This window comes from Podarcis pityusensis, assembly GCF_964106645.2.
Source record: "Podarcis pityusensis genome assembly, chromosome: 11".
NCBI lineage: Eukaryota > Metazoa > Chordata > Lepidosauria > Squamata > Lacertidae > Podarcis > Podarcis pityusensis.
Genome location: NC_138036.1, coordinates 62,672,346 through 62,794,749, shown reverse-complemented (window position 1 = coordinate 62,794,749; position 122,404 = coordinate 62,672,346). Strand labels below are relative to the sequence as shown.

Here is a 122,404-nt window from a genome sequence, read left to right as displayed (position 1 = left end):
CATATCCTTGCCTTCTGACCTTCCCGAGGATGGACTGTGGGAACACCAACCTCAGGAAACCCATCAGTGGATGTTCATTGTTCCCCTCAAGGGAGGGGTGCTGTGTACTTGACTGTATATCCCAAGGATCATGGGGGAGGGTGGTATCCAAGTTGAGTACGTGACCTCTCCCTTAGAGGATTATGGAGGAAGATGATGTCCAAGTCCGCCTTTCCCTTTGAAGCAAAATGTCATTGAAATGGGGGAGAAATGCCCTCGCATGAAGTCTTGGGTTTGCAATTTTGGGAGAGGGGAGACTGCAGTGCTGGGGAGAGGGCAGGCTGGCGAGGCCCCCTAGAGCTAGAGGCCCTAGGCTTCAGCCTACTTAGCCAATACATAAATCCGGCCCTGCCTGGAGGAGACCCCTCTCTGGAGCCCCGAGAAAAGCGGCCGGTGCCGAGGGAGAGCGGCTGCCCGTGGTCTGAGCTGGCGCAAGGCCAGCAATCCCTCAGGCTGCCTGCTCTTTGCCATGGACGCCCGCCGGCCGGGCGCCTGGCCAGCTGCTGCGTGCCAGTGTGGCCTTTGCGAGGGCCTGGCCAGCCCAGGGCAGCCCTGCTCCGCGTGTGCCGGGGGCAGGACACCGGAGGCCGCTTGAAGCACAGCTGCTCCTGTGTTCCCTGCCTAAGCTCCAAAGCTCACGGGAAAGCAGCTGGACAAGGAAGTGCTGGAAAGCCAGACCTGTTGAATTGCCACCCACGTCCTCAAGCAAAGTTTACACTTGAGGCATAAAACTGCTTTCTCACTCTCAGGCATAAGTTTACACTTGAGGCATAAAACTGCTTTCTCACTCTCAAAGGGACTTACTTCTGAGTAAACTTATATAAAATTCACTGATCGTTGTTTCTGAACACTTTTGTCAATAACAAAACTGAAATCATCCAGTGATTGATGTTGGAAACTATGGCTGCTATAGCATTGTGTAGTTTATTCAGGAAGATGTGTCTTCTGTGTTGTTTAGTCACACACTATATATAGGAAAACATTTCTGACTTCTGAAGAAGATTGTATTCAGTTAAATAAACCTATCACACACTTACTCTGTTTCTAAATAAATGTAGTCCTTTAAAGGGGACCATATACTCTTGGTTCTTCCTCACTTTAAGCTCTTCTCTGTGAGAAAGTGTGATAAACGCTTGTTAAACTGAAAAAATGATGTGGTCACTCCTACAACTGATTACCAACAACAGGCACTGTATTACTAATGTTGTGGTCATAATGACCACATTGGGATGAAAATAGCATGACTGAAAAAAAGTACCATCTGTTTTTTTAAGTTACAATAACACTCAGGCTACATTCAAAAGCTTCTAGGGCATTTAGCTGACCAGTTAAACCATTATGCTTCCACAGGAAGCAACAGTGGCAAATATGTTTGTGTGTCTACAAATAATTTTTAATTTATTTAAAGAGGGGTAGCCAACATGGTGCCCTTCAAATGTTTTGGACTACAACTCCCATCATCCCTGACTATTGGCCAGGGCTGCCTGGAAATTATAGCTGACAAAACCTGCAGGGCACCACAATAGTTATCCTGGAGTTAAAGCATTTCTACCCCTCTTGACCCAAAAGGCTCTCAGAATAACTTACAAAATATCAAAGCCCTTGAAATATAGGAAAGGGACCCAAAATATATTATTTCCATAATTTAAAAAAACAAACAATGGGCATAACACATATAAGCATAAGCACTTCAGATAGTAATCCATTAACCAATTATGCTGTAGTAAGACCTGTTGAACTCTGCAGAACTCATTGAATAGTAAATATATATATGTTTGTTCTGACAAAAGCTCAAATCTTCCCCAGATTACTGAAAAACTGCTTAAATCTAATTGTAGCAATGTTTCTGAGCTAAACAGATATGGAGCTGATTAGGACCTAGACTGGAAATCTCCTAGGAAACCCATTGTATGACATCTCAGACTTCATTCAGCATATAAGCATCTAAAATAAATCACATTGGCAGAAACATGCCTCATGAACCTTAAGATAGAATAATTGTGACTCACAGTTTTTTTAAAAAAACACAAAACTTTTGTCAAAGTCACAGCTCTTCATATTCCTTAGCCATGCCAATAATTCATATTGTGTTCAGATATTTTCCCGCTTGTACTGTTGAATCACAGAACTGCAGAGTTGGAAGGGACCCCTGAGGGTCTTCTAGTCCAGCCCCCACCAATGCAGGCATCTCAGCTCAAGCATCCAGGACAGATGGCCATTTAGCCTCTGCTTAAAAGCCTCCTGTGAAAGAGAGAATCCATCACCTTCTGCTCTCAAACAGCTTACTGCCAGAAAGTTCTTCCTAATATTTAGCATATTGCAAAAAGTTTGCATAAAAAAGTTTTATTTGTTAACCATTCTTGGAGAACCTGTGGTCCTTGATCTTTTTGGAAACCACCAGCCTCAGTCAGCAATGAAGTAGAGTCCAACAATATTTGGAGGGGTACAGGTTCCCATGCTCGCTTCTGCCATGTCCAACACATGTATTGCAGTACTTCATAGGAATGGTGCTCTGTACAGAACAATATCCATCTATTTGTTTCTGTTATTGTCGATTTTGAAAATCCATTGGCAGTTTTCAAGGTCTCCCTCTAATCACAGGGCTTGGACTTTTTAATTTTTTATTTTTAAAAAAGGATCAGCATGGTTTGCTTTAATATTATACCATATTACCTGTATGGACCAGCTGCATATTCCTGCATTGCAGGGGTTGGACTAGATGATCCTCAGGGTCCCTTCCAACTCTACAGTGCTATGATTCTACCTTCCAGTCACTAGGAAATGCTCTTACCTCAGCTTCCATCAGACTGATCAACTAGAATTACAATATAACCCCCGCTATAGGTCAGGGGCACTACAGATGAATGAGTTTGGCCAGCATGTTTTAATTTTTGCATTCATTCAAGTAATTGAGAAGGCTGCATGAACAGGAAGTAACAGGGATTGAGATGGAACCAATAAATCTGTTCTTATTGAGACCCTTCAGGGTTTCCAGTCATTTCAAAGAAAATGGAAGAATAAGGAGTCAGAAATTTTGTAAATGTTTAGGCAGAGTTAATGGCCAGACAGGGTTTTTGTTTTTGTTTTTTTAAAGTAGTAGCTTTTAAAATTGTATCAATTTAAAGTGCATAAAAATTGGGCACGTCAGAAGTCTAATTAAAATAATAAATAAGATAGCTTATTTGGGCTCACCGCAACCTAGAGGCCACAGTGTGCCAAACTACAATGATGGGTAGGATCTGTGCCTGTTAGTTGACTTGATCTATCGACTATTATGTCTTATGGTTCATCATGTAGACTTTAATATAGTTTATTTTTAATGCTAAGTTTAGAGCATCAGGAAATGTGTTTTAGGAACCTATATTAATGTGTGTTTAAGACTGCATTCATATGAGCCATAGAAGCACACCATGTACTAAGGTTATGTTTGCTGTTTTATATTTGAAGTGTACATTAATAAAAATTTGAGAAAATATTTTCAGTCTGTTTCTTGGGTCTGTTAGCAAATCTGCATGGTCCCTTGGGTTGTTTTTAAAAAAAACCAAAACAGAGCACACCTGTCCAGGTAAGATCCTGACACATCGAGGGTGAACCTTACATCTTTGGAACTCTTTGCCATGGTCAGATCCTGCAATGCTGGCAGGTGAGGAGGGGGAGATGCAATGTATGTGCAGCCCAGGAGTCGTGTATGGCTTGTGGATTCATTCTCATTCTCTCTGCTCTAGATGTTGTTGGGACTACAGCCTCCCTCAGCCCTGGCCAAAGGCCACCATGCTGACTGGGGCTGGGGGTGATCAAACAGCATCTGGGGACCCAAGGCTGGGAAGTGGGGAGAGAGCTAAATGGGTCTGTGTATCAAAAGCCTTTGGCTCCAGGGGAGGAAAGGGCGTCTGTCGGCCTCAGTGGGCCTTGCTGCACTCTGCTTGGGCCAAAGACCTCCATATTGTTAGAGCAGCACCAATCTACCGGTGAGGCAAGCGCCTCAGGCAGCAGGATCCACAAGGGGGACAGATCCGGCCTCCAGGAAATGCAGTGCTGCTGTGGCTGCTGCGACACATTCCCTGGAGGCTGGATCTGCCACCTCCTTGGCAGCCTGCCGGCCCAATCCTGCCTCTGCAGCATCCTCTGGGGAAATAGGAGGCTCCTGCCCTTGTTCCCTAGGAAGATGTTTATTGCCCCCTTGTTCTAGAGGAAGAGCGACACTCACCCCTTCTTCCACAGTGGTTGATGGGACCATTTTGTGGTTTGCCTCAGGTGCCAAATTGTCTTGGGCCAGTCCTGTGTTAGAGACTAAGAAGATAAGTAATGAAAAGCCTAATCAGAACTGATCACCTTAGCTCTGCTACAGCAGCATATGGCAGATTTCTGACAGCTGAGGGGCATATGAAACGGACTTGACCCAACACTAATAATTATTTCCAGTCGAACCCATAAGCCCCAGTCCCATGTGACAGCTGTCAGTCAGAAGCATATGGAGCCTTCAACACTTAGCCTCCTGGCATTACAGTGTCACCTCTCTCTTAAGCGGCAGCCATCCTTCAGGGGACTGAAATGAGGCATTCAGTGCAAGTCCTGCACACTTTGCAATCTATGCCAAGAGATATATTCACACCCAATGCTGCTTGTTTCTGAGGGACTAATGCAAACTGATTCCCACTGCACTGAAAACGGTTCAGACCCATGGAAATGACTATGATTCCATTATGAATATGCAGGCTATAAATTAATTGCTCTGAGAGGCTGATCTTCACTGCTGGCACTTATTTTAATTCTGAGGAGGACTGTAGCTCCCTGGTAGAGCAGACAGCCAGGCGCAATCCCTGGCATGTCCCAGTAGGGTTGGGGACGCTTCCTTGAGAGTTGCTGCCTGTCAGAGGAGACTATGCCAAGCCAGATGGGCCAATGGTCTGATTCCAGTATTCCAAGGCAGCTTCCAGTATTCCTACAGATTTAAGAAGTTAGGCACTTCAGAGATTAGTAGACTTGAACAATTTTACAAATAAGAAACTAAACTGAACTTCAAGATATGGTCAGACAGAAGACTGGGAAGATATTTTTATTTAAAAACTGCCAACATTTAGCAAAAAAAGTACACTATTTTCCATTTTATACAGAAATACAATAACTTATAACTGTGCTTAGTATAGCCTGTCACTAGAACCATCATATATGAACACAAAAGAGAACCACATAAACATCCAGATGGATGTTGGAAGTGGAAAAATAATTTTGCTGACACAATTTTGCCACCACAATTTTTTTCTGTTAGATTTGGAAGACATTGCATAGGGATGGCTAGAGCTTCAGAATCAGTCTGTAATATAGTTTTGTATTACTAGGATACAAAACATTTGCGGGGGTGGGGAGAAATCAAGGTATCATTTTGTGATCAGATCTCAGAAACTGTTTGGTAGCTGTTGCCCACTGTTGCTAACACCACAACCAGTTATGTCAATATTTTAAGCAGGATGAAGTTTCTACTACTCTCCAGACCAAATGAGAATTTCATGAAATCACAACTCAGCAGCAATTTGAAATGCAAAACGTATTGAGAAGCAGGTTTAAGTGGGAATGAGTGGAAGAGGATACACACCCCTAGGTAGTTACAGTACTATTTCATAAGAACTTATGAGCCTACACTAAACCTAAAAACATAGCCACCGTGTAAACCAGTGGAAGAACTGACACTGGTTTATGGTGTTTAAAATATTGCACCAAAATGTGTACCTTGGATTTTGAGAATGTGAAAATATCTAGGCAATTCAACACATGTGAAAAAATATCACTACAATGGCATTTTGTCCATGTAGTTATGCCCACATGAAGTGTGTGCTAAGCAACACTATAGCATAACAAACATTTCACCCTTGAATTGGATCAGTGCGGCCAATTCTTTCCATTGCATTTGATGTAATACAGGCTGTATTTGAGGCACCAGAAACAGATTCTTCTGTGAAGCAGCTTCCCCTACCCAGTAAACCAGGAGCAAAGCTCCCAGGAATAGGGCAGGATGAAGGAACTGGATACACACAGCTTTTATATTTGAACATAACTTGTAACTTTTCCCAATTTTAACTGCCCATCCTCAAGGAAACAGCTCAATTTTCAAAGAGAAAGTTCATGTAAACCTCTCTCTATCTTCTAAAAGGCTTTTCAATATATCTGAAAGCCAATAAACATCCAAAACCCCACATTAATTTGGAAAAATAGAGGGTAGTGTGATTTTTAAAAATGGAAGAGTGATGGATAGACAGAAATAAAGTGTCATTGAATACTGTACAACCAAGTAATTTCTTCGTTGCCTTGAATGCACAATGCACATCAAAATCTGTTTGTGATTGTATATCCTGCTACAAGTTGTCTAATATGACTTGCCTGTGAAAATTGCCAGTTCTACTCTTGGCCAACTATTCCAGTTGTCCAAACATCTTAAGTCTACTGCAATTCCAGGCAGAAAAAAAGTGGACAAGCAGACACAGAACAGTCATGTTAACTAGTTACCCATAGCATTTCATCACAAGCTCATGGATACAAGGTCACCCTCATGCTGGAATATTTTATTTTTAAGAATAATGGTTTGCCTCCCGACCACAACCACTCAACGTGATACGTAAGGCATCCAGAGAACCTCTTGACTGCTATTTGATTTTGGACTTTGGGTATCGGAAACCCAAGCCACATCACATTTCACCTTTGCCTTTTCCCCTTGATGGCAGTCTTTGCTGGAGAGTTCAGTAGACAAAGTGTACAACAAAGAAAGGGCAAATTGTATTCACTTCATTTGTTCTTAATGAATAGGATAAATCATATATTTTTGTTCACTGTTTTACAGTACATCGAATCTCGTTTAAACCAAGAGCAAAGGTGACAAAGGCCTGATTCAGAAGTAACTAAAAGCTCCTGTTTCCTACTACATAAATTTGTCATAGTAAGCCTCACCCTCAAAAACTCCATCTCTCCTTTCACCATCAAAGATCAGAGGACATGAAATGTGTTTAAACTATGTTTTGATAACAAGTAAGCATCTGAAATCACTAACCATGGTTTCAAAACAAACCACCATTCCCTGAGCTTTGCCATGATGGGCGACAGTGGCTTGTTTAAAATTGCAAGGGAAAGGAAAGCTGAAACTACTCAAACCAGAGGGGTCACTATGGCTCATTTACATAACCATGGTTTCCTCTTACATCTGAAATGAGCCGAAGGCTTGTTTCATTCTAACTTCCAGTACATACAACAAATAAAGAAACCCCACACTGAAATTAATAGAGATTGTGCAGCAACAATGAACTTGTGGATTGCATTCATTAGATTGTTTTCTAAAAGCTAGCATATGTAAACAAACACTAAAGAATTTACCAGAAGTCATGCTGTAATGACACTACAACAGGAAATGCCTCTTTCACAAAGAAAACGCAGGTGGGACATCAGGAATATCAGGTATATAAGGCAAGAAAATGCTTTTGAGCCTTGAAGAGATGAGTGCAAAACACTTATTCCTCAGGTGCTTCATGCTACTTACGTATTCCGTTTACAGTTACACACAATGGAATATCCATGCTTTTTCCATCCCAATATTTACCGAGTCTATATAGGGCAGTTGACCAGGGTTACATGTGTCTGTATAATTCCCCAGGTGTTGCTATTGTGCATCCTTTGCTTATTTCAAAATTTAAATCTAACCAATTTTAACTCCCTTGTATCTCTACAACAGTATTCCATCATTATATCTCTTGGCTTCAGGCATTATTTAGTCAACCTTAAACACTGTTAGACTTTGATCCTAAGCACACTCACTTGGAAGTAAGCCCACTGAAGTTATGGGACTTATTTCTGAGTAAGCATGCCTAGGACTGTCATGCAGACTCATTAATTTTGGTTGAGTCATGCCAATAGGTAACAAGCCTGCTCCAGAAATCAGTGGGTATTATAGTGATTTAACTAGAGCAGCAGAAGAAATTAATCTGTGCTGTTAAATAGGATATTGTCACAAGTCCCCCTCTCAAGAACTCTTAGTTGCAAAGAGATATTTGGCAACCTATAAGGACAGGCCCACAGTTTACTAACAGCTATTTTCATTTCAAAAACAAAATAAACCATATGTTTGCAGAACAAGAGCAAAAGGTGGATTTTTAAAAGCTGTTAACCAGTTACAGCATTAGTTAGATGGCTAGATTTTAAGAGACTATTATTATGCATTTAGCATTTAAGTATTTACACATCATAGGTTATATAGTGGTAAAAAAGGAATCTAATGCACTTGATATTCTATACCCTGAGTAAAGGAGCATTACAAACTAGAAGTCACAAGAAGAAGTCTGTTCCCGCTTTGATATATACTGAAAGCATCAATGACCACAAGCCCATTTCCATTGTTTGATCATTATACAGCACTTGCATTGTGGAAATGGCAGAAAGAAGTTCTGGCACTGGAGAGCTTTCCAACTTCACAAACCACTGGAAGCATTTGTTAGTTAACGCTCCTCATGAAAAGGAATCACATTGGCTTAATTGATACAGTTCTTGCTTTTCAAAACTCGAGCTTTGAGGTTCAAGGTAAAAAGCAGGTGCATCTGAAGACATGGCCTCATCTCAACTCTTGGGAAGGCGTCCGTGATATCTGAAAAAGACCCCCCTGCCTGTTACACTTCACTCTTCAGAGAGAAAACTAATTTGGACACCACACATTAAACAGAGTAAGAGAGAAAAAATGCCCATCAACACTCAAAAGCCATCTTGAAAAAACATGTTTGAAAGTAGTGGAGTCCCCCCTCCTTGTCTTTAATATCAAAATGTCCACAGACAGAAGAGGAGACTGTGTCTCAGGTGCTCTTCAAAGTCACCTCCATCTTTCACTTAGCTGATCTTGAGATGTCTAGAGCGAATCTAAACTGACAGTCTAATTTTCGGCAATGTAGAACAATATACTAAAAACTCAGATTCAACTTGTGTATTCTGCACACAAAAAAAGCATTACAATTTGGAATGAGTACAGTGGTACCTCTGGATGCGAACGGGATCCGTTCTGGAGCCCCATTCGCATCCTGGGTAGAGCATAACCTGCAACTGCACGTCTGCGGGTCGCGATTTGCCACTTCTGCACATATGCGTGACATCATTCTGAGCGTCTGCGCATGCGCGAGTGGTGAAACCTGGAAGTAACGCGCTCCGTTATTTCCGGGTCACCGCGGAGCGCAACCCGAAAATACTTAACCTGAAGCTACTTCAACCCGAGGTATGACTGTATATCCAAAAACACAACCACTCTCAATGGAAACTGCAGAGCACCATCAAAAACTGCTTGCTGGATTTGGCTGTACACATAACAGCCAGCCATTCCTCGACAATAACATTATTTACTCAGAATGGTTACAAATTGCATTATTTCAGGCAGGGCAGACCAAGGAAAGTGAAGCATATTATGCAGTTCAGATTCTACTTATGCTTATGCCTTTACTGAGACAGAAAGAGAATAAAGTTTGTAACAGATTTAAGGTATAAACATTAATCTAACAGCATAACAATATCACTGTTTTCTCCTTAAACACAAGTCTGCTGCGTAATGGTAACAATACAACTAATTATAAATTATGTGTGGATTATTCAAATATCAATTATTTAACTCCTGCATAATAAAAGAAAACTGCAATAAAAAAATAAAGTATAAAAACACTCTGCCAATTGTTGTTAACAAGCAGGGGAAGACTGCTGAAGCGTTACAAACCTACAATACAAGAAAATGGCTTTTGCTGGTGTTGGTTGCATTTATTCTCTCCATAGTAAGTCTACATAACCACAGCTCAACCTATTCCCGTGTTGAATTTTAATGTCCATTATTTCACAACTGTATCACTCACAATATCAAAACTGCCCTGGTTCTTTTGCCTCCCAAAGCTTATTTAAAGCGAGGGGGGGGGGACCAAAACCCAATCCTATAGCTGCTATCTAGAAAACTCATCAGAGTGGCGACTAAACTACCAGACCCATGTTTCTCTCCATGATAACAAGTAACTATCAAGAAGCACAAACACAGGTGTTTCCTGCTGATTCAAAAATATAGAATTAAAAGCAAAACCTCTGTTCAACGTGGTATTTACAATAGCTTAAATGGGATGGCTTAATATTGCATTAAAATTGATATCAAATTGATATAAAATGGCTGAATCTGTACTAGCCTTTTCCAAGTAACTGTCAAAAAAGTCATCATGTACATAGTGCTTTTTTTATCCCACAAACTACGTGAAATCTAGTCAATTGCTTCTTCAACCCTGACCTTGAGTGCAATCGCTGCAGATGACACAATGCAGTATTCAATGCTTGTTTGCTTATACTGACCTCACTGTGTAATACTCTTAAATGGGATTCTCACTTCTGAAGTGATTATCAGAGATATCGGCAATTAACTTTCACCAAAAAGCTGCCATGACGAGATCTGGCAAGCATACAAGGGCAAAACAAGAAGAATGGATTTGTTCATATGTGATACAGTGCAAGGAGACCTAACACTCTCTGAATCCTTAAAAAATACACAGGCAGTTTAGTTCTCAATTATTTTGGACATTGTATCGCTATTAACTCAAAGAACTGTAAGAATGAACAACAGTTTGGTGCTAAATTGATGTTCAGGTGTTTTTCCAGCAAAGCCATGGTTTAATTATTAAGTTTGAATATCCTGACCTCCGACATACTAAAAACTCAATCTAGTGTTACTTAGTGCTTGAAGTGTTGTGCAGGGGACTTTTAATGTGTGGTAATCACCAGTTCCTCGAGGCACAGCTAAATCAATGGGATTGCACAGCCTTTTTCCAGTCTGGGACTTCAAAGAATGCAGTCAAATTGAATGTTGAGTGTTCATATTTGTGAGCTCTCATTTACATACTACACAGGTTCCCACAAGGAAATATATTACTAAGGAAATATCTTTTACACATGCCAAAATCTGCCAACCAAATGAATTATTATTACTTTTTAATATTCTGTTGGGAGCCGCCCAGAGTGGCTGCGGAGGCCCAGCCAGATGGGTGTGGTATTAGTAATTTATTATTATTATTATTATTATTATTATTATTATTATCATCATCATCATCATCCTTCATGGATCACTGCCTTGTTGTGGCAAAGGGGCCTGAATAACTCAGAGAAGCTATGACCTATGCCGGGCAGGGCCACCTAAGATGGACAGGTCATAGTGGAGAGTTTTGACTAAACGTGATCCACCGGGAGCGGGAACGAGCAAGCCACTCCAGTATCCCTGCCAAGAAAACTCCATGGACAAAAAGAACAGGCATATAAAAGTTATGACGCTGGAAGAGGAGCCCCTCAGGTCAGAAGGCGTCCAACATGCTACTGAGGAAGAGCGGAGGACAAGTACAAATAGATTCAGAGCTGATGAAGACGCTGGGCCAAAGCCGAAAGGTCGCTCAGTTGCGGATGTGCCTGGAAGTGAAAGGAAAGTCCAATGCTGTAAAGAAAAATATTGCATAGGAACATGGAATGTAAGATCCATGAACCTGGGTAAGTTGGATGTGGTCAAAAATGAGATGGCAAGGATAAATATTGACATCCTGGGCATCAGTGAACTAATATGGACGGGAATGGGCGAATTCAGTTCGGATGACCATCATATCTACTACTGTGGGCAAGAATCCCATAGAAGAAATGGAGTGGCCCTCATAGTCAACAAAGGAGTGGCAAAAGCTGTACTGGGATGCAATCTCAAAAATGTTAGAATGATCTCAATACGAATCCAAGGCAGACCTTTTAACATCACAGTAATCCAAGTTTATGCACCAACTACTGGTGCTGAAGAAACTGAAATTGACCAATTCTATGAAGACTTACAACACCTTTTAGAAATGACTCCAAAGAAGGATGTTCTTCTCATTATAGGGGATTGGAATGCTAAAGTAGGGAATCAAGAGATAAAAGGAACAACTGGCAAGTTTGGCCTTGGAGTTCAAAATGAAGCAGGGCAAAGGTTAATAGAGTTCTTCTGTCAAGAGAACAAGCTGGTCACCACAAACACTCTTTTCCAACAACACAACTCTACACATGGACATCACCAGATGGGCAGCATTGAAATCAGATTGATTATATTCTCTGCAGCCAAAGTTGGAGAAACTCTATACAGTCAGCAAAAACAAGACCTGGAGCTGACTGTGGCTCAGATCATCAGCTTCTTATAGCAAAATTAAAGCTTAAACTGAAGAAACTAGTGAAAACCACTGGGCCAGTAAGATACAATCTAAATCATATCCCTTATGGAAGTAGAAGTGAGGAACAGTTTTAAGGATTTAGATTTGGTGGACAGAGTGCCTGAAGAACTATGGATGGAGGCTCGTAACATTATATAGGAGGCAGCAACGAAAACCATCCCAATGAAAAGGAAATGCAAGAAAGCAAAGTGGCTGTCCAACGAGGCCTTACAAATAGCAGAGGAGAGAAGGCAAGCAAAATGCGAGGGAGATAGTGAAAGATACAGGAAATTGAATGCAGATTTCCAAAGAATAGCAAGGAGAGACAAGAAGGCCTCCTTAAGCAAGCAATGCAAAGAAATAGAGGAAAACAACAGAATGGGAAGAACCAGAGATCTGTTCAAGAAAATTGGAGATATGAAAGGAACACTTCGTGCAAAGATTACCATAATAAAGGACAAAAGTGGTAAGGGCCTAACATAAGCAGAAGACATCAAGAAGAGGTGGCAAGAATACACAGAGGAATTATACCAGAAAGATATGGATTTCTTGTACATCCCAGGTAGTGTGGTTGCTGACCTTGAGAGCCAGTGTGGTGCAGTGGTTAGGAGCATAATCTGGGGAACCGGGTTCGCTTCCCCGCTCCTCCACATGCAGCTGCTCGGTGACCTTGGGCCAGTCACACTTCTTTGAAGTCTTTCAGCCCCACTCACCTCACAGAGTGTTTGTGGTGGGGGAGGAAGGGAGAGGAGAATGTTAGCCGCTTTGAGACTCCTTAAAGGGAGTGAAAGGCGGGATATCAAATCCAAACTCTTCTTCTTCTTCTTCTTCTTCTTCTTTCATCTTGAGCCAGACATGCTGGAGAGTGAAGTCAAATGGGCCTTAGAAAGCACTGCTAATAACAAGGCCAGTGGAAGTGATGGTATTCCAGCTGAACTATTTAAAATTTTAAAAGATGATGCTGTTAAGGTGCTACACTCAATATGCTAGCAAATTTGGAAAACTCAGCAGTGGCCAGAGGATTGGAGAAGATCAGTATATATCCCAATTCCAAAGAAGGGCAGTGCCAAAGAATGCTCCAACTACCGCACAATTGCACTCATTTCACACGCTAGCAAGGTTATGCTTAAAATTCTACAAGGCAGGCTTAAGCAGTATGTGGAACAAGAACTAACAGAAGTACAAGCTGGATTTCGAAGGGGCAGAGGAACCAGAGACCAAATTGCAAACATGCGCTGGATTATGGAGAAAGCTAGAGAGTTCCAGAAAGACATCTACTTCTGCTTCATTGACTATGCAAAAGCCTTTGACTGTGTCGACCACAGCAAACTATGGCAAGTTCTTAAAGAAATGGGAGTGCCTGATCACCTCACCTGTCTCCTGAGAAATCTCTATGTGGGACAAGAAGCTACAGTTAGAACTGGATATGGAACAACTGATTGGTTCAAAATTGGGAAAGGAGTACGACAAGGCTGTATATTGTCTCCCTGCTTACTTAACTTATATGCAGAATTCATCATGCGAAAGGCTGGTCTGGATGAATCCCAAGCCGGAATTAAGATCGCCGGAAGAAATATCAACAACCTCAGATATGCAGATGACACAACCTTGATGGCAGAAAGTGAGGAGGCATTAAAGAACCTTTTAATGAGGGTGAAAGAGGAGAGCGCAAAATATGGTCTGAAGCTCAACATCAAAAAAACGAAGATCATGGGCACTGGTCCCATCACCTCCTGGCAAATAGAAGGGGAAGAAATGGAGGCAGTGAGAGATTTTACTTTCTTGGGCTCCATGATCACTGCAGATGGTGACAGCAGTCACGAAATTAAAAGACGCCTGCTTCTTGGGAGAAAAGCGATGACAAACCTAGACAGCATCTTAAAAAGCAGAGACATCACCTTGCCAACAAAGGTCCATATAGTTAAAGTCATGGTTTTCCCAGTAGTGATGTATGGAAGTGAGGACCATAAAGAAGGCTGATCGCCGAAGAATTGATGCTTTTGAATTCTGGTGCTGGAGGAGACTCTTGAGAGTCCCATGGACTGCAAGAAGATCAAACCTCTCCATTCTGAAGAAAATCAGCCCTGAGTGCTCACTGGAAGGACAGATCCTGAAGCTGAGGCTCCAATACTTTGGCAGCCTCATGAGAAGAGAAGACTCCCTGGAAAAGGCCCTGATGCTGGGAAAGATGGAGGGCACAAGGAGAAGGGGACGACAGAGGACGAGATGGTGGGACAGTGTTCTCGAAGCTGCTAACATGAGTTTGACCAAACTGTGGAAGGCGGTGGAGGACAGGGGTGCCTGGGATGCTCTGGTCCATGGGGTCACGAAGAGTCAGACACGGCTAAATGAAAACATTGTTGTTGTTACAGTGGTATCTCCAGTTGCACACAAGATCCGTTCCGGAGCTCCGATCAGATCCCCGAGGAATTTGAAATCAGAGGTGCTGCTTCTGCACACATGCGCAGTGCGTTTCTGCACATGCGGCGAACCCCGGAAAAATACTTCCAGGTTTGCCGCGTGTGTAACCCGAAGGATACGCAACCAGAGGTGTGCGTATCCAAAGGTACCACTGTATTATGATTATTATGATGATTGCTGTGATTTGCTTGTGTTTCCGAACAACTCTTTTTATTTTAAAGGATAAATTACTCCTTTTTGTTGTTGCTGCTATGAACCATACTTACTTATCTAAATTGTTACAGTGGTGCCTCGCAAGACGAAATTAATTCGTTCCGCGAGTTTTGTCGTCTTGCGATTTTTTTCGTCTTGCGAAGCATGGTGTCGGGAAAGTTTTGGAAAAGCTTCAAAAATCACCAAAGTCTTTAAAAACCTCAAAAAAGGCTACCACACCGCGTTCTATGAGTTGCTCCTCGAAGTCAAGTCGCAACTGTATTAACGGTGTTAAGAAAAGGGAAACAAACTTGCAAGACGTTTCCGTCTTGCGAAGCAAGCCCATAGCGAAAATCGTCTTGCGAAGCAGCTCAAAAAACAAAAAACCCTTTCGTCTAGCGAGTTTTTTGTCTTGCGAGGCATTCGTCTTGCGAGGTACCACTGTACTTCTCTTTCCTTGAGGTCCCCAAACACTGCCAGAGCTCAGCTATAAAAAAGGTAGGTTTAATTTTTCTTTTAGTTTCCACTGGAATTGTTAAACAGACATTAGAATATTTCAATGAATCTTTTTTTAAAAATACTGTTCCCCAACCATTCTGAAACAATTTATATCCTTTAAAAACTCTTAAGAACCTCCCTTTTATTTTGCAAGCTTAAAACCCAAAGATACTTCACTGTTTCATTGCAGGCATGCAGGTTTCTGCACATACAATTCCTACTACCATCACTGGGAGGGACAAATGCATATTTGAGGGCAGAGTTTGACCTTATGTCTAAGACAATGGAAGGGCTGCCAAATTTAATAGAGTTATCATTATACATAGCTTCAGGGTATCTAGTTGGGACTTCAGTTTAGAAATCCAACAGAAAGCAAAAATGGATTTCAAGTCACGTCTCACTATTACCTTTCAAAGCTTTCATACAATCAATGCAGCTCAAGCAAAGAGGGAATTATCTGTCCATCACGAACCTTTTAATATTGCACCCCCATTTGAGAAATCCACTTTTCTCCCTTGTACATTTATATGATACACCTAAGCAATGTCAAAACCAAGAGGGAATTGGAGTAAATCCATTATGTGATGCTGTTGCACAGCCTTGATTTACTGTACTTTTCTGTCTATAAGACGCCCCCACGTATTTTGGGGGGCTCAAATTTAAGAAAATGAACTATTTGTGTGGGAGGGAGGATGCCGAACCAAATATCACTCACCCAACTGGCAAACGCTAACAATCGCAAGCAACGCAAGCCAAATTGACAAAGCAGCAGCCAGTCCAAAGCAGCCCTTGCAGCAGACACCATTCACCCCCCCCCCAATCACTAGATCCTGCTCGCGGATGCAACCAATTGCCTGTCCCCCCTCTGCACTACCCATGTATAAGACGCTCCCCCCATTTTTTACTTTATTTTGGAGTAAAAAACCCTCATCTAATACATGGTAAAGTACGGTATTTCAATGAGGCATGCATGATCCCATTGTAATGAATGGAAAGTGCATGTTCCCAGAGCTTAGTGGATTTCATTTTAAATGATGAAGTATTCATGAAAATAAAACTGAATTACATAAGGGATCAGCACTGTCAATATAGTTCCTACAGGTGGTCTCCAACTGGCTGCAGACTCCCCAAACAAGCTGCAGATAGTAAACCAAGAACAAGCCTTCATTGCATTTCATGGCTTTTTTGAATGCCCCCCCCCCCCGTAATACAGACCAACAGCATCGTTCTGCTGAGCCAAACTATGTCTTAGTTCCAAGTAGTGTGACAGAAGCAGGGGAGGAGCAAAGCAGCCTCCATTTTCTCACTGTGTACGTGTTCATGGCAAGTCCTAGATTGGCTGAGTACATGCAAATCATGCCTCTGCTGAGAAAAGACTAGATGGGGGCAGATCTAAATGAAGATGGACCTATTCCCTGGGTGGCCTTTTTGCATTTCCTTATCTTCCTTATCAATCAACCTCAGACTTTACGAGAGGCAGAAACCTCTTCGCATTACTGCTTTTCCTTTGGCAATACTTGCACGGGATATAAACTAACCATTGCGCTACACCACTTAAGACAATGTAATCAGTCTCAGAATGCTGTCCCGGTTTCTCAGGGCATAGTACTTTCTGACTTAGATAAACTGCAAGCACACTTATCTTTGTGCAAAGAAAACAGGCAGAATGACTATGAATGGAAATGCTTCACCGCTATCTGGGTCGAGAAATCTGAGCGAACTATTATTTCCAGACAAGCAGCATTTGCTTGGTGGCCTTAAGAGAGGGAGAGCTGACAGACTCACAGACTCCAGAGCGCTGCCCAGAGTGCTCAGTCCAGGGCTCCTTCCGTGCAGGGAACTTCAAGCAAAGCATCCGTTTCCCTACTGACCAGCGTGTCCCAATTCTCATTCAGTGCCTGAAGCTGCCCCTGTGACTGAGGTCATGGGCAAGACTTTACGTTTGTTTTGGGGTACCGAAGGAGCTTCCTATTGGAGCCTGCGTGCTAAGTGGGCTGCATTTAGTAGGGTATTGCCATAATGGCTGAGGAATCTCAAATGTAGGCCAGCACTAAATAAATACCGGAACAAATCAATCATACTTCACTCTACTGTTAGCAAAGCAATAAGGAATAAAAGCTTGATTGCAAGGAAATTAATTGCTTCTTTACATAAAGATGGATTTATAAATAACAAAAAGACATGAGGAGGAGGCTGAAGACAACAAACTGTCTTTCTCACTGAGAAGAATCAGCAACATCAATAGGAAAAGTCTTGTTTCCCCCCTTGTTCTTCAAACACAAATGCAAAAAGGCCAGCAGCCACCTTATACTAAGATAATTTCAGGTTAAGAATCTGTACTGAGTTACCCATGGCATGTGTTTTGACGCTTTGCAGAATTCTGTAGTGTTCATAATACATTCATAAATATACATAATTAACACTGGCTTGAGTCAAATGAAAAATAAATAAAAATATAACATACAATGAAGGACTTTAATAACCACACAGCTAGTGTGTGTAAGACTGAAACAATTTTCTCTCACTGATTTTCACAACTTTCCTGCAACATATTAACCATATTCCTCTAGAACTGGCACTGCAATGAATATGTAAGTAATGTCAGAGTAATTCAGAAAGAAACCAACTGCGTCTGGAACATTTACAGAAGCACAGCAGAGCACTGAAAGCAATGCAAGGATTCCATGGCCAGTTCACACATGAAACTAATGATGGTTTAATGAGAAGTATCAGGTGCCGGTGCATCTGCTAGGAAGGCCCAGCTTTGTTCACTCCCTGAAACAAACCACAAGCAGTAAGCTGGTTGCTTTGGAGAGAAACAAACCGCAAGCCTTGGTGTGCAGGAACCATGAAGCTGGTCTCTGGTCTGTTTCTCCATCACAGTAAAGTCAGGAGTGGGAGACAAATGAAGCAGACCAATACATTGCTCATTTGCAATAAACCATAATTAATTTTTAACTATGGTTTACACACAAACCACTTAAAACATCTGTACTTAAAACAAACAGGCCCAAACACTGTCTGCGCTGATATTGTGGATTATTTTCCATTGTAGGTAATGTTTTTGATCAGGTGCATTTGTTATGCAAGAGAGATTGAAAAGTGAATAAATTTTCCAGTGGTATTGGCTACCTAACTTATATTCATCTTAATTAAAGCTGATTTTTAAAATACTATAATTAATGAGTTTGTGATATGGAGTCACCCTACATGTAACATAAACTCAGAAAAAAACTTTTATTGACCAACACAAGGGTGTTTTAAAATATATATAAGTAAAAGCCATCATCTGGAAAGGATGTTTAGCACAGACAACAAAAACAACGGATGAAAAGTTCCAGGCGCCACTACAAGCACCAATGTTTGAAAAGAGAATATTGCACTAAACAAAGGACCCTGCATATTTATTATTATTATTATTATTTTAAAATCTCCTTCTTCACTGACCTAGAAAGGAAACCAGCCATTTTCTGTATGCCCCAGCAAACCTTGCCTGCTCTACATCCCTACATGTTGATAAAACTTGATCGATGAACCTGTATTCTGCTTCGAGACTGATAGAGTCCTGCACAGGAGCACGTTTCAGGCGTTTGGTTTCTTGAGTGTAGCCTTGTCTGCTGGATTCCAGCAGGCCGTCCACATCCATGGCTTGGCTCACATGACCAAATGCAGCACCGGGGTGTGAGTTGTTCAGCAGGCCATCACTCTTGTCTGCAGCTGCTGACCACACACTTGGAAGTGGAAGTTTGTTTTTTAAGTGGTGCTGAAGATAGAACACACGCCGTCTTCAAAGAGAAGAAATAAGAGTAAATCAAATGTCTAGCACTTCTGTTGATTGAAAGTAACATTTCTGCCCTCTTCCCCATAAACTTCTTCACAACTTGTTAAGCATTTTTTTTTATAAAAAAGGTTGACTTATAAATTTGAAATTCCTCGTTCTCTGTATCTGATGTCTTGTTGGCAATGTGCGGAGTCTGTGATACTTTGCAAGGAGACAGATTCACACCAGATCTCCATCTTGCTAAATGGACAAGAGAATTCTAATTAATATCATTGATGTAACGGACATCAAAACTCAAGTCCTACTTTGCTGCCGGATAACAACCTTTTATTAGTGGGGGTTGGGGGGGTTGGTGCTAACACCAGAATGCAAGAACTCAAAAAGGTACGTCTGGAGTATGGTAAAGGAAAGGTAAAGGACCCCTGGATGGTTAAGTCCAGTCAAAGGTGACTATGGGGTGCGGCGCTCATCTCGCTTCAGGCCAAGGGAGACAGCTTTCCGCGTCATGTAGCCAGCAGGACTAAACTGGCGCAACGGGACACCGTGATGGAAGTCAGAGAGCACGGAAACGCTAAAGTATGGGGGTGATAACGTGAACCAGTGTCGTTTCTTCAGGAGCATGAAAGCTGTGGAATTTCCTCCCTAGTCCTTCCTTCCTCCTTCCCTTTTTTCTTAAAAAAAATTAACTTCTTATTAATTTTATGAGAAAAACAATAACCATAAACAGTATGGGTCTCAAATGAAGATATCAGCAAAATGATTTTTTTTAAAGGGTACATATAACAGGACAGTGCTCTTTAGAGATATGGAAGGTTCCGTAGAAGCTTTTGTGAGTCTCTGGGGATTTCTTATTGTCCATTGACTCAGTAATAAATGTGCTGTCAAAACTTCTGAGTCTTTCTTGGAACATTTCCTGGCCTTATGAACCAACTGAATCAAATATTTGAGCCTTCCTCCTTCCTTAATAGCTTTTAGATCAGAGCTTTCCAAACTTTTCATGTGGGTGACACACTTTTTAGACATTGCATCATTCAGTTTTACTTGCAAACCAAAGGTTAAACTAACTCTTTTCCAGCTGCGGGAGGAACATGGGGAGCATTCGCATGACACACCTACACTCTGCAGCCGACACACCAACATGTCCCGACACACACTTTGCACCAGGTCAAGGTGGGCTTCTTCTTTTGGATTGCCCTGATGCATTCCTGCTCCTGTTGTTCTGATTTACTTTCTTTTGCTCTGCTCTGCAAGATGCTTTTGTTGTACCCTGCTGGCTACCTTCGAGATGGTTAGCTAGTCTTTTTGGTGAAAAATGGGGTACTGTACTTATATATTGATAAATTGACACAGGTGCTATAAAAAAATGGCTGACATGAAGGAATAAAAGAGCTGTTGGTACTTGTAGAAGTGAACACTGTCAGAAGAAAGGCCGTACATTTAAGCAATATTTTACTAAACAAATATAATAATAAATAGAAAATGCTGATTTATTGCAAAACAACCAATGTTCAATGGCAGCTCTGTGAGGCAACTTTTAAAGGTAGCTTTAATGACACACAAACCACCAGCACCACAGTGTGGAATGGCTGGAATAAATGAATCCTATCAGAGTGGTAACTATTCTCTTCAAGCCAGATCCTTGTATACATTTCCTTACCTGTGACACCACAGGGTTTCATGCCCTGGGTAAGTGTTAATTAAATCAGTGCAGAGCTCTACTTCTTCATTTAGAAGAAGTGGGAAATCTGGTTGTTCTTCCACACAGGTAGCTTCTGCTTCATCATTTTCTTCATCTTTTAGAAGCCTGGGTGCTTGCTGATTGGCTGGTGAATTGTGCATTTCTACAGTACACTCAGTCTCAGTTCCATCAATCAAAGATTTCAATAAAAACTGGCGGTAGTGGAATCCACTATGGTCTGAAACATGCATGGAGACCCAGTGCTTAGTGGAAGAAAGTTCATCTAGAAGAATCTGAAAGTCAAAAGCGGATAGTAAATTAATCCATCCATAAAGATAAGACACCACCCCAAAAAAATCAATTTTCATTTACAGCAACTGCCTGAGGTCTTCTGCTGTTGAGCCAAAATAATCATAGCTCCTCCATATAGCTAAACAAAAAGTGCCAAAATAACAGAGAAAATGGGCTTCAGTCCCCACTATAAATTTAGGAATATAAGCGGTCTTGAAATGGACAAAACTACAGAGATCTGATATCTACTGTGGCAAATCAAGTCTGCCCATTGCTTCCCCTGCCAATCTTCAAATCAAGAATTTTACCTCCAAATTTTAAAATGTATACTTTTTGTTTGGTTTAGCTTTTCATTTCTATGCTTCGGGAGCTCTGTGGACGCCAAGGGCCTTTTGGTGGTTCCTTCACTGTAAGAAGTGAGGTTACAGGGAACCAGGCAGAGGGCCTTCTGGGTAGTGGCGCCCTCCCTGTGGAACGCCCTCCCACCAGATGTCAAAGAAATAAACAACTATATGACATTTAGAAGTCATCTGAAGGCAGCCCTGTTTAGGGATGTTTTTAATGTTTGAAGTTTTATTCTGCTTTTAATGTTCTGTTGAAAGACACCCAGAGTGGCTAGGGAAACCCAGCCAGATGGGTGGGATATAAATAATAATAATAATAATAATAATAATAATAATAATAATATATTATATTATATTATATTATATTATATTATATTATATTATATTATATAAATAATAATAATAATTATAAAAGTTGAATTTGACATTCATTTGCTGCTTAAGTTTTTAAATGGCAAAATTTTGTATCTTCACAAACTGATTTTCTGGAAGCAAATAACATGCCAATGAGTCATAACTTTGTGTTATATTCTGCTATATTCCTGAAAGTGCCTTTTATGACACATGAAAACTCAAATATAATACCAAAATTAACAGTTAGGAAAATGTTGGGAACACAGAAGAAACTGTTGCTGGTTGCAGCCTGTATGTGGTTTAAATGCTATATATTGAGTGAAAATTGTTACTGGAACAGCATATAGTTCCCTCGTATAAGAAGAAACAAGCACAAAAGGTACTAAAAACTGCTGACACACTAATAAATTTTAGCAACCTAAAGAACTGTGCATAATTTGCTGACTTAGACTTGCTAGAGATAATCACCTGAAAAACATTAACTACAGCTTTGAAACTGCCCAACTTGCCTGTTGTATTTGCAATTGTTACTAATGAACTTATGAAACAAAAAATTTTCTGCAGAAAAATTAAGCGCTGTAAATGTTTCCTCCCCACATTACTAGTTAGGTCAGGAAGGGATAATAGCTCCATCAGTCATCGGAGAGGGTAGCAAGGTAAAATCAACCCTTGTGGATACCTGGGAAAGGGTTTCTTCTTTCTTGTAGGACACAAGGGCTTATGCACACCTGGTACAACTGCGCAGAAGAGCCAGCAGTCATTTTCAGCGCATGTGAAGTTGGATACAGCAGCTGCCAATCACTCTGACTATTTTTATAATCTGGATTTTTATAACTGTGCATAGTGTAAGTCTTCTGAAGTCAGAACCCTACATATGCACCTCTTTAAGCATAGCAAAGGGAACAGATTTTTAAACTGCTGTATTCAGTGATGCCCTGTATTACACCACAGAATGGCTGCCTTAACTTTTCTCCTTAGAAGCAAACTGAAGCAGCCCTTGCTAAATGATGGGAAAAAAATTATTTGCTTCTTTCCCCATCTACCTTCTTCAAACTCTTGCTGCCCTAAATTCTTTTTCATTTGGAAATTAAGTAGTAGAGGCTGCCAGACTTTCTCTTGGGGCCTGTGGCATAGTTTTCAGGTTATTATTAAATGCCCTTATCATTTCTGGAAGGTTCTCAGGTAACAAGGCAGAGAGTGGGGGATGGGGTGCTGCAAAATGATTTTCTTGCAAGGAGCTGAGCTCAGCACTCTTCCCTTGAAAATGCTCAGGCAGAGAAGCAGATGATGTTGGAGATGAAAAGAGTGCAGACTCAAGCCTGGCTTTGTGGAAGGTCGATGGGCGGCATAATGAAAAGGCACCAAGCCTGCATTGCAAATGAGAAATGGCAATGTGAAAGTCATAAGAATATTGCACGTTGCATTTTAAAAGGGGCAGATATCAACTGCTTCCAACCCGCTGGTGCAGCCCGTTTTAGAGACCCCCAACTCCAAGAACCTCCCTGAAGGGGTGGAAACAGCTGCTTTTCAAACAGGCATTTCTGTTCCAGTTGATAAGGCATTTTTAAAGCCAGTTAGTAACGTTCCAGTTGTTTGATGTTGTGCTAATTCATTAAACCAGCATAATCTGAGCTGAAGGATATCCTTAGATATGTGAAAGGCACTTATAAATACCACTATGGGGCTTCTAAATTGTTTGAGCTCTTTGAACCTATGCCAATACCCAATCTGCATTTTAACAATGCATACTGTCTTTAGAGAATATAGGCATCAAAAAAGAAAAAGAAAAATCATAGTATTCCAATATTGTTGTACAATATTTCTTCTTTTATTCTGACAGGAGCCTTTACAGTTTGTCACAACTTCATCATGAGCTCCATCTCCCTCCTGCATCACCCGCTCTCCTGTCTCCCCTTTCGGAGGGACAGGCTCCATACCGTAGCTGCTAGCTGGATGGTCTGAATCAGCCTAATGCAGTTTTTATCCCTTCTTCTCTTCCCCAAAATTTCATAGGCCATTCATGATGAAATTTCATTCCAAATATTTCAAAGTATTTATAAGAAAGTCATTCCAATTCTTACCAATAGCTCTTACAAGGCACTTCTCCCTGCTGTGACATACCTTTCCACTGAGCTTGGCCATGTGCTGCAAGACCCAGGCGCGATGGGACCAGGCGTTATAATTACTTGGATATCTCCCAGCAGCTTCACAGCAAACATCCATTTCTTCTTTCACTAGCCGCTGAATCCTTTCCGTGGGAGCTGTTTCCAAATTCCCTTTATTCACGAGAGTGGGCAAGGAGTTTTCCTGAATTAGTTGTTGCAGCACCCAGCGTCTGGTCAAGTGGCATAGAGAGTTAAGAGGGCAAAAGCCAATTTAAGTGAGTGAAAACATTTTATTTTGTTCCGTTTGTTACTAGGTCTTAAGGCAGGAATAATGAAAGTTGGAGAAAAGAAATACATCAACCTCTGCACTAATAATCAAGTAATACTGGGAAATACATTTTATGGTCCTGAAATGCTTTTATCAGCTACTTCAGCCTGTAGCTCCTGCTGTTTGACATTTGGCATGGTAAACCAGGAGTGGGGAACCTCAGGCCTGGGAGCGAAATGCAGCCCTCCAAGCCAATATATCTGGTCCTCAGGGCTCTCCTCAAGCCCTCGCCTCCTCTAGGCCACAGCCTGTTTCTTCTGGGTGGTTTTGCTGGGATGGAAATTGTTGCTGAGCTGGGATGACATCCGCCGTTTGCATGGATGGAGGATGGGGAGTTGTGCATGCAAGTCTAAAAACCTCTGACTTTGGTGTGCAAGCCTACAGCTCTGCCCACATACAGCTGTGTCCCTACCACTGGTCATTGGGATGTGGCCCTTGGCCTGAAAAACATTCTCCACCTTTGTAAGCCACAGTTAATAGTTCACCACTTTGCTCCTTCCTTCTTGTGTTGGGAGAAAGCACAAATCAAGGATTGCTCCCAACACACCACAATGTGCAGCCAAGGTCTGTCCTTAGCTTACTGATTATGGTTTGTTGGGAGCAAAACAGACAAACTGTTATGCCAGGGATCATGAATTGCTTCCTTCCAGCCATGGCAGCAGTCATGATAAACCATTCATTAACTTTGGTTTACCATCACCTGCAAACCAGGTCAGTAAATCCTTTTAAAAAGTCATTTGATTTATTACTTCCTTTTGTCTGTTGTGATGGGGTGATTCTCATTCTATAAATATCAGATACTCTCTCCATATGGCTAATTATTATATGAACTCTTCTTGCCCTTCTTAGTCACTGTATTTCTAAACCAAAAAGTATCACTCTCCTTAGTCTGTCCTTCATAGATGCCCTTTTCTGTACCCTTTCGATTTCTAGGAGTTCCTGTTTTGAGATGGGGAAAGTGACCAGCGTAATCAAAGACTCATAAAATAGCATTCTGAAGCTTTCTGTCCTGGTTCCAACTACTTTTCTAATAACTGTAAATAACTCATTTGCCCTTTTCATTTCTTCAGCACCCACAGCTTGTGTTTTCAGTGAGATCTCCATTATGGCCTCAAGATTTCGTTTCTGGGTAGTTGTGGCCACTTTAGAGAAACAGGCAGCACACATTTTCAACAGAAAAACCTTATATAAAAATGGACAGTATTTTCTACATCAAACATAGGAACTTTAAAATAGACTGACTAGTAGTTTCCTCTCACTGAAACGTCATGGAGGAACCACTGCTATACGTTTCCATATTCTTTTCAGGTGGGGGTAGGGAAAGAGAAATAACCACAGAAAGAGACAAACCTGTGAATCCACGTTTCTGGACTCTTTGGAAACTTAGTTAGTGCCAGTTTCCCAAGATGTAAATCTTTAACTGGATTTAAAGTGCCAGATACTATTAATTCTTTCCTGCAATTTTTTCCAAAAAATGAATTAATTAGTACAGACACATTTACTGAAAGTAGCCAGTAATAAATTGCACAAAAGGCTGGATCCAGAGTTTGCTGTTGCCAACAGTAGTGTCCCCTGAACAGCCTTCTGTTCTGGATGCCACTACTATGGAAGTGAGGTCAGGGAGGGCAGGTTACCATTTCCTCCTCCCAGAACCTCAGAAACACCTCTCTCTCTCTCTCTCTCTCTCTCTCTCCCTCCCCCCCGCCCCCGGTTCTGGACCAAATTGTCCATCAACCTCCAGAGCAGATTTTCGAGGGCAGGGGATGGGATCACTGGGAGCGAGGCAGGAAATGGACAAAAACAACTTCTTCTCCAGTTCTGCACAGGATCAGTAACTGAATGTGTACAAAGGGAGCCCTTGCATTTGCAGGATGCCAACTCTGGATCCAACCCATCAATAAAAACTGATAAAAGCATTAAAACTTATTAATCTATACATATACCTATATAATATATATACCGTATTTTTCGCTCCATAGGAGGGGGAGAACAGGGAGGGGGGAATTCTCCCCCTTTCTGCTCAGCGCCCCTTCAGCGAAGCAGCAGGAGAAGCGGAGCCCCTTCCATTTCTCCTCCCGCTTCGCTGAAGGGGCGCTGAGCAGAGAGGGAAAACTGTGCAGCGCCTCTCCAGCAAAGCGAAGCCTGGAGAGCAAGAGGGATCGGTGTGCACCGACCCCTCTCGCTCTCCAGGCTTCAGGCGGCTATCCTTCAGGCGGGAACTCCTGCTGCACTCCGAAGGCTTGCGGATAGCTGCCTGAAGCCCCCAGAGCACAGCGGGAGTTCCCTGCGCTCTGGGGGCTTCAGGCGGCTTCAGCGAAAGCAACACGAAGCCTCCGGAGCGCGGGGGGAGCTCTCCCTCTGCGCTTCGGAGGCTTCACGTCGCTATCGCTGAAGCCAAGGAGCCTGCATTCGCTCCATAGGACACACACACATTTCCCCTTCATTTTTGGAGGGGAAAAAGTGTGTCCTATAGAGCGAAAAATACGGTATATATATATATGTATATATTAAAACTGATCATGATAGTGGAGGCACAGGATCAGTCGCTCTGAATAGAACCAGAGGAAAGTAAAAGCCCTGAACTCTGTGAAGTAGTAACTAGCAAGTCAATTCCTTCTTTATCCCACTTGAGCCTCTCTCCCCACACAACCAGATCATCACTTCATCTGCCTGGTTAAATGCTTTCTACATTCCAATAAACATTCTGGATCAGATTCCAGTCTCATGCATATCACACATACATAGAACCCTGGCAGATTCCAAATGAAAGTTGCACAGATGTAAAATGGGTGCTTCCAGATGGTGCTGGGAGGTTCAGCAATGTCAAGAATTAAAAGGAGTTTTATATGGGTCTGCCATTGTACAAAATAATATGCTGCTTCTGCTTAGGCCAAATAGGGAGGAGTTAACCAAATTTATTTTAGTTCAAGAAAAACAAATAATAAGTTGATTTGTTTTTCCACTGGGCATGGCCCTTGTATATGCCAGTAGTCTTATGTACTTCCTTTGGGAATTGGAAGTTTTTACTTTCTCAAAAACAAACAAACAGAAAAATAAACTCTTTTTGGTTATAACTAATGCAAATCTACTCACTACAAAGAAAAACAAAGAGCAGAAAGTAATGGTGCAAGTCAACGCATGCAAGATATTTGAAAGCTAATTATTTTTTCATTAAATTCCCAACAGACCAATCCTATAGTCCATCCTATTTAGAGCTGCTTCAGAAGGTACAACTTTCCATGTACAAAAAGGAGCGAAAGAAGTATGCAGATATGTGTAACAATATCACAAATGCCCTTTGTGAAGCGTGTGCGCACAGAAATAAACATACTAAGCTGCAGCCACTCAGTCTGCGCATTCTACGTGCATGCATCTAAATGGAGCAACAACTTGCATGCCCCACTGTCAGAGCTCCACAGAGAACTGATTTTGGGTGAGAGAATTGTAATGAATGACATGTCTCTTTAAAAACATCTCCTGCTACCTCAAGTCTGCTTCTGACATATTTTGTTCTTAATACACATCTCTGTTTATAAAATACTTTAAAATAGGGTCAGATTTTAAAACAGAGTTAAAATTAAGCAGCTAAATAATAATGGAACATTCATTTCTGCCTATGCCATTCAGAAATAAGATTTAATAAAAAGGAAAAGACTTTTACCAACCTGTGCTAAATTGGAATCTATGGCCTTTTAAATGTCTTTGTGGGAGAGGAGTCATTAGTGGGGGGGTTCTGTTATTATGTTATGTATTTTGTGTTTTCATTTTGTATTTTTATGCTGTAAACCACTCTGTGATCTTCGGGTGAAGCGCAACATATAAATTTATAACAACAACAAGGGGAAATGATAAAAATAGTTTTGGTTTTCTACTACAGGCTGTTAATGCACTTATCCTACCCAACAAGCTGCAGATTATTTTGCTCTCTATTTCAGCTTTCATTTTTATGTGAAGAATGAAGTGCAGCAAGGCAATCAAATCTATCCTGACCTTGAACTTCAAAGATGGAAAACTAATTAGGATTATTAGGGGCATTTGTTCCTTGACTTCATATATTTGTATACAGTTTGGCTTCCTGCTAGCCAGGACCAAGCCAGATCATCCGCTGAGAAGCTGATGCATCTAACAGCTGGAAGTTACCTTTGGGAAGATGAAAGAAAGACAGAGCAGCCCTGGTGGAGAATCTGAAATGCCAAACTCTACCTGCAAGCACTTATGCTTATTATGCTTATTACTGAAGAACACTTGATTGCCAGCCTCTTAGCAAAACCCAGCAAGATTATCAAGACTCAAATTTAACCTATTCATGGCCTGCATTGCTGTTTGTATAAATCCTTCCTAGGACCAATCTCCACTGAAGAATCCTTTCACAGAATGCCTTTCATGCAAATGTTATTCCACAGAAGAAACTCAGTTCATTACTCCTGTTGCAGCATCCAGTGATACTGAGCTATGAAACTGCAACGCTTGTACAAAGAAATCATATCAGTTCAACTCTAAGGCACTTTATTAACATGACAAGGGCTGCAGATGACTACACTAGGTAAAGACACCTTTTGGTTCCACTGCATAAACTATGGGTGCAGAATGACAGGTTAGGAGAATCATGGTTTATAGAACTGGAGGGGGCACGGAAGGAGGATAGGATAATAGATACTCCCCAAAGCCATTGATTGAGGCACAGTCCTACACACAGAATAAGAACAGATCTAGGGTTGTTTCCAATGGGGCTTCCATTTCCTCTCCTCCCCATGTGTGCTCCCAAAATTTGCTCCAGAGGGAACCCCAACCTCCTGGTGCTGATTTTGGAAGCATGTGTGGGGCTGGAGAGAAAAGGAGAGCAACAGGAAGCTCTCTTGTGCAAGCTGAGCTGCAGCATGGGATGCAGCCCATAATATCCCATCTGGCAAAGCATACAACCAAAAGTACTAAAATCAATTATAAAGCTTTAGGATGTGTTAATGGTCTCCAAGGTGGTCATGGGTTCCATTAGGGGTCTCAATGACTGATGGAGAGCATTGGCCTGCAACTGGTGGGTCAGGGCCCATGACCAGGTCCAAAGTGAGACACAACAGCAGCACGGTCTCTATGTAAATGTTTGGCAAAAAGTTAAGAAATGGGGCCTCAAATGCATGTTAGGGTTAAAAGGTGGATCTTAGGTCTGAGGAAGTTTGAAGTCTAGAGTAGCCAAACAAAAATCCAGGTGAGAGGAATTGCAGGACCAAGCTATTTTTGTATGCCTCATGTGAAAAATAATTGTATGCCTCATGTGAAAAAGTCAGATTGGGTCTCATCCACTCTCTCCTGCTTCAACTAAGCAGAGAAGCAACGTCACTGATATTACTTCTTCAAGTACACTTCTTATGAATCTGGTTTTTACAGGCATAACAAAATACCTTGCCTTACTCATGTTCACTGTTCAAAGTTCTTCACACACATGATCAAGTAAACCTTACAAGAGCATTGTACAGTGAGGTACTATTACAATCCTTGTATTGCAGATTGAGGGGTGGTGAGAGGTTTAGGGCTATTGCTTTGTCCAAGGACATTTAGCAAGATTTGTGATTGAGATGATATATGAATTGAATCAATCACAGCTCATTCGCTTCTCCACCACTCCAGTGGCCCCACAAGGAGAAAGGTTATAACTCTTTCTCCTTGCACAGCTTTACCTGTTAAAATGGCTGTGCAATAGGAGCTGGACAAAAATGGCATTAAAAAAAATAAGGTGAGGAACTAAAACACTAGTTTTAATGTAACTAAGTTTAGATTAAATAAATTACACTACATTCTGCTGTTCATGATATTTTAGAAAGACAGTAAAGATTTTTCACAAGACTTCATAGCTAAGGGGGAAATACTTTGGACTAAGAAGCTCTTCTGGGGTCCCACCCCCCTGCTTCCACAGAGATGTTATGATTTGTCTTCCTAGCTTTATCTCTAGCAACTACAAATCTTTTTAAGAAACAGAAACCTACATGCTTTGGATAAAACATAGCAACCACCTTGGAATCTTTCCCCTGTATTTCTGTTTTATTTTGCTTTTGAAAATGTTTTTGTGGGTCTTTGGGCTGAAATAAAGAATGTAATTACCAACAAATCTTTTTAATAATAATAATACCTGCTTGAGAGCTTTGGATTAAGGGTCTAATGAATTCCAAAGATTGATGACTCCCCGCCCCCAAAGTTGCTGGTCTTTCAATGGAGCTGATTGAGAGGTCCTGTACTCCCTCTCCTATACACCCCTGTAATGGCTGCCTCTAGGAACTACGTAGCCTTCATCTTGGTTGAACTTGAAATATATTATTTGCTTCATTGTGTTAGAAGTCAAGGGCTTGGTTGGCAGAGGATGAGTTGAGGCTGATGTAAATTAGGCAAATCTGTTTAAGGAAGAACAAGTGAATGACCTTCATTGAATGAAGAAAAGAATATTGGAATTGATCTATACAAGACCATACTCACATCCCTGCACATGGTCCTTCTCAGATTTCAAGCTGGAAGGCAAGGTACGTTCTGCACTCTCCAGGGATTGGTCAGAGCCAGAACAAAGAATTTTGGTAAGGAATGCAAATATTCATACTTGACTTTGTCTGTGTGTTCATCTATTGATGAATTAAACTGGGTTGAACAAAACAAATAACCTGTGTGCTTAGTGTTTTGGGACCGTATATAGTTCCACTGCTCACCAAAAAGTAAGGTTCAAATTTACCCACCAACAGTGCTCCCTGGAAGTCTTGCTCAAGGTGCTCTATCTCAGTTTTAAACAATGCAAAATGCTGTTGCAAGAATAATAATGCTGCATTCAGAAAAGTACTACAGAAACTATCATCCTGAGGGAAAACCTAGGATAGTTCAGTCAGTCGAGAATGAGCCAATCTCAGGGTTTGAGCCCCACACTGGGCAAATGATCCCTGCATTGCAGGGGGGTGGCACCCTCGGGGCCCCTTCCAACTCTACAATTCTACGATTCCATGATTCTCATTTGGGAGAATTTATAATACTACTGCTTTAAATTTATAGTCTAGGTAAGTGAAGTTCAACCTGGTATGGAAGAGGCCATGCTGCCTCTAAAGTTGCAGTTTGGATGCTCACTGGTCACAAATAGCTGCTGAGGATGGGAGTACCTTTTTGAAGCTGAGGCTGGAGCACCAACTAAAATGCTACCTGGACAGGAATAGCCTTGTCCCATGCCCTGGCAAGCTCCCATGTGAATTACTGTAATGCACCATATGTTGAGCTGCCTTTGAAAATGATCCGGAAACTTCAGCTGATACAGAATATGGCTGCAAGGCTGCTAACTAGGACTGGGTGTTACAAACATATTACACTAGTACAGGGGTTGCCTTCAGGAGCCCCAGGTTCTTCAGCTTTTGGTTTTTACAAATATTAATATTATATTATAATATATTATAATATTAATAACAATTAATAATATATTAATATTAATAATATATTAAAATAATAATAATAATAATAATTTATTTGTACCCCAGCCACTCTGGGCTCCTTCCAACAAAGATTAAAAATACATTAAAATGTCACACATTAAAAACTTCCCTAAATAATAATGGCAGGATTCAACTAATCCACAGATGTCCTGAAATTGGCTCACAGGGGTCATGAGAACACCCAGACCAGCATGTATGGGGAGGAGAGTGGGGATCATTCTGCCTGGCAAGCAGAATGCTTGCCCTGATGGAACGACTGCTTTAGCTCAATGCTGAATATCTCTCGTGCTCCTAAGAAAACAGTCATGGAGCCAAATGTACTGGTACCCTCTAGGGAGCGTCATATTGCCCAGCACCGAAGAGCAGTTCCTAGAGTTGGAAGGACTCATCCTTCCCTTCCACTCCAGTTGGTTAAGCAGTCAACTTCTGCCCTACTCTGGGAGACAGGTAAGCAGCAAGGGTGGTTTGCCTATATCCTCGTGGTTTGCCTTCCTGCTTTTTCTATCACTGAAAGGCATTTTTATTTGGGAAGGGGGAGAGGTGTTGCAGGGGCTATGTTCCACCTTTTATTGACTTAGAATGGGGGGCAGCATAGACAAGCAGTGGGGCACCCACCTCCCCATTTTTCTAGCTTTGCAGGGCATTTTGAGAGAAGGAGAGAACAGGAAACTGGAAGGCCTTCCCCACTTGCTTCATGAGCTGTTTTACACAGGCTTCATGCATTTTTATTTAGAGTGGGAGAGGAAGCAGTAAAAGGGAAGTCTTCCCCACTTGCCTTGAGGTATTTCTTGTGGCTTTCTCTTGTCTCAAAAGGTGAATGTATTTCTGTTTTATTTATAATAATAATATCCTCCAGGCAGCTCACGGTGGAATACATGGCCCTCCCCCTTCCAATGAGTTGTGCACTTCTCAACTGAATAAGCCACAATGTGATTGTCTGAACCTGCACTTCATTATCAAAAAGCAAGTGCAACTAAGGATACATTAAAACGAAGCCTGCAGCGTGGACTAAAGTGGAACAAACAACTGGTCCTGTGCTTTTCGCATTCATTTGCTGTGTAGCTGGGAATTGTTTAAAAATCCCCAACATTTCCAAAATGAGTCAGAAACCAAGAGATGAATGCAACCAACAGCCATAGCTCATTGTTCAAAATACAAGCTCTTCCTTGGGTGTCAGGAAAGAAAAGAAAAAGGAGAAGCAGGATTAAAAGCTTTCTTGAAGCACACGAGCTGGTATGCTTAAAACCATGCGTATGCCTCACACAGACTTGGCAGCTACCAGAAATATTTCCACCCTCAGCTGCTTAACCTACCTGACATTCCATGCAGTAGTGAAATCTGGGTTCAATAGCAGCAACGTACAGGTGATATCTATCAGCTCTAGAAAGGAAAGAAGAAACCCATCAAAACCTGCATAAGTTAGTATTAATTATGTCTTCATGCCCACTTCAGTTCCTCATGTGACATTTATTTATTTATTATTACTACAACAACCACTATTACGGTGCTGGAAGAGACTCTTGAGAGTCCCATGGACTGCAAGAAGATCAAACCTCTTCATTCTGAAGGAAATCAGCCCTGAGTGCTCACTGGAAGGATAGATCCTGAAGCTGAGGCTCCAATACTTTGGCCACCTCATGAGAAGAGAAAACTCCCTGGAGAAGACCCTGATGTGGGGAAACATGGAGGGCACAAGGAGAAGGGGACAACAGAGGACGAGATGGTGGGACAGTGTTCTTGAAGCCACAAACATGAGTTTGACCAAACTGCGGGAGGCAGTGGAAGACAGGAGTGCCTGGCGTGCTCTGGTCCATGGGGTCACGAAGAGGCGGACACAACTAAACGACTAAACAACAACATTACTACAACTACTATTTTAAACAATGTACATACCACTTAACTACTATCGTCTCTAAGCAGTGCTGCTATCATGTTTTTCTAAATCAGCCTTCCCCAACCTAAGCGCCCTCCAGACATTTTGGGCTAGAACTCCCATAATCTCTGACCATTAACCAGACTGATTTGGGCTGGTGGAAGTTGCAGCCCCAAACAACTGGAGGGCACCAGGGTGATCAAGACTGTCCTGATTTAACATGCTAGCAATATAACACACAACACACGCAGACCTCATCCCCTCATCCAAACCCAGAGACTATCTCTGCAACAAAGAAAAAGGGGATTGGATAAATAACTGGGGCACTTTAATTCTGAATTAAGCCTGGTGAGAAGTCCATGTGGACACCATGCACCTTGGCATCCTTCTCTCCATTTCAGCGCCGAAATTTTGCAGCTTCAGAACACACGCTACAGCTAGCAAACAAGATGTCATACTCCCTACTTCTTTCCAAAATAACTTTTGATACCTGACTTTGCTATGAAACTACAAAGCTTCTGTGCTAAATTGTTCAGTTTACCCTAATCTTAAAACAGTATTCTGAGCTCCTGAGCAAAGGGAAGACAGGATACAAACATAACACATAGATAAAACTACCATATTTTTCGCTCTATAGGACACACTTTTTCCCCTCCAAAAATTAAGGGGATGGAACACGATAGTTGGATTAAGCTCTGGAATAAAGATATGAAGTTCACTGCTTGTGTTGCCTTAAGAGAAAACATGGAAAAAATGATGTACAGATGGTACATCACCCCTGTAAAATTAGGAAAAATCTATAAGAATGGAGATAAAATGTGCTGGAGGTGTAAAAACAAGGAAGGTAGTTTCTACCACATGTGGTGGACTTGTGAAAAAAATCAAGAACTTCTGGGAGCTCATTTATAATGAACTAAAAAAAATGTTTAAATATACTTTTGTTAAAAAACCTGAAAATTTTCTTCTGGGAATGATTGGCAATGAAATTAAGAAAGAGGACCAGACCTTATTCCAGTACGCAACAACAGCTGCTAGAATTTTAATCGCCCAAAATTGGAAATCAATCAATATCCCAACAGTAAGAGATTGGCAAAGTAAATTATTTGAATATTCAGAATTGGCAAAATTAACACAAAAAATTAGAGACCAGAAAGAAACAAAGTTTATTAAAGAATGGAATAAATTCATAACCTATATTGAAGTAGATTTTAAAAATCCAAAGATCACAGTAGGCTTAATATAACCCTTCGACATACAAAAGTTTTAAAGAAAAACTGCGGGGGAAAATGTATTACATAACCCAAAACTGAGGTGGAGGGAAGTCAATAATTTACATGTTTGTCTTTGTTTTGTTTTGGTTTTTTTCTTATAATTAAGTTATGTTGTTCTTATTATTGTTGTTTTTTTCCGTGAAGAATTTATTTTCTGTACATATGTGTGTATATGTGTGTATGAAAAGTAATAAAGAGAAATTAAAAAAAAACAAAAAACAAAAATTAAGGGGAAATGTTTGTGCGTCCTATGGAGCGAATGCAGGCTCCTTGGCTTCAGCGAAAGCAACACGAAGCCTCCAAAGGGCAAAGGGAGCGCTCCCTCCACGTTCCGGAGGCTACGCGTTGCTTTCGCTGTAGCCTGGAAAGCAAGAGGGGTCGGTGTGCATCAACCCCTCTCGCTCTCCAGGCTTCAGGGATAGCTGCCTGAAGCCTTTGGAGCGCAGCGGGACCTCGCGCTGCACTCCAAAGGCTTCGGGGTTAGCTGCGCAAAGCCTCCGCAGGGCAGCGGGGTGCCTTCATCCCGCTGCCCTCCGGAGGCTTCACGGGCTGTCCCAGAAGCCAGAACAGCGAGACGGAGCGCTGTTCTAGCTTCGGGGTTAGCGGCGCAAAGCCTCCGCAGGGCAGCGGGGTGCCTTCATTCCGCTGCCCTCCAGAGGCTTCGTGGGCTGTCCCAGAAGCCAGAACAGCAAGAGACTATCCCAGAAGCCAGATCCCTCTTGCTGTTCTGGCTTCTGGGATTCAGAATCCCCCCCTTGTTTCCTCCCCCCCCCAACTAGATGCGTCCTATCGTCTGGTGCGTCCTATAGAGCGAAAAATACGGTACTCCCTGTTTAGCTTCGCTAGCTACATATGAGCCCACCAACACTCTCACATCTTCCCCAATGCCTCAACTGCAAATTCTCAATTTTTGGGGGGAGGGGGCATGTGCTTATTTAGAAAATTCAAGCAAACTGATTCATTTAAGCAATTGCACTGAAAAACAAATAGCATTCCCAGACTGAACAATTTTGGTTTGAGGGCTAGTTGATTGCTAAAAATGTGCCAGCAGATGGTAGCAATTACAGAAGAGTGAACTGCAGTTGACAATTACTATTTTTTGTTACTCTACTGCACAACACAAAACCTGCGGGCTGATTCTGGCCTCCATCGTGACTGTTTGTTGTCCCCATGGAAATTTCAAACACTCCTTGTTTGGCAATCTTTTCCACCTGTTTGTAGGAACACCTAAAGTCCTCATCTAACATTATGCTGGCACAACTTTTTCCTGCACTCTTATTCCTAACACTCGGAAGGGTGATACTGGCATGTTTCTTCCTTCCTAACTTGGTACTTTCCAGGTGTTTTGAACTACAACTCCAATCAGTCCAGGTCAATTTGACCAATGGTCAGAGCTTACAGAAGTTGTAGTCCAAGCAGCATCTAAGCACCAGCATGGGGATGGCAGCACTTTCCCCACAAAGCCTGGAGCTTCCCACATTACCAAAGGGATGTCACGAAAAGCAATACTGCAGTTTTCCCCATGATGTTGATTTAAAATGAAAAGAGAGCCTATAGCCTCTCAAAAGCCAATCCCAAACGCAAGTGGGAAAATGCCCACACAGCACTGTCCTTGGAAGTGGAGGTGCCTGGGGAGATTGGGTGCTAGTTTCCCAGTTCAGGGCAACCAGCTCTGCTGCAAGTCCAACCCTCCCACATTGTATGAATCCTGAAAGAAGAGAAGAACTGGAGGAAGAAAGCCTTTAGTGTTGCTGCTACTGCTGCTATGAACCTCCGGCACCATCTGCAGAATACCTTTAAAGCACTATCATGGCTTCCCCAAAGAGTCCTGGGAACTGTGGTTTGTTAAAGGTGCCAGGAGTAATGAGGAGACGCCTCTTTCCCTCACAGAGCTACAATTCCCACAGTGGTTTAACAGTCAATCCTTTTTCACCGGGAACTCTGGGAACTGGAGCTCTATGGGGGGAACGGAGCCTCCTAACAACTCTCAGCCCCCTGAACAAACGGCAGTTCCCAGGACTCTGAAGTGGCTGGTGCTGCTTTAAATGTCCAGCGAAGATGAAGTCTTGGTGAGGATGAAGAATGGTGGTACGGAAACGGAGCAAAACTAGAAGATTGAGAAGAGGAGGGGAGAGCAGAGCAAGGGATGGAAGAAAAGAGGGAGAAGAAATTAGGCTACAGAAAGAGCTTTGGGAAAGGAAACAAGAGGACAGAGTACACCAGGGTGCCAACTTGAATAAAATATGGGGAGGGAGCAGGTAAGCCATGGCACATGCACACCATTTGAGTGGCAATGCCCATCAACTTTGGGGGAGCCTCCTCAAATATTTGGGGGGGAAGGGATCTTGGCCCCTAGGAGTTGGCTCCTGTGGAGTACACTATGGGAAGCAGAGGAAAGACAGGGAATGTGCTTTGTAGGGAAAACTGAAAAAGTGGGTTAACTGTGCAGAATAATAAAGTAAGACTATGTTATCATGGCAGTTGTTAACAGTCCAACAAGTTTACCATACCCATTGAGTCAATCACCCATCTCCTACTACCCTTCGGAGAACACCCCCCCCCCCACCCTCCCAATATATATAAGGGTCTGGTGACTTCTGTTTCAGTGTATCTGAAGAAGTGTGCATGCAGACGAAAGCTTATACCCAGAACAAACTAAGTTGGTCTTTAAGGTGCTACTGGACAATTTTTAAATTTTATTTATTTGTTTCGAATGCATCAGACCAACACGGCTACCTACCTGAATCTATCTTATCATCGTCAGAGAGTAAAAATACTTTAACACAGAACGGGCAAGAAAGAAAAAATCTTTTATTTTATAGTAAAGGAACTCCAGCTAACATAGTGATGCTGCCCTTTTGAGTTAATAACAGGGGAAAAGAGTAATTTGAGTTATAACTGCAGCTCTGTTACAACCCACATTGGCATAAGAAATAAGATAAATTCACACCAAGGCAAAACAAAGAGATGTGGGGGCAGCCATATGGATCAGAAACTGAGATGACAGTAGATGATTTTGTTGAATAATCCAGAACTTGTGAGAGAGAAAGCAAATCATTCAGTTTATCCATTGACTGAGCTCCAGTGTATGAAATATCCTAAATAATAAATTTCCCAGCAATACACTTAAGAATTGTACAGTCACCTCCTCTCATCTTCAAAGTGCAAATTGGTAAATAAATGTAATGATAAAAAATTGTCCAGTAGCACTTTAGTAAAGGTAAAGGGACCCCTGACCATTAGGTCCAGTCGTGACCGACTCTGGGGTTGCGGCACTCATCTCGCTTTATTGGCTGAGGGAGCCGGCGAACAGCTTCCGGGTCATGTGGCCAGCATGACTAAGCCGCTTCTGGCGAACCAGAGCAGCGCACAGAAATGCCGTTTACCTTCCGGCCGGAGCGGTACCTATTTATCTACTTGCACTTTGACGGCTTTCGAACTGCTAGGTTGGCAGGAGCTGGGACCGAGCAACTGGAGCTCACCCCGTCGCGGGGATTTGAACCGCCGACCTTCTGATCAGCAAGTCCTCGGCTCTGTGGTTTAACCCACAGCGCCACCCGTGTCCCTTAAGTAGCACCTTATAGACCAACTACGTTTGTTCTGGTATAAGCTTTCGTGTGCATGCACACTTCTTCAGATACTGATGGACTTCCATTTCATGCAGCTCAATGTAACAGGTATCTGAAGAAGCGTGCATGCACACAAAAGCTTATACCAGAACAAACGTAGTTGGTCTATAAGGTGCCACTGGACAATTTTTTATTTTTATTTTGACTGCGTCAGACCAACACAACTACCTACCTAAATGTAATGTTGTTGTAATTGCTGGGTGACGATGTGAGAGTTGTTAAAGAACTCAGATAGGTTTACAGATTCAGGGGTTATGGGAAATGGTAGTTTAAGCAGAACAAAAATGCAAGAGCTGATGTACTTTTCTTCACTGGGTGGCTAAGCAAGATTTTGAGGGTTTTGCCAGCTTCAATATAACTACCCTAAATATGTAACAGTCAAGCCTAAGGCTCAGGCTCAGGCACTTCCCATCCTAAACAACTGTGAACAATCTTTTTTTCCTACCAACCCAGTGGGAAAGGAATAATTTCCTAACTATATAACATTTTCACACAATTGGCCACCGCTTCCCTTATGAGGAGCACCTGTAATCCAGTTTCATCTACTTTTGCAAATGGTCTGAAATATGCATCATATTATCACCAGTCCCTCTGGATTAAAAGGGAAATAAATTTTAGTACACTTACATGCATAATATCTGTCAGAGAATACTCTGAAGACGAGGATTGGGAAAGGCAGGGAGATCAGCATCTAACAGAAGAAAAGGGGGACTATTCGCCCCCTTTGCTTTCAGCATTTCCAGAAGCAGAGAAACAGGCAGACCCAGAGCTACCCAGCTTTGAGGTAGTTGCTAAGCAACCAGAAGGGAGGGAGCAGCTGGCTGATACATCACTAGAGAGTGGGGGGCACCCCCCTCCCCCCCCTGAACTCAGAGGTATGTCAGAGAACAACAGAGATGCAGGGGAGGAGAGACATCCGTTGTCGCACTTCTTGCAGCTGAAGTGAGGGGGGAGGAGTCAGAGAGAGCAACGTCTATCCTTGCAGAGAGATGCTAATATGTGTTTGCAACATGATACTGTAATAAAAAGGCTATAAATCTACCAGATGCTCGCTAATTCTTATCGGTGAGCTACCAGAAGGGAGAGGGGAACTCCCGTAGTGTACAATACCCGAGTTTGGTGTTACACAAACCTAAGTCATTACTGACTGGAGATATAAAATTGGGAATACAAAGGATGAATCAAAAACGGTACATTTAGATTGCCTCAAACTTGTTTTCAGTTCAAATGTTGAGCTATAAGCAACTATTGTACTAAGAAAGATTAATGAGAGGATTAATCCCAAACGTATTTTTCTGACCCTCTCAGTGAGTCTCCCTCTCCTAGGTGGGAAGAAATTCAGCACCTATCTATTATCTGTTGTGGATTAGAATGTTCTTACTTGTTGTGGGATTCTGCCAGAAGTATAATTAATTACCAGACACCCAGCAGAGGACTGTGCCAGAACTATCTATTACTTCTCCTATATAGCGGTTGGTTTATTTAACTCAAAACCAGGTCAATCGATGAGACCACAGTACAGCAACAAATTAGAAAGAGGTCTCCAAGGGAAGTTAATGCAGTTAACACTTTCAATAATAAAAAGCCAGAATGTAGAAAAGCAACAGGAATTATCCAATTAGAGTGTATGAAATGTTGCCTAGATCTAAGAGAATTATGAACCTTGGTGCACATAAGGCTATAATTTTGTATAGTGTGCTAACATATTTTTGTCATCTTAAACCCTTTAACAAACTGGTTATAGCACATAAGTTTAAATCTAGACAGTAGCGTAACAGATGGCAAGAAACAATATTTTAATCTTGCTGAGCTGGTATTTGCTGAGCTTTAGCATACTCAGGAATCAAAAGTTTTTTGTCTCTTTTGAAGGAAATATATTCTGCAATCTTATATTTTTCAAGAGATTTTAATATACTTGGGTTTAGAATGCTGTAACCCAGTTTAAGACTCCAGGATAGGGTGGGTGGGAATTCAAACAAAATATGCATATTTTATCCATATTTGCAGCATAATTTCTGCTAGCAGATGTGTCAGGGATCTGTTGGCTGAGAAGGGGGGAGAGATCGGAATGTACCGGGAGCCGCCTCCTTTAATGAGCAGCCTCACTTCGTCAGAGAGAAAAGGAGGAGGGGCTGTCAGGAAACGGAGAGAAAGGAACAGCCTCCGACGCTTCGGTCTTTACGTAGGGAGAGGGGGAAGGGGGGGGCTCAGGAAGTTTCTATGCTGGAAAGGGAAGAGGCAGGAGCCACTTCCGGCAACTGATAGCGACTGAGGAAGACATGCTTTTAAGAGCTCTGTACTGGACATAGTTTTTGGACTTAATAAATCTTGTAAAAGCTGGCTGGAATCCCGGGTTGTTATCTCGGCTAGCACCCACAAATCATCCCTGACAGATGTACACAATAATGTAAAATTTTAGGTTATTCAGTAATGGGCCTTTTTAAAAATGAAACCTTATGGTGGTTTAGGCACATCTGATGCTATGACATTGCTTAAGCTAACCAGCTGTGGATTGACCAGTCCTTTGGATAGGAGTCTGCTAAAAGCAGGATATAAATACACTCGTACCTTGGTTCTCGAACAGAATGTGTTCTGGGAGTCCATTCGACTCCCGGAACTGTTCGAAAACCAAGGCGCGGCTTCCGATTGGCTGCAAGACACTTGTGCTGGATGTTCGGCTTCCGAAAATCATTTGAAAACTGGAACACTCACTTCCAGGTTTTGATCGTTCGGGAGCTGATTTGTTCGGGAGCCAAGGCATTTGAGATCCAAGGTACGACTGTAACTCAAAAAGCAAAAATGAAACCCTATGAGAGATTAATCTGACTAGTTAGTTTAACAAACACACAGCAGGATGTTTAAAAATATCAGGAAATAATGTCAAATTTTTAAAGACCAGTAAAATGCATCCTTACTCTTTTCCCAAAGACATCCCACAGCTTCAACATGCTGTTTCTCCAATAACAAATGTCTGATCCGAAGTGACATTTCCCATTTGCCTAGAGTTGTTAGAGCTCTAAAATGATTGGGAAGGTGCACATTTAGAAATCCCTGTTCTGTTAATCCATCTCCTTGTAAATCTTAGTTTGGTGAATCAATGGGACCAATTTCTATGAAGTGTTGTTTCAGTTAGATAAATCCACAGGCAATGGGAAAGCATGAAGATGATTGCAATCAAAACAAAAGTAGTATGTTATCAATACAGTGATACCTTGGTACTCAAATGCTTTGGTTCCCAAATGCCAAAAACCCTGAAGCAAGTGTTCCTGTTTTCGAACATTTTTTGGAAGCCAAATGTCTGATGCAGTTGTCGACTATTGCTTCCAGGGTGGCTGCACCAATCAGAAGCTGCGCCTTGGTTTTCGAACATTTCAGAAGTTAAACAGACTTCCAGAACGGATTAAGTTTGGCGCTTTTGTTTTTGCTATTTTGCGTTTTTGTTTTTTGTTCCCCCCTTTTTTATGCTTTTCATTGAATTTCCAACATGACACAAATTATACATTCCAAATAAAACACAAAAGAAATAACAAATTTCCAAATAAACCAAAATATACAAATCCTTAAATTCCTAAGAGAGGAATGTTGTTGTTTAAGTCTTTTTCTTAATTCACAAATTCTTAATTCCTCCATATGAATTCCAACTTCTTCATTGAGGTGAGGGTTCATCCTTTCCCCCCTTTTTATTATCACTGCTTCAGTATTCCTTATCTCAATTTCTTTCTTCTATTTTATCTCATTATTCTTAATCTAACTTGCAGTTTGCGGAGTTTAGTCAAAACATGTCCAGATTTTCACTTGGGGACAATGTTTAATTAAATATTCTTTATAAATTTCCCACTCATTTTTGTACCTTTGGGTTGGCTGTCTCCTAATTATTGAGGCTTTTTCGGTTAATTTGTTTTTGTGACTGTGCGGATCCCAGTTCAGCTACTGATTGATTGATTGATTGTGTGACTGGAGAAATGGATAAAAGCCCAGCAGAGCAAGTGAGCAGTACAGGCACAGCTAGTGACCCACAGAGGACCAGGCAAGACAGGCCAAGCCCCATTAAACCTTTGGTGCAGGGTGGGGGGCGGAGGGGAGGAAGGGGAACAAAGGGGACAAAGTCTCACCTTGTCCATTCTCCCTTCCAATTCTGCTGCCACAGCTGCTCTAGAAAGGACAGGAAAATGTTTGTATTTTAAAATTCAGGACTTTTCTTCTTCTCATAGCAGCAGCCGTGTCAGCAGCATAAGGGGGTTGCAAAGGACAGAAGCACACCCCTTTATCCCCCAATACAGGCATTTTTTTTCTCTTTCCAACAGCAGCAGACACACTCCCCTTTCGCCAACCCCACATCTGAGCTCTGTGGAAGTGAGTTTGAGGTGTTTATTGAACAGGCCTCCTCCCACCTGCCTTGCCCCACCCTCCGGCCCTAGGAGTCCTCATAAGGGAGCTGTTCCTGGAGGAAGAACTGTGAGGGGAGGGACTCCATCAGGCAAGGCCTCTTTCCACCTCCCTTGCTCTACCCTCTGCTTCTCAATGTGTATTGTATTGTTTTATGTACTGTGGCTTGCCGTTGTTTTATTGATTATAGTTTAGATATTATTGTAACTGTTGAGTGGATTTCTGTTTGACTTTTATATGTTGTTATTATTATTTTATACTATTCTAATGATTGTTGAATGTGACTTTTTTGATGGAGGTTGTTTATTTTAAAGTTATGTTTTATTATCACATTTTTGTATTGCATTAGATTGTTATAAGATGTACATTTTTTTGTTTCTTCAGCTTGTAAACCGCCTTGAGTATTGTAAGATAGAAAGGTGGTATACAAATTAAAAATGAGGAAGGAGGAGGAGGTTGATTGTTGGTCTGCACTACATGATTCCTGCTTTTTCTGACACTAATGTGTTGACAGTATGGTACTAACAGAGAATGCAGTTTTCCTCTGCAAATGTGTCTTTATTTATTATTTCATACAAGTTATATACTGCTCAAACCTCAAAGCAGCTTATAGAAGCATCCATTTAGTCAGTTGATAGACATGGTAGCCTAACTGCCACATTGTCAAGAGGGGTTTACAGATGGTGATAAGGACCAAAGCACTTAGATCCTGTGAATGGAAATGAGATGACTTTCACTCATCTCCCCTTTGCTTGAGGATTGGGCAACCTCCAGACTCCAGAGCAGAATGAGAGGCAGAACAGGATGCAGCAGCAAAAAGGTAAAGTAGGCAAAAAATGCTGCCACGTGCCTGAATTCCAGTTCCCACCATGACCAGAAGGAGCTGTTGCAGAGGACTAGTTGGAATTCAAGTCTGTATCTGTCTTCAGGCTACTGAGATTGATTTTGCTCAATCTGTTACTAATGGCAACTGCAAAAGTTCACATTTTAATGAAGCTCAATTGACTTGTTGACCTTCATGATAGCCAGCAATTCATGGAAATAAAAAATATTTCCAGTTCTTAGGTGTCAAGCCCTCTAAATATTTCTGTTCCAGAAAGTCCATACATATATTTAAAACTTTATTATTAAAGCTTCTGTCCTAACTCCACTTAACTGGAAGTAAGTCCCACTAAATTCAACAGGACTTACAGCTGAATAGGCACAGTTAGGATTTCATTGCATTGCACTGGTAAGTTTCTTTGCTTTGCATATAGCAGACAATAGGCTACCTTTCTACTCTACATGGTGAAGAATGATCCACAATGACACAGTAAGTCTAGCTATGGCTTACAAGGGGAGGAGCTCAGTCACTTTGCTCCTCTGTGTCCTACCGTGTTGTGGGAACATCACTCTAGGAGCCCCACCTTATTTAAAATGCTTGCACAAAATCAACACTCAAGATGCAACTTCAATAGTTCCTCTACTTGTTCTGGCTCCCTTTACAATTGTATAGAAAGTTAATAATGATGGGCACCATACAATACACATTTTATGGAATTACTCACCTTCTTTGTTGAGCCATTGCTTTCTTTGTCTGTAGTGAAGGAGTTTGTTATGGACGTAGGGCAAAAGAAACTTGACACACCAGCTTTCCACCCCAAGTTTGTTTTCCACCAGAACTATAGGGCTCCGGTTATATCTGGCTTCAGGACAGGGAATTAATCCAATTTCATCTCTTAAAAACAAAAAAGACATGTAAAAAGATAATTAGATAACTATTTTCTTCATTTCTTTTGATGCTTGTTAAAGTATGCCTGTTGTTCATTCTACACTTCCTGATTTGCCAGGCTCTTCTTTTTTCCTGCCTGTCTAGTTCTTAGATTCCCAGAATTGAAAGACTCAGCCTTGAAAAACTCCTATTATGCAATTAGTATCTCATTCCTTCATATGTTGACTCAGAAGTACATCCCACAGAATTCAATGGGGCCTACTCCTAGGAAAGTATGTTTAGGCATAGCCCCCTCTGAATTCAATGGAACCTGCTGCCAAGGAAGAATGGATATAATTGGATGTAAATTAGACCAATAAATAAAGCATTGATCTTTAAGTCAATGCTAACTTTTTGGTGATGTGTTCCCAAATTCAGGAGGTTGGCAAGTTGCCTGCTCTTGACAGAGTTGCCCTCTCCTGGAAGCAGCAGGTACGTAATTTGGGCTCCTCTCAGATCCTGGTCACTGGAGACCCCTGGCCAAGAATGCCTTCTTCCAGCTTTGGCTGGAACACACATTATGGCCATCCCTGGACAGGGGTAGCATAGCCACAGTGGCGCAAGCCCATAGTAACCTCCAGACTGGACTGCTGTGATGATCTCTCTGCAGGGCTGCCCTGGAGGTTGGTTCCAAAACCGCAGCTAGTGCAGAATGCAGCAGCCTGGCTTTTGGCTGCAGCCACTCCAGAAAGCCCTGCGGTGACTGCTAGGACCAGGCTCAGTGCAAGGTATGACTGGTGGAGTATATAAAACTCTAATGTGCCCATGACCTTGTCCCTCATACACCAGCCTGGTCACTTTGATCATCTGGAGATGCCCTCTGACTGTCATTCAGGTCTATCATATTCATTTAAGTTTCTATGCAAAGTATGTCTTTAAGTGCAGAAGTGTCAGTCCTTTGCAAGACTGTTACCACTGAAATCAGACAGCCAGCCACAATTCTGATATTGGAAGTCTCACTGACTTAAACGGCAAATATGCTTAATGTTGTTACCAACATTAAGGAGGATCCTTTTTCATTCAGTGTTACAGGCATATACAGAATATTGCTTGCAATTTGTTTCATTTATTTGTCATACAAATTTACTAGCTTATATGCAAATAAAATCAAGAGATAAAAGGAACAACTGGCAAGTTTGGCCTTGGAGTTCAAAACGAAGCAGGGCAAAGGCTAATAGAGTTCTGCCAAGAGAACAAGCTGGTCATCATAAACACGCTTTTCCAACAACACAAGAGACGACTCTACACATGGACATCACCAGATGGGCAGCATCGAAATCAGATTGATTATATTCTCTGCAGCCAAAGATGGAGAAGCTCTATACAGTCAGCAAAAACAAGACCTGGAGCTGACTGTGGCTCAGATCATCAGCTTCTTATAGCAAAATTCAAGCTTAAACTGAAGAAAGTAGGAAAAACCACTGGGCCGGTAAGATACAATCTAAGTCAAATCCCTTATGAATATACAGTGGAAGTGAGGAACAGGTTTAAGGATTTAGATTTGGTGGACAGAGTGCCTGAAGAACTATGGATGGAGGCTCACAACATTATACAGGAGACAGCAACGAAAACCATCCCAATGAAAAGGAAACGCAAGAAAGCAAAGTGGCTGTCCAATGAGGCCTTACAAATAGTGGGGGAGAGAAGGCAAGCAAAATGCGAAGGAGATAGTGAAAGATACAGGAAATTGAATGTAGATTTCCAAAAAATAGCAAGGAGAGTCAAGAAAGCCTTCTTAAACGAGTATTGCAAAGAAATAGAGGAAAACAACAGAATGGGAAAAACCAGAGATCTGTTCAAGAAAATTGGAGATATGAAAGGAACATTTTGTACAAAGATTACCATAATAAAAGACAAAAGTGGAAAGGACCTAACAGAAGCAGAAGACATCAAGAAGAGGTGGCAAGAATACACAGAGGAACTATACCAGAAAGAAATGGATACCTTGTATACCCCAGGTAGTGTGGTTGCTGACCTTGAGCCAGACATCCTGGAGAGTGAAGTCAAATGGGCGTTAGAAAGCATTACTAATAACAAGGCCAGTGGAAGTGAGGGTATTCCAGCTGAACTATTTAAAATTTTAAAAGATGATGCTGTTAAGGTGCTACACTCAATATGCCAGCAAATTTGGAAAACTCAGCAGTGGCCAGAGGATTGGAGAAGATCAGTATATATCCCAATTCCAAAGAAGGGCAGTGCCAAAGAATGCTCCAACTACCGCACAATTGCACTCATTTCACACGCTAGCAAGGTTATGCTTAAAATTCTACAAGGAAGGCTCAAGCAGTATGTGGAACAAGAACTAACAGAAGTGCAAGATGGATTTAGAAGAGGTAGAGGAACCAGAGACCAAATTGCAAGCATGCGCTGGATTATGGAGAAAGCTAGAGAGTTCCAGAAAGACATCTACTTCTGCTTCATTGACTATGCAAAAGCCTTTGACTGTGTCGATCACAGCAAACTATGGCAAGTTCTTAAAGAAATGGGAGTGCCTGATCACCTCACCTGTCTCCTGAGAAATCTCTATGTGGGACAAGAAGCTACAGTTAGAACTGGATATGGAACAACTGATTGGTTCAAAATTGGGAAAGGAGTACGACAAGGCTGTATATTGTCCCCCTGCTTATTTAACTTATATGCAGAATTCATCATGCGAAAGGCTGGTCTGGATGAATCCCAAGCCGGAATTAAGATCGCCGGAAGAAATATCAACAACCTCAGATATGCAGATGACACAACCTTGATGGCAGAAAGTGAGGAGGAATTAAAGAACCTTTTAATGAGGGTGAAAGAGGAGAGCGCAAAATATGGTCTGAAGCTCAACATCAAAAAAACGAAGATCATGGGCACTGGTCCCATCACCTCCTGGCAAATAGAAAGGGAAGAAATGGAGGCAGTGAGAGATTTTACTTTCTTGGGCTCCATGATCATAGCAGATGGTGACAGCAGTCACGAAATTAAAAGACGCCTGCTTCTTGGGAGAAAGGCGATAACCTAGACAGCATCTTAAAAAGCAGAGACATCACCTTACCAACAAAGGTCTGTATAGTTAAAGCCATGGTTTTCCCAGTAGTGATGTATGGAAGTGAGAGCTGGATCATAAAGAAGGCTGATTGCCGAAGAACTGATGCTTTTGAATTATGGTGCTGGAGGAGACTCTTGAGAGTCCCATGGACTGCAAGAAGATCAAACCTATCCATTCTGAAGGAAATCAGCCCTGAGTGCTCACTGGAAGGACAGATTGTGAAGCTGAGGCTCCAATACTTTGGCCACCTCATGAGAAGAGAAGACTCCCTGGAAAAGGCCCTGATGCTGGGAAAGATGGAGGGCACAAGGAGAAGGGGACAACAGAGGACGAGATGGTGGGACAGTGTTCTCGAAGCTACCAGCATGAGTTTGACCAAACTGCAGGAGGCAGTGGAAGACAGGAGTGCCTGGCATGCTCTGGTCCATGGGGTCACGAAGAGTCGGACACGACTAAACGACTAAACAACAACAACATGCAAATAAATTCTTGAGTGCATTATTTTGTTCCACTGCAGGGAGTATGGAAACAGGCCATTTAGTTCATTTGTTTAAAAAGAATAAAGACAAAGCAATTTTCAGCATGCTAAGACTTGAGCACACAATTTTGAGCTGCTGAATAAAAAATTATCAGCTACAGAACATTCTAATTATTATTAATTATATTTATTTTTATCCCATGCTTCCTCCAAGGACAAGCCAATAAACAGAGTTTCTGACCCACTTTATCCTGAGAAAATCCCTATGCTAAGGCTTAGGCTGAGACAGTGTCACCTTCTTCCTATTATATTATTACTTTATTTATTACCATACGGTCCCTGGGTGGCTTACAACAACAGTTTAAAACAAATTACATCCACAGTAATGTGGCGGGTTCTGAAAAGATCTCTCTCTCGGGTGTAAAGATGCCACTCTTCAGCAAATGACAGAAACTGTACAAAGATTTCACAACCCAGGGGCTGTCCCAGAAAATGCTCTCTCCCAAGTTGCCACCCACTGCACCTCTGAGGCTGCTGGAACTACCAAGAGAGCCCCCTCTGCTGAAATGAGCAGGAGAGGGTCTGCAGGGCAGAAGGCAGCCTCTCAGATATTTGGGGCCTAAGGCATTTAGCACTTGATCAAGATCACAGAGGAAGCTTTGTAGGGAACTTGAAGGAGTCATTTGAGTAGCTCAGCTCATTTGCACCACCTTGCAGAGGTGCAAAAATTAATTTGCACAAAGGAATGTAGCTCCTTTTGCACTGGTAACCTGAAACAGGCTTCAGGAGGGAAAAAAGAAAGCTGAACTGAACAATTTGGGGCCTCTCTTTTCTTTCCAAAATTCACTTCTCATAGAAATAAAACTGAAATGATAATACTTATTGCCACTGAGCCAGAGTACAAGACACAAAGTAAACTGTTACCCACTTTAAGAAGCAGGGAATAGAGGCTTGTCATGGTCAGAAACCAGTCTCTTCAAATAGCAGATTGCAAGTTAAAACCGAAGACAGTGCCTTCTTTCGTGTGAGCTGGGCATCCAGGCAGTCCCACTACAAAGCAAACAGGTATGCCCAACTGGAGGCAAGCTGCTTTTGTCTTCAGGGGAATGTGACACTCTAGACCAGGCATAGGCAAACTCTGGCCCTCCAAGTGCTTGGGACTCCAATTCCCGTCATCCCTAGCTAACAGAACCAGTGGTCAGGGATGATGGGAATTGTAGTCCCAAACATCTGGAGGGCTGGAGTTTGCCTATGCCTGCCCTAGACCCGCTCAGATCTGCCACTTGCCTGCTTCAGGTTGCAATCCTAGGCACATTTGCCTGGGAATAAGCACCACTGTTCAGGATGAAACAAGGGGCTGTGGGGCAACTCCCATTACATGAACAGAATATATTCCTGTTCAGAGTGAAAATACTGGCTAGTGCTCTGTGGCCCCAACCAGTGAGGGAGGCTTCTTATTATTATTATTTCTTGAAATATTTCTGATGCAAATTTGGATATTTTGCATCAGGATTTTTTCCACTTAAATTGAGTGGGTGGGGTATAAATAATAAAAATACATATTTATTTCCTATGTCCTAGAGCAGGGCGGTCCAACATGCAGCCCCCAAGGCCTTTTCCAGTGTCCCTCAGAAACATTTGACACCCCCCCCAAGCCCTCACACTGGAAAACCAGGTAGGTGTACGGTGGGCTTTGGGAAGGAGGCATGAGGCATTGGCAGAGTCCTAGAGACCTCCTTCCTCCTTCCCAAAGCCGGGCACCTTGCTTAGGCGGCTTGGGGAAGGCAGCACAAGGGCTGGGTGTGCGTGTCAGATTTCAGCCTCGCTTCCCCCCTCTCCATGTGACAAGGTAATGCGTGGCCTGTGGAGTCCGTTGAAGTACTCTGGCGGCCCACTTGGTATGAAAAGTTGGAGCACCCTGTCCTAGAGAGGGATCTAATTTAGCATGTTTATTTTATTTGCATTTAATAAACAAAGCTAACAAAACAAAAAGCTTTAAAAATGTTAAAAATGAAATGGATTTTTTCCCCTGGAAGAATAAAGCACTTGGAATATTTTCTACCCCACCTGATTTGCCCCAACTGAGAGTCTCCTGTGAACATCAAATAAGAATTGAAATGGCAATTATATTTTTTCTGTGCTGGCTTAATATTTGAAGGCAACAAGATGTTCCATTCCCAATGGCGTTTACTTGTACTATATCTGTTAATGCAATGAATGGATTTTGGACCTCAAAGCAATTTGAGGTATCTCTGAGCAACCTAGACTTCCGGGTTAGCGCCTCCAGCAATGGCGGATTTCCTCTGATCGGGAGGAATCCGCTCCGTGGAAATTAGGGTCTGGCCGCCACGGCGAGGCGGAGACTCATCAAAAACCACAGGCGGGAGAGGCTTGTGGACGTGGGATTCGGCTGGCACCTTTTGCGCCTCCCCTAACCCGGTTTCGGGGATCGGGAGCGAGGTGGGGTGAGTGGCGCGGTGCTTTGAATCGACTGCTTTTTTCACGGAGTGAAGCCGCATTGCTGTTGCAGGAGAGCGCTGACTTTTTCCTGTGGACAATTTGATCTCAAAACAACAACCCATGAGTAGAACGGAAAATTGGATTTTTAAACGTCTTAATTTGGCACCGAAACGGGGAGGTTTCAAGCAGGAAGTCCGCCTCCCCCTTTTGTAAATAGATTGAAGCAAAGAGGCTGCAAGCTAAAGCCTTGGAAAGTCTCTCATAAAGGATTAAACTTCCATTGGTTAAATCACTAAACCCCCCTTGGAAGCAGGAGAAGAGGGGGGAGATTTAAGATCGTGTAAGCCTGCAGGACAGAGTGAAGAAAGTCAAATCACCACTGCTCTGAACCTGGAAATGGGCTTCTAGTAAGCATTGAAGTTTTGGATATGCTCATTGACTGTGAATAGATTGTCTGCTGACAGTAAGTTAAAGAAGGGAAATATCTTGTCTCCACTGTCTCTTTCTGCGCTTAAAAAGGAATAAAAGTAACTGAAAATTGAAACTAACTTTATTGTTTGACCTGTGCTTAAAAGGATTGATACAAATAGAAACTGTTTCCCTCTAGAGGAAGCCTTTGAAATTGTTACAAGAGCTGAGCTGGGGGAATTTTCCACCTGCAAGATAAAACTGTGAGAAATTGGATTTGACCTTGACTCGTTAAGAATGTTGACAGAAGAAGCCTTAGTGGTTGCATTATGTAAGATTAATGACTCACTGGAACAGCTTTTCAAGAAGACGGATGCGAGGACTATAAAAATTGATAACTTGGAACAAAAAGTGACTAATTTGGCACAAAAAGTCAATATTAATACAGAAATTACTCAGGAATCGATACAGGGATCTATTTTGACATGGCAAATTGAGGAGAAGGCGGGGGAGAAAGTTCTCGCTATGGAACCTAAAGTGGCACAAGTGGTGAGGCAGAGAGCTCCAGCCTTACAGTTGCAGCTGGATGATTATAAGTTGATGTCTTCCAAGACTGAATTTAGAGAAAGTCAGACTTCTAGGATTGGAGCCCTGCTTGGACTGGAGATTGACCTCTGGGACCTGGATTTGGGTCAGAAGGAGACTGGAGTTGTGGGGACTGCCAGACTCGGAGGAACTTTGGAACACGATTGGAAATATCTTTTGAATTTCAGTTTTAATTATGGAGATTTGGTTGACTTGCTGAGAAGGAATAAAAACATTGCTAGATGGGAATTCCCCGGAGACCTACTTTTCAGCATCAAAGGAAGGAAAATAAGAACAAGATCAGGAGAAGACAAAGTAAAGTGCATGTATAAATATGAAGAAGACCTGCAGAAGGGACCTGGAAAAGAATTAAGAGCCTCGGACAGAAGATCACCAGGTTGATGGGCTATATGGAATTGATGGAAATGACTGGCAGAACCCGAGACCAGGGAGAAGAGACGGTGGAAGAATATTGGAAAAAGTTTAAAACCTATACATGGAAATAATGTAAAATTAATGAGTGTTAGAAAAATGTTGGAAAGGAATTATATGGCTTTAGTAGAAATATTTTAAGTAATTAAGTATAAATAAGTATTATAGTATTAATGGAAAACAAGGTTAAAATATGTTAAGATAATTACATGACAGAAAATAGAGAAAGATGGAAAGGATTTGCTGAAACAATCAATAGAAATGGAATACAAAAAGGGAGGTGAGAGGAGGTCGATGAAACAAGGGAATGAAAGAGAGGATATTGAGATGGTATGATGTGTGTTTTTTGAATTGTTTTTGCTTTTGTTTTGTTAATGTGTTAATGTTAACATTGCATTTTGTATTGTTTATATATTGTATTGTATTGTTTTCTCTTTTGCTTTTTGCTTTTTTTCTCTTCTTTTCTTTCTTCTTTTCTCTTTTTTCTTTTTGTAAGGTATAAAAGCAATAAATATTTTTTTTTTTTTAAAGGACATATATTAAGCTAAGGGAAAGTGGCTGGGGCAACTGAGCCAGATGGGCGGGGTATAAATAATAAAATTATTATTATTATTATTATTATTATTATTATTATTATACCATTTTCTAATGCTTCAAGCACACTGTAAGCATTATTTTCTCATCCAAATTAGTAAGACTGCTAGTGTGAGCATCTCCTTACAACAAAATAAAAAGCACAAGAGTAGTCCCATTTTCATTACATGGCTTACTTAATGAATAGGCTTCAAATTTCTGTGGCAGTGCAGGATCCAAGAACACCGCACATTGAATTTGGCAAATTTAGTGAATATTTAAATATAGAACATGATGTCAGTCAAAGTGGCTTGTCCTACTTCAGTCAGAAAAACACAAATGAGCAAAACATGTCAAAAATATGACTCTTTATGTTTAATTTATAACCACTACAGACATAAAAATAGAAAGTTCTCTTCTTCTAAAGCAATCTACTTGAGAGCAAGCAAAAATTCAGTATGAGAGATAACACCACACAACCTGAAAAAACAACTGCTTTCTTAAGGCCACCGTCTTGGTTTACAACAGACAGAAATGATCCAGGATACAGAGATTGGCTGCAGTTTTTTGCCGCGGTTCACATGCAGTAATAAACGTGTATTTGCAACCATTCAATATATGAAGACACTTTTCATCCCCTGAAGTGCAGAAGTTTCCCAGCTCTCCTTGGTGTCTCTCCTTGATGTGGAAAGAATTGTTATGTTCTATCTCAACACACAAAAACATTTTGTTCTAAAATTCATTCCTACTTCTACACTTAAAGAACAAAGGGCTTTTCAATCACCAACAAAGGGCTGGTGGGTATTGAAGTTTTGCCCTCCAAGTAAAAGACAAAGCAAGCATCTCATGATCACATCTGTCCTCTTTAAAGAACCACTTGAAGACTTCTCTGCTGGGGAATTTTGCGGAGGGTGTTGTTCCCACAAACCCCAGGGTACAGGTGTTGTAATTTTAAAAATCTGCACCTGCCCAAGACTCCAGCTCTACTTTTAGTCAACATTTCTACCCCATTTTATTCATCATGTCTATTCCAACTTTTTAGAAAAGACTTAAGCAGACAAAGGATAAGTACAAATTTTAAAACCATTAAAACCATTACCAAAAGGAAAGAATATGCAAAAGCAATTAAAAGATTAGATCGAGTATGAAAGGCAGCAGGAATTAAAGATCAGATTCAGGATCTTAAAAGAATCACTATCTGCTCCAAAAGCCAAACTTCTGACAGTATTCCAGGGGTTGGTACCATGCCAGCAAAAAAGCCTTCCTCCTTAAGCCCACCTTAAAAATAGCTCAAAACTTCTTCTTTTTTAAGATCTTGCAAAACTAAAAAGAAAAGAAAAGGCAACTCTAGATAAGGGCCTCAATAGTGGCAATTCTTGAACTATATAGGTCCCTGGCCATTTACAAAGATTAAAACCACTGAATGAGACCTGAAATCCAAAGGTGACCAACACAGATGATATGCTATCCAAGTTATCTGCCCCAATCTGCCAGATCCAGTCAGCAATCTGAACCATGGAAGTTTCTCAATGCCAGGTACAACGTGACACAAAAATGAACTCTACTGGCTGCCTGTTCAAGATTTTAAGTCAAGGAATAAAAGTGCGAAGTGCTGATGAGTACTAATGCCATCAACTTTGGGACTACTTTAGGATATTGTTAATTGACTCATTAGTAAGCTTTCTGTTCTCAGAATGGAGCCTTAGCAGCTGCTTTGCATGCAGACAGTGCCAGATCCAACTCTGGCATCTCCAGTAGAACTAGCAAAGATTTGCCACCTGGAAGCTTGGAGAACCTCCACCAAACAGTGTTGACAATCCAGAGAAAGATGAATAATGGTCTGACTAAATAGATGAATAAGGTAGCTTCCTACATTCTAGAGCAGGCTTCCTCAACCTCGGCCCTCCAGATGTTTTTGGCCTGCAACTCCCATGATCCCTAGCTAGCAGGACCAGTGGTCAGGGATGCTGGGAATTGTAGTCTCAAAAAGTACGGAGGGCTGAGGTTGAGGAAGCCCGTTCTAGAGTCTGGCCCAGTTACAAAGTCTACCCCCAGTTACCTGCTGATACAGGATGCGCAAGAGGGTGTTCTCCTTTCCAATAAGTTCTACAAGGAGATTTAAGAATCTCAGAATGGGTCCTTATTCTAAATTTTCACTTTATAGCAACCTGTATTATAAACCCTGTAAGGATGACACTGTAAAAAGTAGCCGTCTCTTCAAAATAATAGACCCAGGGGCAGAGAATGGGGTGCGGTGTGGGTGGGCCACCCCAGGTATCACCACTGAGGAGGGTGACAAAATGCCAGGCGGCACTCACCACGGGGCCTGCAGGTGGTTCGGGTGCCCGCAGGTTCCGCGCTGTCCCAAACGGTCTGCCCACCGCCTCCCCCTCAGCTGTAGGGCGGCTGAGGGGGAGGAAGCAGGCAGACTGCTCGGGGCGTCCTGCCCTGACTGGCCCCGCCCCTGGGCGCAGGGTAAGCGCGCCACCCCAGGCGCTCAATCAGCTTACTCCACCGCTGAACAGACCTACACATATCTAACAGATGCATAATGCCGCCATCTAATTCTCAGTGCTACTTCACACATTACTAAGAACGCATTTCTGATTGTCTACCATCTGCCTATGCAGCTATCATCATAACACACAGAAGACATTTATCTAAAAATGTGCCAATCAAAGCTCCCAATTGTGCATTTTTACTGCCTGCTTCCAGACATGACTCCCCTCCATATGTCATGGTGGTCCCTATGGAGACACAGATGGAGAAAAAGGACACATATTTCCTTTAATATGTGGTGGGCCCTGTAGTAATTATCAAATAATTTAAAAAGTGGAGAAAGTGTTGCATGCTTTTATTATTTTTAACAGCATTCTGAATTTGTTCAGCGTGTTGACCTCAATAATTGTCATCTTTGAAACTGAGGTTGACCTCAATAATTGTCATCTTTCATCTTTGAAAATATTTTCTTATACATTAATCAAATTCCAGAGCAAAATTTAAAAGTTGAGACCTTAGGAGCTAAACACCCATCTATCTATACCTGAAGGAGCATCTCCACCCCCATCGTTCTGCCCGGACACTGAGGTCCAGTTCCGAGGGCCTTCTGGTGGTTCCCTCCCTGCGAGAAGCCAAGTTACAGGGAACCAGGCAGAGGGCCTTCTCGGTGGTGGCACCCGGCCTGTGGAACGCCCTCCCACCAGATGTCAAAGAGAACAACAACTACCTGACATTTAGAAGGCATCCGAAGGCAGCCCTGTTCAGGGAAGTTTTTAATGTGTGACATTTTAATGTATTTTTAATTTTTGTTGGAAGCCGCCCAGAGTGGCTGGGGAAACCCAGCCAGATGGGTGGGGTACAAATAATAAATTATCATCATCACCACCACAGATCTGAAATGGGATCTTACACAAGTTATTCTAACTGGTAAAAGACATCCATGCTAATGATCCAGAGCCCCCCCCCTTTCTTCTCTCCCAATTTGCCCATTTTGGCAAATGATTCATAGAATTGTGGAGTTGGAAGGGACTCTGAAGGTAATCCAGCTCAACCCTCTCCAATGCAGAAATCTCAGCTAGATCACCCACGACAGAGGCCATCATGACACGAAAAAACTATCTGAAATCCCATGAAGAGAGGGATACTGCCAAAGCACATTAACGCCGAACCATTAAAAATGGAAATGTGCTTTAGAGACCAACACTGCAATCTTCTTCTTCTTCGGGCAGAAGCACTGGCAAATCTCCATGGCGGAGTGCCGCCTTCTCCCGCGCTGCCTCTAACAAGAGGCACTTGAGGCTTGGAAGGGAAAGCTCTGAAACCAGCTACGCGGAGAACTGGACCTGAAAGTGGCGCCCGCGACGAAGGCGGCTCTCTGGGCTGCGTCGCCTGGCTGAGCTTAGGGGGCTCTTGGCTCCCCCGGCCACGGCCATTCCCGCCCGGGAGGGCGCCGCCGGGGAGAGGGCCGGACTCACATGTGCGGGTTGCGCTGGAAGGCGTTGCGCAGGTCCTTCAGCACGCGCTGCACCAGCACCGCCACCTCCTCCGGGGACTCGGCCATGGCGGGCCGCCGCCGCCGCCGCCTTCGCCTCCTTCGCCTTGGCCTCCTCCTCCTCGGCTCTCGCGCGGGCAGAGGCGGGCCGGGAAAGCCGAGCGCATCCGGGTCAGCGGCGCCGCGGGGCGGAGCGCCGAGCTCGGGGAAGCCGGGCGGGAGCGCGACCGAGACGCCGCCTCCCCGACTAAGGACGGCGACGCCGCGGTCGCTCCGCCAAAGCCTCGCGGCGGGAAGGGGCGCCTCGTCGCCGTCCTGCCCCGCCAGTTCCCTCGCGGCAGAGACCGGGTCCGCGGACGGCGCCCCTCCGTCCCTCCCGCCGCCCCAGCGGCTGCCTGCCCAGGGGTCCCGCGGCAGAGACGGGCGGGGCTTCCCCGAAGAGGCTTCGTTGGCCGGGGGACCCCTCCCGCCTTCCCCGAGGGGCCGGCGCCCCACAGCCCGGGAGCCCCGGAGCCGGATCCCGGCCCCCTCCCGCTGCTCCTCCGTCCCGGGAACAGGGCTGCTCTTCCCCAAGGCAGGGATTCGGTCGGGCACAGCTCTGCAGCTTGTACTTGCATCCCTATCCCAATTAAAATCCTAGCCTTTATTCCCCCCCCCAAAAAAAAATCTATGACAGTCTTTAACTGCACGCCTGCTTTGTATTGCAGTCTTGCCTGGAAATCACAGCCAGTGCAAGGTGCAATCTTGCCCATTCTGTTTCAGAGCAATACATTTCAATGCGCTTACTGGGGGGAAAGTTGACATTAGCATGCTAAAGTCCTTCACAACGTACCCTGGAATTGAGTTGGGGATTGGGGTTTATTTAATTTTTTAAAATTAATTTTGTATACTACGAATCCATATAATTCAGGGCGCTTCACAAGATAAATGATGAACAGTTACATCTGGGGGAAGAATCTTTGTCATTGTCTATCTGGCCGACACAGCCCATGACTTGGGCTTGAGCCCACTGAAGGCATCTCCTTGTACAACGGACGACTGCGCCGGGAGGAACTGTAGGGCAAACAGAGATCTACTGTAGCTGCCCTGACACCTAGTGATCCCTTCAAGCGACTGGACAGGTGAAAGCATCCTCTTACTCACGTGACGCGCAGGGAATCCCCTTATACACAAGGAGTTCATTTAGTCCGAAATGCTGCATCCCTTTGAGCCTTGGCTGAATTTAGGCCCTACATCCAGCAACCTTTGTATAGATAGCAATGAAGCGATCGACACAACAGTGCCTCTGTGCATGTGCAGAGTGAATTTCATTCGCCACAACCAGCCTGGGATGCGCGCGGGCTTCTCACGCAAAGGGTGTTTTTACCAAGTATTCCTACCACACGGAGGTGGTTATATTTTTGGGTGCAGCAGCCCAGCGGGGTTTGCTGGGGATCTGCTAAAGCAGGCTGCTGCCTCTGGCCGCCTCGCGGGAGCTGCAGCCGCTGCTTGCCGGGCAGCCTTGGCCCCCTTCCCCCGCGGAAGAAACGAGGAATAAAAAGTTCCGGTCTTGGGGCGGAGCGACCGCGAAGCCTCTGTGGTTGCCCCGGCGACCAGGCGCGGCCAGGAGGCCTCGGGGCGGCGCTTGTGGGGCGGCCGCGATGGAGCTGGGCCCTCCGGACGTGATGGAGCGCCGGGGAGCCCTGACGCTGCGCTCGCCCGGCGCCGACTACGGGAGGCCCACCCTGGTGCACCGCTGGTGAGGGAAAGGCTCCCGGAGGCGCGAAGGGAGTTCCCGGGCTCCGGGGTGCGCTGCTCGGGGCTGGGGGAAAGGCGTGCTCGAGTGACGGGGTTCTCCATGCCGGTTGGGCGTGCACGTTCTGGCGCAGCCTGTGGTTGAAATGGTTTCAGTTGTTTGTAGTGCTTCAAGTAACACCCTAAAAACTCTGAAAGTGCCCCCCCCCCGAAATGTGATGGATCTTGCACAGACGGCGTGCGCATCTGGGTAGGAGTCTGTTGTGTGTGCTTCTTTGGTAGCACCCATCTAGCTTATTACCGTTTTGGTTTTTTTAAGGTACTACAAGAGAGAAGCAGAATCTAAGGACTATGACATACATGAAATTCCTTTGGGCTCTAAAAACTTATGTCGCTCTACCTACTGGCGACTTGGAACCATAGATGAGGTAAGAAAGCGTCTTTCCTCTTTCATGCCTATAAACATGTCAGGAGTATAACTTTAATTAGCTGTCAAAATATTATTCCTTGTATTTGAATATGAAGAATAATTAGAAATATTTTTAAAATAAATTTCAGGAGCAATATAACTTATTTAAAATTGTCTTAGTTTTAAAAGCTGGTTGTTGTATGGAATGGGGAGGATTGTGTGACTGAAAAAAAGTCTTAATACAGTAGCCCAATCCTGTGCGGGTGGCACTGTGGTCTAAACAACTGAGCCTCTTGGGCTCGCTGATCAGAAGGTTGGCGGTTCGAATCCCCACGACAGGGTGAGCTCCCGTTGCTCGGTCCCTGCTCCTGCCCACCTAGCAGTTCGAAAGCACGTCAAAGTGCAAGTGGATAAATGGGTACCGCTCCAGCAGAAAGGTAAACGGCGTTTCCGTGCGCTGCTCTGGTTCGCCAGAAGGTGCTTAGTATTCTCCTTTCATGCATGATACCTGATCTTGTATGTGTAAAAGAGCCATCAGAAACCAGCAGGCAGAACTTTCCAATAACTAGCCCATCTAAATACAATTACTTTTTTATATTGTTTGTTGTTTTTATTGAAGATTTTCTTGGGTAACAGAAGTACATACAGCATCTCTGCTTTAGGTTCTAAGAGTCCTTTCTGCGGATGTTACACTAGTGGCCAAAATTGTGGAAACCTTTTTGAAAAAGTGTATTTCCAAGGTTTGATGGCTCATAACACCCCACCACTTAATGGATCCAAATGGTTTCCAGAGAGTGGTAGGGGATGTTTTATACTATGTTGATGGCCTTTCAGATGGTGGCCCGCTGGAATGCGGAGTTAACCAGGGCTATTGACTGTCTGGCTCCGAAGCGCCCTCTCTGATTGCATGGAGCCCAGACAGCTCTGCTGAAGAATTGAAAGACTGTGCCTACGTGACAGAAGAAAATTATCTGGGTGTATATAAGATGACATGGTGCAATGTAATGTGAAGTTGAGTGCAAGGACTGTTTGGTGCAGACTTTAGGAATATGGTCTAAATCCTAGAATTCCAAGGAAAAAGCCATTTTTATCTCTTAAACAAAGGTTTAAAAGATTAAACTGAGCTAAAACCCATGTTAATTGGACGGTGGAATAATGGGACAGTGTTATTTGGAGTGATGAGACCAAAATGCCCTTGCCTGGTAGTGGTGGCATGAAATACATGAGGAGAATTGGAGATTTACATCCTACTTACATTACACCTACAGTGAAACACCCAGGTATGTGTTGTAATCTGGGGTTGTATGACAGCAAAAGGTTTGGGCAGAATTTGCATCATTAATGGGAATGTAAATGCCCCCAAATACATAGCCCAGACCTTAACCCAATTGAAAATCTATGGAGCCAGCAATACAAACCCAATTAATAAAGGCAATAATTCAATCTTGGTTTCACATTATTACAGCTGCAGAACGAAAAAACTTGGTTCACTCCATGCGAAGGCATTGTAAGACCATAATTAAAGCTAAAGGTTACCCAACTAAGTATTAACTGACATGGTGATAATTTTTGTATAATTTTTTTAAAATTAATTTTCAGTTAATAACATTCCAATTGGTAACAAATCAAACTGACTCTTGCCACATCATAATACAAACAGTAAAGCCAATTATACTTTCCAAATTAAAATTTTCAAGAGCACTTCCCATGTTCTGGCTGTTGGGAGAAAGTTTATTTCCCTTGTTCCTGCTTTCTTTTATTTTTTCCAATTTCATAATTCCAATCTTATCCCATTGTCTTATATCACATTCACTGCTGTATGACTGTCAATCACGTTTAGCAAATCCATATGTCTATTATCATGCAAGAGGCATTTTGTTTTGTGTTGTTATCCATCGATTGGTTTTCAGCACAGTCCACCCTGGTGGCCCCCCCTTTTTATTCCACAGTCTTATCGTCAAGGGTTCTGGGCTCTCTTCCAGCTCTCCTTCTTTTAGTAAGATTTATGGCACAGCAATCTTTCAGGTCTTTTAACGAGCTGATGTTCCAAATATGAGTCTTGCATAGAAAAGCAGAGCCATAGGGTATATTGAACAATCAGTAATTGTTAGGTTCCTCTGAAATCCAAGCTTGCTCTCCCTGAGCCCTAGGGAAAGCTCGCGAGGATCAAAGATTCACCCTCATTTTGGCATTAATCCATATATAACAATAATCCATGCAAGCAAATGCAGTTTTGTGTGTGAAAAATTCCCCAATTATAATCCATCGATTATCTTCAGCCTCTCCTGGAGGGGAGGCCGTTTCTTTTTCTCCTGCACCACAGCCTGTGGCCTTTTCTCAACCCAAGCCACATGTATATCTGATCTTGTTTTTGCCAGTTCTGATTGGAGCTCTCCACAGAGGACCATGCGATCAAGCATCAAATTCTCCAATTTTACCATTCCTCCTGCATTTCATTTAGATGGTTGATTCTTTCTTGGTGAGGTTTGCCAAATCATGAAGTAACAAATGTAGAAATATAGAAACAGAAACTACCGCTCACCTCACTTAAATCACAGCACAACAATGAAAGTCCTTTTCAGATCAAAGCCTTGGCACCCAGTGACTGATTTATTTAGCAGGTCTTTTTTATTGCCTTCATTCCAGAACACGCCTGTTTCTTAGTCTGAATTTTAATAGTTTTTTGAGGAACAGGGATCCTCCCGCTCATGGCAATGACTCTGGAGAGTTTCCAGTTCGTGCAGTGCTCAGCGCCCCTGCCCCTGCATTCTGTAGTGAGCGGCAGTTATTGGACGAGGTGATGGCCAGCCCCCCTACCCTGGGGGGTGGGTCGGCAGGGATAATTACCCCCATAATATCCTTGAAAACTTGCACAATTGGGGTCCAGTGCCCTGGGAAAGCAGCCAAATGCCATGGCAGGAAACTGGTGAGAATTTTTGTATATCTAATTTTTTCTATGTGTTTCACATTTCTTCTTTATGACTTCTGTTGTAATAAATAATCCTTCATAAAAGTTATTGCATTGCATTCTTCATTAAATTATCTTTCCATTGATATATAGCTTTACGGTATTACTCCAAAAAAGTGGTGTTATATGCCATCAAACCTCAGAAATACAGTTTTTCCAACAGGTTTCTACAATGTTGACCACTAGCATACTTTTGATGTGAGACACCAAAGTTATAGAGAGTATGAGGTTGAGGGAGAAAAGATGTACGGGGGTGGGGTAGTGAACTTTCATTATTTTACATCATGTACACGCAAGATTTTTGTGTCAGTGTCATGTGGGTAGGTTCTTTATCCATTCGTTGATTAGTTTTCATTGGCGGTGGGAGATGGAGACCATTCACACATGAGTCACCTGTTTGGGCTCTTCCACACTTTCGCTTATGTCATGACTAGAAAGCATGCATCCAAGCAGTTTTCCAGTTGACCGGAGCTTTCTAGGCACGGGTCCGAGTGATTTCCCCTTTGCCTTACCTCCAGGGAAAACCAGAATTGCTATTTGTTCCAGTTGAGTGCTAAACAGCGGTTTTCCCCAGGGGAAAGCAGTGGGAGAAGGGGAAGTGTGGATAAGCCCTGAGTGTTGATTCAACAAATAATAATTATTATAAATGTAGTACAAACCAGGTGAAGTTGGAAGGGTGAATAAGATGCAGGAGCAGCCTGCTGGGAACGTGAAAGCCAGCATAATTCTTAAAGCAGAGAGTTGCAGAGTTTAGCACACCTTGATTTTCATGGAATCCGATTAATCTGAATATACTCCTTGCTTAACTTTCTGAGGCCAGTTCAAATCAAATCCAAAAACTGACATTATAGTATTATAGCAGTTGATACAAACCTATACACTGATTTAATTGTAAGTGAATTAAAATGGTACCTCCAGTTGTGGACGGGATCTCTTCTGGAGGTCCAGTTCGATCCCAAGGTTTCCACAACCTGAGGACCGCTTCTGTGCACGCGCATGCGGCGAAACCCGTAAAATACTTCCAGGTTTGCCGCGCGTGCATCCCAAAGTTTACGTAACCAGAGGGTTACGTAAACGGAGGTACGACTGTATTAACGTATATCTTGACCATATAGTTGGTGGTAGAGCCATCATGCAAGAATAGTATACCTTTTATCAATTCATTCAACTAAATGGGTGTGTGGGTCGTGCCAGTTTTAAAGTATTGATATATAAAATAGCTGTTCCGCAATATTCTGTCACATTCTGATCCTCCAAACCTCAAAAAAGCAGAGGGCAGCCAATATGATATGCAGATTATTAGATTATTTTCTCTCTAATCAAAAGCTCCCTAAAGTGTGGAAATATTATTTATTTTCAACATGATTGGAATCAGTTTCTTAATTGCTGTGGTGGACTCATTCCTTACATGCATCTCTTGGAAGCAAATTCAACTCACAGCATAATGGATCTAAGGCCAAGGAGGCGGAAGGGATTTCTGTAACTCCTTGCCCTCCCATGAAATCATTGACACAGGCCAAGGAAGGAGGGGGTTCGGCTTGCTTCTAGAAACCTATCCATGTCTTATGCTTGTCAGGCTAGATAGGTCATGGTAAGTTTGATGGGGCTACACGGTTGGATCAGTAAGGGAGAGGAGTGAGGCAGGGGTGAAGCAGGAGGAGGAGAAGTATAATGGCAGGATCAGGAACTTCTTCCAGAAAAATACTCTACATCCATAAGAATAATTGGCATATAAAAGCACATATAATTTTTCATTACCTTTAATAAGTTGACAGCTGGTGTGTTTCTAAAACCCATTCCTTTCTCTGTTACATTTCCATTTAGAAATGGGTAACCACGTATGAAGATCATTTGTCTCAACCCTACAGAATTAAAGAATATAAAGAACTAGACATTCAGAAGTCTTTGTTGGATGAAGATAATTTTGAAATAGCTGTTATTGGCAGGTATTTCTGAAAGCTTTTGAATCCATACTCAGTATTCAAATAATACTGCATTATAGGATATAGCACATTGTGAATTCCTGTTTTCGCCCCCTTTTTCTTCATATCTTACGCTATTTGTACGGCAAACATTTGAGTGCCATTAATATTGGATGCCAATAATTTCTACATTTGCTCCAAAGTATCTGTGATAGAGGTGGTAGTTCATCAAAAGTAGAATGAGAAACTGGCATCCTCCATTAAATTTGTTTAGTTCAGAATTAATGTTGTACCTTGCCTCTTTGTGCTGTTGAGATGGAAAGTTATGCTCTATACTAGAGACATTTGTCAGGATGAGAATAGTTTTGCTCTTCAGCTACTGCTAAGCAGTAAAGTTTAAAAATAAATAAATGTTTGAACATGTCTGTCACATTTCATCCAGTAGAGAGCAGTAGTGACCACTTGCAAAAATGCCATGTGATAACCCTACAACTGTGTCAAAAGCAACAGCATTTTATTGTAGCATGAAAACATTGTGGCAATAATGTCTCTTAATAACTGAGTTTGATCCAATGACTACTGATCATTTATTTAATACCCATCCACTCATGGGAATTGAATTCATCATAAAACACTTAATATCTGACTTGCTTAATGCTTTATTGTTTTGCTTGAAGTCTGAAAAACTCTCTTTTTGCAGGGAGACAGGGTTACCTGAAACAGGTCCTGGAGCCGTATTGCCCTGTCACTCTCCAGATCACTTTAAAATGTTAGTACTTGCAAAATTGTAATAACTAGATAATTTATGATCAGATTCTGTACTGCATTTTAAGGGTTGGAAAGATCTATAGTGTTCACAGAGAAGTAATTGCATTGGATAACATGTGACATGTGTGCACTAGTTTCAGTTCCAACATAGTTAATTATTTTAGTGGTTGTATTTTGCATTAGAATATTAATCATATTTTTTATTTTCAAGCAAGGAAAAATACGAATGTTTCCTCTCCATGCTGCTTTGTTAAAACTCTTGTGATATCTTATTTTCCTCTTGAGTTTGCTTCCAATACTTTCATAGGATACCTTGAAACTGCTTAAGAAGACTGGAGTACTCATTTCTTCATTAAATGCATTGGCATAATTTTGTATTTTGAAACACAATGAGAAGTTTTCTGTTGCTTTTGGCCATGACCCAGTGAAATATTTCCCTGGCAATTAAGGATTCAGTACCCGGGTACAGTATAGGATCTCACTGTAAGTGATGTTAGTGTTATTACTGGAATAGTCCCAAATAAATGGTTGTATGTTCTGTCATAGCACTTCCACTTTCTGTTCATTTGTGTATGCAAAAGAAAATGGATCTGAGGAATAAACCTTGGCTGCACAGTCTGGGTTAGCAAGGAGAGAGCTTGTTCACACCATATGCTAAGTCCAGCTTCAGTGCTTTGTGGCAGTAGAAAAGACAGGTGTGGAGCAAACTGGCTGTGAGCTCCTCCCTGGGAACCTGCAGATTTGCATGGTCCCAGGAAGCCATAGTTTGGCTGACCATGGTGTGCAAATCAGGCTTTTAGCTCATGGGTTTATGTAAACATTTTGAGATATTTTTTGAGGAAAGTATTATTTTCTTTTAAAAGGTTTTCTGGCTAGTAACTGGTTTTGTCTGCTTTTGTTTTGAATAAAAAAAGCTGCAGTATTTACCTTACTAGAATTACAAGCAATTTATGTTTCAAAACATAAACTTTAAAAATGATTAGCATTGTGACTGAGACTTGAGGAAAGTAAATGACTAGCATTAACATTTGAGAGAGGCTTTGAAACTGAAAACAGCAAATTAAATGACCCTAAACAGAAAGGCAGTGGAGCAGTAAATCAAAATCCAGAAGGCCAATGCTACTTTAAAAAATAAATTGAATTAAATCTGAGAGCAAAGGAGGGCAAGATTATATCCAAGACTAGGGAGCAGATGCAGGAAACAACTTCTGGTGAAACGAAAGTATGTTAAGTTTTAATTTTATCAGCATCTGGTTCACCATATTTATTTCCTAAGAATATGGCGTTCATAAATGTTCATAATACAGATATTGACAGACTGCATAGATAGTAAAACATTAAAATTCTACATTTAGAAACTGCTGTGTTGGCTATAGAATATACTGGTATCTTGCTATTCACCATCTTCTGCAACTCTACTTCATATTTAAAAGTGCATTACTATAAAAGAAGTCTGGTAGCACAGACTGCACAGGCTCAGTTAATTATACTGCACTCAGTGCATGCCTAGAAGCTTCCTTCCTTTCTCCCATGTAGGTAACTTTATGACTACATTTCTCCTTGGGGTGGGGGCCTAGGCATTCTGGGTTGTAACATCTGCTCAGACTAAACTCATTGAAATTTACGTTCTTGAATTAGCCATGTCTCTTAATTTGAGTGGGTCTACTCTGAGTTTGACTAACATTGACTACAGCCCTCTGTGTTTGTCCAGAGGCTTTCTTCCTTTGCATCTGCCCTGGCTGTCACTTGTGCACATGGTAGGCAGACTCTCGGCATGATTATTCCAAAGCTGGCAGTTAAAGCAGAGGTGTTAAATTCATGGCTAGGCATATGCCAAGATGTCCCAAGTAGGGTGGGCACAGTCATTCACATGGGTTCCGTCCCGAGCCAGGCTGGGCAAGCATGCAGGCACTTAGAATCATAGAATCATAGAGTTGGAAGAGACCACAAGGGCCATCGAGTCCAACCCCCTGCCAAGCAGGAAACACCATCAGAGCACTCCTGACATATGGTTGTCAAGCCTCTGCTTAAAGACCTCCAAAGAAGGAGACTCCACCACACTCCTTGGCAGCAAATTCCACTGTCAAACAGCTCTTACTGTCAGGAAGTTCTTCCTAATGTTTAGGTGGAATCTTCTTCTCTGGAGCAGCAGAAAACAACCTTTCTCCCTCCTCTATGTGACATCCTTTTATATATTTGAACATGGCTATCATATCACCCCTTAACCTCCTCTTCTCCAGGCTAAACATGCCCAGCTCCCTTAGCCGTTCCTCATAAGGCATCGTTTCCAGGCCTTTGACCATTTTGGTTGCCCTCCTCTGGACACGTTCCAGTTTGTCAGTGTCCTTCTTGAACTGTGGTGCCCAGAACTGGACACAGTACTCCAGGTGAGGTCTGACCAGAGCAGAATACAATGGCACTATTACTTCCCTTGATCTAGATACTATACTCCTATTGATGCAGCCCAGAATTGCATTGGCTTTTTTAGCTGCCGTGTCACACTGTTGGCTCATGTCAAGTTTGTGGTCAACCAAGACTCCTAGATTCTTTTCACATGTACTGCTCTCAAGCCAGGTGTCACCCATCTTGTATTTGTGCCTCTCATTTTTTTTGCCCAAGTGCAATACTTTACATTTCTCCCTGTTAAAATTCATCTTGTTTGATTTTGCCCAGTTCTCTAATCTGTCAAGGTCGTTTTGAAGTGTGATCCTGTCCTCTGGGGTGTTAGCCACCCCTCCCAGTTTGGTGTCATCTGCAAATTTGATCAGGATGCCCTTGAGTCCATCATCCAAGTTAGTCTGACACGACTTATTTTTCAGAAATCCATGCTGACTATTGGTGATCACAGCATTCCTTTCTAGGTGCTCACAGACTAACCTGATCTCGTTTTTTGACAGAATTACAAGCCTGGTAGATGAAGGGAATGCAGTGGATGTAGCCTACCTTGATTTCAGCAAGGCATTTGACAAGGTGCCCCATGAGATTCTTGTAAAGAAGCTGGTAAAATGCGGTCTTGACTATGCTACCACTCAGTGGATTTGGAACTGGCTGACTGACCGAACCCAAAGGGTGCTCATCAATGGTTCCTCTTCATCCTGGAGAAGAGTGACTAGTGGGGTGCCACAGGGTTCTGTCTTGGGCCCGGTCTTATTCAACATCTTTATCAACAACTTGGATGATGGACTCAAGGGCATCCTGATCAGGACTTATCCCACCAGGTTTCAGTGATGCCTATTATGTCATATTTAGTTTGCTGTACCAAGAACTCAAGCTCATCTTGTTCATTTCCCATGCTTTGCGCGTTAGTGTACAGACATTGAAGTCCATTAATCATTCCCCCGTGTCTGTTATTTAAGGATTTTTTCCTCCCACCACTAGGTCTGCGTGCTGTTTGCTCCATTTGGTCTATGACATTTGGATGATCATCTTCATCAGTTGATAGACTCCTACCTTCAGGAGCACTGTCTCCCTCCCCCACATTAGTCAGTTTAAAGCCCTCCTGATGAGGTTTCTGAGATTTTTGGCAAAAACATTTCTCCCAACTGTTGTGAGGTGCAGCCCATCGCTTGCCAGAAGTCCATCTTCAAGAAACTGCAGTCCGTGATCTAAGAATCCAAACCGTTCCTGTTTACACCATTTGCGAAGCCAGCTGTTCACTTCCACTATTTTTCCCTCTCTCCCTGGGCCACGTCGTTCAACTGGGAGGACAGATGAGATGACAGTTTGTGCATTTAATTGCTTCAATTTCCTGCCCAGAGCCTCGTAGTCTCTTTTGATCTTCTGGAGGCTATTGCTTGCAGTGTCATTGGTTCCCACATGAACCAAGAGGAAGGGGTATTTGTCAGTGGGTTTTATGATTCCTTGCAGTCGTTCAGTTACATCTTGGATCTTAGCCCCGGGGAGACAGCACACTTCCCGAGACATCTTGTCAGGCCCACAGATCACTGCTTCTGTTCCCCTCAGTAGGGAATCCCCTATCACCACTACACGCCTCCTCTTAGGTTTCGTCGGGGTTCTTCCGTGAGCTGTCCGTTCCAAGGTCGCCTGCACATTCCCTGAGGACTGACTTTGCTGCTCGTCTTCATATACCTCCCGCTTGGACTACTGCAACGCGCTCTACGTGGGGCTACCTTTGAAGGTGACCCGGAAACTACAATTAATCCAGAATGCGGCAGCTAGACTGGTGACGGCCGCCGAGACCACATAACACCGGTCTTGAAAGACCTACATTGGCTCCCAGTACGTTTCCGAGCACAATTCAAAGTGTTGGTGTTGACCTTTAAAGCCCTAAACGGCCTTGGCCCAGTATACCTGAAGGAGCGTCTCCACCCCCATCATTCTGCCCGGACGCTGAGGTCCAGCGCCGAGGGCCTTCTGGCGGTTCCCTCATTGCGAGAAGCAAAGCTACAGGGAACCAGGCAGAGGGCCTTCTCGGTAGTGGCGCCCGCCCTGTGGAACGCCCTCCCATCAGATGTCAAAGCGATAAATAACTACCTGACATTTAGAAGGCATCTTAAGGCAGCCCTGTTCAGGGAAGCTTTTAATCTGTGACATTTACTGTATTTTTTGTTTCTATGGAAGCCGCCCAGAGTGGCTGGGGAAACCCAGCCAGATGGGCGGGGTACAAATAATAAATTATTATTATTATTATTATTATTATTATTATTATTATTATACCTGATTGACTGTAATGAGGGAGAGATCCTCAAATGGAGTCTGCTCTTCGTCTTCCATGCTAGGGGAGAGGACCTCAAAGCGATTGTGTATTTCTAAACAATCAGAGCGAACCCTGGGCCTCCTACTTCTTTGAGTCACGTTTCTCCATATATCTGGCTCCTGTGTTGGTGAACTAGCCTCCTTCTAAGGGGAGTCCCCTGTCTCCTCCTTGGTGGAGACGGTGTGCTCTGTTGCTTCCAAGAAGAGCTCCAGCTCTCTAATTCTTTGGAGCGTAGCTACACGTTCCTCCAGTTGCTGGACTTTGTCTTTTAAGAGGGCAATCAACATGCAATTGCTGCAGGTAAAGCTGCCTGCAACCTTTGACAAGATGGCAAACATTGCGCAGGAACCGCAGGGGACTGCAGCTGTTCCCTCCCCCTCCATCTTGAGAACGTGTCGTTGGGGGTGGCTACGGCGGTCCTCCATCGTAAAAAGCGTGAAGACAGGACAAACAACTCCCCCCCAGAAAAACCTAGGTCTTCCCCAACAAATGTTTGAGACTAGCTCCCCTAAATCTAAAAGATGGATCAAACCCTTTTTGCTCCTTCTTCAGCTGCTGCCCTGCAAGCTCTGATAAGCTCCTCCCACTGCTAATCACCTGCCTCAACAGAAACCCTGCCCCCTCTGACCTTTGCACAGGGAGAGCAGCTAATCAGCCACCAACCACTTCTGTGAGTAGGCTCAGCGGCGTAGCATGGGTTGCCAGCACCCAGGGCAAGGCATCCCCTAACTTGTGGACTATGACAGTCTGACTCTCTTCCCCCATCCAGAATTGAACCCCTTACCCCAAAAGTACATGCATTGTATTTTAAGAAAATATTGCTGTAATTAAAGTAAAATGTCCTTCTACAAAGCCCCATGTCACTTGCTGCCCTTCATCTGCCCTGTTCCAGTAACTGCTATTTGGGAAGGGTGGGGGTTGGCATAGCATTGCTCCACTGAACTCCTGAAGAATCACTTTGGGCGTAGATGTTGTCAGGGCTGCCTCAAGTCTCAGCTCACAAAAGACCAACGCCAATCTCTTCTTATATACAAAAGTGTTTATTGCAATTCATTGTTTGCTTCACATCCGAGGCGCGCAGCCCTACGTCTGTTACGCTTAGACCGCTGAAGTCCCCTCTGAGTCAGTCCCTCCCCTGCACCAGTTTAAGAGGCTTGCTCTGCTCCACCTCTTTCTCTCTTTCCTTTTCCTCAGGGTCTTCCTGCCCGCTGGGGTTTCGCCCCTCCTGGATTCCCCTGACGCGGAATCCCCAGACTGCTCTTCCCCCCTCCTGCGGGCTTTGGGACCTGGCCCCTCCTCCGGGCTCCCTGTACTTCCGCGCGCCTTCACATTTGAACTTGGCGCGCGCGCCCAACCCCTAACCTTCCTTTTGACAGCTACACTACTCCCTTCACTACTCCCCTCCCCTTCCGGGAGGGTGGCTTGCTCCGACCTCCCTCCCTTCTCTGCTGCCGGAGCTGCTTCCCCTGATACACTGGAACCTCCACCCCCTTCACTGCACTCTGGCGGGGAGGCTGGTCCTGATGCCCAGCTGCCACTTTGGGATCCCCCGCTGGCCCCCTGCTCCTCACACGTTCCCCCTGGGGCTCCCCTGGCCTTGACCACCGGTGCCCCCTTCTGGGAATCCTCTGATTCGCTGGAAAGACTCATGGAATCTCTTGAGTCATTGTCATCCTCTTCCTCGCTGTCCTGGGATTCATCCCCATCACTCTCCATCTCCTGCCTATCCTGTGCCTCTGTCCCTGAACCCCTGACATCCATCCCCCCCTCGAAGCCCCCCCTTCCCCCCTCCCGCTGCTCGGGCGCAGGTTCCAGGAGCTCCGTTGTAGCGGGGGTAGATGCTGGATACAGTCTGTCGACGTCGATCTCCTCTGCTTCCAGTTCAGTGTATGAGTGCTCGAAACCGGGGTCCTCCCCCAACACATCCATGTCCTCCCCTCCCCCTGTTACTTCAGGCGATGCTGCTTGCCAAGGCCCGCTTAGCCACCCCCTGCGCCACTCCTCTTCTGGTCGATTGTCCCACCAGTAAGAGCGGTCCGTGTCCACCCCCGAGCACGATCCCCTTGGAGGGCTCGATTCTGGCGTGGTCTCCTCTGCGGAGGAGAACCCCCGGAAGGTGCTGTCTGAAAGCGTGGGCGTAAAAAGCCAGTCGTCAAAATACTCCGCTGGCATGGGCCTGTGTGGGAAGAGTGCATGGAACTCGTCTTTAAGAAGAGGTTCCTCCAGAGCATAATCTGGCACCCAACTGTTGGCGCTGGCCGGGGTACCTTCCCTGGCGAGGAGGTATTCTACTCCCTCCTCCCCCCATCTCGAGTCCAGAATTTCCGTGACCTCGTTGAGTGGCGGGGTCCTCGGTGACTTCCCCCCCCTGGTGACTTTCTACGTGGGTCTGGTGCCGTCCCTGGCTCCTGAAATCTGTGTGGGGCCTTGTAGGGTGTAAGCACCGACCTATGAAAGACCGGGTGCATTCTGGAACCTTCTGGGAGGGTCAACCGAAAAGCTACGGGATTGATCCTGCCCTCAACTTGGTATGGCCCTAACTGTTTGTGTCCTATCTTCTTCTTAGCTAACGACTTGGCCGGCACCGCCTGGGCTGCTAACCATACCCAGTCCCCCACCTGGATGTCTTCTCCTGCCCTCCTGTGCCTGTCTGCCTGCACTTTATAGGCGTGTTTAGCTAGTTCCAAGTGCCGTCGTAGCTCCTCGTGGACCTCCTGCAATTCTGCTGCTAAATGCTCAGCTCCCTGCGACTCCCCCTGCGTCGTTGTCTCCAACGCCGGGAAGGTTCTGGGATGTCGCCCATTGTTGGCGAAGAACGGTGTCACCCCCGTTGACGCGTGCTTCGTGTTGTTGTAGGCAAACTCGGCCATCGGTAAGTAGTCCACCCAAGTTGCAGGCTTTTGATTGGCGTAACATCGCAGGTACTGCTGCATGATGGCGTTGACCCTCTCCGCTTGGCCGTTGGTTTGCGGGTGTCTCGCCGACGCTAAGTTGATCTTGACATTCAGGATGCCCAGGAGCTTCTGCCAGAAACTGGAAATGAATTGGCGACCCCGGTCGGACAGGATGGACCGTGGTAAGCCGTGTACCCGGAACACGTGGTCTATGAACAGCTTGGCGGTCTGTTCCGCTGTTGCCACCTTCGCGCAAGGAATGAAGTGCGCCATCTTGGTGAACAAGTCTACAACCACAAGCACCGCCGTCTTGCCTCGCGAACTGGGCAGATCAGTAACAAAGTCCAGCGCCACCCTTTCCCATGGCTGTAGTGGCGTCTCCAGCGGTTCCATCAATCCCGCTGGCTTCTTGTGCACTGGCTTGGACCTCTGACAAGTGTCACACCTGGCGACGTAATCCGCGACCTCTCCTCGCATCTGGGGCCACCAAAAGTCCCTGGCTACTAAGTCCGCCGTCTTTTCTTTGCCGAAGTGACCCGCGCTGGGTGCGTCGTGTAACTGCTGTAAAACCTTCGCGCGGAGATCGTCTCCCGGCATGTAGAGAGCACCCTTGCGGGTTAGCAGGCCGTCGCGTATCTGGAATTCGTCGTCCTTTGCTGTCCCTCTGCGCACCTCCTCCATCTTGGATTGTGCGAACGGATCCGTCTGTAGCGCGCGGCGTACCGCGTCCAGGTCCACGGCGGCGGAAGCGCATGCCCACGCCTGCAGTGCGAAAATGTGCCTGGCTGCCACTGGTGCCGCTTCCTCGAGATACTGCGGTTTCCTGGAGAGGGCATCTGCTATGACGTTGTTGTCTCCCGGGATATATTCTATCCTGAAGTCGAAATCCGCAAAGAACTCCGCCCATCTCATGTGCCTCTGGCTCTGGAGCTTCGCCGTGCGCCAATACTCTAGGTTCTTGTGGTCCGTGCGGACTTGCACCGTGTGCTTGGCTCCGATGAGGAAGTGCCGCCACGCCTTGAAAGCCGCGTGGATGGCCAACAACTCCCTGTCCCAGATGGTGTAGTTCTGTTCCGACTTGCTGAGCTTCCGGGAATAGAAAGCGCAGGGCCTCCAGTTCCCTTGCGGATCTTCCTGCAAGAGGACGGCCCCCACTGCTCTGTCAGATGCGTCAGTTTCAACCCGCATGGGCCTGCCGGGATTCACGTGTAGCAGCTGTTCTTCGGACGCGAAGAGGCTCTTAAGTCTCCTGAAGGACTGCTCCGCCTGGTCCGTCCATGTGAACTTTTTCTTCTTGGAACTGAGGGTGTCCATGATAGCTGCCGTCTCTTTCGCGAAACCCCTGATGAACTTGCGGTAAAAGTTGGCGAAGCCGACGAACCTCTGGACTTCCTTCCGATTGCGCGGGCTATTCCAGTCCAACACCGCGCGGACCTTGGCGCTGTCCATGGCTAGTCCCTTGTCGGACAGCCTGTAGCTGGTGAAGATCCTCCCCTTCCGTACCGTCGCGAGCAGGTCGTCAATTTTGGGCATGGGGAAGGCCTTGGGCTTTGTCATCGAGTTTATGGCCCTATAGTCCACAATGAGCCTTTTTGGGGGCGTGTCCTTCTTCACGAAAAACACAGGACTGCCCCCCACTGCCTTGGATTCTCGGATGAATCCCCGCTTCAAAATGTGATCTATGAACTCCCTGAGTTCCTGCATCTCATCTTCAGACATGGAATACAGCTTCGCAGTCGGTAGCGTCGCCCCTGGTAAGAGGTCAATTGCACAGTCGTAGGGCCGGTGGGGTGGTAATTGGTCAGCTTCTTTTTGGCAGAAGACCTCCAAAAACCCCTTGTACTTGTGGGGCACTGCCTGCACCATGCCTAGATGCAACTGTTGCCCTTCCTCCTGGCCCTCCTCCTCCTGGCCGGTCTGGATGCAATGTTGTGCGCAGTAGGACGAGCCAAAGGTGAGCTGCCGCTGGTACCACGCTAATGATGGGCTGTGTCTATCCAGCCAACTCATGCCTAACACTATAGGCGTGTCTGACAGTCGGGTGACATTGAAACTGATGACCTCACGATGATTCCCAATTTTCAGCAGCATGGGTGGCGTCTGTTGTACCACTTGCCCACCCAGCAACTTCCTGCCATCTACCGTGACCACGTTCAGAGGCAGCGTGGCTGGTAGTAGCGCTATGCGATGCTGCTTGATGAACTGCATCCCCACGAAGTCTGCGTTGCTCCCTGAGTCAATCGTAATGGGGACTTCCAGGGTGAGTCCATTAGGTAGCTGGAGAGTAGCAGTGAGCTGCACCACTGGCTTGGGTGGTAAAGGGTCTGTAGGCTGCAAAAGCGCTGGGGACTGCTTCACTGACTTGCCTGGCTGAGCCCCAGCATGTCTGCTTCCAGCCAGGCATTGTCGTTTCCCTGAAACTGTTCTCCTTGGAGCGCTTCCCCTGTTACTGTTGCTAAGGCTGCAGTGTGCTTCTGGAGCCTCTGGGGACACTCTTTGGCCATGTGCTGCGCACTGTCACAGACGTAACACTTCCTGGTCCCTCTAGGAGGCTTCGCCTTGACTGCTCCGGACGCTGAGGCTCCGGCAGCTGTCTGAGCCTTTGCACCACCCAGTTCCATTGGTTCCTCCCCCTCCCTCAGCCTAGGCGAGGGATGCGTACGTCCCAGGTTGCTGGGAAGAAAAGGAGGCGCTCTAGCTGGTGCGCGGACTTGGCGCCCCTCCTCACTGTGCCAAGGGCGTTCTTTGTGGCGCACTCCTATCGTGAGTGCCCTCTGCACGACGTCTGCTAGGGTTTGAGGTCTGTCCCCCCTGGCCAACTCATCTTTTACGGAGCCATGAAGCCCCTCCCAGAACAAGTCTCTCACTGCCAATGAGTCCTTTTCCCAGCCCAGCACATTCAGCAAAGCAAAAAAGCGAGAATGGTACTGACGCACTGTAGCCTTGCCCTGCCGCAATCCATGCATCTCCCGGCGCGCCACATCAACATCAACTGTAGATTGGAAGCAAGCGTCCATGGCTTTGATAAATTCATCAGAGTTCCTGCGGGCAGGACCATCTTCGCGCCACAAATTGCGTAACCAGGCTCTAGCTTCCCCATGCAAGTGGGACACAATAAAGCCTACCTTCTCCTCCTCATCTTTGAAGTCTTTCCGAAGCAAATGCAGCGCGTATACGACGTCTGCTCTGAAACTGGGATAATGCTTCAGGTTCCCATCGAAGTGGGCTACTAAATTGCCCCCCCTCCGTCCGAGTCCGATTCCCTCTGATCTGGACCCCGGGAACCCCTCTTTGCACGCCTGATCCCACCTGGCTTGCAGATCCTGGCATCGCGCTTCTGCTTCGGCAACTGTCTTCTGAGAGACCCGTACTGCAGCGGAGAGTTCAGCGACTGCGTTTTGCAGGGTCGTTATCTGCTCCTCAGTAGTCATGTCTGCCAAACTTCGTGAGCTTTGCAAAAAAAAAATTTGCGGTTCTTGTGAGAGGGGACTTACTGTCAGGGCTGCCTCAAGTCTCAGCTCACAAAAGACCAACGCCAATCTCTTCTTATATACAAAAGTGTTTATTGCAGTTCATTGTTTGCTTCACATCCGAGGCGCGCAGCCCTACGTCTGTTACGCTTAGACCGCTGAAGTCCCCTCTGAGTCAGTCCCTCCCCTGCACCAGTTTAAGAGGCTTGCTCTGCTCCACCTCTTTCTCTCTTTCCTTTTCCTCAGGGTCTTCCTGCCCGCTGGGGTTTCGCCCCTCCTGGATTCCCCTGACGCGGAATCCCCAGACTGCTCTTGCCCCCTCCTGCGGGCTTTGGGACCTGGCCCCTCCTCCGGGCTCCCTGTACTTCCGCGCGCCTTCACATTTGAACTTGGCGCGCGCGCCCAACCCCTAACCTTCCTTTTGACAGCTACACTACTCCCTTCACTACTCCCCTCCCCTTCCGGGAGGGTGGCTTGCTCCGACCTCCCTCCCTTCTCTGCTGCCGGAGCTGCTTCCCCTGATACACTGGAACCTCCACCCCCTTCGCTGCACTCTGGCGGGGAGGCTGGTCCTGACGCCCAGCTGCCACTTTGGGATCCCCCGCTGGCCCCCTGCTCCTGACACGTTCCCCCTGGGGCTCCCCTGGCCTTGACCACCGGTGCCCCCTTCTGGGAATCCTCTGATTCGCTGGAAAGACTCATGGAATCTCTTGAGTCATTGTCATCCTCTTCCTCGCTGTCCTGGGATTCATCCCCATCACTCTCCATCTCCTGCCTATCCTGTGCCTCTGTCCCTGAACCCCTGACAGATGTATTTGTAGACAATGTGGTAAATAGATAAGTAGGCTAACTGTGCTTCCAGACAGTTGCTATTTTCAGGTAGGATTCAAGCACATACAGTGGTACCTCAAGTTAAGTACTTAATTCATTCCGGAGGTCCATACTTAACCTGAAACTGTTCTTAACCTGAAGCACCACTTTAGCTAATGGGGCCTCCTGCTGCCGCCGCGCCACCGGAGCACAATTTCTGTTCTCATCCTGAAACAAAGTTCTTAACCTGAAGCACTATTTCTGGGTTAGTGGAGTCTGTAACCTGAAGCCTATGTAACCTGAAGCGTATGTAACCTGAGGTACCACTGTACTAGTAAATTTAGGTTGTGCCATTATAGTTGACTAGGATGTCTTGCACAACAAGCCCACTTCCCCCAAAGATCAGACTTTTTGCAACAAGGTACATGCAGGAAAATGCACTGGAAAGTGTGCGATAACACTACCTTTGATTTGTCACCTCCCTGAAGACAAATCGGAATGAAGGTTCCTTAAACAGCCAATGTCTTTTAATCTCCCTGCAAACAAATTAAGATGGATGCTCAATAAACAGGCTGCCTGAAGGCACCATATGACTAAATATTAGTCTGTGTAAATTACAGGTCTTACTCACAGGTAGGCGGGGCTAGGAGTGCAGCAAGTGAGAACTAATCATTGAGGGCACCACTCTCCCCACAGACACATTGTGGGTCAAGTGGGAAAGACCCACCCAAATTGCCTCATCTGTGCTACCGTTGTCCCCTCCTCTCCGCGGCTATGCTGCCTCCGATGCAGTCAGGCTCCTTCATGGGCTCCACTCGCCTTCCAGGCTGCGTCCGTCTGGCGGTGCAGAGGCATGAAAACAGAAGAGAAGGCTGCATGCTGTGCCTGCCTTCCATCCTTCTTATTTATACCCTGCTTTTTCTCAGCCTGCGCCTTTTCCTACTGGAAGGCTGTGGGGCAACTGGAGCCGAGCAGGGTGCAAGGAGGTTCCAGGAGGGTCAACAACGTCTCTTCCTCCTTCTTGGGGCTTGGGGGCTCTTTGCAATGGGAAAAGCACTGGGCGCAGAGCTGACAGGGGGATGCAAGAATGCAACAGGCATGTATCCAAAGCACACATGTTCCTGCTGCATCCTCACACTGCCCTGCCAGCCCTGCGCCGCTTTGCGAGGCTGGGATGTGGGATCGCAGTGTGGTTGAATATCTTAGTGGGTAAACTAGCTAGACCCCATAAACTTGATATTTATCCCCCTGCAACTCTACTGAAAGCTAGATTTTATAATGCTTATTAGAGCTGGATCATTTGCCTTTCATGGCAACTCTGAACATATTTTAAAAAGTTAGTCACTAGCTCAGAGTACAAACTTTACAGGGATCATCTTTAAAAAAGGTTACAAGATGATCTTGTTACAGGATGATCAGAACATGCTTTGTTTTATTCATTGGCTTGGTATGTAATAAATCATGAATTCATGATTGCTGCTGCTTTCATCATAGGGCTGAACTAGGTGAGAAGACTGAAGCCACATTTATTGTTCTTGTATCTGCCCCGTTCATATATCAAGTATAGGGTTGGGTAGGGTCTGATTTCTACATCAAAAGGTGCATATGAGCAAGGAAAGCTAAATATACCCGTGCCTTCTTGTGCTTGGGCACTTTTCTTTACCTGGGTTCCAGTCCTGGAAGTGAATGAGATAAGATTTAAGTAAGGGGCAGAAGGTGGCAGCCCTCTTTAGGGAAGCTTTTAAGGTTTAACAGACTACTGTATTTTAATACTTTGTTGGAAGCTGCCCAGAGTGGCTGGGGAAACCCAGCCAGATGGGCAGGGTATAAATAATATATTATTATTATTATTATTATTACATATTCTCTTGTAACTTGTTAAAATTGTAAACAGAGTCTTTGGGTCAGGGCTGGAAATTCCAGTGTCCACCTACATCAATCCTTGTACTGCCATGGCTGTCCAAATGCCAACTTGGCACAATCCATTCCTACCCTCCTAAGAGCCATATTCTGAAATTGATTGGCAGCAGTTGTGGGTTTGTTCAATTTTCCTCTAAATCGCTTCAAGAACTTTCCAGCTATATACATGTATGAAATAAGTACAACCAACTGGACTGTTCGTATGAATGTAGTGCTCTACCTGTGCCATCCTCTCAATCATATAGGGATGCCAAGGGCCATGAGAACTGTCCCTGCAAAAAAGCAGTGCTTTGGAAAACTCATATCTGGAACTGTTCTGCTGTGGGCTGTGTTGGTGAACTGGGCTTTGGGATTCTCCAGTTAAAAACAGGCTGAGAATAGATCAACTTCTGTCAGAAAATTCCAATCGAGTGCAACTTGTTATATGACAGATCACAGGAATACTTCTATTTTCATTAGCATGACACTTTTTGGCAGTTCACTGGAAGTATTACTCTTCCTGTGCCTCAGGCATAGCTGCTAAATTTTTCTAGTACTGAAAAACAATTGTGGGGGTTCTGGAAATTAGCAGTCCTCATTTGGTCCAAATCCAAAGGAGAATAAATTCTGTAAATTATAACTTGACTCTAACAGCTATGGGAACACACACTGAAAATACAGTGGTGCCTCGCAAGACGAAATTAATTCGTTCCGCAAGTCTCTTCGTCTTGCGAGTTTTTCGTCTTGCGATGCACGGTTTCCCATAGGAATGCATTGAAAATCAATTAATGCGTTCCTAGGGAAACCGCCTTCAGACCAGGTCCGGGGACAGTCTGTCCCCGGACCTCTTCTGAAGGCTGGGGGGGGGGGGGACAAGGGCTTTTCTTCCCACCCCCAGCATTTTAAAAAACCCCGGGACAGCGGAGGACTTCTCCGCTGTCCGGGCGATCTTAAAATGCTGGCGGGCGGCATTTTAAAATCGCCCCGGGACAGCGGAGGACTTCTCCGCTGTCCGGGGCGATTTAAAAGCCCCTGGGAAGGCAGGCAGGGGGGACAAAGACTTTCGCCCCCCGCCTGCCTTCAGAAGGTGTTCCCGCCCCCCGCCCCGCTTCGGAGCAGCGTTCCGAAGCAGGGCGGCTGGGGCAGGTGTTCCTGCCCCCCCGCCCTGCTTCGGAGCACCGGGAGAAGCGATCTCCCCGCAGCCCCTTGCTTCAAAAGAGGTCGGGGGCAGCGCGAAGCGCTTCCCGCTGTCCCCGGACCTGGGGCTGCGGGGAGAAGATCGCTTCTCCCCGCCGCCCCTTGCTTCAAAAGAGAAGACCCGCTGTCCCCGGGGCAAGCTTCGTTTTGCGAAGCAAGCCCATAGGGAAATTCGTCTTGCGAGGCAACTCCAAAACGAAAAAACCTTTCGTTTTGCGAGTTTTTCTTTTTTTTTTTTAAAGCAATTTATTAAATTTTACAATAAAAATAAACATGATAAACAATGTAACATTGATCTTAACATATTTTCACATTTTCTTTGGACTTCCTCACATCTCCCGCTCCCATTTTCATCGTTGAAACATTTTGTCAGCAATTTATCATCTTATTTAAATTCTTATATCCCTTCTATATTTCCTAATCTTATAATTCTCAGAAAAAGCTAAATTTCACAGTCTTACTTATTTTCTTAAAAACTTCTAAATTTAGTGGTGCTCAGTTATTTTGATCTAGCATCTTATTTAACATTCACTCAAATTGCAATACTTTTGTAAATAGTTCTTAAATTTCTTCCAGTCCTCCTCAATCCTCTCTTCTCCCAGGTCGCGGATTCTGCCGGTCATTTCAGCCAGTTCCATGTAGTCTATCAGTTGTATCTGCCATTCTTCCAGTGTGGGTAGATCTTGAGTTTTCCAATGTTTTGCGAGAAGTATCCTTGCTGCTGTTGTTGCATACATAAAAAATGTCTGGTCCTTCTTTGCCACCCCTTGGCCGACAATACCCAAAAGGAAAGCCTCTGGTTTCTTAGTGAAGGTATATTTAAATACCTTTTTCAGTTCATTATAAATCATTTCCCAGAACGCCTTCACTTTAGGGCAAGTCCACCAGAGGTGGAAGAACGTTCCCTCACACTCTTTGCATTTCCAACACTTATTATCAGACAGGTGGTAAATTTTAGCAAGTTTGACTGGGGTCATATACCATCTATAAATCATTTTCATTACATTTTCTTTCAGGGCGTTACATGCAGTAAATTTCAATCCATTACTCCACAACCTCTCCCAGTCCTCAAACATGATATTATGCCCAATGTCCTGTGCCCACCTTATCATAGCCGATTTAACCGTTTCGTCTTGTGTATTCCATTTCAACAGCAAGTTATACATCCTTGAAAGTACCTTAATCTTTGGTTCTAACAATTCTGTTTCTAATTTCGATTTCTCCACCTGGAACCCTAGTTTCTTATCATTTTTAAAAACTTCTTTAATCTGAGCGTAATGTAACCAATCTCGCACTTTGTCTTTCATTTTCTCCAGACTCTGCAATTTCCAATTGTCTCCATCCTTTTCTAGTATTTCCCAATATTTTGGCCATTTAGCCTCCATATTGGGTCTTTTTCGGGCCTTGGCTTCCAAAGGTGAAAGCCACCTTGGTGTTTTATTTTCCAGCAAGTCTTTATATTTTGTCCAGACATTAAACAATGGTTTTCTGACAATATGGTTCTTAAAGGCCTTGTTTGCTTTAACCTTGTCATACCATAAATATGCATGCCATCCAAAGGTATTGTTAAACCCTTCCAAATCTAACACATCAGTGTCTTCAAGAAGTAGCCAGTCTTTTAGCCAGCAGAACGCTGCGGCTTCATAATACAACTTTAAGTCTGGCAGGGCAAAGCCCCCTCTTTGTTTTGCATCGGTTAGTATCTTAAACTTAATTCTGGGCTTTTTGCCCTGCCAGACAAACTTAGAAATGTCTCTCTGCCACTTCTGAAAGCACTCCGTTTTGTCCAAAACCTGAAGTGTTTGAAATAAGAACAACATCCTTGGCAATACATTCATCTTGATAGCAGCAATTCGGCCTAACAAAGAAAGTTTCAATTTTGACCAACTATCTAAGTCTCTCTTAATTTCTGTCCAACATTTTTCATAATTGTCCTTAAATAGACTTAGATTTTTTGCTGTTATGTTTACCCCTAGGTATTTTACTTTTTTAACCACATTAAGTTCCGTCTCATTCTGAAACCGTTCTGACTCTGTATTAGTCAAGTTTTTCCCCAAAACCTTAGTTTTCTGTTTATTTAATTTAAATCCAGCCACCCGACCAAAGTCATTAATCAGTTGTAATACTCTTTTCGTACTGGGCTCTGGCTTCTGCAAGGTCAAAACCAGGTCATCTGCGAAAGCTTTTAATTTATATTGTTTCTGACCGACCTGAATTCCTTCCACCAACCGATCCCTTCTAATCATGTTCAATAGCACTTCCAGAACCGAAATAAATAACAAAGGGGAAATAGGGCAACCTTGTCGTGTCCCTTTTTCAATTTTAAACTCTTCTGTAACCACATTATTAACTATCAGTTTAGCTTTCTGTTCTGAATATATCGCCTCAATCCCATTCTCAAAACCCCGTCCCACTCCCATCTCTTTTAAATTTCCCATCATAAATTTCCAGGAGATATTGTCAAAGGCCTTCTCCGCATCTATAAAAATTAAAACTGCTTTTGTATTTATGTCTGTTTGCAAAAGTTCCAAAATGTCAATAATGTTCCTTGTATTAGCAAACAGATGTCTTCCTGGGAGAAAGCCAGCCTGGTCCTTATGAATTACTTCATTTAAAACTTTTTTAAATCTATTTGCCAAAATGTCTGCAAATATTTTGTAATCCACATTTAAAAGAGAGATGGGACGGTAGTTCTTAAGTTGTGTCTTTTCAGCTTCCGACTTTGGTATTAATGTGATAAACGCTTCCTTCCACGACTCCGGTGCCCTCCTCCCCTCCATAATTTCATTGCTGACCTCCATCAAAGGTTGTATCAAATAGTCTTTCAATGTCTTATAGTACTTGGAGGTCAGCCCATCTGGTCCTGGAGATTTGCCAAGTTGCATGTTCTGGATAGCTTGTTTGATCTCCTGTCGTGTTATTTTAGAATTCAGGATTGTCCTATTTTCTTGTGACAATTTAGATAGTCCGTTTTTTGCCAAAAATTGTTTAATCTCAACATCATCTTGCGGCCCTTGGGTGTATAATTTTTTGAAGTATCTCTGGAAACACTTTCTAATGTCCACTGGATTCTGGATGTTTTTTCCATCAACCTCTAAGTTTGTAACAGTATTTAATCTTTGTCTTCTCTTCAACTGCCAAGCTAGCAGTTTTCCACATTTATTCGCCGACTCAAACGTTTTTTGTTTCATTAATTTAACCTTCCATTCAATTTCCTGATTTATCAATTTAGAATATTGTGTTTGATAAAGTTTAATTTCTCTCAGAGTTGGCTGTGACTTCGGATTCACTCTTAATTTCTTCTCTAATTCTTTTATTTTATCCAAGATCTTATCTTTTTTCTCATTTTGTGTTCTTTTCTTCACTGCATTCTGTTGTATCAAGAATCCCCTCATTACAGCTTTGCTTGCGTCCCAGATTATTCTTTTTTCCACCATATTATTCATGTTTATCTCAAAATAGTCCTTCAAAACTTTTTGGGCCTTCTTGGTAATTTCCTGATCTCTAAACAAATTGTCATTCATCTTCCATCTAAAGGATCCAGTTGGTAATAGTGTCATATCCATCTTTACTGCATTATGGTCGGAGCAGGTCTTTGGGCAGATTTCCACTTTTCTGACCTTAGGTGCCAGGCCTCTAGAAATCCATATTTGGTCGATTCTTGTCCAGGTCAGTTGGGCTTCAGAAAAGAATGTTCCCTCTCTTCCTAGTGGGTTCTTTGTCCTCCAAATGTCAATCAAATCCATATTGTCAATCATTTCAAAAAAGGTTTTAGGTAGTCTGCCGTCTTTTGTAACATTTTGACTTTGTGACTTGTCCATGTTAGTTGATACGACCCCATTCATATCTCCCATCATTATGATGTTGTTATAGTCTAGATAGTCCAGCATTGTCTCCTGCAACTTCTTGTAAAATTCCGATTTCCCTTCATTAGGTGCATAAATTCCTAATATCAGCAGTTTCTCTCCTTGATATTGTATCTCAATAGCCAAAATTCTTCCATGTTCATCTTTAAATAGGAATTTAGGTGACAGGCTCTCTTTTGCATATATCACCACGCCTCTCTTCTTAACTTTGTCCGAAGATACAAATTCCTGGCCCAATCTTTTATTTATTAACACTTTTCTGTGGAGCCTCGTCACATGTGTTTCTTGTAAACAAATAATGTCCAATTGTTCTTTTTTTAATATATGAAATATTTTCTTCCTTTTTTCCGGAATGTTACAACCATTAATATTCCAGCTCAACAGTTGCAGAGACATCCTGAACTATCTGGTTATTTTTCAAGGGGTGGTATCTTCTCAGGGTCTTCAGGTTCCACAGATGCTGATGTTGGTACTGGCGTTGCCTCAGGCCCAGAAGGTAGTTCAATTCTTTTTTGAAGGTCCTCTCCGTATGTAGACAGGAATTTGTCTCTCTCTTCCAGTGTTCTCACTTTGACCTTTCTCCCTCTAAAGGTAAAAGATAATCCTTGGGGAAATTCCCACCTGAATGGAATTGCGTTGCTCCTTAGTAGTTTAACAAGTTCAGAATAGGCGGCTCTAAAATCAAGCAGTAGTCTTGGGATATCTTTATAAATTTCAATTCTTCTATCCAACACCTCCAGTGATTTTACAAAGTGTAGTCCCAAAATCTTATCCCTTTCCTCCTTTGATCTCAATGTTATCAAACAGTCTCTGGGCCTCTCCTTCTTTATAAATCTTCCAAGTCTGAAAGCTGACACAATTTTAAAGTCCTTTTCTTCCAAGTTCCAGAACTTGGAGAATTCTTTGGTCAAAAACTCAGTTAGATGTCCTTCTTCTGCCTCTTGTAGTGATCTAATCCTTAAGTTGTTCTCACGGTTTCGCAGTTCTATCATCGAGAGATAAATCTGGTGTTCCCCGACTTGTTTAGTGAGTGGTCTTACCTCTTGCTCTAAATTTTCAAATCTTTGTCTGGTGTCCTCAGTCAATTTCCGATTTTCTGCTGAGGCCTCCGTTAGCTGTCCAATTGCTTGTGCATTCTGTACCACTTGTGTGGTTAATTTATTTAGACATTCTGTGTTTTTATCAATCTTTGCTGATTGCGCATCTGCTTTCTTGTCCAAAGCTTCCAATTTTTCAAAAATTTTGTCTAGTACAGAAACAGATGCTCCTGAGGCCATATCTTCCAGTTGTAACTGCTCTGCTTCGCCCTCTCCCTCCACTTCTGAGGGCAAAGTAGGCACAGATGATCTACGTGTCTGTGAGGCTGAGGTTAGAGTTGTTAGAGTTGTTTGTTTAGCTCTCCCTCTTTTTCTTGTGCCACTCATTCCAACGTTATCTGTCAGTCAAGGTCACACTGAGTTGTTCCCATGGGAATGGAAAGGTCCAGAGCAAGCAAACAGCAAGGGAATCGAAAGTAAAAAGTGTATGTAAAATCACTGTTATAATCCAATCCTCTAGAGGGAGCTTAATCTGTCTTTCAGAATCTAATTTAATGTCCAAGAACCTTCAAATACAAATGTTTAGCAGAGTTTATAAATGGTCACTTTGTTGCAGACAGTGCTTATTTATCTCCAAAAAGAATGTTTCAAATTTAAAAGGTCTCAATACCCTCAGATTGTTTCAAGTTCCAATATACAGTATCCAAATCTGCAGTACTGACAGCTCCCTTAGTACTCAGGCAGCTCCTGACTCTGGGTTTCACCTTCTAGTTTGTAATCCAATAAGAGGAGGAAAGTCAAGTGCAAATAGAAATCCCAAATCTTTAACTTAAAGTCTTTACTTTAAGATGCAAGTTCAAATAGATGCTTAGATCTGTAAAACTTAGAGTCTCTTTCTTTCAGCCTCCACTCCTCCAGCTGATTGCTTTTTTTTTCAAGTTCAATGGCTGCGGAAGACGGACTTCCTGCTTCCACGTCTCTCCGCTCTCAGCCAAGTTCAAGCCAATTTAAGTTTCCCTTTTAAAGTCTCAAATTCAAGTGATTCAGTCTTTTACTCACAAGTTAGTTGCTTTTTCGTCCGGATCCGTAATTTAGCAGGAAAAGGGATCAGCGCTCACCGACAGTAGCAGCGCGGCTTCGCTCCTCAGGCTGTGAAACAGCTCACAGCGCCGCAACCCCCCTCCGTGCTCCGGAGCCCCTTACGGGGTTCCTTCTGCACTTGGAGGGTCGCTCTAGGCGCCCACCGAGCCTCAAGACCCCAGACTCTTGCCGCCTGGGGTTTTCCAGAGTGGGTCTCCGCTTCGCCGTAGCGGACGACCCGTTGCCTGCGGAGCCTCCTCTCCCGTTCAGAAGAGGACCGCCATTGCCGTTCGCGCCGCCCCCGGAAGTCGTTTTGCGAGTTTTTCGTCTCGCGAGGCGTTCGTCTTGCGGGGTACCACTGTACCTTTTTCCACTACTTTGGTCTTGCTTACTAAAAGATCAACGTTAACTAGATCTTTTAAGTTGTTTTTCTAAGAGCTCTTAGAGACAGACAAGTTAAAAACATTACACAAAAGCTAGGTATAATATATACTCTCTGTGTTACAGGTTTCTAGATACAACATACCAAACAGATTATGTTCCACCATATGACTATGAACCATATGTAAGTATAAGAGCAGAATGGTTGTTTTCTACCATGCTTTACATCAAGGCCTTCATGTGTAGAACAGTAGCCATTCAGAGGTTGTTTCAAACAGGCTCTACCAGGTAAATGAAATATGTAGATTCACCCCAAGATAGTCAATTTTACATATATTACATAGCAATGAAATTGGATAGCAGCCCAGTTTGCACATAACATTAAGCCATACCATGGGTATGTGTGAATGAGAAAGCATGTGGGAACTCACAGCAACAGTTTGAGGCCCTTGCTCCTCCCTGATCATGCTGCTGCCACACTACCTAGTGCTGAGTAATTGTTGGCCTTAACCTAATGTCCAGACTCAGGCCGGTGGCAGAGGTGGGGGGACAGGGGAGGCACCCATTGCCCAAAGTGGTTTCTTCACCCCACCTTATGGGCCAACCCCACTGTACACACCCTGTGCTGTCCCCAAATCTACTCTAGAGGGTTAGGGACAAAGTTGGGTGGAGGAAGAAGATTCTGTCATGCAAGGAAAAATCCTTGCGTTGATAGAATGATAACCTTGGCGCTACCTTGAACACAACCCATAATCTTTAACTGGATTGCAAACCTGTTGTATTATTTGTTGGCCTCTAGGAGCAGTGAGAAATGTTAACTTTACCACTTAAATTGCATTGATTAATTGTGTGTGTATGGAATACAGAGTTAAGCCAGTAAATGAGAAAGGAAAGTGTGTGGATGAATCATGGCTTGCTCTGGATCCCTTCCTTTACGCGCCAGGGATTTTAGCAGAATGGGAATCATGGCCAGATATTTTTGTAACCATGGCAACTCATAGAGGAAAGTGTTTGTCAGTACACATTTCACCTGTGATCATGATGAACACTCTCTGTCTCTCTCCCTCTCCCCGCCCTTCTGTCTCTCTCATATGCACTTGTCACGGTGTCCCATCAGACACCACTGGAAGTGGTTGAGTCATTCTGGCCACATGACCCAGAAAGCTGTCTGTGGACAAACACCAGCTTCCTCAGCCTGAAAAGTGAGATGAGTGCCGCAACCCCATAGTTGCCTTTTACTGGACTTAACCGTCCAGGGGTCCTTTTGTTGTTGTTTAGTCGTTAGTTGTGTCCGACTCTTTGTGACCCCATGGACCAGAGCACGCCAGGCATTCCTGTCTTCAGGGGTCCTTTACCTTTTACCTTTTTTACCATATGCACATCCTTTGGACATTTTGATCTCATTAAGCATACCAGCGCAAGGTTCTGCTTCAAGTTAATGTGTAAAATGCATTTGCCATCATTAGCATCCTTGGCTCCTCAAGCTCCTTCTAAGCATGCCTAGGCACCCTCTATGTCTCCTCAATCTCTGCTACTATCACATAGTTTCTTGGCTATTTAATTTAAAATATTCCTTACTTATGCGTCATACAAAGATTCCAGGAGAGTGTACTTAAACACAAATAAAAACTAATTAACATAATTTTAAAAATGCAGCAAAATATAACAAGACAAAATCAAATAGAAACCCCAACAAAACCATCTACAATTTTAAAAGGCTAAAATACCTGGGTAAGTAGAAATGGCCCCACTAGTCAACAAAACCAGGTGTGTCTCCTTGGCAAACACATTAAAATGTTGACACATCAATACAAAAAGACATCTGCTTTATATAACATAATCCACTAAAGAGGGTACCTGGAGCAATACTGGAACAAATCTTAAGACGTAGGCATCCTCATATGGCAAGATGCCATTATTCAGGTATTTGGACTCCAAGCCATTTAGGACTTTAAAGTAAGGACCAGCACCTTAAATTAGGGTTAGAAGCAAATAAGCAGTAGATATTTTAAAATAAGTGAAATATGAACAACCTCAGCTATACCTGCCAACACTCTTGCAGCCAGATTTTTCATGAATGGAAGCTTCTGGGGATGTCTTTAAGGGCATCCCCCTGTATAATACATTAGTGATCAAACAGAGAGGTTCCCAGAACACAGATCACCAAAGCAGGACTCCTTATTCAGGAACAGTTGCAGTTGCAAACCAGCCAAAGTTGGTAAAATACACCCTGGGCCACTGAGGATCCAACGCTGGGATCAGGGAATATCTTCAAACCGTGTCTCTACCCTTTCAGGAAGAATGAAATCTCACCCAGATCAGGACAAACACCAGTTTTCTGAACCTGAAAACGACCCACTCTCAGTGCCTCCATCTTGTTGAAATTCATGCTGCCAGTTCCTGAGTCCAGACACCAATTCGGCTCTTGCATGCCTCACCTGATCACCTGACTCAGATGAGAAAGAGTTGAGTCTCATTGGCCTACTGATGGCCCCTCGCTACAGATGTCAAATGACTTCACCTGTGGAGCTTTGCAGGAACTCAGTGAATTCCTTCCGTCTTTGCTCTTAAGGCCTGGATGGTGGAAGAGGAAGCCTTGTGGATCAAGGCAGGGCATGGGCTGTGGTCCTTGTGCTGCGCAGCTCAGACAAGGCATCCATGAGCTGAGGCACTACAGTCTGCTCTGGGACTTTTGTAGGTTCTTCCAGGTTCTCAGTTGTACTGGGAGGGGGGCCTCTACAATTTCCTTTCATCAGATTAGGTTCCCCATTGTCAGGCCACATCTTGACAAAACCTCACCAAGAAATAGTCTGTTCAAGACATTGGACTGACAGAGAAGCCCCTGATTTCCAGGCTGTCCACTTTCTGTGGCGTCAAATATACAAGATCCAAAGTGTATCCTGCAGAACGTCATGCTGACAATGTATTAAGAAACCGTAGTGCTCATGGTGGGCATTAAGTCCCACCGTGGTTCCTCCAAGATGGACACAGTGTGAATATTGAAACCCTCCAGAACAAGCATCCTGGATTATTCCCCTTCCCTTCTGGTCCTTCCCCTTTGTTCCTCTTCCTTCAGCTACTCTGTCTCCTGAGTCTCCTGACAATTAGATCCCTTGCTTCCTTAGTCCTAATGTATCCTGCAGGGAATAATAATTTTTCAAAGTAGTTTTTGCAGTTACATCAAAAATTACTGATTTGGTTATACTACTAGAAATACATTGACAGATAATTATGAAATTGTGAGGTTTAATAAGTTAACTGTCTATATTTGGACAACTTTTCTGCTGTACTTTATTGGAAGGAGAATAATAATCATTTCCTTAATAACAATTCAAACAATTTATTTAACTAAAACAATAACATTATAGCATATGTATCCATGTTTGTTAACTGATGTGGTTAAACAATTAAAAAAAAAACCCCCACAACCTTAGACTGAGTTTTAGCAAACATGAAAAACTTAAATCCTTATTTCCTGATAAATAGCCTTTGGACTATAATGTAACTTAGATAGAAAACTATCTTTAGAAAGATTTTCCCTCCAAAAGCATTTCATTTTAAAAATCCAATTTAAATTAAAAAAACTGATTTTTTTTAATCTGTTTTTTAAACATTTTTTTTGAAAATCATTGATTTTTATCCACCCTGATGCTACCACATCACATAAACTGAGCTATAATGGTAGGAGGGAAATAGCAGAGCTGTTATGTTTCTATTAGCTAGTTATCTTTTTTAAAAAAGGCTTTTTTTCTTTTAAAACAGCAAACATAACCAATGGTTTTTATTGTTGTTTTTAAAACTACCCATCAAACAAGAAATTGGTTGGTATTTACATTTCTTGTCTATAGACTTGGTGGGTTTTTGCTTGAATTCTGGTTTTACATTTATTTATTGAAGCTTCCTTCAAGCTCTAGGCAATGACAACAATGTTAAATACTATTAATTTCAGAAAACCCTCCTCTAATTTCATGATCCAACAAACATCAGCATCACTTGCAGGGAATAAGGGGGATAAATGCCCCCCCCCCCAACAAACAGCTCATCTCCATCTACTCTCCTTTTTCTAGATCCCTGTAGTACACATAAAGGAAAGATAGCTTTCACGTACAAATTATCTAACTGAATAACAAACTGAACATTTAAAATAAGACTGCAATCCTAAGCATGCTTACTTGAAAATTAGCATAATCAAAATCAAGAGGATTTACTTTAAATAAAATATGTTTAGGATGAGAAGGATAAAGTGAAATATTTTTCTCTCTGAAAATTACCATGGGATATAGCTTACCCCCAATCCCAGAAATTCACTCTTCTCCTTCTTTGCTCTTGGTTTTTTAAAAATTATTTTCTGTTGCTGTCACCGGGAATAAAACTTTAAAAACTGTTTGCTTTGTTGCCCCAGCACAGGCTTCTTCAACCTCGGCCCTCCAGATGTTTTTGGCCTACAACTCCCATGATCCCTAGCTAGCAGGACCAGTGGTCAGGGATGCTGGGAATTGTAGTCTCAAAACATCTGGAGGGCCGAGGTTGAGGAAGCCTGCCCTAGCACTGATTTTCAGTCTATTTTATCTGCTGTGAAAATGGTAGCCATTCTAAACCAAGACTGTTTAACCAGGGGAGCTAATGGCACAAGGTTTTCTATGGGGGCAACAAGGGCTGTAGCTTAGAGGTGGAGTATCTGCTTCCCATGTAGAAGTTCCAGGTTCAATCCCTGACATCTCCCGGTAGGGCTGGTCATGTCGCCAGTTGAAACTCTGAAAAGCTCCCACCAGTTAACATAGGCAATACTGAGCCAGATGGACCAATGGTCGGATTCAGTATAAAGCAGCTTCTTGGGTTTTCTAGGTTGTGGCAGAGTTTTGCTTGATGTGCAAACACAACCATTGCCTCTCTTATCATCAAAAATGGTTTACAAATTTGCCTTCTGATTAATAACATGCCCTTGAATGTATTTTCTTTAGATTGAGCTTCAGCCAGATGGCTACTCTCTGGTTCACAGAAAATGTCATTCTCAGTTTACTGACACGGCTGATTACAGAAGACATGGGATCAACACATGGCAAGATGAGAGTGGGTTGTATGGTAATGCAGATCTAAGGCAAAAAGTATTTCCTGTAACTAGCCCTATACGGACAAATGTGAATGAAGATAATTCTTAAGCACTAGCAACTCTACAAAAGTAAAGTCTATCTTTGTATCTGATTATTGTAGAATCATACTGCAAAATAAATAACATTGCAACTTTTAGAATAGTTGGTTATAGAATAAATCCATATACGGTACTTATATAATGGATGTACCAAATTGGGATCCTGTTGTTAACCTGTTCAAAAAAACAAAATAAAAACCCAGATTACTGAAATTCTCTGTGATGGATTAAGCCAACAGATGTCAAGTTAGAGGAATTCTGTAAATTATTGTGCTTTGCTTAGGAAGGAACTGCATGTTACATTAGTTTGGGCTGCTGTCAAAAATAGCAAGTACATTTTAAATTCTCTTATAGCTTTCTGCTTATCCTTCCCACATCCTGCAACATGGTCTGTCATTGACAAGGGGGTCACTTAGTATGAATATATAGTGCTGTGATGATAAGATTTGGTTAGTCATCCTTTTATACACACTGGGGGTGGGGAGTTAATATGCATTTGCCATATTTAGTGACCACCACCTAAAACAGTTGGCCTGCTTGCAGGGTCATCTATATCCTATCACTATGTTGGAAGCTGCCCAGAGTGGCTGAGGCAACCCAGTCAGATGGGCAAAGTACAAATAATAAAAATGGTTGTTGTTGTGTACTTGAATGCCCTGATTTTTTACCACCCTCCCTGTACAACTAGTATTTTCAGTAAGTCCCTTTCAAATGCAAGCTTAAGGGCACAATCCTGTGATCCCTGCAATAGGCCATGGCTGCCTCATGGATGTGAAAGCTGCCAAGGAAGGAGTCACTGAAGGAGGTTTGGGGTCTACAGGATCCAAAGCCATCCCTTTTTCTTGGCAAGGAAAGGAAAACACACCAACCCTATATTGGGTGTATTTGTTTTTCCTTCTGTCCCCCACACTGTTGGGATACTGCCAGGGAGACGGAGGCATCAGGCAGGCCCCCAGTCGTCTCTGGACGATCACCAGTCTCCCGTGGAACAGCATCAGTCAATTAGCAACACGAGCCACAGAGACATTCCAAGACCATCCTTTCAGCAGAGTCTCCACAACAAAAAGATGCAGGCAGGAGAGCATATTTACAGCTTTATTCAACGTAGTTCAGAACAAAGGAAAAACATGACTGCTTGCCTCTGTGTCCAGGAAAACAGAACAAAAGCTATATACAAAATGGAAGTTCCCAGCAAGAAGCTGGAAGTAAACAAGTATGTGACACACAACAGCCTGTTCCCTTTTAAAGGTGGAATGGAACTATATCCTAACATCCTCCCCCTTTCCGTGTAACCTGTAGTACCTGTGGTTCAACTCAATTGCAGCCTCTGTACATAAACCTTAAGTTGTTCTCTGTTAACAACTTTAGACAACAGATCAGCAGGAATTTCATTTCCTGGCATGTAGGACACCTGAATGATTCCTTTCTGAATACACAAGAGAGTGCATGATGTAACTTAATCTGCAAGTATTTGGTTCTTTGCTTGCAACTCTCTGAGTTCAGCAAAGCCAAACAGGATCTATTGTCTTGATACACCTGTATAGGACATTTTACAGAAACTCTGATGTCCTGAAACAGTTGCATCAACCATTCACAATCCATGAGTGAAAATGACAGGGCATTGAGTTCTGCTTCACAGGAACTTAGGCTTACTGTCATCTGCTTTTTGCACAGCCAGTCAAAGAGACAATGGTTGTACATGTAGCATACTCCAGAACTGCTTGTACCATCCATGGTGTCACTTCCAAAACTAGCATCTGCAAAGATTTCAAGATCTCCCATCTTTTGACTGGTGAACCTCAGCCTGTAATGCAAAGTCCCCTTCAAATAGCGGGCTATGCGCTTCAGAGCTTTCCAATCCTGAACAGTAGGATTGTTGGCATGTCTGCTAAACAGGTTAGTGCTTACAGCTGTGTCAGGTCTTGAACATCTAGCAATGAAATTCAGCTTGCCTAGAATGCATCTGTACAGTGTGGTGTCAGAAAATGCTTCAGCAGTACTATCTACCTGGTAACCTGTCACCATCGGTGTGTCTGCTGGGTTTGCATCAACCAAATTCAGCCTGGTTAATACATCAGCAATTTTCTGTGTTTGGTGTACCAGAAAATTACCTGCTTGGTCCTTTTCCACCTGCAGAGGAAGATAGTTGGATACCTCACCAAGATCCTTCATGTCAAAGTGCTCCTTCAGCTGAGCTAGGGTGCTTTGGTACAAAGCCTGATTCTTCCAAAACAGAAGATCATCAACAAAACATAAACAATACAGTTTGTTTTGCCCCTCCTCCTTGACAAACACACACGGATCAGCTTTGCCTTGGTGAAAACCTAGAGAAAGCAACGTCTCAGTGAGTTTTGTGTTCCAACACCTGGCCCTCTGCTTGAGACCATATAGGGATTTCCGTAGTTTACAGACCGTTCCCTTCTGTATCTGCACTCCATCAGGTGGAAGCATATACAGTTCCCCAAAACCCTGTACAAAAAAGCTGTGTTCACATCATGATGAGAAACGTGCAGTTTCTCCTCTGCAGCAATCTTGAGCATTAGCCTAATGCTCTCATACTTGACGGTGGGTGAGTAGGTCTCGTGGTAATCCTGTCCTGGTATCTGTGAAAAACCTCTGGCAACTAATCTGGCTTTGTGCCTGACAACCTTGCCAGTCTGGTCTGTCTTGGCCTTGAAGACCCATTTGCTGCCAACCAGTCTCATTCCTGGGACTACTGGCACTAGCTCCCAGGTTTGGTTCCTATCCAAGGAATCGACTTCAGCCTTCATGGCATCAAGCCGTGGTTCAGCATCTTTAGAGGTTAACTCCTGAACCTCTTTGAAGCTTGAAGGTTCCCACACCTTCTCTGAGCTACTAAGAACAGCAGTTGCTGTCTTAGCAAACTCATCAGCAAATCTCTTTGGAGGTTTGCCTTTTGTGGCCCTTTCAGATCTGCGTACTAGAAGCAAGTCTTCTGCACTCATTTCCTCCTTCTTAGGAGAAAAGTGGCGAATGGTGAACAGTGGTTCTTCCAGTTCAGTGTCAGACGCATCAGATGGTCTGTGTGCTGGTCCCAGGGGGGGGTTACCGTGCGGCGTGGTCTGAGTCTGGTCCTGGGTCGAGGGTCTGGAGGCTGTCCGACAAGGGCGAAGCAGGGTCCAAGGCAAGGAGCCGGGCATGGTCAGGAACTCCAGAAGAGCAGGTCAGGGTGCTGGCAGGAACAGGTTTCCAACGATGTTGCTCCTGGGACTGGGCTGACTGGCCTTTATCTCCTCTGAGGCCTGGGGCGGTCCCGGCCCACAGGTGACTCGCCTCCCCTGGCCTTAAGGTGAGCACTCCTCCTGAGAGCACTTAGTTCCCTCCGCCTCTCTGCCCTGAGCCTCTGCAGCTCAGGAGAGGCTGGAGGGTTACTGGACCCAGGAGCAGCTGCACCTTCCCCTGACAGGGCTGGGAGAGGCGCACCTGCAGGCAATGGGTCCTCGATCACCTCTGGAGCCAGAGTGGATTCAGCTGGTGTCTGCTCCTGAGGATCCAGCACAGGTGAGGGCCCTTCAGATTCAAGCCCCTGCCCTGGCTCAGCCGGCCCTGGAGGTGGGGACTCCTGTGCAGGCTGGGATTCCTCCGGTTCAGCCTCTGAATCAGATTCCCAGGCCATCACACCATCCCCCCTCACAGCCCCCCCCCAAACCGAGGGTCCGGACCCGGCTTGCTGGGGTACGCTGCATGGAAATCACGGAGGCAGGCAGGCATGTGGACGTTGGCCGCTGGTTCCCAGGAACGGTCCTCAGGCCCATACCCCTTCCTATCTATGAGATATTGGAGCTTTCCCCTGTGGTATCGTGAGTCCAGAATGCGCTCCACGTCATACTCGGGCTCCCCCTGAACCAAAACTGGTTGCGGTCGGGGACGGTTCGGGTGGAACTCATCGGGGGGGCACTGAACTCAGTAGGGACCTGTGGAATACTGGGTGAACCTTCAGGGTTGAGGGTAACCGGAGACGGAATGCCACCGGCGAGACCTGGTCCACGATAGGAAACGGGCCGGTGAAGCGGGCGTCCAGCTTCTGCGAAGGCCGAGAGGGGTGGAGGTGGCGAGTGGAGAGCCATACCAGGTCACCGACGTGGAGTTCAGGCCCCACCTGGTGGTGGCGGTCGGCCTGGGCCTTGTATGCCTCCTTGGCCTGGCACAGTTGCTCCATCAATAGTTGTTGTTGAGACTGGAGCTCCTGAAGCCACTCTGTCACCGCAGGGACTGCGGTTGCCGGCAGCACATCCAGGAACAATCCGGGATCTTCTTCCTTTCAAATATGATTAGGCTGCCTTTTGGGTACACCTAAATATTAAAGGCAGCTCACAAAAATATAAACATAATTAAAATAAAACACAAGGTGAGGAAAACACTTCGTGCAATCATAGGTTTTCTACTCAAAAGTAAATTGCATTGTGTTCAAAGGGATTTATTCAACTGCCAGCTTAAGGATAGTAAACAAGGAACAAGGCTCCCTCATCAGGCCACAACTACTGAGAAGAGCATCTCTACATTTCCTCTTGTAGTCCTATATGAGCCTTATAAGCTTATACCAAGTGAGACCAGTGGTTCATCTAGTCTAGCATTATGTGGTCTGATGGATACAAAACCTCCAGCATCTCAGCCCTTCCTGCATGGACAGCTTGTGCTCTACCACTAAGCCGAAGGCCCTTCACAAGCCCTGGAAGAAAGTGATCTTCTAAAGACCGTGCATTTTGGAGTGCACAGGGCTGAGAAGTTTCTCATTAGTTGATTCAGTTTAAAGGAAACATAACAATGTTTTAGAAAATAGTAGTAGTAGTATTTTATTAGCTAAATACTGATTGTAGATGGAGAAGCGGCATTGGCATAGGTACCAAATTCTTGCCTATTTTGTGTGAGATCTTGTGGGCTCCATAAGATCTCAAACAATTTTGGCTAGCGGAGGAGGTGGCAGGGCTCCCACAGGGGCTGCCACCTTCAGGGCTTCTGCCACCTGAAGGAGCTGCCTCAGCCTGCCTAACGGCAGAGCTGACGCTGCAAAGATGGTATAATATGGTATAAGAAGACTGTAGCAATTGTTTAGAAAATCATTTAATGTTTGTAATATATTTGCCTGATCAAGCAGAAACGCATGAAAGCCTTAAAAGTAGAACACTAGTCAGTGCAAAATATGGGATTAGGAAAGAATTACTCAAGATCCTAATGCACATACAGTGGTACCTTGGTTTACGAACTTAATTCGTTCCGGAGGTCCGTTCTTAATCCAAAACTGTTCTTAACCTGAGGCATGCTTTTGCTAATGGGGCCTCCCGCTGCTGCCGCCGCGCGATTTCCACTTGCATCCCAGAGCGAAGTTCACTACCAGGAGCACCTACTTCCAGGTTAGCGGAGCTCATTACCCAAAGTGTTTGTAAGGAGGACGGTACATGACCCGAGGTTCTACTGGATTGCTTCTAGTATACAGCATGCAGAAATCACATATAAAGCACTGGTTTCAGTAATTCAATGTATGCTGATTCATTGTTTTATACTCTTGAAAAGGAAAACACACATGCTCATGAATCTGGATGTCCTCTTAAAAAATCATCCATCTGCCTGATTTAATCTACGTACTTATTTTCTGGCAAGGTTTTGGTGGTTCTTTTTCTCTTGGCTTGTATGCTGTGCTGGTGAAGCTCACTAATGAAAATACAAAACACTACTTTGGAGATCGCTTCGAAGAGCCACAAAGCCTCTGACATTGAATCCACATCAAAATTAGAAATTGCAACCATGCTCCTAGAATAAATATACTCTGCATGAGCTGCATGCAGCTGTGAGGAGCCTCCATATCAACATCTTTAAATATTATAAGATGACATTCGAGCTTAGAAGACTCCAGGGGAAGGAAAAAATTTAATAGGGGACAGTGAGCCAAGAACTAAATTCAGTCCCAAATAATCCTCATTTAACCAAGCTTTATGTATGTGTAACTGTAGCCCTACTCATGTGTTGCTGTGTGTAGGGCAGTCACAAGTAGGGATGGGAAGATCTGTCAATTTCGATTCTCTCCTTTGCTCACTATTCTAATTTTAAATCTATTTCTCTACATTTCTGTAGCAACCTGCATTTTTTATTTTTAAAATCCTCATAAAAATTCACCAGCATTTTAGTATGAATTTCTCCTAATAAAGACATTTTTGCATGCAGCTTTGACTAATTTTTGCAATTTCTCCCAATATATTCATTTTACATGTTGTTTTTCACTAATATATTACTTTTATCCACAGTGCCCAGCAACATACACATTTTGTCAACATTGGTGGGAGAACATCATCACAAAATTCAGATAAGTGTGAATTTTGACAGATATTTTGATTTGCATATTGTTTCAGAAAGTATGAATTTGATAAGGACCACTGGTATGAAGTTTACGGCATGTAATGCCTTAAAAGAGAATTTAATGAAAATGATTTACAGGTGGTACATAACACCAGTCAAGCTTGCAAAAATTTACCATTTGCCCGATAATAAATGTTGGAAATGTAATGAAACTGAAGGTACATTCTTTCACCTTTGGTGGACATGCCCAAGGATTAAGGCATTCTGGGAGATGATTTATAATGAAATGAAAAAGGTATTTAAATACACCTTTCTAAAGAAACCAGAGGCCTTTCTCCTGGGCATGGTAGGCCAATTGGTGCCAAAGAAGGACAGAATTTTTTTCATGTACGCTACAACAGCAGCAAGAATACTTATCGCAAAGCACTGGAAGACACAAGATCTACCTACCAAGGAAGAATGGCAGATGAAGCTGATGGACTACATGGAACTGGCGGAAATGACTGGCAGAATCTGAGACCAGGGAGAAGAGTTGGTGGAAGAAGATTGGAAAAAATTTAAAGTATATTTACAGAAACATTGTAAAATTAATGAATGTTAGAAGGATGCTGGAAAGAAGTTATACGACTTTAGTTGAAATGTTATAAAGAATTAAGTATGAATAGACTGACAATGGGTAAAGGTTAAACTTAAGGTTAAATTGCGTTAAGATAAATTATGGAACTAAATTTGAGAAAGAGGGAAAGGACTTGCTGGAACAATCAATTGAACTAGAATACAAAAAAGGAGGTGTGAGGAAGTCGAGGAAATAAGCAAATGAAAGATAAGGATATGAAAATACGGGGTCTTTCTTTTTTGTTCTTTTTTTTTCTTTTCCTTCTATTTTTTTTTTAAAGGTGTGTGTTTTTTAAATGTTTCTGTTTTTTTCTGTTTTAATGTTTTGATGTACTGTTGATGTTTTGTATTATTGTATTTCCTTTTGTTTTTGAGGTTTTGCAATTGTCTATTGCTTGTATTCCTTTTTTTCTTTTTTCTCTTTTTGTAATACTTAAACTCTAATAAATATCTTTTTTTAAAAAAAAGTATGAATTTGATAAGATTCATTTTTAAATGTGAACTCAATTGAATTTCCTCCCCATCACAAACAGAAGACGTTTGCCTCTTCGGTTATCTATGCTAATCATTTAGATGAGGGCAGGGGCAGAAGTGCGGTCCTGTTCCTCCTTCTAATTAGTAGTAGTAGTAGTATACTGTCCTTCATCATAAGATCACAGGGCATCCAAAACATAAAAGAACAAAATGAGAACATAAAATGCAAAATAAAACATGAACAAGAACAAACCAATAATCCCCTGCCCCCACAAACACATTTTAAAAGACATACAGTAGAATGTTAGCCAAAAGCCTGGGAAAAGAGGAATGTTTTTGCCTGGCACCTAAAGATCTGTTCCAAAGGCACCAGGTGAGTCTCCCTAGGGAGAGCATTCCACAAGGGGGGACACCGCAGAAATGGCCCCTTCTCATGTTGCTGTCCTCCAGACCTTTTGCAGAGAAGGCACATGAAGAAGGGCCTCAGATGATTGCAGGTAGGTTCACATGGGGAGAGGCATTGAAACTGAGTTGAGAGTGGATTTCATGCTGTTTATTCAGCTCATAGTGGTGAGGAGGAATGAAAGTCCCCCCAAAGTATTTGCTTTATATACATTATTTACACAATGGGCTGCGCGTGATTGGCTAATCAGACTGCTGCATTTTGGATCCTGTTATGTACTGTGTTGAATAGGATCCAAAATGCAGCAGTCTGGTCCTAGAACAATAGGATTCAGAATGCAGCAGTTTGAATGGTCCTAGAACAATGCAGCAGTATGATTGGTCGGCAGGAGCCACCCAATCCAGCTCCAGATAGAAGTGAATCCACAACCTGATTGGTCTTCAGGAGAATTCCGGAATTAGTCAATCACGTGCAGCCCACTGTGTAAATAATGTACCGTATTTTTCGCACCATAGGACACACTTTTTCCCTCCTAAAAAGCAAGGGAAAATGTCTGTGCATCCTATGGAGCGAATGCAGGGGGAGGCAGGAAGGAAAAGCCCCCAAGAGCCGCACACAAGCTCTGTGCGCTCTTGCGGGCTTTTCCACAGGAGGGAGAAGGGACTGACTGGCCGCATCAGTCCCTTCTCCCACGTCCCAGAAAAGCCAGGAGAAGCCGCGATCTCTTTAAAGGGGTTGCGCGGCTTCTGCGGGCTTTTGCAAGAGGTGAGGGAATCCAACCACCTCCCAGGAAAGCCAGGAGAAGCCCTGCGCAGCGTCTCCCAGCAAGGAGAGGCTGCACAGGGCTAAAGGGGAAGCCAAAACAGCGAGCGGGATCCATCCCGCTCACTGCCTTGGCTTGCTCCATAGCTGTGTGCAACCCCTCCGGCAGGGAGAGGTTGTGCGCAGCCTGTACGCTGCTCTTTGGGGCTGGGGGAAAAAAGATATTTTTTTTCTTGATTTCCCCCCCTAAAAACTGGGTGCGCCCTATGGTCCGGTGCGCCCTATGGTGCGAAAAATACGGTATATAAAGCAGATACTTTGAGGGGACTTCCATTCCCTCCTCACCACTATGAGCTGAATAAAGAGCATGAAATCCACTCTTGACTCTGAGTATATTTCAGATCCTATTGTTCTAGGACCAATCAGACTGCTGCATTTTGGATCCTATTCAACTCAGTACATAACACCCCTTCCCTCTAAGTTCCAGTCCTGCCCGGGAGGTCGCATTCATAGTCCTCAAGGTACGCCAGCGGCCTACATGTGCGTTGCGGCCTGGGGTGTTCCCTGGTCCGGGGTTCAGGTTCTGGCTCGTGTTCAAAGGATGCTGGCTGTGATGGGGCCGTTTGGTCTGGCGCAACCAGCTCACTCAGTCGTGGTTCTGGTTCCGGTGTCCTTTCGGCCTCACGGGTCCTCTCTGTATTTACTGATTCTGCCTTTCCTGCTGGCCCCTCCTGTTCTACGGGCCTCACTGCCCCACTGTTCCCTTGGGACTCCTCTGACCTGTCCTTCTCCTGGTTTTCTCCCAGGAATTGTTGCCGTATCTGGTCGCAGTGGCGGTGCCAGTATTGCCCCCCATCTGTTAGCACCTCGTACGACACGGGGCCAGTGACCCTGGTGACTGTGGCGGGTACCCATGCTGGGCCTGCCCCAAAATTCTTTGCGTACACTGGGTCCTGGGCCACGAAGGTCCGGGGGTTCCTTCCTTCCCCCACCACTACCTCATCCTGAGCTCTATTGGGGTGAAGGCGGTCCAATCTGATTACAAGGCGCCGACCCATAAGTAGTTCAGCGGGGCTCTGGCCAGTTGTTGAGCTGGGGGTGCTGTGCTGTGCTAGAAGGAATGTGGCAAGGCAGTGCTTCCAATCCCCTTGCGTCATGCAGCGGAGGGTGTCCTTGGTGGTCCGCACCATGCGTTCTGCCTGGCCATTGGTGGCAGGGTGGAATGGCGCCGAGCGGATGTGGCGGATGGCATTGTGCGCTGTGAAGGTTTGGAATTCTCCTAACATAAATGCGGTCCCGTTGTCTGAGACGAGAGTGTCAGGGAGCCCGTGGGTTGCAAACAGCCTGCGATAGTACCCGGATGGCTGCGGACGTGGAAGTGGACGGTACCAGTGCGACTTCCAGCCATTTGGTGTAGGAGTCCACCACTATGAAGAATGTTTTCCCCTGAAAGGGGCCAGCGAAGTCCACATGCAGGCGTGACCATGGTGCTCGGGCGGACTCCCAGGACTGGACTGGGGCCCTTGGGGGATCTGGGTGGGATTCTTGGCAGGCCTGGCAGTGTTTGACCCAGGCCTGTATCTCTCCGTCAATCCCCGGCCACCACACATAACTCCTGGCAAGGGCCTTCATTCTCACTACCCCTGGGTGTGTCTTGTGTAGGGCTGTGAGGACCCTTTTGCGGAGGCGCTAGGGAACAACGACCCTGCTTCCCCATAACAGGCACCCCTTGTGGGCCGACAGTTCATGTTTGCGGGTTGTGTAGCCGGCGAATTCTGGCCCAGGGCTGCTGCTGGGCCATCCCCTCCACACCCAGTCCAGGACCCGGGAGATGACCCTATCTTTCTTGGAATGATGTGTAACTTCTTGTGCCTGAACGGGGCGGTCGGGAAGCAGCTCCAGGCTCATAACCTCTTGCGCGGGTGCTGGGTCGGGGCCTGTTTCCGGTAGTGGTAGCCCGCTGAGGGCGTCCGCGTGGCCCATCGCCTTCCCAGGGCGGTGAATCAGTGCATACTGGTAGCTGGCAAGGAAAACTGACCACCTGAGGACGCGATGAGACAGCACTTGGGGGGTCTGCTTTTTGGGGGCAAACAAGCCAAGCAACGGCTTGTGGTCAGTCACCACAGTAAAGGGCCACCCGTACAAGAAATCATGGAATTTTTTTACTCCCTTCACGATTGCCAGACCCTCCTTGTCGATTTGCGAGTAGTTCCGCTCGGTTGCGTTGAGTGTCTGGGAAAAGTACGCCACCGGCACCTCTCTTCCATCCGGGAGTTGGTGTCCCAGGACAGTGCCAATGCCATAGGGCGAGGCGTTGCATGCTAGCACCACCGGCAGCCTCTCGTTGAAGTGTGCCAAGACCGAGTTTGAGACAAGCAAGTCCTTGACTGCCTGGAATGCGGCCTCCTGGCGCTGGCCCCACACCCAAGGGGCCTGCTTGTCCAGGAGTCTGTGTAGGGGCTCTGCTACCGCCGCCTTGTGAGGAAGGAAGGAATGGTAAAAGTTCAATAGTCCCAAGAAGGCCTGAAGTTCAGTCTTGCTCTTGGGCGCTGGGGCATCACAAATGGCCCGTACCTTGTCCCCCATCGGGTGGACCCCTTCTGCATCCACCATAAATCCCAGAAAGTCCACCTGAGGTACTCCTAGTAGACATTTTTCCTGCTTCACCTTGAGACCCGCCGTCTGGAAACGGTGCAGAACAGTGCGGAGGCGGTCCTCAAACTCCTCTGGCGTAGGCCCAGCAATCAACACATCATCGAAGAAGGGGGTGACACCAGGAATCCCTTTAAGGAGAGAGTCCATTAGATTCTGGAATATGCCTGGTGCCACACTGACACCGAATTGCAGCTGCTTTACCCTGAACGCTCCTTTGTGCGTCACAATCGTCTGTGCCTCTGCTGTGGCCTCATCTACCGGCAGCTGTTGATATGCTTGGGCCAAGTCCAGCTTGCCAAAATTTTTTGACCCAGCCAGGGTGGCAAGGACATGGCTGACCACTGGCACTGGGTATGCGTGGGCCATGAGGGCCTTGTTTATGGTACATTTGTAGTCTGCGCAGATGCGGACTGAACCATTAGGCTTGACGGGTGTGACAATCGGGGTTTCCCAGGGGGCATTAGGCACAGGCTCCAGCACTCCTTGCTCCACGAGCCGGTCCAATTCCTCGTCTATACGGGGTTTCAGGGCGAACGGGACCCGGCGGGCCTTGAGCCTGACAGGTTGTACTGCGGGGTCAAGCTGTAGAGCAACAGGGGGCCCTGTATATTGTCCCAATTTCCCATTGAACCCCCCCCCCCGGAAATTCCTTGCATATGGTGTCCACGTCCACTTGTAGGCTAGTGCGGTTCACCCCGGTGACGGCTAGCCCCAGTGGTCCAAACCATGCCAATCCCAGTAAGCTAATGTAGGGGCCCTTGACCACAAGCAAGTGCAGTTGCCGCGTTCGCCCTCGATATTGCACCCTGAAGGTCCCCACCCCCATTGTGGGGACCTTACGTTTCTGGAAGTCCCGGAGGTTGAATGGGGCCAGCCTGAGTTTGGGACCCCCACTAGGACACAGTTTCTTTAAGGTCCTTGCTGAGATTATGGATAGAGTTGAACCCGTGTCCAGCTCCATGCGGCACGGGGCCCCCTCTATCTGTACCTCTACATAAATTTTCTCTACGTTGGGGTGGGGCAACTGATATACCTGGAAGTCCGTGAGCTCCGTCGAGTTGCCTTGGTGCGTTGGGCCCCGGGACCTGGGGCTCTTGGATTGGTTATTGGATGCCTGGCGTCGGGTGGGCCGAGCCTGACACACCCGGGTGATGTGTCCAGATTTTTTGCACTGCCTGCATTCTGTGTTGCAGAAACGACAGGTCCTCCTCTCGTGACTCTCCCCGCAGCTTGCGCAGTTCCCCCCTTCTCGTTGAGGCAGCTGTGGTCTGTGAGCTGCTTGAGTGCGCTGCTGTACTCGGTGCACCTCCTCCCTGTCGGATCCTGAGTCGTCGGTGAGGTCTTTGTGGTGGACCCTTGGTTGGGACGGCAGGCTTGGTCGTGCCTCTTGCGTCGACCTCTCGGCAGCTTCTGTTGCCAGGGCCTCCTCCAGAGCAACCTGGAACGTTAGGTTCTTCTTAGCATAGAGGTGTCGTTGCAGCTTCTCATCCTTCAGGCCACCGACGAGGCGGTCACAAAGCATGTTTTCTCCAACTCTGAGAAGTTGCAGAACCGGGCGGCTTGGCGGAGAGAGGTCACAAACCCAGTTATGGTTTCCCCAGGGGCTTGCCGCTTTGCGTAGAAGGCATTTCGACGAGCCACCACTGAGGGCTGTGGCGAAAAGTACCCCTTCAGCTGTTCCATTATTGTTTTGTATGGAACAGTAGCGACGTCTTCAGGCGCAAGGAGAGCCCAGGCGATTTCAAACGTCTCCTCTCCGCAGACGCTGAAGAATATTGCCCTCTTCTTGGCATCTTCTTCGTCTGTGACCCCTTTGGCTTCTAGGACGAAGGTGAAACGGGAGGCATACACTTCCCAGTCTCCGGATGCTGGGTTGAACGGCGAGAAGCTGCTGTCGGTTGCCATTCTGAGTTCCTTGGGTCCCGGAGCTGAAGCCTGGATACACGGTGTGAGGCAGCGGTGCGGCAGGTGGCGGTGCTGCGGTACTGTGTGTGGTGGTCAGCTCAGCGGGATCCCACCTTCGTCGCCAGTGAAATATACTCAGAGTCGAGAGTGGATTTCATGCTCTTTATTCAGCTCATAGTGGTGAGGAGGAATGAAAGTCCCCTCAAAGTATCTGCTTTACATACAATATTTACACAATGGGCTGAGCGTGATTGGCTAATTCCGGAATTCTCCTGTAGGCCAATCAGGTTGTTAATTCACTTCCATCTGGAGCTGGATTGGGTGGCTCCTGCAGACCAGTCATACTGCTGCATTGTTCTAGGACCAATCAGACTGCTGCATTCTGAATCCTATTGTTCTAGGGCCAATCAGACTGCTGCATTCTGAATCCTATTGTTCTAGGGCCAATCAGACTGCTGCATTTTGGATCCTATTGTTCTAGGACCAATCAGACTGCTGCATTTTGTATTCTATTCAACTCAGTACATAACAGGCATCCTTGAGGTATTGCAGTCCTGAGCCATTTAAGGCTTTATAGGTCAAAATTCCAGATAATCCCACTCAGCAGTTTCATGTAGATGTTAAACAGCCTAGGGGATAAAATTGAACCCAGAGGAAGCCCACATTGAAGGCTCCACAGTAGTTAGTTAGATTTTCTGAATCCAGGGAGGGTTTCTCATGGAATAGTTTTACCACTGCTTCCTTCAAGCAGACAGGAACCACCCCCTCTCGTAAAGAGGCATTCATCACCTCCCTGGCCCAGCCTGTTGTCCCCCCCTGCTAGCTTTTAACATCCAAGTGGTCGTCCTGGCTGATCCACGCCCCTTGGCTGCAAATATGCATGGGGGGTGCGTGCTGCCAAACTGGGTCTTTGACCCAGGTGAAATAAAGTCTAGTTTTATCCCTGTATACCGTGGCTGACAGAAGAATCCTGCTCATTTTCAGAAAAGCGCACTGGCAGATCACCAAAAGAAACAGCCAAGATTTCCCCCACCCCCACACCGGCCAGAGTGAAGGCATGTTGCAGTGAAGTTTTGTGTCCCCCCCCCCCCTTATCTACAGCTGAGCTTGTGGTTCTCATCCTGACCTTATGAATGTTTTTGCTAAACTGCAGAAGGGAGAAAGAAAGGGGATTTTTGTTTCCCTTGGAGCTTTGCAGATCTCCTGGTATAACACTCTGTGTAATTAGTTTCATTCTGTTTTTGCTGCAAATTGTAATAAGGCAGAAGCAAGCTGGGAACTTCTCTCCTGTTTCATGTTGTGACGGTCAGGCTTGAGCTGGATATTTTTAATAATGATGGTGAATTTGCTTTCCCTCCTTTGATTTTTTAAAAAATTCTATCACCTTCCCTGAGCTCTTCAAAGTGTAAACGTTCTGTAAAATATGAATCTAACATTCTCCTGTCTGAATGTTCCTTTTTTGTTATTTGTCTTTAATACTTTCATGCCAATGGTATGTATGCTTACAGACACACACACACACACACACACACACACACACTACATTCATTAAGGGGGCACAACAATTCTTTTTGGCATCATGGAATCACAGCACAGCACTCATATGTACAGTCATTTAAAAGAAAAACCCACCAACAACTTAATTTTAAGAATGTTTTTAAACATGACAGAGAGGGGAAGCTGGAGCATGGGCTAAACTAGGATTGCCATACATCCAGGTTTTCCCAGACATGCCTTCTTTTTGGGAGTCAGCATGCCCATCTGGGCAGATTTTTGCATTTTAAATGACGTGTCTGGGCTTGGGGTATGTATGTATGTATTTTTATTACTACTACTACTACTGCTGCTGCTGCATAATTTATTAGTGGTATTTTTATGTGTACACTATACGTTGGGCTTGAAATTTGTTTTTGTTTTTGTTTTGCATGTAAAAGGAGAGGTAGTAGAATGGGAACAGTTTTTGTGACGACAGAACATCTCAAGTTGTGTCTGCAGCTTATATCACTTGAATGTTCTTCTCAACCGCAGATTAAGCGTGTTAAAGTGATGCCCCAATGCTGATGGTGGGTTTTTTTGATGATGAAAAACATGCATTGCAGGCTAAACTTTCAAAACTGCACATAGAATAAGGTTGTATTTTAGCATATAATGTTAAAAAAAGGTAAAGGACCTGCGCGGTTCTATTAACTGATGATACTGCAGTACATTTCTGTACTGATAAATGTATCTCCAATTCAGCAATTTGAACGAATGTGCTCCCGGTATGCCCCATGGAGAACCTCAAGGTCCATAGATAGCAACACCCCAGTGGTCCTGGGCCCTAAGGAAGTCAGATTAGCCTCAACCAGAGCCAGGGCCTTTTCAACACTGGCTCCGGCCTGGTGGAACGCTCTGCCTCATGAGACCAGGGCCCTGCAGGATCTGATTTCTTTCTGCAGGGCCTGTAAGACAGAGTTGTTCCACCCGGCCTTTGGCTTGGAGCCAATTTGATTCCCTCCCCCCTCTTTTTTTCTTTTTCCTTTCTCCTCCTGTGATGAGGCTGCATTTTAATATTTTAATGTTTCAGTATTTTAATTGTTGTATTTTAATTTTGTTTTTAAGTTGTATTCATTCAACTTGTTTTTATTATTGCTTGTTAGCCGGCCTGAGCCCGGCCTTGGCTGGGGAGGGCGGGGTATAAATAAAAATTATTATAATTATTATTATTGTTACTTATATCTTTTTTTTTTAGAAAATCAAAACTCAGATTCACTGGGAGGTTTATTTTTACAGCTTCTACTGACTCCCAGTACATTGCCAGATGTATATACAGAGTCAAATGATCCTAAGAGTTGGAAGGGGTCTTCAAAACAGTCTAGTCCCACCGGTGCTGCATGCAGAAAATCCAGAGCTGTAACATCACACCCACACCAGCCTCTGCTTGAAGCCTTTGAGTGAGAAAGGACGCGGTGCAGAACATCAGGCATGTGAGCCTAATTAGGCCCGACGGGAGTCTTGAATTTGACTTCATAATGTCATTTCGTTTTTTGGTTTTTTTCCCCGTGCGCTGCTCTGGTTCGTTAGAAGCGGCTTATTCAAGCTGGCCACATGACCCAGAAGCTGTCTGCAGACAAACGCCGGCTCCCTCAGCTTGAAAATGATATGAGCGCCGCAACCCCAGAGTCATCCGCGACTGGACCTAACAGTCAGGGGTCCCTTTACCTTTACCTTTAATGTCACTTCAGGTGAAAGACAGATAAAGGTGCAGCCTTCACTTTGAAGTGTATTTCCAGACAGTTTCAAAAGAAACCACTTGGAAACTCACTTCAAAGGCATCATCAGCTGATATAATTATGATGTCAGGTGACTGATATGGGAGGGAAGAGAGATTCTTTTTCTCTAGTAGCAGAGTTAGCATAATGGCAATTGCTCCAAGCAGATTAAAACTTGCTTAGATTCACACCTGCCCTCATCCAGATGTTTCTCATAAAAATACCTAGGCTAGAATAAATCACAGACACTTAGCTTTGCAAATAAGTTACGATTTTTACTTTTAGGAGTTACAGCAAACAAGTCTCTTCCTGCTGGCAGTAAAATAAATAAGAAAAAAGTTTTTCAAAATAATTTGGTTTCCTTACAAAAAGGACCATGTAATTTTTTGGTTAGCAAAGACGCAGACTGTAAAAATCTCATTTTAGAGAGATTTTCCATTCACTTGGTTTTTCCATATGGTGGAAACCATGAAGCAACTTCAGCATGTTCCAGGATGCAGCAAAGGGGTGAGCAAAGGCTTCTGGGGGCCTGTTAAACTCCACCCACTCGAGCTAAGATCTCAGGTTAACCCTTTCACGCACACAAGTGTGAGTCAGTATCACAACAGTGACAGTATCACAACAGTATCACAACAACTGACAAGTGGGTGGCCCCAGGCCCGTGCAGAAATTGTCTGAGGCCCAGGGTAGGAGTCAATGGTTGGCTGAGAAGCACAGAGTGTTCTCCCAGCCAGCTTTACTCTCTGAGGCTGGGGCAAATGTGTCTGGCTGCCCCACTCTTTGCATGGGTTTGGGGGGCCCTGTCCCCCTGTCAAACATGGTTTGCAGGGCTTGTGGAAATAAGGAGCTTGGGCCACTGGGCTGAAAAGGTCCTCCAACCCTGCTCTAGATGTTTGCCTGCATTGCTGAACTGCTCTTTCTGTCAGTACGTTTCTCTTAATGTTCCACTGAGATCTACTCCTGTTAATTAAGCCAATTAGATCTCATCCTGCCCTCTGAGGTACGTGAGAACAAGTGTTCTCTATTTAAATAGTAACAGTGATGTGGGCCTCACTTGTTGAGAAGTCAGTGTTGATTTCCCTCCTTTTCTTAGCAGCTCATGTAAAACTGATGACCTTGCAATTCTATGTGAATAGAAAGAAAAACTTTTCATTTTTACTCAGCTTGAGACACCAGTTTTGTTCTTGTGTTGAAATTTTGAAAACATGCAAACATCAAGGCCAATAAAAATGTTCGTGGAACTCCTTAGGAAGAACCAAGTTTGTAATTCATGCAAAAGTAGCCTGACTATCCATTTGGATAGTAGCTTAAAGTTAAAAGCATGAGTGGAAGGGAGTGAGGATAAAGACATCAGCCTTAGGAATCACAAAGGTTTTGCAGGCAATAGGAAAATTTACTGTTGTGTTTATGTCGTTGGGCTAGTTACCAGAAACACAAGAGCCAAAGCCATTTCTGCTAATCCCTTAGCAACAGCCATTGCTTTAAAAAACACACAAACTGATCACAAGAGGTAAACAGAAAGCGACTTCATCAAGCGAGGGGAAAAACTGATGATCAAGAAGCATGTTTTCTGACTACTAAGGCCAAGTATAAATCACACAGTAAAAAGTCTACTTTGTATTTTGACAGGATGATGTAACTTTTTGATGTGGTTGTTCTTGCGCTTGGCAACTGACATAATTAATCTTTTCCTCTTCTGTACCTTATCATTGGCTGTCGATGACAGCCATGTTTTTTCTATTTCAAGGAAGCCACAGACTAGTCATTTTCCTGATGGCTTAAGTCTGTTTTCTATTCATCTCAAGCAAAAGAAACCCAGAAATTCTGGGTGCAAAGGCTAGTGCTTAAAGATCTGGGGATTTTTCCTGTTTTCCCATCCTATGGGCGAGCCACAGTTTTCAAGAAATGTTGAAGCCAACTGACATTGCAAACCACAGGTCCAAATACAGAGTTGATTTTAGTCTCAATAAAAATAGCTAGAGGAAGCAGGCTGGTCTAGCGGCTAGCCATTTTTTAATTATTATTATTTTAAAAGTTAGAATAGCCATACCCAAAATGCTTGCTACTCAATGTTAAATTCTCAGTGTTATTCTAGACATCATGTGTTGGAATCTCTAGCATGTGTTCTTGGAAAATGAACAGAAGGAGCATTTGGATGAAACTCTTAAGGGTCAAGTCACACATCATACTGCAGCTACCTGTTAGTTCCACGGGCGATTCTTTGCTGTGCAACAGGAAAAAAGCTAAGTGGTTAGCCCTTCTCCTACCAGACAAAGCTGAGTGCTTAGCCTCCCCCCCAAAAAAACTCCCCATATGCTTTTACCCATGCCAGTGTTCTGGATTTCTGTATACCATATAAATGTGAAACTGGAACCACAGGGGATGGGAGGAAGAAGCAGCCTGGGGGGTGGCAAGATGTTGTCATATTGTTACACATAGGAACACGGGTGGCGTTGTGGTCTAAACCACTGAGCCTCTTAGGCTTGCCGATCAGAAGGTCGGCTGTTCGAATCCCCACGATGGGGTGAGCTCCCGTTGCTCAATCCCTGCTCCTGCCAACCTTACCTTCCGGCGGGAAGGTAAATGGCATTTCCGTGCGCTGCTCTGGTTTTGCCAGAAGTGGCTTAGTCATGCTGACCACATGACCGAGAAAAACTGTCTGCGGACAAACATCAGCTCCCTCGGCCTGTAAAGCAAGATGAGCACCGCAACCCCAGAGTAGTCTGCGACTGGACTTAACAGTGTCAGGGGTCCTTTATCTTTACCTTTTTATAGTGTAATGTGCAATTTGGCCCTAACAGGACTATTCCACAGCAATCACCAGGCAATCACCTTTAAGGTCTTCTACTACGAATCAGTTCTCTGGCAGGGCTCCTCTGTAATAATTTTAAACCTGTGTGGCTGGCAGAAAATAACAGATGCAACAGATTTAGCTTTCCCTGTAACACTTCCCTAGACATAAACCCCACTGAACTTAGCGGGACTTATTCTGAGTAGCAATGTGTTGTGTTGCACTATTTGCATGGTTAAATAAGAGCATATCATATATTTGGGCAAAACAAGGGGAAGCCAGGGTCAATATGTACATTGGAAAAAGGATAGGAATATTTTAGAAAATGTTGACATGCCAAATAAAGGACAATTGATGAAATCCCTGTCCTTTGTTGTAGTATTCTTGTAGGCATGATTGCAATAGAATGGTTTCCTTGATGCACAAAGGGTGTATAAAAAGTTCAGAAGGCTGCAATCCAATACATACCCACACAGACACACAAAATGGTGTGAGCCGTGTTGGATGCAGTGGGACTTTCTTCCAATCAATCAAGTGTGCATAGAATTAGGCTGCACATAACTTATACACAAGTAGCTGATATCACTGCTATTGTTCATGTGGCAGTGATTTCAGTCACAATATGAAATCTTTCTGATTATATACATACTTATTTTCCTAATTGTTGATTCAGGATTATCAGCCTGACTCAAGACTCTTTTACATGAGCAATAATCACAGGATATTGATTAGATGTGCATGTTTGCTTTCTCGTTTTCATGCTGTTGATTATGTAGTGGGGGTAAGTTAAGACCTCTAACTCTCCAGAGCTTTTTACCCTGCTTCCCACTTACTTAACTTTAGTCTTTGATCAAGGTGTCAAACATTTAGACATACTGCACACTGGAATGAGCTGTAGGAAGCTCTGAGTCAATGAGTAACTTATATCCATATAGGCTGAATAGTCATTCACACATTCAGCACATTTACCAGAGTAGTTCATCTGCAACACAATTATACTTTGAATGTGCACAGCTCAAGCTGTAATGGTGTGGCGTTAGCGACTACTAGGAGCTTTGCTGTTAGAATAAAGCCATTCCTGGAATCTCTTTCCGGTTAAAACTGGAAACTGTGTTAAAGTCAATAAAGATTTTTCTAGCTTCTCCTTAGTTCTGTCTCCCTACCATTCTTGGCTATTCCCTCCTGTCATGAGGGAGGAGAGGCCTCATTTGCTGAAATCTGGTCATACTTAGTTAAACATTAGGTCTTCCTAGGTAAAGGTAAAGGGACCCCTGACCATTAGGTCCGGTCGTGACCGACTCTGGGGTTGCAGTGCTCATCTTGCTTTATTGGCCAAGGGAGCAGGCGTACAGCTTCTGGGTCATGTGGCCAGCATGACTAAGCTGCTTCTGGCGAACCAGAGCAGCGCACGGAAACGCCGTTTACCTTCCCGCCGGAGCAGTACCTACCGTATTTTTCGCTCTATAAGACACACCGGACCACAAGACGCACCTAGTTTTTGGAGGAGGAAAACAAGAAAAAGAATATCCTGAATCTTAGAAGCCAGAACAGCAAGAGGGATTGCTGTGCAGTGAAAGCAGCAATCCCTCTTGCTGTTCTGGCTTCTGGGATAGATGCGCAGCCTACATTCGCTCCATAAGACGCACATACATTTCCCCTTACTTTTTAGGAGGGAAAAAGTGAGTCTTATAGAGCAAAAAATACGGTATTTATCTACTTGCACTTTGATGTGCTTTCGAACTGCTAGGTTGGCAGGAGCTGGGACCGAACAACAGGAGCTCACCCCGCCGCGGGGATTTGAACCGCCGACCTTCTGATCGGCAAGTCCTAGGCTCTGTGCTTTAATGCACAGCGCCACCCGCATCCCTTAGGTCTTCCCACCTCAAGGTTAAATCATGGTAATATAAAATTTTATGTTTGGATGATGTGGATAATTCTTGTCTTCTTCTTCTTTGGTGATCACTCGTAGCCGAGTAAGATTGTCTTCCATAAACACGGTTTTAACAATGAGTCCGTAAGTGTCTGTGGAGGCCAATTCTGGACCCACACGTCTTTCCATAGTGGGGACATTGGTTTCCGGGTGGGAGTTGATCACAGTGTGGATTTGCCAAGCGTGCCTTCCTCTTAACATGTTTCTCCCTTGAGTCCTGAATTTGAGTGTCTTCAAAGCCCATGCACCTTTGGTAAAGGCTGTTCTCCAACTGGAGCGCTCGCAGGCCAGTGTTTCCCAGTTGTCTGTGTTTATACTACATTTTTTTTAAGAGTTGCCTTGCGACAGTCTTTAAACCTCTTTTGTTGACCACCAGCATTACGCTTTCCATTTTTAAGTTCAGAATAGAGTAGCTACTTTGGAAGACGATCATCAGACATCCGCACAACATGACCAGTCCAACGAAGTTGATGTTGAAGAATCATTGCTTCAGCACTGGTGATCTTTGCTTCTTCCAGTACACTGATACAGTGGTGCCCCGCAAGACGAATGCCTCGCAAGACGAAAAACTCGCTAGACGAAAGGGTTTTGCGTTTTTTGAGCTGCTTCGCAAGACGAATTTCCCTATGGGCTTGCTTCGCAAGACGAAAACGTCTTGTAAGTTTGTTTCCTTTTCTGTAAAACCGTTAATACCCGGGATGCATTGCTTGAAGAGGTGCAGTTGCGACTTGACTTCGAGGAGCAACTCATAGCACGCGGTGTGGTAGCCTTTTTTGAGGTTTTTGAAGACTTTGGTGATTTTTGAAGCTTTTCCAAAACTTCTTTTGCAGCCATTTGGTAAGTTAAACTTTTAAAACTTTTTTGGGGGGTTTTGGATTTTGGGTTGGGGTGTTTGGAATTCAAGGACTTGGTGTTGGGGAGGGGTTTGCAAGAATCTGGAAGCTTGTTTTTTTTCTCTGCATTTTTATGATTTTTTGTGACCATTGGGCCATTCTGCTGTTGTTGTTTTTTTAAAAATTATGGGTTTGAATTTCTGTGTGGTGGGTGGCTGGGGGAACAGTTGAGGAGGGGTTTGCAAGAATCTGGAAGCTTGTGTGGTTTTTTTCTGCATTTTTATGATTTTCTGTGACCATTGGGCCACTCTGCTGTTTTTTTAAAAAAAATTCTGGATTTGAATTTCTGTGTGGTGGGTGGCTGGGGGAACAGTTGGGGAGGGGTTTGCAACCGTTGGGGAGGGGCTGGGGGAACAGTTGGGGAGGGGTTTGCAATTTCTGTGTGGTGGGTGGCTGGGGGAATAGTTGAGGTTTTTGAAGACTTTGGTGATTTTTGAAGCTTTTCCAAAACTTCTTTTGCAGCCATTCGGTAAGTTAAACTTTTAAAACTTTTTTGGGGGTTTTTGGATTTTGAGTTGGGGTGTTTGGAATTCAAGGACTTGGTTCTGGGTTTGAATTTCTGTGTGGTGGGTGGCTGGGTGCTTTTGAATTTTTTGGATGTGAAGCACTGATTTTTTGTTTTGTTTTTGGGTTTGCTGTGCTGCCATGGGACCCAAGAAGACTGCTGCTGCAGAGGCCAGCGAGGGGAAGAAGGAGGAGGTTACGCTGGAAATGAAGAAGGAGATCATCCAGAAGCACGACGGTGGAATGCGTGTGACAGACCTCGCCAGGGAGTATGGGAGGAATCCATCGACCATCGGGACCATCCTGAAGATGAGGGAGAAGATCCTTTCGACTGATGCAGCCAAGGGAGTCACCAGGATCGTGAAGAACCGCCCAGCTGTTCTGGAGGAGGTGGAGAAGTTGCTGCTCATCTGGTTAGAAGAGAAGCAGCGTGCAGGGGACACAGTGACTGAGGCCGTCATTTGTGAGAAGGCCAAGGCCTTGCACGCAGACCTCGTCCGGGAACAGCCAGGAACCTCAGGCGAGCCAGAAGTCTTCAAGGCAAGCAGAGGCTGGTTTGACCGGTTCAAGACAAGATCTGGAATCCACAGCGTGGTCAGGCATGGAGAGGCTGCCAGTTCTGATGTTTCTGCGGCTGAAGACTTTGCAGCGGAGTTCCTGGAGGTTGTGAAGACGGAGGGCTACGTTCCACAGCAGGTCTTCAACTGCGACGAGACCGGGCTGTTTTGGAAGAGGATGCCCAAAAGGACTTTCATCACACAGGAGGAGGCCAAGTTGCCTGGCCACAAGCCCATGAAGGACCGTCTGACTCTGCTCTTCTGTGCCAACGCAAGTGGCGACCTGAAGATCAAGCCCCTGCTGGTGTACCACTCGGAGAACCCACGGGCCTTCAAGAAACACAAGGTCGACAAGGAGCAGCTGAGTGTCATGTGGCGATCCAACAGTAAGGCTTGGATCACACGTGTGCTGTTTGTGGACTGGGTCAATCTTGCTTTTGGCCCTGCTGTCAAACAGTACCTGCTGGACAACGACCTGCCGCTGAAGGCTTTGCTTCTGATGGACAATGCTCCTGCTCATCCTAAAGGCCTTGAGGAGGATTTGTTGGAGGAGTTCAGCTTCATCAGCATCATGTTCCTGCCGCCTAACACCACGCCACTGCTCCAGCCGATGGATCAGCAGGTCATCGCCAATTTCAAAAAACTCTACACCAAGGAGCTTTTCAGGCGATGCTTCGAGGTGACTGATTGCACCACCATCACCCTGCAGGAATTCTGGAAGGACCACTTCGACATCGTCACCTGCTTGAAGATGATCACCATGGCCTGGAAAGGGATCAGCCAGAGAAATTTAAATGGCGCTTGGCGCAGCCTGTGGCCGGACTGTGTGGCACCAAGTGACTCTGATGCACCAGAGTCAACAGTGGTGCAGGACATTGTTGCCTTGGGGAGGACCATGGGCCTGGAGGTCACAGAGGAGGACATCAGCGAGCTGGTGGAGGAGCACGACCACGAGCTGACCATCCAGGAGCTGGTCGAACTGCAGGCAGAGGCTGCGCAGGAGCAGGCCTCGCCCGAAGAGGAGGAAGCAACTGAGGAACGGCTGTCCTCCAAAGAACTGAGGGACATTTGCCTGTAGTGGAAGGATGTGCAGGCTTTTGCACAGCGGCACCACCCTGACAAGCACATGACACGTGACCTTGTGAACACTTTTGATACGAGGGTCATGTCGCCTTTCAGGGAGGTGCTGAAAAGGCGGATGAAGCAGCAGACCATGGACAGGTTCTTCAGCAAGAGGCAAAGAGTGGAAGAGGAACCTTCTTCGAGTTGTCCCCCAGAGTCTTAGAAAATGTAATGTACCCTTTTTTGATTTTTAAATGTTTTTCTGTCATGTTTAGAAACTTAATTTATTGTTCCTTCAATTTTTGAAATGCTCTTTACAGTATTTGTGACTTTAAAGAGCACTTAATAAACTCTTGTTGTACCAAATTTGGCTTTGTTTGGACTTTTTTTGACCATAGGAACGCATTAATTGAATTTCAATGCATTCCTATGGGATTTCGTGCTTCGCAAGACGAAAAATTCGCTAGACGGAAAAACTCGCAGAACGAATTAATTTCGTCTTGCGAGGCACCACTGTATTAGATCGCCTGTCTTCCCAAGTGATGTGTAAAATTTTTCGGAGACACCGTTGATGGAATCTTTTTTTTTTTTTATTAAATGATATTTATTAAGAATTTTAAAATTAAAAGAAAAAGAAAAAGAAAAAGAAAGAGAAAAAACAAAAGAAAAACAAACCACAATCAAGCAATACAAATTGATAAAAATCAAAATCAAAAAGTAACCACAAAACATGTAACACAAGACAATCAAAAAGCAAAAATAAACCACAAAAATTTAAAAACAAATCCAATATTCGAAAATCCTTAACTGTCATTGCCTTATTTCATCGACCTCCTCACTCCTCCCTTTTTTGTATCCTAGTTGTTAATGATCACAGCAAATCCTTTCCATTTTTCATAATATTCTGTCATTAAATTACCTTAATCTATTTTAACCTTATCTTACTATAAAAGACCCTAAAACTTAAAACTTAGATCTTATTTATACCAGTTTCTCATAACCATAACATATTCTTACATAATTCTTTTAACATTTTTGCTAAAGCCAAATGATTTCGTTCCAACATTTTTCTAACATTCTTCAATTTTATAAAACAATCCTAATAATTTTTTTAAAAAAAATTTCTTCCAATCTTCATCCAGCGTCTCTTCCTCCTGGTCCCGGGTTTTGTCAGTCCTTTCTATCCCATCAATCTAGCTCATTAACCTGGTAATCTTATGTCCGAGGCCCTTAAGTCTCTTCCATGTCCCTTCCGCAGCTCTTCTTCATATTTATACCTGTACTTTACTTTGTCTCTTGCTCCTTTCACTCATGGAAACTCCAACTTGACAGTGTTTTTGACCCTTCTCGACAAATCAGCCCCTTTTCCATAGTCCACACTAAACTCCATGTGGTATTTAAAAACATGTTTCAAAATCCCTCCAGAATTAAGAGCCCCCACAACCCCAAACATCTCACGGCCCATTGCCAGACTTGGAAAGTCAAAACATCCCTGCATAGGGGGGTCTATCCAACCCCCCATTTCCAAACCAGACAAAACTCTATCTCTCCAAGCCTGGCTTTTTCCAAGTTCATTTGTCAAATCCAACAACTCAAGTTCCTGCTGGGCCACAGCTCCCTCCATCTCTGGCACCCAAGGTCCAGCAACATCCTCTTCCCTCATCTGATCTGTCAGAGCACACTCCTGATTTGATTCCTGGGTGGGTTCTATATAGTTACCCACTACCTGTCCAAAATTTCTGATCGCAACAGTCATCATGTCCGTCTTCTCATGTAACTGTTCCAATAGGGCACTTGTTTTGCAGAAAGCACGCACCAGAGCTTCTGAATACATTGTTATACAAGGTCAGAAGTCTGTTCCCATGATCGTAATCTGTTTGCAGCTGCAGAGCTCCCCGATTTAGATTTAGTAACAGTTTCACAGGCTCCCTCTAGGGGAAGAACTTCTATTTGATCTTTTCTTTTAAAAGTAGATCTAGCAACAAAGTTTCCTTTTTCAGATATTTTGTCAATATTTGTTCCTTTAAAATGCGAAGGAGAACGATGGAATCACTGTGTTTCTCTTCTTTTAACTGTCTGTCAAAGACGTTTGTCTATGGTCAATGAACTTCTCAAAGAACGTCAGTCCTGACACCCCGCTCCCAGGTCCGAGACGGTGGAAAATTACTTTTCTTTACACTCTCTTCTGCAGGTTTAACCAGTCCGGAAAAAATCCCCCCTCTTCTCCTGCTTCCGAAGGGGGTTCAACAATTTTAAATGATGAAAGTTAATCCTTTACAAATGATTTTCTGAACTCTAGTTTGCCATGTCTTTGCTTTAATCTATCTACAAGAAACGGAAGGCTGACTTCCTGTTTAGACCTTCCCGTTTCAGTGCCAAATTGAGAAGAATTTCTTAGTCCAATTTTCCTTTCTTCTCACAGGTCATTATTTAAAGTCCAATTGTTCGAAATTGAGCTACTCACGGGTAATTGTTTTAAAAGCCAAATTGTCCCAGGAAAAAGGCAGCGCTCTCCAGCAACGGCTATGCGGCTTCGCTCCACGGAAGAAGCAGTTGACTCTCTCTCTCTCTCTTTTTTTAAATGATATTTATTAAGGTTTCAAAGAAAAGAATTACATGAATTAAAAAAGGGAAAAAAAGAAAGACAAAAGTAAAAATAAAAGAAAAAATACAAAATACAGAAAAAGAATAAAAAAACACTTAAAAAAATAAATCAATCTTTCCATACCTTACATTCATTTCCTTGTTTCCCTGACCTCCTCACACCTCCCTTTTTTGTATTCCAATTCAGTTAGTTAATTCAGCAATTTCTTTCCCTCTTTGTTTTTATCTTAATCCTTTGACATAATATATTATAACTTTGGATTCTCACCTGTTAACAATCCATTTTTACATACACCTTTATAACATTGCTGCTTAAACCACTTAACTTCATTCTGACATCATTCTAGCATTCATTAATTTTGCAATATTTCTGTAAATAGTCTTTAAATTTCTTCCAATCTTCTTCCACCAACTCTTCTCCCTGGTCTCAGATTCTGCCAGTCATTTCTGCCAATTCCATGTAGTCCATCACCTTCATCTGCCATTCTTCCAGAGTGGGTAGATCTTGTGTCTTCCAATTCTTTGCAATAAGTATTCTTGCTGCTGTTGTAGCATACATAAAGAAAGTTCTGTCCTTCTTTGGCACCAATTGGCCTACCATGCCCAGGAGAAAGGCCTCTGGTTTCTTCAGAAAGGTATATTTAAATACCCTTTTCATTTCATTATAAATCATCTCCCAGAAAGCCTTAATCCTTGGGCACGTCCACCAAAGGTGAAAGAATGTACCTTCAGTTTCTTTACATTTCCAACATTTATTATCGGGCAAATGATAGATTTTTGCAAGCTTGACTGGGCTCATGTACCACCTGTATATCATTTTCATAATATTCTCTCTTAAGGCATTACATGCCGTGAACTTCATACCTGTGGTCCATAACTGTTCCCAGTCAGCCATCATTATGTTATGTCCAATATCTTGTGCCCATTTAATCATGGCAGATTTCACCGTTTCATCCTGTGTATTCCATTTCAACAGCAAGTTATACATCTTTGACAAAATCTTAGTTTTGGGTTCTAGCAGTTCTGTTTCTAATTTTGATTTTTCCACCTGGAAGCCAATTTTCTTGTCCAAATTGTGTGCCTCCATTATCTGATAATAATGAAGCCAGTCTCGCACTTTGTTTTTTAATTTCTCAAAACTCTGCAATTTCAGTCTATCTCCCTCTTGTTCCAAAATTTCCCAATATTTCAGCCATTTGACCTCCATATTGAGCTTTTTCTGAGCTTTCGCTTCCATCGGTGACAGCCACCTTGGGGTTTTGTTTTCCAGTAGGTCCTTATATCTTATCCAAACATTAAACAATGCTTTCCTGCCAATATGATTTTTAAATGCTTTGTGTGCTTTGACCTTATCATACCACAAGTATGCATGCCATCCAAATTCATTATTAAAACCTTCTAAATCCAAAATGTCTGTGTTTTCAAGAAGCAGCCATTCTTTCAACCAGCAAAAAGCTGCTGATTCATAATAAAGTTTAAGGTCTGGCAGGGCAAATCCACCTCTTTCCTTTGCATCTGTTAGTATTTTAAATTTTATTCTAGGCTTCTTGCCCTGCCAGACAAATCTGGAGATATCTCTCTGCCACTTCTTGAAACAATCCATTTTGTCCAAAATCTGCAATGTTTGAAACAGAAACAACAGTCTAGGCAATACATTCATTTTTATCGCAGCAATACGGCCTAGCAGTGAAAGCTTCAAATTTGACCAAATTTCTAAATCTTTTTTCACTTCAGCCCAACATTTTTCGTAATTGTCTTTGAATAAATTCCCATTTTTTGCTGTCATGTTAATCCCCAGGTATTTCACTTTCTTAACCACTGTTAAACCTGTCTCATTCTGAAACCTCTCTCTCTCAATCGGTGTTAAATTTTTCTCTAAGACCTTAGTTTTTAACTTATTCAGTTTAAATCCTGCAACCTGACCAAATTCTTGAATCAGTTCCAAAACCCTTTTGGTACTAGATTCTGGCTCCTGTAACGTCAATACTAAGTCATCTGCAAATGCTCTCAACTTGTACTGTTTAGCTCCGACTTGTATACCTTTAACCAATTGGTCCCTTCTAATCATATTCAGCAGGACCTCCAGGACCGATATAAAAAGCAATGGGGAGATTGGGCAACCTTGTCGTGTCCCTTTTTCTATCTTAAATTCTTCCGTCACCACGTTATTTACAATTAATTTAGCCTTTTGTTCTGCATAAATTGCACTTATACCGTTTTCAAAGCCTTGGCCTACCCCCATCCCCTGTAGATTCTTCTTCATAAAACTCCAGGAAATGTTGTCAAAAGCTTTCTCCACGTCCACAAATATCAAAACTGCCTTGGTATTTATGTTCACTTGTAATTTTTCTAAAATGTTAATTATATTTCTCACATTATCAGACAAATGTCTACCCGGGAGAAAGCCTGCTTGGTCTTTATGAATCTCTTCCATTAAGACTTTTTTTAGTCTTTTAGCCAAAATGTCTGCAAAGATTTTATAATCCACATTGAGCAATGATATGGGGCGATAGTTCTTGAGCTGCGTCTTTTCAGTCTCTGTTTTCGGCACAAGTGTAATATACGCTTCTTTCCACGACTCTGGTGCCCTTTTCCCACCCATTATTTCGTTACAGACTTCCTTCAAAGGTTGTACTAACCATTCTTTTAAGGATCTGTAATATTTAGAGGTCAGTCCATCCGGTCCTGGAGATTTACCTAGTTGCATATTCTGAATGGCACCTTCTATCTCCTGTTCAGTTATTTTATAGTTCAGCATTAATTTATTTTCCTGAGAGATTTTTTGTAATCCATTTGTTTTCAAAAATCGATCTAAATCAATTTCTTTCTGTGGTCCTTGTGTATATAGTTGTTTAAAGTACCTCTGGAAACAGTTTCTAATCTCAGCTGGGTTCTGTATGTTCCTTCCTTCCACTTCTAAATTTGTAACCGTATTTAATTTTTGTCTTTTTTTCATTTGCCAAGCCAACAATTTCCCACATTTATTAGCCGACTCGAATGTCTTTTGTCTCATTTGTTTGATTTTCCATTCTATCTCCTGATTCATCATTTTCATGTATTATACTTGATGTAACTTTATTTCTCTCAAAATCTCTTGCGACTTTGGTTTTGCTCTCAATTTCTTTTCACTTTCTTTTATTTTCTCCAATATTTTATCCTTCTTCTCATTTTGGATTCTCTTCTTTAATGCGTTCTGTTGTATCAAGAACCATCTCATAACAGCTTTGCTTGCGTCCCAGATTACTCTTTTTTCCACATTGGTGTTCATATTTATCTCAAAGTAATCTCTCAAGGTTTTTTGGGCCTTCTTAAGCACTTCTTCATCTCTGAATAAGGTGTCATTCATCCTCCATCTGAAGGAACCAGTTGGTATTAGTTTCATCTCCATCTTCACAGGATTATGGTCGGAGCAGGTTTTTGGGCAGATTTCCACTTTTCTTGTCTTTGGTGCCATTCCTCTAGTTACCCATATTTGGTCAATTCTTGTCCATGTCAGTTTGGCTTCAGAGAAGAAGGTTCCCTCTCTGGCCAGGGGATTCTTTGTTCTCCAGATATCAACTAAGTCCAAGTTGTCTGTCATCTCAAAAAAGGTTTTCGGTAGTCTGCCGTCCTTAGTGACTACCTGTCTTTGTGCCTTGTCCATATGTGTAGATACCACTCCGTTCATGTCTCCCATCAAAATCACATTATAATCCCAATAGTCCATCAAGGTCTCATGCAACTTTTTTAAAAATTCAGATTTCCCCTCATTTGGTGCATAAACTCCTACTATCAAAAATTTCTCTCCTTGTATTTGAATTTCAATTGCCACAAATCTTCCTTGGTCATCTTTGAAGATAAATTTCGGTAATAGTCTCTCCTTTGCATAAATCACTACCCCTCTTTTTTTAACCTTGTCCGAAGAAATAAACTCTTGGCCCAGTCTTTTGTTGATCAATACTTTCATGTGTAGCCTTGTTACGTGTGTTTCCTGTAGACAAATCAAGTCCAATTGTTCCTTTTTTAATAAATGAAACACAGTTTTCCTTTTCTGAGGGGAGTTGAGACCATTACAATTCCAGGTTAATAGTTGCAGAGCCATGATGTAGTTACTTTACTTCTCCTCCAACTGCACCAAGTGCCTGTTCCTCTTCTGTCGGTGGTATCACCTTCTCCAGGCGGTCTTTTAATTCAGGAGGTAGACTTGGTATATCTAAATTTCCTCTTTCTAATGCTCTTAACTCTTCTCTAGCTTCTTTCTGCAGGTCTTCTCCGTGGTCTCTTAAAAATCTGTCTTTGTCGTCCTCTGATCTTATTTTTATCTTTCTCCCTTTGTAGCTGAAGGATAGGCCTTGGGGGAATTCCCACCTAAAGATAATTCCGTTGCTTCTCAGCAGGGCGACCAAATCTCTATAATTGGACCTAAGGTCCAGAAGATATTTCGGAATGTCCTTAAATATCTCCACTCTTGACTGATGTATTTCCAAAGTCTTCTGGAAGTGCAGACTCAAGATTTTATCTCTCTCCTCTTTTGTTCGGAGGGTGATCAAACAGTCTCTCACCCTGTTCTTCTTCCCTCCTCTTCCAAGCCTAAAAGCACTCACTATCTTAAAGTTTTCCTTCTCCAAATCTGGGTTCCAAAAGTCTGCAAATTCCTGCGTAAGAAAGTCAGTCAGATTGTCTTTCTCAAGTTCAGGTACAGCCCTGATCCTCAAATTCGTTTGCTTCTCCTTCAATTCAATCATAGACAATATTGACCTGTGGTCTTCAAGTTGTTTGTGAATCGGTGGTATCTTCTCTTCTACAGCAGTTGCTATTTCCTTTGCTTCTTCAGCTGTCTTTCGGGTCGAGGTAGATTCCTGTAGTAATTTC

General features: G+C 43.8%; 3 protein-coding genes and 1 long non-coding RNA gene across 5 annotated transcripts; 1 reads left to right on the top strand and 3 right to left on the bottom strand.

The window, feature by feature from the left end:
- Positions 1–1,403: 1,403 nt before the first annotated feature.
- LOC308458491 lies at positions 1,404–4,238 on the bottom strand. The gene is made up of 2 exons (XR_013977478.1): positions 2,804–4,238; positions 1,404–2,712 (listed from the first exon to the last, which is right to left on the bottom strand). It is a non-coding gene; the product is annotated as an uncharacterized lncRNA (long non-coding RNA).
- Positions 4,239–18,562: 14,324 nt separating this feature from the next.
- Positions 18,563–56,676, bottom strand: PTAR1 (protein prenyltransferase alpha subunit repeat containing 1). The gene is made up of 7 exons (XM_080972941.1): positions 56,518–56,676; positions 44,380–44,549; positions 32,987–33,053; positions 25,576–25,680; positions 23,914–24,127; positions 20,783–21,096; positions 18,563–19,129 (listed from the first exon to the last, which is right to left on the bottom strand). Exons 1-7 carry the CDS (start codon positions 56,601–56,603, stop codon positions 18,784–18,786), a joined length of 1,302 nt encoding a protein of 433 aa, XP_080829067.1. The 5' UTR covers positions 56,604–56,676; the 3' UTR covers positions 18,563–18,783.
- A 1,438-nt stretch (positions 56,677–58,114) lies between these two features.
- CFAP95 (cilia and flagella associated protein 95) lies at positions 58,115–91,048 on the top strand. Of its 2 annotated transcripts, none has more exons than XM_080973210.1 (6): positions 58,115–58,272; positions 58,588–58,696; positions 63,470–63,591; positions 64,268–64,336; positions 85,813–85,870; positions 90,648–91,048. In XM_080973210.1, exons 1-6 carry the CDS (start codon positions 58,175–58,177, stop codon positions 90,843–90,845), a joined length of 654 nt encoding a protein of 217 aa, XP_080829336.1. In that variant the 5' UTR covers positions 58,115–58,174; the 3' UTR covers positions 90,846–91,048. The 2 variants fall into 2 exon arrangements, with proteins under 2 accessions (XP_080829336.1, XP_080829335.1); XM_080973209.1 differs by lacking the exon at positions 58,115–58,272 and adding an exon at positions 58,472–58,518.
- A 10,424-nt stretch (positions 91,049–101,472) lies between these two features.
- Positions 101,473–103,666, bottom strand: LOC308458962 (uncharacterized protein). The gene is made up of 2 exons (XM_080973843.1): positions 103,090–103,666; positions 101,473–102,184 (listed from the first exon to the last, which is right to left on the bottom strand). Exons 1-2 carry the CDS (start codon positions 103,576–103,578, stop codon positions 102,146–102,148), a joined length of 528 nt encoding a protein of 175 aa, XP_080829969.1. The 5' UTR covers positions 103,579–103,666; the 3' UTR covers positions 101,473–102,145.
- Positions 103,667–122,404: the final 18,738 nt, after the last annotated feature.

Bases quoted from the DNA above. Each gene is read 5' to 3' on its own strand.
- PTAR1 (XM_080972941.1), bottom strand. From the start codon at position 56,603: ATGGCCGAGTCCCCGGAGGAGGTGGCGGTGCTGGTGCAGCGCGTGCTG. The intron at 44,550-56,517 runs GTGAGTCCGGCC...TTTGTTTTTAAG, and splicing joins TTCCAGCGCAACCCGCACAT to AGATGAAATTGGATTAATTC. The intron at 24,128-25,575 runs GTTTGTCTCTTT...CCACTTGACCAG, and splicing joins CCAGAAACGTGGATTCACAG to ACGCTGGGTGCTGCAACAAC.
- CFAP95 (XM_080973210.1), top strand. From the start codon at position 58,175: ATGGAGCTGGGCCCTCCGGACGTGATGGAGCGCCGGGGAGCCCTGACG. The intron at 63,592-64,267 runs GTATTTCTGAAA...CTCTTTTTGCAG, and splicing joins GAAATAGCTGTTATTGGCAG to GGAGACAGGGTTACCTGAAA. The intron at 85,871-90,647 runs GTAAGTATAAGA...TATTTTCTTTAG, and splicing joins CATATGACTATGAACCATAT to ATTGAGCTTCAGCCAGATGG.
- LOC308458962 (XM_080973843.1), bottom strand. From the start codon at position 103,578: ATGCTTTGTGACCGCCTCGTCGGTGGCCTGAAGGATGAGAAGCTGCAA. The intron at 102,185-103,089 runs GTATATCAGTTG...CTCTCCTTAAAG, and splicing joins CGGAGCTCACGGACTTCCAG to GGATTCCTGGTGTCACCCCC.